General features: G+C 39.2%; 1 protein-coding gene across 2 annotated transcripts; it reads right to left on the bottom strand.

The window, feature by feature from the left end:
- Positions 1-27,994: 27,994 nt before the first annotated feature.
- Positions 27,995-100,534, bottom strand: ADGRL4 (adhesion G protein-coupled receptor L4). Of its 2 annotated transcripts, XM_036388218.1 has the most exons (16): positions 100,121-100,534; positions 98,540-98,689; positions 63,574-63,726; positions 57,436-57,591; positions 56,849-56,919; positions 54,973-55,146; positions 54,700-54,883; positions 52,335-52,451; positions 51,049-51,242; positions 49,615-49,782; positions 47,898-48,101; positions 46,680-46,900; positions 46,519-46,585; positions 31,842-31,933; positions 30,123-30,291; positions 27,995-29,691 (listed from the first exon to the last, which is right to left on the bottom strand). In XM_036388218.1, exons 1-16 carry the CDS (start codon positions 100,140-100,142, stop codon positions 29,629-29,631), a joined length of 2,205 nt encoding a protein of 734 aa, XP_036244111.1. In that variant the 5' UTR covers positions 100,143-100,534; the 3' UTR covers positions 27,995-29,628. The 2 variants fall into 2 exon arrangements, with proteins under 2 accessions (XP_036244111.1, XP_036244112.1); XM_036388219.1 differs by lacking the exon at positions 57,436-57,591.
- Positions 100,535-103,891: the final 3,357 nt, after the last annotated feature.

Here is a 103,891-nt window from a genome sequence, read left to right as displayed (position 1 = left end):
CATTGCCTGTCATTTCCAGATAAAAGAATGAAAGTACAAAGAGGAATGGGGAATCTGACTCTGACATCCTCAATCTGAAAACAGATTGTTTTGATACGACTTAGTTTTACTAAGAAGCTCAAAGGTGTTTATTTGTATTCAAATATGGAAAACACATTCTGAAGCCTGACAGTCCACCACCGTGGCTACCATCATTGGCTCATCAGCCAGCATACAGATTCGGTGCCTTCAGGGTTTCCCCTCCCCTTTCAGGATATACTATTTCCCAAGTCATTCAGCAGGGTTAAATGTTAGACAGCTTGCATCTGAGGTTTGAGTCACATCATGTTTGAGGACTGGTGTTTGCTGTGTAATTCCATTGCACTAGAAGATAACTAATAAGTTTATCTTAACCCTTAGGCTTCATGGTCATGGGGTGATTGGCTCCTGTGGGGTTGGTGCTGACAGGAAAGCAGGTAGCCCTGAAGTTTAGCCATGTCAGGAGTCCAGCTCAGTCACTTTGGGGATGAAATGGTGATGGCACAGACAGGACACAGAGCTCTGTGCCCTGCACTGCCCTGGTCAGCAGGCTGAGGTGCTGCTTGGGACTGCATGCCTGGCTCAAAGTGTCACGGCTGGTACCTCACCTGAAGGGAAGGATACTCATGTCAGGTTTATTGTGGTGAGCTATGACTGGGAAAAGTGTGAGCACTGCTGCAGGGAGATGAGGAGAGCCCACACCACCCTGTGTGCCTCAGGATGAAAGCAGGATGAGGGAGAAACATCCGGTTAAGCCAACTCAGCATCACAACCCTTTTTCAGAGGGCACTGTGAACACACAAAACAGCTGCTGCCACTTCAGAAAACAACCCATGACCCTCTGCTGCACTGCATGAGGATGCCTTTCTATCTCTGGAAGAACAATGCCCAAGTCAGTGGTGGAAGAATTTTAAAAAGAAGGAAATTCTCAAGGCTTTATTTTTCTTACAACAGTCCAAGTGTATTACACTGCAAAACTTCAGATTCGCCTAAGAAAGGAATTTGGCTTATTTTTTAATTTATTTTCAAAGTGTGGGGTGGTAAAAATATATAATGATTTCTCAAAATTGTTACTTATTGTGGTCCCACCCAAAATGTGCAAAATTTTTTAAGAATGAAGGAGAAAGCACTGATTTTTTTCTTAGAAATCAATATTCTAAGGTATAATGATGATTTTTTTTTTGTTGTTTCATGGACCTTCATCTTAGTAACATATTCCTTTATATCACAGTACCACTGCAAGAACAGGATGGGTCTGGATCATCCCTTTCTAGTGCCAGAGTAATAGACAGGTTCATGGTGTCAGGAGGAAGCTCACCATTAATTTGCTCTCAGTACAGAATATGTGAGGTGAGTGATACCTTAGTTTCACAGCACTGGGTCACTGTGACATTGGGTCATGGGTCAGATAAGATAAGCTGTGTATTATTCCTAAGGAAGGAGCAGATAATACCCAGCCAGTTCAAACAACAGGCATTGACTTTACCCTCACAAAATAGGTAAAAAAGGCAACATCACCCACCAGTATTTAATGAATGACTATGACTTCCAAACTATAAAAGGCCTAATCATATACAAATAAGAACACATTTTGTTTTTAAGTTAGTATGAAAGTTTGTTCAGTAATAAATTGAGCACCATGTCTCACCAGTTTAAAGGAAAATTGCTACAAGGTTATTCCCACAACAGTATGTATTAATCATCATAATATTTTCTGAATAAGACAGATAAATGGAGCACTGATATTCATACCTGCTTATCAAGGACTTCAGCACTGGGGTTCAGCATTGCCCATAAAAATCAGAGAGCAAACTAACTCTTGAACACACTTGTGGCTAAGACCATGAAGATTTAATTGAATCCCCGTAGTATAAAGAATTAAGGCTGAACACATTTGTATATCCAGGAGAGGTTGGATCTGGATGCAGATCCAGGCCCACTGTCTTGCACACTTACACAACTGCATTTTCTCCCACCTTGCAGAAAATCTCTTTAGCATTTGACTGGGACCAATTCTAATACTTATGATAAAGACTGTCTTTTCCTGCAAGAAGAGCATATATCACTAAAATTCTGTTCTCCAGTGTGGTATGTGCAGCCTTGATGTGTAACTGCTCAAATTCTATTTTCAAGACTTTTAAATATAAATATAGGAAAAAGTTAAAGGCAGGCCCCTGCTCTCTACTCTCTGTACCCTGCACTGAAGTTAATGGTATCTGTTCATGGAGTCTAACTGGAGCTATATCTAGGTTATGCTGACACTAATTTGCTCTTTGAGAATTCACTGTAACTTCAGTGCAAACACTCAAGGAATAAAACAGTTCTCAGTATGAATAGAGTTTGAAAATCTGCTCTAGCATGACAATCATACTTCTCAGAACAGTAAAAATGCTATATGAGAACTCTATTTCAGAAGCCGGCCATTTTTTAAAATATTCAATTAAAAAAAAAAACCCAAAAACCTAAATTAATTTAATTTTGCTCACCTTTGGAGAAACCACTAGTAAGATTGTTATTTTCTTGGTTTTCAAAGGCAAATAACTGGAAAAGAAATTTCTAAATTTAATTTTTAATGAATGCCTCCACTGATCAACAAATAATGTCAATCTTGAAACTTAAATTGGACATAATCATCCATTTTTTAATTCTTCAGAGAAGGCAATGGAATGAAGACAGCCAGATTCCATGGATATTTTCTGCAGTTTCATCTTGTTGGCTTTCCTTTCCCCTCTGAAAATTTATTTGTAATTCATTCACTGGCTGAATATCTTCTGGAATAAACTGATGTAGCTCCAATTAAATGGAATTGGGTCACTTTACTCCAGCTGTGTATTTAGTATTTTACAGTTTTTAACATAGGAAGGTGTTGGTTGATGCTAACTTAGTTGCCTGTTAGAAAATCTCTAGAAAAACAAGTTCCCTTGAACTGATTATTAGTAAACCCTCTAATTGAGGACTTCTACTACAAACCACAAAGAACCATAAGTACAAACTAGTAAATTATTCAAGCACTCCTATTCATTTTCCCAGACTTTCTGGACACTGTGACACAAGTAAATGAAAATTTGTATTCCTCTTGATTTAAAGATTGATTTAAGATCTTTCCTACAGCAAATAAAACTACTTAAATTCATATATCTGTGAGTTTTCTGAAGTGAATGTTAACTTTACCACTCCATTCTTTACTTGTGCACTTCTAAATATATGCAGCATATACCACAACCAGGTGTAATAAATATGTGAATTTAAGCATATATATATTTTAACTCCTAATTAATTGTACAAACATTTTATACCACTTGTGTTCTTGGTCCAGCTATCACAGGCTGTGATCACTTCAATGCAGGTGCCAGTGGCTGCCACACCCCACAGAGTCACAGCAGAAGAGCCTATTAACACAGCCAAGACTCTTAAAACAAGATTTTCACATTTATAAAGCTCAACTATCTTTCTTAGTGTAATTATTATTTATAGGCATTAAAGATTTTTTTTCAAATCTGCCTATGTTTAGCCTCTCCAGACAGCTTCTGGGCTTTCTGTAGCAGCAGAGTGCTTGAGCAGATCATGGCAGTGCCACTGTTGAACTTGGACTTCAATGATGCTATCATTTTAGGTAGAAGTGGTGATACTAAATAATTCAGTGTCTTTCTGGAAGGTAGCAGCCCTGTAACCTTTCAGCTCTCCTCACCAACCAATCTACAAAGAAATGTTGCTAGGAAAAACTATGGAGGAATGTGGGAACAGCTCATCTTCCAGGCATAAAAGTAACTGCTGGTATCAGCAAAGGAAAATTAAAATATGAGACATACAACTGTAAAAGAAAATATGCTCTACATGAAAGCACATCAGCAGTTCCATCTGTAAGTTTCTACTCACTCAACATGTTGGAAAAAGTATAGAAAAAGATAAAAGTGCATGTACAAAGACTTAGGCAATGTCTGAAGAGAGGGTAACAAATGTTCTCTCTTAATGAAGCATGGAAAAGAAACCAATCTCACAGTAAGTTTGAAAAGCCAGGCCAGTCACCTGGGAAACAAGAAAAAGAGGCAAACCAAGAAAATAGGCTATCAGCCTGAGCCTCACGAAGCATTCACAAAATATAAGTACCATAGACTTGTAAGTTGGTGGTTAATGGGCTCTAAAATTATAGAACTGCCTATAGCACACATGGAACCACAGGTATGTGAGCCAGCCTTGTGACTGAAGATTACTGGGGCAGCAGGTTCAAAGCACATTGAAATGAAGACCATTACAGGAGTTTCTAGATACCTTTCTCTGACTCCAAGGAGCAGTTTAGCAATGAGTTTGAAACAGCCTTTCCATCTTGAAGTTACAACAAGTAAGATTTCATTGCCATTTAATGGGTAGAATTCCTCATGCAGGAACAGTTAGACCTGTGGACAGTTCTTTAAAATGGACCTGGACTGTGATGAACCTCCAGCTATAAACAATAAGGTGCAAGGACCACAACTGAAGGCAAGAGGAGGATTGTGAACCAAGGAGTGTGATTCCTCAGAAACAGTAGGAAGAATATCCCTGAATCAGGCTTGGGGCTGCCTGCCACAAAAGGTGGCAGAAGGTGTGAGGAGAAGATTTGTGACAGCTGTATGGAAGAGTAGGTTCAGAGAAGCAGCCAGGTTTTTCATGAGGGTATTCCCTTACCCTAAGAGTTCAGGGGAGTCTATTTTGCTAAAAAGCAAGAGACACAAGATGCTGACAACAGCTGCAGATTGATCTGGAGAGCGGGAAGGGATGATGGACTTCTCAGGGAAAGAGTTGTTCGATTTCTCATCAGAGCACTTTGCCCTCACTGCCACTCATTTCGCTCTAGAGCCTTGTAAGATCTTTAACCCAAAACAGGTGGTTTTGTCCTACTAATGAGACTTAATTGGAAACCCATTGTTTTTACAGGGAGACTCTTAGGTCTTCTCAATAGGCAGATCGAAATAACATGAGGGAAAAAGGGATTTAAACTGAAAGACACGAGTGACATTTTGTCCATGTTATTACCTCAGTATTAAGTAGTTTATTTTTGTCTCTCTGTCTTGGGGAAAAATGGTTTGGATTTGCCTTGGAATATGAAAGGCGATAGAGAGGTTTTAAACAGTTTAGATAAATAAATGGCAAAAAATTACTCTGGAAACAAATGAGAATAATTTGAAGCTACACAATAAAAAAGATAGAGATATATAGAAAATTCTACTTTTCCATTTTGAAGTCCATTTAATATAGTTCAGATTAGAAGGCTGGAAAAAGGTTTCTACTCCAGTCTCTTATCTGAAGCCAGGAGCAAGTGTACAATGCAGAAAAAAAGGAACCAAGAAAACTTTTTATTTTTCTCTTTGATGCCTTCACAGATCCTTCAGAATTGAAGAGAGCTTCAGATACTTTATTTTTTTAGTCTTGAAGAACTTCTGGAATAACTCTGAATTTTATGTATTCTGTTTTTTTCCTGTTAGCTTTTCTTTTTTATCTAGAAAATTTATTTTAACATCTCCCACCATCTTTAGCTTGTCTCTTGCTTTGTCGCATTGTAGACACAGTGACTGTCTCAATGTCAAATGAGGGCAACAATATTCCTCAGATGGCTATTTACTCTCTGAAAAAGCCCATGCTGCAGTTCTCTAAACCTTTCATTAATATACATTACTTTATAGGGGTTTCAGTCGTCCTTTGGGTGCTGCTGCCTCCTCCTGTGGTACTCTGACTCTTCCACTGTGACAGAGATTTGGACACTGGCCTTGCTCTTCCCCCCTCCCTCATTTGGGACCTCACACAAGATATGGGAGGCTCTGTCTTCCCAGCCTGCTCACAAAACTGGTCTTGTGTTCACCACAGGCATCGCTAACAAATGAATAAGCAAAAAAAACCCAACCAAAGAACTCCAGAAAGACCAAAGCAGAGTTGCCTCCTGTGAGTGTGTGCTGTGTTGATCACCAGGGATGTAAATAGCTGCCACAGAGATGCCAAAAGGCAAAAAACCCCCAACCTCACCTCAGCCTTATAGCACAAGGGATAAATGGAAAGTGAATAATAACAAATATATGAGAAGAGAGTGCAAAGACCTGATTTATATGCTAGTGGTAATTCATGTGCTGTGGTGGGAGGAAGGTGCTCTAAGCAGGGGTGTGAGGAGAGAGAGAGTAGAATGCTGACTTATGAGCTCCACTCCTACAAATAGATTACTGCTGGACTGTAAAGTACCAGACACAGCACTGCTTGAGGTGTATCTGCTTGAAGGAGGTTAACAGGAATGCCATCTCTCCTCACATTTCTGTTTCTCCTTCTATTTCATCAGGTAAGATCTCTCTAGCAACAATTTATCATAATCTCATTAGCAATCTCTGACAACTGGGTTCTCTCCAGCTTTGTATTCTCTCAGTTCTTATGATCAAGAAATACACAGTTTTCTCTTCCCTGATTTCCTTCAGTTTTTTTTTTTTTTTTTAATGAAAGCCTGCAGTATGTAATGAACGATTGCTGCCAGGAGCACATTGCACAGTGTCTATGTGATGATTATGTGAGTTGTTCACAGTCTTTCACGTTCCATAGTATAGAAGTGAGCCTTTGGGGCAACTCAAAAAGTTTTAAAACACTTGATTTCATTCAGGGAAGAATCAAAGAGTTTCACTAGAAGAAATTGTCTTTACACATATAAAAATTGAAGGTTTCTAAAGGGATCTTTTGGTTAGATGACAGAAAACCTGCATTTTGTTATACCGCAGGGGTTCTTTTAATAAGTCACTGAAAAGTTCCATTTGACAAGTCAAACCTTGAATTTTTTTTTCATACTTATTATAGCCAAGGAGGTGCTAACCTAATACAATGGGCAAAGGAGTGTCATCACAATACAATAGACCAGACAGAGTTAGTACAATGCTGGGCAATAAGGGATCTCACTATAATGAGTTGGAGAAGCAGTGTCTGCAGCATAAGAAGCATGCTTCAGAAAAGAGAAAAAAATGTGTTTGGTTTGTTACTGGTGATTTTATAGCTGCAATTGTAACCCAATGCAATGACCTCTAGATGCTTAAGAGTCTTTAAAAAGCAGAATGATCATTTCAAAGGTTCACAGGCCAAAAGAAACCATTATGGTACCTAACTGGGGACCTCAGTAACAGAGGCTTGTAGATTTCTGCACAATGTTGTCTCTATCTGACTTGATAATTCAGAGTTACATCAGTGGTGGTAGGCTGAGGCTCAGTTTGGCCCTCTTTATTGCTCTCATTGATGCACTGTGAGAGCTACAGAAGTATTAGAGGATGAGAGTGTTTTCCTCTTGACTTCCATTTAATTAAAAAAAACTTTGCATAAATTAAGTCAGAACTCTCTTATTTTCCTGTACTTTTCTGGTATCGGTTTCCAAAATCTTTATTATATTTTTGTCCCTTAAATCACTTCATTCCATTTATACTCACTTCCCAGCTCATGTTCAAATTTCAAGGTGCACTAGCTCTGGCATCAGGACAATCCTACAGCAAGTATGAAGGGTCTTTGGCTAGAAAAACATTCCCACTCACCACATCTTTCTAAAGCACAACATGGGCAAAGGATGCTCAGAACAAATCCATACAATATGCTATATGTAAATCTCCACAGGTTTTCAGCAAACTACACTCTGCAAATTTATGTGACCTACTTTTTCAGATTGCTTGGTGCATAATAGCATCCTTGCTGTCAATCACATGGCAACTGCAAGTATAATATATGCCCTTGATGTGGAAAGAAGAGAATGAGGCATAACTTGAATAAAACTCGGGCAAGATGTAGAATAAAATGACGTAAGTATGAGTTCAAATTTACAGCACAACAATACAAATGCTTGGTGGGAGAAAAAGTGCTGCTCATTCTCTGGAGAGCAGAATGAAATATATGGGGTAGAATGGAGTAATTGTACTATACAGAGACACAGTTTGGATCACTTGGATATGCATGTGACAGACATCTGAAAGTCCAAGCAGCACCTTTCCTGATTACCCAGAAGCTCCAATGCAAAGCTTCATAAAAAAGAGTGACATTACAGAATCACAGAATAAGCTGAGTTGGAAGTGTGCCCAGGAGTGTTGTCCAAAAGCTCCTTGTACTCTGTCAGGCTGGTGCTGGGACCACTTCCCTGGGGAGCTTGCTCCAGTGCCCAACCACTCTCCGGGTGAGGAACCTTTCCCTGATATCCAGTCTAAACTTTTCTGATGCAGATTTGAAGAGGGAGAACTCCAACAATATGTTGGAGTTACTTGGTGCAGTACAGTTTAAGGAGGAGTGCATTTCTGGACCTAGTTTTCTAAACATTTTTTAATAGTTTAGTACTAATGAAAAATGGCATTCTTATTTAGCACAGAAAAGCTGAAGTGGTGTATAAGCTTTAATTCAAACATGGCAAAACACAGCTACCTGCAAACATCACTAGAACATTTTTGACTTCAGTAAGACCCAATTTACAGCTACTAAGAAAAAGAAACTATGAAATATTTCTGAGTTCCAATTGCTAAATGGCCTTCAGGAGTCAGAAAACTTGGTTTTGTGGTTCAGGCAGTAGATAAAGCCTGAGGAGAACTGGTTTCAATTTATGGATCCGTGTTGGTCTTGGAGCAAATCACACTTAATACAAAATGTGGATAGTATGTCATGCCTGTTGCACTATAAACGTTTTAAGGCAGGGAAAATCTCTCACTAGGTGAAGACTCTGCATCTACCTCAAAGAAATATCTATCTTGACTAAGAGGATGAGGTATTCCTATATTAGAAATACTGATCAATAACAAAAACAACTATTGCTGTCTTTTCCCAACCTCCCCTGGTTGCTGAAGCTTATCTCAGATGTGAGATTGGGTACACAGATTTTCTTCTGCACTTAGCTTTGTTGGGGGCAGACAGCTCCTGCCTGCTGATAAAGATCAAGAAGTCTGGCAAAGAAGAAAATGAACAAGAATTGTGAGGGAAAACAGAAATAAGGAGGACCTGATGGAGGAAAATATACTGGTGGAGATATTCTGGTCTGCAGATGGTGAAGGACTTATCCCAAGTGCTTTCCACTTCACCATCTGGCACTAGCTAGAACAGAACATTCTCAGAGAATTTGAAAAGGTTGCTTTCACCTAAAAAATAACCCAAATATAGGGCTAATGATTAAGGGGAAAAAAATGGTTATGTAGCCAAGTATCCAGAGTTCAGAAAGTGGGGGGAAAGCATAAGCAAGTACGGATGAGAGCTCTAAACCTAATTTTTTTTTTCCCTAGCCAACATTCAGGGCAAGAACTAACCCTTGCTCTGAATTCTCTTCACCTTGTTCCTGTGTTTGATGTTTCATGCAGTCCTCACCATCCTACTTCTCTCATCCTTTCCTTTCAAAAATCCCTGCATCTGCAATATCACTGTGACTTGCTTCTAGGCCATAACCTGGCATGTGGGATGAGGGTTAATGGTTTCAGTAGATATATATGCTTTTTGTTCTCAAGGGAGATGGCATAGGTTAGAAAATGAACTGCCCCTTTTCTATCAGTGCTATATTCTCGCTTCTCTAAGGGACATTTGGGGTATAATGTGGTGGGAAGACATGTTACAGATGGATAAAATGTGGTGAGAAGTTGGTTTTATCTGCCTCCAATTAGACATGGAGACAGAAATGACAGCAGTTTCTGGACATTAGGAGGAAAGTTTGTTTGGCAGGGTTTTTGAAACTCGGTCACATATTTTTTGTTTAACAGCTTACAAGATAGTGTATTATAAGACTGAGTGAGTGTTTATGACCTGTGTTAGAAAAGGACTATGGGATGTAAGTTGCTGGTGAATGGTTTCAGCTTGTCTGAAAGGCTGGCAAGGATGAAGGAGGCACTGTTTAGGGCCCTGAACCCTGGAGAAATGGAAGCTGACCACCCCACATCTGCTCCAAGGCTCCTCCTGGGCTGGGGAGGAACAGCAGTTGCTACCATTCCATGGGGGGATTTCAGCACACAGTGATTACTTTGGTGTTTTTGGAGGAGGATAGCAAGTTTATACTAAAGTGTAGGTATAAACATCCTTCAGTTTATACCTACACTTGCATTTATTGCTAAGGGAATCTAATTTCCCATTAAGTGCCTCTGAACTCAAATAGCTCCAAATTGGGCCTTTGTTTTTGTGAAAGTATGTAAGGAAAGACCTACACTACCAAAGACAGCTCTGCTTCTTATTCTTTAAAGGCTTTGCCAAATGTTCTTATTTAATAACAGTTATCTTTATGTAGTAGCTGTATCTTTTCATAAGCTAATAGTTGTAAAGCACTGTCTACTTTGCTTAATGATACTACTTTCCCAATATAAAACAGGTCTAATGGGTGTCAAATGTGAAAGCATTATTCCTGCAATTTATCACTTAAGCCTTCTTTCACTCTTTTGGGGTGAATTGTTGTATTTTTAAAAGGAAATTGATTGCCTTGAGTGAATTCTTTTGTTCTTCTACATTAACAATTCATGAATGAAGCCAATAGCTGCAACACAATCTTCGGTTCCTTGTCCCACCAATAACCTCAGCTGTATCCTGGAGGGTAAACTCACACTGCATCAATCAGCTGTCCCATGCTCTGCAGCACAGCCATGTGAACTGTGCCTTACTCTATGTTCTCGTTTGCTCCATTGACTTTTGGCAGTAGGGAACTCCACAAAAATGAATTAACTGCTACAAAGTTTTCTGGTGTGCTGTACTTTACATGATTGGAAAGTTACCTTACTAGGAAGAATACAGACATTTACTCTGAAGTTCAGAACCAACTGCCAATGGTCAAATGATCCTGTGCACCTTTCTTCTCTGCCCTGCTCTTTTCACTATCATTGTTAAGAATTGGGCCAGTCCAGTTAAAAAGATTCTGGGAGATTAGAGAAGTTTCTGTTAGGGAACATTTTGGACTACTTTTTTTTTTTTTTAAATAACCCAATGACAGAAAAATAATCCCAAACCAGCCCTATAAAAATGAGCTGGGAAAGGCAAAGAGGGTAGCAGTTTAAGAATACATCAAGATTGCACCTGCAAATGAGTTCATTCAGTTTTTTCCATGAGCAAACCCTGTGCTTCTATTCCCAAATGAGAAATAAACACCCAGGCTGGTCAGGCAGACATCCAAATGCCCAGACTCAGTGTAGCTGTGTGCCCACAAAACTCATATGGAGAAAATGGAAGCTGTGAATGTGGACTTCTGCCTAACTTGCAAAGCTGGAGCTCTTGTGCAGGAAAACTCATCAAAGTCTGCTGTCCTGGCTGGCCTTCAGTAGCTAATAAAGTTTCTCTCCTGTGTGTCCCTTTTCTTACTGCTGCTGACTCCTCCCTTGAAAGACACCTGCTCTTAAGCACATTTTCCTCCTTTACCTCCTCCTTATTTTGGCTCCGAGTCTCCACATAAGCATGGGTATGCATGTGCCTTTTGCTGTTTTAGCTCCTCTCCAGCCACATTTGCCTTCTCTATGCAGCAACCTGTACCCACCCACAGCTCTGCACACCCCAGGTTGGACAAGAGCAGGTTTCACCCAGGAGTAACACCTTGGGCTCCCTGGACACACTTAGTCCCATCTCAGTTTCATCATGGTACTTGGTACCAAAAAACCACTGCTGGTTTACAAAAACCCAACCAACCAACCAACCAACCAACCAACCAACCAACCAACCAACCAACCAAAACTATATTGACGAAAGCCATATTTTGTGACCAAAACCCAATGAAACCTAGCAAACAGTTACTTTATTTCCTCAGGAAAACAATAAATTAAGATGCAAATAAGTAGATCCCCCTTTGTAATTGAAACTATATTTAAGAGAAGCTCCTCTGGCCTAGTTGCTTCAGCATTTGACATCAGTGAGATAGAGGAGATACAAAAGATTATTTGTTTGCAGATTGCAAGATAACAAGCAAGTACATCTGAAAATGTAAACCTAAGATACCTCTTCTTACAGATGATCCTGGGAGCAGATGAACAGATACAAGAAAGAAAAAAAAAAAAAAGAGGCTGAGAAAGGAATGACAGACCTACTGTAGGTAATATGAATAAAGATTTAAGAAAAGACCAGTGAAAATAATTAATTTTTCTGATTCACCACTTAAATTTCTTGAAGTCCCCAGAAATCTGATGTCAACCTGAACCTAATTTTTTTTTCCTATAATTATCCACATTTGAAACAAATATTGCCTGGGATTAAATAAAAATGTTTATTTTAGCTGATTTTTTTTTAAACTTTGATTTGTTGTCTTCTCAGAGAATTTAGAAAATAAAATAAGTACTTGAAAATAAAGGGATTGACTCATAGAGATCACTGCTAAAATAGAAGAAAGAGAAGAACGAGTAATGATGGCACCTTTCACAAAATGGAGCAGAAACAAAATCTGGGTTGTGGAAAACCCAGGCTTAGATTTCACCTCCACCAAAGCTGCAGTGCAGACAGGAACCCACATTTCCTCTCCTATGCTCATGCCATTCATTCAGACAAACATTCAATAAGAGTTTATTTATGTGTTCATTATTCAACATGATATAAAATTATACCTATAGACCCAAGTTCCAGTCGTGGTCCCATGCACACGAGGAAGAATTAATGAGGTGACCTCACAGAGTGGAGAGAGAACATCAGCATCCTGATCATAAGCTGTGGCAAGACACACAAAGGCTAAAGTTTTCTTGTTGTCCAAAGCAATCTTTGGAAAATGGGATCAGAAATTCCAAGTCCTGGTACAGTGATTTTTCTGAAAAGTGTTCCACAAGACACTAAGACTGTCTCTAATGTCCCTCCACCCCTGTGCTCCCTGAACTGGTTGGGCTGAGACTCCAGGAGAGCTCTGACCAGATAACCTTGGTCAACAAAATATTTTACAAAGACAAGGGCAAGGTAAACTTCCCTGGACTAGTCTGCAGTGTCATAAATGTTTGCAGAATTGACTGTTCCCTCCAGAGGCAGCCCCATGCTTCACTGTCCTTGCTGCATACAAATGAAGTCACTGCACAGCACAACCAAGTGCATATGCTATGGTGTGACCTTCTGTTTGGTGACATCCATCAGTGAATTGCTCTGTGCTAGTGGCTGTCTGAAAATCAGCTGGTACATGAATTTCTCCTCTGGTTTCACTAAAACCCAATCAATAAGGGCACATGGCTTTAGTGTCCTCATATACCTGCTCTGTGAATAAAGTAAATGAAATATTTGCACAGACTTTTGTGATTCTTTTTAAAGGGCCTGACCAGAAATTGGAAGATGTCAGGAGCTCTGAGGAGGGGACTACAGACAAGCAGCGTTGTATGCACAGGAACTGCAAAGTCCTCTCTTCTAGGTGGAGGAAAAAGAAAATCAAACCAAACATCAATGAACACTTATGCTAAATTAATCTTTCAGGATTTTTTATAAGTTTGTATTGCTAACTCTGATGCTGGGCCCTTGTGAGCAAGTAATCCTGATGCAACTAAAGAAGCATTATAGATAACTGCTCAAATGCAAGCACATATCCCAGCTATATCTATATTTGCATAGAAATTTGTAAAATAAAGTTCTCTTGGCATGATAATTGTAAGGACATTATGGGGGAATTTTGTTTTTCTGGTAAAAAAAACCTCCAAACATTAACCAACCCACTTATTTTGTAATTATGGAAAGATTAGGTAGGAAGTAGAAACAATGGCTCACCTTGTATTCTATTAAGAAAACTGGGGCAAAACAAACAAAAGTGCAAACAGCAGTTTCAGAACAAAAGGAGATTCCTCTGTTCTGAGTGTGCCACTAAGCACAACATGCCCCAGCTATTGAAAAATATCCATGACTAATTGGAAATCTTCTGAAACAAATTGCAGCTAAGGCTCATACAGAGCTATCCCACTTGGACCAAAAAAAGACTCAATGCCCCTGGTGGCAACACTGAGAAAATATAAATACTTGTTATTTTCTGAAGTTCATTCTTAGGTATTGTCTTTTGGTTGCAGACAGTACGTGTGGCTCTGTGAGTGAGAACAGCAGAGCCAGCATGAGACAAGGGGGTTATTATTCCTAAATGTTATGTTATTGTTCTTAAAACATTCTTATGCTAAGAAACAGTGCAGCAAGATAAAAACAATGGTATTATACTCAGGAGAAAAAAAACAATGGCTTTGGAAAAAAAACAACTCTGGGAAATGGAGAGGAGGTTTTGCAAAAGAGCTCTTGTTTTGCTTTTCAAGGCTTTAGATGGGACTGAGCACACATAATGGCTAAGAGCAGAGACCAGAGCATTTAAATGAGCTTTTCAGAAGTTTACTTAATAGATACATGTTTTACATCAGGGACAGATGATAGCAACTTTTCTTGCTCTGGGTTTTTGATTCTGATAAAGGCGTGGAAAAGAGATAAACATATCTGCTCATGTTTATTACTGTTCTAGTGAGAGAAAGAAATTTGATTAAAACTGTCATTTACTTTACAGCTACAGAAGTTATATGCTAGTCTTTGGTGTTCAATAAGTGTTTGTTATGTCATCTCAAGCATTTAAACTGGTTGGTGCCCTGTCTTAAAATCCTTCACCTTCTTGCCAGTCCTCTTAGTTTTTGTTCTTATTCCTTAACCCCTTTTCCAGCTGTCTACAATTATAAAAGTAAATGATTTCAATATGATGCAAAAGAGTAAACAAACCCTTACCCTGCAATTGTTCTAGGCACTGTGAAAGAACAAATAATCATTTTCACAGGTAGACAGGAGACAGGTCAAAGTGATCTGCTGAAAGTTTGCCTTCAAGAAAGGGCAGCAATGCAAAGCTTCTTTCCTTTTCTTCTGTCTTTGTTTTCTTTCTTTCTCCTCACTCTCCTAAATTTCAGGGTGACCCAACAGCATTCATAGATAAATATAGTGACTTTGTTCACAGCAAACTACAAGGCAGACACAGCAGAAATACGTGATCTTTTCTGCATTTTTAAAGTAGTAGTATGAGATCCCTTTGCTTTTGCATAATGATATAGAGCCATTGCCATTTTCTCAATCTATTACAATAAAATAGACTCTGAACATTCACTACTTAGAGATATGGTAATGAGAAACTTTCTTTCAAGAGGAAAAGTTTGGACACAGGAATGGGAAAGGTACAGCTCAGAAACTTTTAATTTCTACTTGTCACTGCAGGAAGAAGAATTCCCATCCAGTTAAAACAAGCCGGGTTTGAAATAATAATTTGGAGCCCTGAATTATGGACCTTCAAAAAATCATGCAAATTCTGCAAAATATTTCTAGAGACATCTATATATATATATTGCACATCTATCTTTATGTGAGTAATACATTTTAAAACTCTTTTTAAGGACCTCCTGTGTCTTTTTCTGAAAATCCATTCATGTTCTCAAGCTTTGGCTATCCCCCAGGCTATGGAGCTTAGATTTTTCTCCCCCTAATGGCAGCTAGCACCAATTATCACTTTCCAGCAGCTACCCTGGCAGGATGTGGGCAGCCTTATCCTGATCTGGGGACAAAGGGCAGCTGGGACACCTGCCCTGGCACTGTGGCCTGCTGTGGCTCAGGGGACTGCAGCTGGAGCTGGGGAGGAGGCAGATCCTGGCCACGGTGTGCTGGCAGCAGGGTGGGGGCTGGAGGTGCTGGTGGTCCTGTGAGCAGGGCTGCCCCTGTGGAGGTGACAGGGTGCAGTGGTGGCCCAGGGCTGGTGACAGACCTGGGCTGCTCCTGCCTGTGCAGGGACACGGGCTCCAGGAGGCACCACCAGCCCACACTGGAGGCCTTTGTATCCTGGTAGCTCTCCACTACACATTTGCTTGTGTTATTACTTCTCATGCTGGCAGGCTTAAACCACCAAGGGTAATCCTGGGACAAGCTACAATTACAACTTCTTTCTGTTGTGGAGACATGACCTTTGACTGTTTGATTGCAGCTGGCTTTGGCTCAGGGCCTGCAGCCAAAGCTGTGTCGCTAGCATAACATGCAACACTCTCTGCAGAGCCCCTGAGTGTAAGCCATCACTTCTCTGATCTAAAATACACATAATTGCAATGAGCTGTGAGATCCTCCAGCATTTCACAGCATATATAAGAGATTTATTAACAAAGATTTTCTGGTTCCAGATAGAGAATTATGCAGAAAGCCAAATTTTTAGCTTTCATGAAAAAATGAAGCCCAGAGTGTGAAGATGGGGTGAATTCTGGGGGATGTATGTGTCCCCATGGAAAAAGGGACACACCTTTTCCATGTGCCACTTGGTAGTTCTATGAGAACAGATCTTCAAAGGAGACAGAAAAATGTGACAAAATTGCTGCAGCTTTACAGTGTTTAGGTTAAAATACAACTACTAAAATAATTTGGGTCATGCCATTTACATACAGTGATGGTAAATTCTTATTAGTAATCCATATACACAACAGAATTATACTCATGAAAGAACTGTGGTTAAGACTAGTTCAGCAGTCAGACTGCTGCAAAGGTTATGTGACCATCCCAGCTTTAGGCACAAGACAGGGCTGTCTGGAGCAGGGGGACTCTGCCTGCAGCTCCTCTATGCTGTGCAGGCTGGCACCAGCCTACTCTGACTCTGACAGCAAAGCAGGCCTGTGAGAGAAGCACTGCAGCTACCAGTGCACTGAACTTCACTGAAGCTTCCAGCATCAAAAAACAAGCCTAAAAAACTCCCTCAAAAGCAACTGCCCCGTCAACCTCTACATAATCCAGTTTATCTGTCACACATGCTTTGTAAAAGCATCAGCCTATTAAATTCAACAGAGTCGACTTCAAACTTGCTAAAAAGAGAACAGGACACCATGGATATATTTTGGTCAGGCACAGTACAATATTTATGGCCTTTCTTCCCCACTACAGTTATGCTACAGACACATTTTATGTGAGTAGACCTTGTTAGACAAACCGGCGTTTCCAAAGCATTACAAATGCAACGAACTATAATGAGTACACACATAACAAGAGGATATTCTGCTGTGCTGCTGGCCTTGATTGGGCAGCTTGTTTAAACATCAGGTTAAATCCTTTTTAAAGTGAAGTGCCTTGTAGAGGTTTTGCAGCAGTGCTCTTAATGACTGCAAAAAAAAAAAAAAAAGAAGAAAAAAACAGAAAAAGAAAAAAAAATAGAAAAAACCAGAAAAAATAGAAAAAAAAGGAAGAAATAAAAAGAAAAAAAGAAGAAAAAATAGGAAAAAAAAAAGAAAAAAAGAAAAAAAGAAAAAAGAAAAAGAAGAAAAAAGTAAAAAAAAGAAAAAAAAAGTCAGAATAAGGTCAGGTCGCATTTTCTTTCAGCTAACTACTCCAATAAACCTATCCCTAATTTTTTCCACACACATGAATTCTGCATGGAATTGGAAGGAATATGCATTTTCTTCTTCCTCCCCAGCCAAGCATCGTCCCGATGCTACCCCACCTCCCTTGCTCCGGCCCTAAGCCTCTCGCCCCTCGTTCTCGGGCTGTGTTTTGTGCCGGGCGGTGCCAGCGGTTCCAGCTGTGCGGTTCCAGCTGTGCGGTCCCGGCAGGTGGCACTCGGGCTCCGCGCCTCGGGGCTGCGGCCGCTCTCGGCTGCGCGGCACCGGCCGGAGCGGAGCGGCGCTTTCTGGCCTCAAATCGCGACAGCAGCGTCTGTCGGGAGTGTGGCCCGGCTTGCCGGGGACACGATTTCCCGCGGATGAGGCGGCCGTGTCGCGGGGAGGTCGCTCCGCGCTGCGGGACAGCCCGCGGCGGGCGCGCCCTTGGTGCGGGGAGCGGCGGCTCGCGGCTGAGCATCGCTGCAAACCATCGTGGCAGGAGAATTTAAAGCACAGTTATTATCCCCAAGGGAAATGCCTGCATCGAGAGGGGAATGTATGTATGCATACTGTAACTCCTACTAGTGTTAATGGGAATTATGCGTGTAAATCCCCGAATTCCAGCGCACAAAGATGAGAGTGTCCCTGTAAGGGTATGAATTTATGTATTTGAATTAAATCTGGCTGTTGGGAAACTCATAATGCTGTGGCTCTTATTATAAATTTATATTTAGTAGGACTAAATTTCACCTGAAACAACAGAGCCTGAAGTGTTATTTGTTCCAGCACATTATTTTGTTAGATGTGATAATCAGCTCACAGCAGGACTGTGAGAGGCTACTCAGCTTGTTGACAATTCTGGGTCCCATCCAGCTTCAAGCAGCTTCTGAAGCAGCTCTGAAGGCTCCAGAGGGGGATCCCAAACCTGGCTCTTCAGTGAGACATGGCCTGGGCATTCCTGACTAGCCACAATCCCTTCCCAGGACATCCTTTTCCCTGGTGCAGTTACCTGTTCTGCTTTGTGTGCACTCCCACCCCAAAGCAAAGACTACAGGTGAGACTCAGCAGAGCTGCTGCTGTTTCCAGCCCCCTGTATTTTGCCAGGTGCATGAGATTTTTTTCTTATGAGCTAAGTGCCTAAAAAAGCAGTCTGAGGTGGAGGAAGACCTTCAAATCAGTTCTTCTTGATTTACTGGGCTACTTTGTAGATTATTTCAGGAATTATGTGACCTAAGGGTATGACTTCCATTGGCATTACCTTTGAATTAGGAAGGTGCCTTTCACAGCAGCTTTTGTCCCACATTTATCATCTCAGCCTCAGATCTCTTTTAATCCCAAGGCATCCCTTCTCTCAAGGCTGCACGTTTTCTGTCTGGTCTGAAAGGAAGGAAATCCTGTTCTGACCCTCATGTGTCAGCAGCTGGATTTGATGAGTAGCCATGGTGCTGCAGGAGGGATGCCATGGAGTTGGGGGAGTTCCTAATAGGGAAACATGCCTAAAGAAGCCATGTCCTTCAGCCTGCCCTGTCTTACCTTCATCACCTTATTATATGGCCAGCACCTACAGGGAGGAAAACAGAGAAACACACAGGACAGCTGTGGAGGGCCTGAGACAGCAGTGCATGTGTGGCAGGGAGGGTCCCCTTTCCAGGGCTGTGCAGCTTGTCTGCCTCAGGGATGCAACAGTGCTGGGTGCCAGCATGAGCTCCAGGGCCACTGCATACAGGGATGGCCACAACCATGGTGCAAAACAGCTGCCAAACTGCCCCTCACCCCCTCCCATGTGGTCATATTTTCTCCTCCTGCCTGTCTCTTTTTTGTTCAGTGCTCACACACTTCATTCCTCTCAGCTACCCCATGCGAGAGCAGCCGTGTGTGACCTCTAATCCTGTGCAGTCTCAAGCTTAGGCTGCAGCAGACCAGCACTTAATGCCACCCTAGATTTAAATACCAATCATAGAGGCAAGGAATTGCTTTATTGTGAATGAATCCTTAATCTATCAAGTTATTTGGAACAGCACAGTTAATTATTTTTAAACCTTCCTCTTCTACCTTAAGCCTGGGTGTGTCTCCAACAAATTCACTTTCAAATCTTGTAATGGAATAGAGGCATTGCCAGTCCTCATTAGAAACACCGCAAAAGCCTCAACAGCAGTGCTGTGTTCCTTGTAATTGTTTGTTTTACTGATAGATCAAGCAGCCTGTTGAAAATGGTTGACTGCAACTGACAGCCTCTTCTAATAAGATAAAGAAGATGTACATTTTATTGATTATAAAACAAATTGGGTTTTTGCCTCTTTAAATTTTTTATTGGATAAAATTGGAGAACTTCGGCCTTTGAAAGTGCAGCTTGCCATGGCATTACAATGAATTATAATCCTAACCTATTCATGCTTCCTCAAAGGCCTGACCCGTTTGCCTGCCTTACAAGCATGTTGTAAAACGCCCCACATTTACATACATATTTTCAGGAGCTTTCTATTCAAGAACTGCGGCAGACTGGAGAAAGAGAAAGAAGCTGAATGGGCAAGAGTTCTCAAGATCCTGGAATTTTAAGACTCTTGCAATATTTTGTCACAAGCTGAGAGCTCAAGGCAGACATTTTTGGATAAGGTCCTTAGTTTTTCATTACATAGGAGTGGAAATTTTTAATCCTTTCTGGCTCTGAAGATCTATGTTCCTGAACATCCTGGGGATGGAGCCCCTATGGCTGAAGTAAATCTAACATTTTCTAGAACAATTTTTAGGGTCAGATCTTACCAAAGCTTAAAGGTAAATCACGACTTTTAAAGACCAACTCCCAATATCGGGGCCCCCAAATCTGCTCTCAGCACTTTCTTGCAACCCCAGATGTCTCCCTGCCTGAATCCAGGCTGTGCAGGCACCTTCAGCTCTGCCTGTGCATTTGCTCAGAGAGGAGCAGGTAGGTGGGGATGTGTTACTGAGTGGCACCCAAGTCCCCTGCCTGGCACAGTTTGAGGGGGGAGGCCAGTGAACACCTGTGACCATCAGCACAGAGTGCCTCAAAAACATCATAGTGTCAACTTCACTCTACTAGCAGAAAGACAAAGGGAGAGAGAAGAATTGCTTGTGCCTTCCCTGACACATCTTCGTGGGTAAGAAGGCTGGAGCACCTGGCTGTCAGTAAAGCTGCACAGCTGAGACAGCAGCAAGAAGCAGCCCTGACTCCTGGTCTCCAGTCTCAGGGCTGTTTTTGTTCTGTCGCTCTTCCTGCTCTTTTCCTGCTCACCCGTAGCAGTGATAAATGAGGAGGTGGGGATGGGGTGGGGGAAGTTTTGGAAGAAGCTGTCAGAGCACAGGCTTCCACCTACTGTCTCAGGCACTTCCAAAGGGAGAGACATTTGGGCATCTCTTGGGCCCATGGTTTCTTGCTTCAGCAGCTGAGATTTGTCAGGAAAGCACACCCCTACTGTGCTGAGTAGCAGCTCATGGGCAGGTTTCTGGCAAACACTCCCAAAAAGTCAGAGATTTAGATTTGAATCCTTCCAGGAGCTGGAGAACATGCTACCTGGACCCACTGCTCTGGGTTAGGAGGCACTTCAGGATAAGTGGATCAGTGTCACCACTGCAGTGTGCTATGAATTAAGAGTGCAAAAAACAACCCTTGCTCTGTTATTATGCAACTGGATGTAGGTTACCTCTCTCAGAAATGCTGAATCTAACACACAATGATAGCAATTGCCTTCCTCATCACATCTTTTTCAAAGGACTGACTATTCCTGTGCTCCTCTTTTTCTAAACTAGTTCATATGTATGAGAAAAAATACAACATGTCAGGTACCATGGCACCCTAAAAAACATCACTCTGGACTGAGCATTTTGACCATATGACCCTTTCCATGTTCTCAGCCTCAGCCTCTTTCAGTAAGGAGGAAACAGACAGACAGACAGAGACACACACAGGGTCCACAGCAAGCGACAAGGGAAAAGTAAACTCAGTTTCCATTTGCTTTATGGTGGGCAACTTTGTGGTGCTGCCCACAAAGTGATGAGGCACCTCAAACCCCTGCTAGTGGTCTGCAACCAGCGTGGCACTTTCACCTCTGCTGCAGCTCTGCCTCTGTGTAAGGACCAGCTCCTAGGTCTGCACACCTGCTCTGCCAGCCTGGAAGCTGGATCTGAACCGCAGCTCTTCCAGCTGGCAGTGCATCCACAAATGGTGACCTACTGATTACACCCACACTTGGCGCTTTTTTTTTTTTTTAATTATTATCTGAAGTGACTCCATCATAGATTTCAGTGGGGTGCTTGGGCTTAGGAGACTGGTTTGAAAATTTTGACCCAAGTGTATGGGTTACTTCCAGGTAACATCCATTCACTCACAAGGAGGATCAGTTAAAAGCAGCTTGCAGTGCAGCAGTTTGTGCTACTTCTGTCCTACAGGGATGAAAAGTACTTTGGTTTCCTGTTTGTTGATCGGGTGCTTTCTCCAGTGCTCAAGTCAGTCAAAGGAAGAAAAAAAAAATTAACAGAGCTTTATAAAAATATTACATTCTTTCCCGGAGTGGAGGCAAAACAAACAGAAGTTTAAAGTAAACAATCTCTACCAGCAGATCTTTTCCCCTTTTATTGCATGAATTACAATGCCCTTCAGCCAGCAGAAGGCAGAGAAAGTTCTGCCAGGAAAAAGACTTATTTGAAAAAGTTTACTTTAAACTTTTGTTTTCTTTGCTGCACACACACACACACACGCACACATAAAAAAAAAAAAAAGAAGAAAAGAAAAGAGAACCTTTCTTTTTCCACTTTAGTGCTAGGTAGAAAGAAAATGGATTTCTCTTTATCGACTGGCATGTGATTGGCAGAAGTAAAGGCAAGTTTCCTCATGGTCATGCCTCTGTGCTCAACCATGACCTGGAAGAACACTGTGAGAGATAAAGCAGGACTGTCCTGTTCAACAAGGAGATGCAGAGCAGTGGAAAAAACAAAATATGAGTGTCTCTGATCAATCCACTGATATAAACAAGCACAAAGCTACCAAAGCCAAACAGCACAATTTTATTCTAATGTAACTGCTCAATGAATCTTTTTCTTCTAAATCTCTGTCTCTTTTGTAATGAGGACAAAAACTGCAGTCTGTTTTCATTCCCACTATTGTAAATCTGGAGTAACTGGGAAAAAGATAAAAAAGCTCTTTGTTGGCTAGGACAAAAATTCTGACTAAAAAGTAAAGTGTTCTCAAAACAAAAACCATCACCTTTTGTGAAAAACGTTCCCATTTCTGATCGGTTCTAATATTTTCATTTGAAACAGACTTCTTGACCAGAAGTTAATAAAACTGTGTTGTGAAATACTCAGAGCATTTTATAAAATGTACAAAAAAAAAAATAGGTGGTTTCGTGAAGACTTTATAATAGACAGAATAAGAAAAAGAGACTAAGATAAAAGGAGATTTCTAGCAATATATAAGCAGAGGGGGATAAAGCTGAATAGCAGTTGGATTAGTGCAGCATGAGTTTGTTTTTAAAGTACATCCCTTTTCTGCACTTCCACCCTCTCCTGTTTGCCCCACAACCCTGACCTTGTTCCTCCCCATTTCAAAAGAGCCGTCCCTTCTTATTTCCCTTCTGACCTGCATTCCTCCCTGCTGGCTGTAATGTGGCGATAAAGGCACCAGTAAACCCCGCCAGCTTGCCTAAGATCAGAAGATATGGAGGGTGATGTTAGCAAATTAACTGATTGGTATAAAACAAAGGGGGGAAAAAAAGTCGTCAGGAAGCTGAGAACTTTTGAACCCATTTAAACAAATACGTGGCAGAGGAGCAGGCTTGTCTGTTACAGGAATAGCGTCTGCAAGAGCCAAGCCAGAGCTCAGAAACCACAATCAGATGCAGCTCAGAGAGCAGCCCCTGGTAGGGGAACAAAGGTGTTTAAGAAAGGGGAGTTGCTGAAGGCGGGACACAATGGGATGCTCCTTTCTGTCCTTGCAGACCTGTGCTCCAGCCCCTCCACTCTGCAGCACCTGCAGAGACAGCCAAGCCTCTTTGTGCACTCCCCTTGTGACTGTATGTTCAAGGGCCTGGGCTGGCAAAGAAGGCATGCTGAGCTAAAAAGAATTGCAGTTAAGGCTTTGAGACACACAGAGGCTCATTTATTTAGTACTTTGGGCTGTCCTGCTTCTCCACCAGCACTAAGAGGGTTAATACCTTCCTCCTGGGCTGGCCTCTGGAGATTCTGCTCTCTGTGGCTCCAGTTGGCTTTCAGAGGTTCTTGAGAGGATAGCTCTCAACTATCTCTTTTGTAGCAGAATTTATTCATTTAACTTCCCCCCACCCCCCCTTTAAAAATGTTACATATTAGGGTTAGGAGGCATTCATGCCTCTGTTTTTCTACTCACCAAGTATAACTGTTTCTACCTTTGTTTCCCTGTTGCAGCACTGCTATCCCTTGCTCACTCCAAAGCCAAATGTTGCACTCCAGCCTTCTCCACTTTACTGGGGGCTGGAAGATCTCAACTCAACTCTCAGCTGTACTGGGAACTGCAGGTCAGCTGTGGGAGCTGGGTGCACACAGAGGGAGGGTCTCTGGGTAGGTGTGTGCTCAGCAGTACCTGCCAGGGAAGGGTGGACACCTGGTCCTGCCCCATCCACTGAGAGAGGGAGTAAATGCAGTACTGCTTCTGAGAGCGAGGAATCAAACCCCAGAGTCTTTAGGAGTTGTATTATAGGTATTAAGTGTCAATCATAATGAAGACAAAGCAGAGCTGAGCTTCAGAAGGGAGATTATCCTTCAGTAGGACATGCACTGTAATTTCAGTGAGGATATACTTTACTTTTTTCTGCTTCAATGCGACCCACCTGCCAGAGAGGACTACAAGCTGCCTCTCCCTTAGCTGGCATCTGCACTAAATGGGTTACAGCTGCTACTCACTTCATTTAGGGCCTAACCCCTTGACGACAGAAGCCATGACTTGTGCACAGGATTTTGATGAGTCCTAGCTGGGTATTTGCAATTGGTATTTCTGCAGATCTCTTACACAGCATGGAGCATATTTTCAGCTTAAGAAGTGTGACCTGATCTTTTATCTTGAGCAAAAATGAGCTCATACTAACATGGTTAAGGTGGGCTTCTTGGAAATGGAGGGAAAAACCCCACGTATGTTAAGTGACAGGGACGAAATCAAAAATGGCTGAGGACTGGTAATCAAAACAACTTGAAGTTCACAAAATAAAAAAAAGAAAAGGTTCATAAACATAATGGAATGAAAAACAGCTAAATTAATTCCACTACTGATAATGAGCAGGAAGCCCAGTGCTTGGGATCATGAGTTTATGCAAATCTGTTATTACTGCAAATTGGCATCCTAAGACCCTGATCATACAACACTTGCACATATGCTTAACTTTATGCACATGAGCAGCCTCATTAACGCCAAAGACTTAGTCGTGCATAAAACTGAGCAAATACATGAGTGTTTGTAAGATTGGGATTTAAACACAAGGGAGAGAAAACAAATTTACTGTATCATCAACAATTATTTCTGAAACCCAGCAGAAGCCAAGGTGATGCCAAGAAGTCTGCATAGTGCAGAAACATTCAAAGAGAGAGAGGAATGGGATTTTGAAGATTGTTGCCTTTAACTCAATCCATTAGACCAAATAATGGTGGGCCAGACACAGGAGGAAAACATCCCTGCCGAGATTAAAATATAACTTATTTTAACAAAGTAAACTGGATTGTCTCTTAGAAACATAGATTTCAAACTTAGTTATTATAAAGAAGAACAGTTTATAATCAACTTGGATTTGACTAAGTTAGCACTGTCTCACAAAAGTCTTACAAAATTAATATAAATGGTGTTAGGTTTATGTGGATACAGAGCTGACTGCAGCGTTTATATAAATACAATAAATACAAAGGCTTACATTGCAGGGAGGTGCCTATTGCACTGCAGTGAAGGCTGATGGTCAGTCTTGGAGCTAGTTTTAATTAGAATAATCAGCAATGCTTTGGGAAACAGAGGAGCTTCCCCTATGTTTGATGAAAATACACTTTTTCCTTGGAAATCCAGAGGAGAAAATACAACAAAATATGAGCACTTACCAGCAATGCAAGAAAAAACCCAAGGACCTGCAAAACAACAGCTGTAGAAGTAAAGCTTCTGCCAAATTTAAAGGCATAGTTCTGGAAAAGGAATTCTGGGAAAAATGCAACCCTGCATCAGGAAGATTTAAAAAAAGGCCTCTACAAAACATAATTGTTATTATAAATAGAATCAGTAATAATTTACATTTCAGGATAATTTCAGTGTGCTTTTTAAGCATTTTTTGTTCCACTTGGAAAAACAAAAGTACATTCTCAAAAGTCAGTTTTACTGTTACTTTTTGGTGTGTATGGAATTTTTTTCATACTTTCTGTTCTTCTGAGCCAGTAGGACTGGACTGCTGCTGTCAATATTGCAGTGCAGCAGTAAAGTTGGTGGAATTGCTGTATCTCATATTAGTCACATCTCGCAGCGTGTTTTGAAGCCGCAGTTCCAGGGCCTCCCGGTTCCATGCCTGGCCATGGACCTGACTCCTGGCAAAGTCTGGATGTGTCAAGGGCTCTTGGTTCTCCATAAGGCTGGTTCAGGAGCGTTGTCATGGAGATGCAGAGCCTGAAGGCAGCAGTCCTGTCCTTCTGTGACTGCAGCTCCGTGGACAGGCTGCCCACAGCGCCGGCCGGCCGCGGGGGCTGAGCTGGCAGGGAGCCAGGCAACTCGTGAAAATGCTTTAGCACATTCGCACTTGACAGTTTGGTTGTTTTTAAGTGGACTGTCAGTGCATTGCTGATCAGTTGTTTTCAAGTCTGCATCCATCTTAAAGGCTTAATTTTATATAAAAATTGCATGGAGGATGACTTTAGTGAGGTGGCACAGTCCCTTCCACAGTCTCAGAGCACTCAGCACTGGATGTATGAGAACCAAGGGAAAAGAGTAGCACAGGCTGCAGGAAGCTGTTGGCCAGTGGCCCTCCTCCCACCACCTCTTTTTCCAGAGGAAAGAGAATTTTAACTTCTCATGGGTTTTGACTTTTTTTTCTAATCTATACAGATTTCAAAGAAGGAGGTAGAGCTTCTCCTGGGGTTAATTGGCACATGGCAAGAGCGTGATTATGAACAGGCCTTTAAGGAACTATGATGAAAAAGATATAAAAAGTGAAATTATTGATGAGAAAAGTGACACTGGAAGTGTAGCTGGAGGAGTCAGCCCTGACAATATTTGTTTTGCTTCACATAATCATGTGCAGCATTGCTTTATCTGTGTGGTCAACAAGGGGCCCAAGTCCTGGCTTCAGAGCATCCCCATGTTCTGAGCTGAAGGTCTGTGACAGCTGGGGAGTGGAGAAAAGTCTGAAATAAATTTGCACTGTATTTATCTTGTTTTGAATGACTACCTGCTTCATTGCAATTGGTAAAGAGCACAGAAGTTCTGTTTATTAGCACAGCTCCAGCAGACTGAATCTCCCAATGGCTATGGTGATAATATTGCAGTTTCTTTGAAATACTATTCTAATTCTTTGAGGGAATATTTATTTCAGAATAGATGAGTCTTTACCTTATTTATTGTGTTCTGAAGCACACCTTGAAATGCAACACTGAACAGAGATTTCTGTTTGGTTTAAGGGAAAAAATTTCTTCATCAAGCATTTACTTTCAGAGTGAAACCTTAGCATTTTATTTTTTATATATCTGGTCAATCACTGATTTGTTTTTACTTTTTTATTTTTCCTGTTCGTCCCACTGGACATATCACAGGCCTCTAAAAAGTGTGTAATCTTATAAAGTGTTAAACAGAATTCTTAGTTTTCAAACCAGTCAGCTAGTTGATCTGATAAATAGATTACATGAATTTACTTCTGGAAAAACAGTTTGCTTAGCACTTGAGTGCCAGTTTGCATAACAAAATTGTAACTAATGCCTGATTATTATTTTTTCTGATTTGATACCATAGACTAATAGAACAATCCAGGCTGAAAGGGATCTCAGAGGGTCATCTCACCCACCCTCCTGCTCAGAGCAGGGTCAGGTTGGGATCAGGTTGCTGGAACTTTATGCAGTCTTAAAAACCTCCAAAGATTTTAACACAATTGTATGAACTCTATGGGCAATCCTTTCCAACACTTGACTGTCCTCATGGTGAAAAGAATTTTCCTCATATCTTGTTGAAACCTCTCTTTTTTCAGTTTATGTCCAATATCAGCCCTCCTCTCTCTGCTGGATTGGGGTTCATGTAACTAAGGGCTGTGACAAATAAACCTTTTAATTGTCAGTACATCTGCATGTGCTAGGAAGGACAACTGCAATATCCTTCAGGGTCTGAGGCAGGGAATCTAAAAAAATGTATTTGCTCTTTATGTGCTGTATTAAAAGATGAAAACTCATCCTTGTATGTAAGGAAAACAGAGTTTCAGTGAAGATCTGACCGAGAGACAGGAGAGCAGTTTTCCTATAAAAGATGTTCTTTCATTACAAAGACTATTGTAAGCTAAACATTTATGATATATTTTCTTTCCAAGGAACTTTTTCAATCTCCCTGAGCATGCTGAAGTCATTATATAGTTACTAGAGATGCTTTGTACAGATCAGCTTACTACAGGTTACAGTTCTGCAGGAGATTAAAAATGATGGGCTGGTAGATATCCTTCTAAAAATACTCTTTTAAGTAATATGTATCTGCATTTCCCAACCTTAGAAGAACATAGACAACAGCAAAGGAAGTACAGCAAATAATTGAGGGCAAATGATATGTAACAATGTGAACTTTTACCACTGTATTTATTTAAATGAATGGAAATGTCAAAATGTGAAAGCAAAGCACTCCAGTTTATTCACATATTTTGCATTCAAAGGACCAGGAGATTTCTTTAGGTTTTTTTTTTGAAAAATAGACTACTCTTTTTTCAAAAACTTGACACAGGCATGGAACATACCTAATGAAGCCTATCACTGCAGTGCATAAAATGAAAACCTTGTGCATAAGGAAAAAAGATAAAAACCAAAGTTGACCACTAATAAAAAAGATTTCCTTTAATATAAATAAAATTCAGACTAGTGCTTTATTTTAACAGACAACACAACAGTGGGATTTATTAACAACTACATATTTACAGTGCCTCACTGGCAAAAATACTGGGCTTCATCTGAGATCCTAGGACACTTCCTGAGAAGGCAATGTGGACAGGAAATTGCTCAGCACTTCCCATAATTTGGGTGCTAAAAGGGTGAAATTAAAGCATATTTTTCAAATAAGTCAGATGCCATGGTGGAAGAACAGTTGATGCATTGTGTTTATGCTCTGATCTGCCAAACTTGCGCCTTGGTACTCCCTTTGATTTTAGTGGTTCTATTCATACTCTTAAGGTTAAGTGCAGGATTGATTCAAACCCGGGAGCCTCAGAGGAAGACAACTGCTTGACTCAAAGATGCTGTGAGAAAACTGCTGTAGTTGGAATTTTACATGGTACAGAGCCACATTACCTTGAATTCAAATCCGTCTTCTTCTGCATGGGTGATTTCTACCACTTTAATTTGATCCTACAAAGTCTGGGTTCCAACCATCTATGAAGTGACAAACCTGTGAAAGCATCTTCCCACAGCCTCCAAAATCATAGTGCCAGTTAAGCAGATCTCAGTCTTTTTGGCAATTAAATAAAACGAGAACCAGACCTTTTTCAAAGTATTCACAAAATAATCTTTCAGTTATAAAATGACTGTCCCACCATTCTTGTATCAGATCTGACCTCAGCTCTTTAGATCTAAACAGTTCTTTAGAAGTTATAAAAATAAAGGATTGATTAATATACAAATATATATTTCAGAGTGATAAGAGAATAATATTAAACAAATTCCTTTTTTAATCTACTTTAAATTAAAAGAAATGTTTTCAAAAGTCTAGGCTGAAACAGATCTTTATCTATTGACTCTTTAATGGAACCCATTCCCCACAGATGGTCACATACAACTTAATCTATGAAGTTTTTTACTACAAAAGAATGGTGAATATGTTTCCACTAGCAAAGCACTTCATAAAATCTGCTGTGCCAGTTGGTTTTTGGTATCTTGCTTTCAAGAACTGCAGATATTTTTAATATTAGAAACAATACCTCAGTCATGAGGTCTTGAGATTCTTTAGAAATTTCTTTCCCTTTTCTTTATTAATATTTGTTTTGTAATGATCCAGTTTGTTTTGTATACTGTTAGTATACAGAATAATATAGATGTTCTGCACGAATGCACATGTATGTACAAAACCAGTAATTCAGTTAAGAGATATGCCTGCTCACTGGGTCATTTCAAACTTTCAAAATACCATATTTTGCAGTAATATCCATAACACCATGTAAGTTTCTTCTTTCTTCTGCTGAGATGCTTTTGGATGTTTTCCTTCCCTTTATCTCAAACAGCCGAAACAGCAAGGAACATTTTTGAACAATCTATAATACTCCTCCTGAATCTGAAATAAAAATATTGAATTCAATTATGAAATAGATTTATTAATAGGTCTATATGTCTTTGAACTCATTTTGTACTGCTCTTGCCACTAGATATTTTAAGGTGGGACTGACATTTACTTTTGGACAGACCACTGAAGAAAGTATCATCTCAGGCTAGTGTGGGTGTATCTTGCTGCTAATTGAAAATACTGGAAGTTTTATTGCACACATTATTATTTCATCAGGTTAATGACACTGTAACCAGTTTTACAGTTAAATTCCCCATTTCCCCATGTTTCATACTTCAGTTTTAAAACTGGACAAAATGTGTGAGAACATAAAAACTGGGCAGAGGTTCTGCCTCCACTGAAGGCAGAAGCTCAGCTTCAGGGAGGTGGACAGTGCAGGGACATGGGACTGAGTCACTTCCCACAAGGAGTACAATACTTACCTTCCTAGACAGCACACAAAGAAATATGAAGATGAACATCCCCTGGAATGCATTGAAGATTGTAAAGAGATAGGCAGTAACCACAGACCCTTGGACCACATGGAGGACCCCAAAAATCCAGGTAGCCCCAAGGAGGAACAGGAGAGCAAGGGCACCACGGGCACAGGATCTGGACAGGAAGAAAACATTGTGAACAACACACAGGCACATGCTACTGTCCTTTCCCTCCACTTTGGGTGGGGAGTGCTGCCTTGGAAATTCTTTCACAGCTGCCAAGGCCTGAGAAGTGCAAGTGCAGGGGCTGCTCTTCAGGGTGTGCTGTAGCACTGTAGCATGAACAAAGTCACACAATCACTTCGGAAGAGCAGAGGAGTAAAACTAGAGGGCCTCAAAACACTGGCTTCTTTAATCTTCAGCTATGTTTTCTCTGGTGTACTGCAGCACCATATGATTTGATTTAAATCTACTGTTAGTGTAATTCCCCAAGGAAAAACATATGTCTGTTATGAAGCATTCCCCCACTTTTCCTCCTCCCCCCTATCTTCCTCAAAAAAATAACCCAGAAAAATGTTCAGTATGCTCTTAGGTCAGTGCATGTGCATGACATCAAAGGATTCCCAGGCTGCCTCTCAGGTTCACTGCAGAGGACGGTGCCAGTTATAAAACCAGGCTCTTTTAAAAATTCTGTCTCTTGAAAAAAAAAAAGGAAATTGTTTTTAGAACACAAGTATTCTCAAATAGTTCCTGGGTCAGCATATTGATGCCTTAAAATTGTAGGAACTGATTGGCTACAATTTTTTTCCAAGATGCTGTAGAGCCCTGCTCACAGACTTGCACAAATTACAGCATGTTGTCTTGGAAATGAAACCACTGATTACTTTCTTATTCATTCTCAGCTCAGTCATTGCAGGACTTCCTTTGAACAGCAGAAATTTTTAGCACTGTTCCCCTGAAAATTAATAAGTTTCAACTTCATTAGAAACAGGTCACCACATGAAGCTATGAAAGGTGAGGAATAAGAGAAAGTAATCAATAAAACAATTGCTAAATCTTAACTATAAATCTAGTGCAATGCATTGAAACTGCAGGAGTGTTCCTAAGCAACACAAACAATAAGTTGTTTTCAATGTTCCCTGTAGTACACTTCAGCTTTTCCTGCACAAACGGTTTTCAAGGTCCCTATAAATCAGTTTTAAAGAGAGTGAGTTGACGGAAAAATCATAGCAGCATGCAAAGTAACGAATCTGCTCCATCCCCCCAGTGCCACAGAAGCATAATGTCCTACTGCAGACTTTTCCCAAGTAATGTGAATGGCTCCAATCTCTTATCACTTGCTACTTCAAGGCAAATATTTTGGTCCCATTTCAGACATAGATTTGAATTCTGCTTTGGCTTGCATAGAAGCTGTGGAAAATACTTAAGAAAAAAGGACAATTACATTAACTTTGCCATCAGCCTTTACCCTCTGGTTGATATGGGCCACTTGTTTTCTTTGTGCATCTTTCACACACACCCTATCAAACAAGGTATGACTCAGTGGGAATAATGACTGCAAAACTGATGCCCAAATATATATATAAGGGTAATAACAGAAAAAAAAAATTCTTTTTCTACAAATCTCAGGATATTAAACTGTTACTTTTGAATACTCATTATCATCTCTGTCTGTATTTAAACCTACAGAAACAAGGTAGAATTTGTACTGAATGGCAAACTTACCTTATATTTTCATAACAGCTGACTTCTGGCTTTAACATTGCAGTGTGTCGAAATACTTTATAAATAATCACTCCAAAAGCCAACAAATTAACCTGGGGGGAGCGAAGAACAAAACTTTTAGTTCAAACCAGGATACCTTTAAATGCCAATAACTGTTAAATGTTTAAATGAAACAAGTCAGATAAAATTTCTGTGTATCTGAAATCCACAGAATCCCATGCCAGGAGGGGAAAAAACCCACCCAGTTCTGATTCACTTCTATTAAAAAAATATTAGCCCTGAAATAAATATTGATCAAACAGGGATGTAACCCTACCTTATCTCAACAGTATCACTACCAACAGTCTGCAAATGTTTATTGATTCTATTGGTAAATCTCTTCGATTTCCTGCTGAGATTATTTTTCCTGAGTGGAGATGAAGGAAAAGAAAGGAAAGGAAAGGAAAGGAAAGGAAAGGAAAGGAAAGGAAAGGAAAGGAAAGGAAAGGAAAGGAAAGGAAAGGAAAGGAAAGGAAAGGAAAGGAAAGGAAAGGAATTTAAAAAAAGGAAAGAGAAATTTAGAAACTCCTAAAAAACCCTCTCCCCTATGGGTTTTCTATTGTTCTGTATTGTACTGATCTCAAAATGTGTGTCTTTTGTTGCTAAATAACATTAATAGCATCATACATTTTGAGGTCTTTGGGGTGTGGAAACTTTCAAGTGAGAGAAAAGTCTTAGAGGCTTACACAAATAATTTTAAAAATCTAGCTTTTACTGAAAGGCATCTTGCTGTGTATCTTTTATGGTTTTTTTCATAGATGAATAGTTTTGGTATTTTTTCCTTGATTTTTTACAATGGCATCGCTTGATTTGAGTTTGAAACAAAGAAAAACAACTAAAATAAGCAATTTTGCAAATGATGCTCAGTTGTGATTCTGATGCTTTCTTGCCTCGGCTAGGTTTCACTGATCTTTCAGTTAAATTTATACTGCATTCCTTTAAAAAGGTGGAAGGTTGCCTTCTTAATTTGCAGCATTTAACATCAGAATATATTAAAAATATTAGTAAATAAACCAGATTTTAGCTGTGTTTTATTCAGGTACTATTTGTAAGTCTTTGGTTGCAATCCCTTGGTCAGTTCCTGTGGGCTTCCAGCTGTAGAATGAATAGAATTAATGCCTTCCCTAAGCTGTTTCTCCAGAAAGACTGTATGGTTTTTCCCTGCTTCTTATTCTTTAAAAGAAAAAAACAAACCAAACCAAAAACCCAACCCTCCCCAAAAAAAGTCTCTGGAATAAAAACAAAAAGCTGTTGGAGCACAGCTCCACTTGAAAAGGAATCACTTTCATTTGTTAACACTCATAAGGTATGTCTTTAGAACATTTTTCTTGTGTCAAGGCAGGAGTATCTAATATTAAAGCAGTCTCTGCTTTAATTAGCTGCATGCTCATAGTTTAATGCAGCATAATATATTTACAATTTGATAAGACAGGAGATAGAGCTGATGAGCAGTTTTGGGAATTAATCCTTCATTGAATACCTTGTACTAGTGCTGATCATGAGAGATATTCTGAAGCTCCTTATATTTAAAATTGTAATCTATGATATCTCCTAAACCAGCAATTTTTCAAAGTTAATTATGAGTCAGTCAGCAGTTGTGGATAATTATATGCAGACTTACTTTTTATTTTATATTTGTTGGTGAATAATATATCAAATAACTTCATGCATACACTGTAATCTGCATAACTCACCTAATCTACTTATTAATTTGAAAAAAGTAGCGGGAAATGTGATCAAAGTACCAGAAGTATGGAGAACACACTGCAACTTCTTTAGAAACTGCCAGAAATAGTTTCTGTGAGAAGCTCCATGGGCCAACCCCCCTTTCTCACAAAAGCAGCTGCAGAAGTGGCAAGGTTTTGCTGAGCAAGGATGGGGTGGGCAGCAGGCTCCATTTCTCCTTGTCCCAGTGGGGCTCCTTTGCACAAATACTATTTGCACTGTCCGTTTCACAGGATAATAGGATTTGGCCTCCTGCATTAAAGTAATACCCATTAACTGTGATCTTTTCATTCACCAACCCATTCGAATGGGAATAATCTGTTTGTATCAGGGGAACAGGAGAGGTTAACACCAGCTTCTTGGAGTCAGCTGCCAGAACACAATTATTGTACAATATGTCTCAGGTAGCCTCACAGGAGGTAGTGTTACAGGATAATGAGGGTGAACTTAACTTCTGAAACACTTGGTCATTTCCAAGATTTATTAAAGTCTTAAGTCGGTCTTTGCCCCATTTTTAAGCACTCCATTAATAAAAAATTTCTATAGCAAAGTGAAAGCACATAGACTGGCTGTATACAATGCTTCAACCTAAGTTAGAAACCTCTGGAACTGCATTTTGTCCTTTGAGGGGGGATGCAATGGATAACAGCAAAGTTGTAGCAACTACTCTGTGACACAGAAATGAAGCAAAACAAGAGGGAGAACAATAGCATGAACTCATGGGTAAATCCAGGAGGAAAAAAACTAGCTAATGTAAACAATGTGTCAAGTGTGGCCTTTGGAGAAAACTGGTAATCCAATAGATATCCCAAAAGGTATCCTAAACTTAATGCATCCTGCTTCAATCTGATACTCTGCATGTTCTTTTCTATGAACATACCAATGGCCTCTATTTCTGGGAAATGTAAAGTAAAAAGTTCATATTGGATGGCAGGACTGAGTATGAACACTAATAAGTTGAACTCATTAGGACTAAAGGGGAAATAGAACTGATATCCCCAAAGAGCCTTATGTGCTCCAACAAATGGAATGAGAAGTCAAATACCTTAAAATGCCTAGCCAAAGGTACAAGCACTTAAGACATTTGAATTTGTATCCAAAACTGAGTTTCAAACAAGCAGAAATTGAAGTAATAGGCTGCAGAAGTAATCTAAAATACAGATGTACACAAGAAGTCCTGTGTACACCTCAAATTTTCTGTCTGAGAGAGAGGGGCTTCTGGATGAGAGACACTAAAACATCTAAAAAGTTTCGATTGCTCCTTACAGCCAAATATTGTTTTATACTTACTTTGGTTGTAATCATGTGTTTTCATTTTTGTAATTAAACCGCAGTGTTAAGATCTTGTTGACTAAAGCTTCACTGGCACTATAATTAAGACTGCCTTGAGGTGACAGGCAAGGTGAATGAGAAGGAAGTGGCAACATAAGGCATGCTGTCCCCGGAGAGGGAGAGGCTGGAGCGGAGCAGGATGTGCAGGCAGCTGTGACACCGAGCTCAGGACAGGCTCTGCACAGGGCCAGCCTGGGGACAGGTTCCCTGAATAATGAGCACAGTTAGTCTGCAGCTCGGGGCAGAGCCGGGGCGTGAGGGGCTGTGGCACGGCCGCAGCTTTATCGAGTGAATAACGATGTTACAGCGTGACACGGCTCCGCTGCCTTTGTTTGCAGCGCTATTACATGGCTGAGCAGGCACAGAAACTGCTGTGTCCTGAGAGGGGCTGCTCGGCAAGTCTGATAGACTAGAGGGGAGTTGCATTGATTCCAAGCCCTGAACTGAATAATTTTTTTGTATTTTATTTATTTAACAAACCACCCCAGACTGCTATTGGGCAAACAGTGCACTCAGTCCTTATCATTTTACAAAGAAAACCTCTGACTTTCTCCCTACCAGGGCAATTCTCTGAAGTGCTGAGCATCCTCAGCTCTGCCTCCTCTGCAATTCAGTGAGAATCATGATTCACTCATCATTGCTCAGGTGCACTACAGGACTAATTTTAATAATTAATCTATTCCTTTTTTTTTTTTTTAAGTGGTTAATCAAAGTCAAGGACTGATACAGAAAAAGCCTCCACTCACAGCATCTTCAGGGAATCAAGTCTCCCTAAAGATATTTGTAAAAGTATTTTTAGCATTCTTAAATTCTAGAAATGTTGTGGTATATTTATGAACAAATGAAAAACTTAAAATATATTTGTGAGAAATAGACAATGAACAAGAGCTATTATTAGGATGTCCATGAAATCAGGATTCTGTAGATATAGGCAACTACATTTATGTAGCTGTATAACCCTGGATAATCTCTAAGGAGATACAAACCCAGGAGCTGGGTTGTATTGTACACCTGAGATGGAGTTTAAAGGAAGGATGGTAAGTGTTATATCTCTCTCTGGGACATCACATATGAAAAGAGTCAGAAGGATTTAGGGTTTTGGAGTGAATTCTGGCCCCATTAAGCTAATATGCAGAATGCCAGTTAAATAGTAAAACTCCTATTGCCACCAGCATTGTCAAGGCTTTCTCACTGCACACCACAGAGAATGGCAGCCCCAAGACATTCACAGGCAACAGTGGACACTGCTGCAGGTTTTAGCACTTAGTGTGTCATGGATGCACACTGTGGTAAAGAGCAGGACAGTGATATTTTCCTGCTGCTGTTTTGGGATCTCCATGTTACAGTTCCCATGTTCAGAACTGTGATGTTGCTGGGTTAGGTCCAACAGGCACACAAGGGAGAGTTCAGAGCAATCTGGAGTGGTACAACTCCTAGGATCAGATCTGACCCACAGCACTGATCTGGATAATGTCCTCTTGCAGGAAAGAAAAAGCAATTTAGAATTCAAAGAAATTTACTGGTGCTCTCCTAATCCTCTGGTCAACAACAGGGAGGCCTTGCCAAAGGAATTAGCCCAGGGAGCTCTGTTCAATCAATCATGTGTATTTTAGAATAGGATGGGAAAAGCAGTGTATGGAGCTAACCTACCTCCACCTACATCTAGGATATCCCTGAAAGTCTGCTTGCAGATTAGCATCCCTCCCTCTGTCTCCTTGCTACCTGAGCAGGTGCTTCTGCAAGGAAGGAAAGCTGGGCATGGACAGAGCAAGATGCTGCTGCTCTGGCTGCCACTCCTATCAGGTCTGGGACTGCCCCAGCAGAGAGAACTGAGGAACAATCTCATCTATTGTCTAAGCAAATTACCGACTTCTCTGTGGATAGCTAGTATTTTAGAAACTAAATAATAATAGAAGAACGAGCATGTAGGTCCTAAAATCCTAAATGTTCCAGGCTGCTGGAGTTCTGCTAATAGCACATTGCCTAGCAACAGCTACATTTAAAATAGGTCCTTAATTCCACTCTGAAATGTAGCTATTTTACATATTGGAAGAGTATTGTTGTGTTCTGTCCTCAAGTAAATATGATGTTAGTGCATCACACTGCGTGAGACTCTCCCTGTGTAGATACAGAATGGTATTTATTGTTAGTTGAACACTGAATAGGATGAGCTACACAAAATTTAATAAAACTTGCAAATAAAAATATTTGCACTCATGTTGAAGAGCTGTAATTTCTTTCATAATTAATTACAATTAAATTGTAAGAAACTGAGTGAAGTGATCTATCATCATTTTGCCCCATCAAGGTAGCTGAAAGCTGTCAAATTTGACAACTAAGACATCTTTTTTCCTTCTCCCCCCCCCCTTCCTTTTTTAAAGGAAGACAAAGAGCACTTGAAAGCTCAGAGGGGAATGGTCTGTCTTTCATGGCAGTAGCTCAGTTAGCACCTGGACTTGTGGAGAAATTAAATGGATCAGGACAGGGCATTCAAAAAAATTTCATCCAATACTTTTTTTCTTGAAAAATGTCAGTTCATTAGCACTAAAAGACATTTACTGTTTTAGACTGTGTTTTCACCAGGAAACGCTTCCTGACTAGGACAGCTTTTCTGAATAAAACCAGAAAGGACACTCCTGAACAATGAAAATCCCTGTGGACAGCATATTTATACAGGATGTTGGAGACATGGGGCACAATTTTCTGTTTTACTTAATATTCAGACTTGGCTATGACCCTTGGTTTCTTCAGCTCTGTATAGTTATTCACTGCTACTGCTACTGCTGGATCTATTCCATGCCATATAAATAATTAAATATTCACTGGAGCAGAAAGACCTGGATTTCCCTCATCCCCCAGTTCCTCGTCCAGGATTGTCTAAAGGCAGTTTTGTTTTTTAAACACTGCTGCAATTTTTTTATATGAGGCTGAGGGTTTGAGAGTATTTCCAATGCACATTATTTATAGAATGAAAAAGGAATTAGTAATTTCATGTATGATATCTTTGTGTAAAAAGATACACCCCAGCCTTTCAAAAGTTATTAAAACATTTCAAATACCAGCCTTTAAAGGCTCTCTAGTGTTACAAAGAAGAGAAGGTATAAGAAAGAAGCAGCTAATTCTAAAGACTCAGACATACTAGTTCTGATTCAGTCTGAGCACTTTACATTCAAACTTCAAAAATGAAACCCCCAAATCATTCCCTTTTCCTTTCTTAGTCTCTGTCTCAATAATTGATGAAACCATCTATATGCTGATGTCAGATCTCACAAAAAAAGAATGAGAAAATTTCTCCTGCTGCTCTCTTAGGCATATACTTGAATTTTTTACATATATCATATTGAATTTGGCTCTTTCAAAAAATGTCTGAAGTTCAGAGCAGCTGTATCTGTATCAGTCTGTACAATGACCCTCATTACGAGTGTTTGAATTAATGAGCTTGTGATGGTCTGGGTTCTGCCAGGGAGAGCAATCCATTTCTGCCTCTCTGGCTGGATGGCTGATGGCTGGGCGAAGGCGGCGGCGTTCAGTGGGTCATCGTTACTGCAGCCCGGGAGAACGGAATTAAGTTATTAACAATACAACCGTTTAAGCTTCAAAATGAAAATGTATGCTGTATTAATTGCATAAAATTGGACACAAGCTGGCAGTCAAACAGTCAGGGTTTGTCTCCTGACTGATTTATCTCATTACCATGTCCCCAGTGAATATATCTTCTTGAAAGCTTTAAGTATACAACAGCAGTCTTATCTGGGAGTAGGAAATGGAACAAAAACATTAATGAACCTCCTTTAGGCTGTATTTTTGGGAAATATTTTCAATTATTCAGGGGTAGAATTTTATGCTTCTAAGATTTTAATGATTTCACTTGTTTTAAAAGTTAAAACATAGCCAAATGAGTTTATTACAAATCCTGACTTGGGGAAAAAAAAAGTTCACATAGGATTGCTTTTTATTTATGAATACTTCAAAGTTTTCTTTTACATACTTCAAGCTATAGATTTAGACTCAATTAGCTGTTTCCTTTATATTTTTAGAACACTTAAAAGAAGACATAAATAAATAAATAAATGGCGTTTCCATGCTTTTCATCAGGGTAAACAGCTTTGCAGACTTGTGGATTCCAATGTTATTTCTTATTGGATTGCAAAGCCAAACACATTATTTACTGTCAGCTCTGCAGCCAAGGGCAGGAGGGATGGACCAACAGAGTTGTACCTGACCTCAGCCATAAATGTTACTCCAGTTAGATCCAGTGGTAGGACTGGGGTCTATTTGCTCACAGTGTAAATAATCCCTAGGTTTACTCTTCTTTTCCAAGAAGCTTTTGAGAAGGTGTATTGTCTTCTGAGTTGGGAGTGACATAAGCCAGGCTGTTTAATGAACTGATTCAAGGTGCATCAAAAAACTCAGACTACACATTGCTCCTATCCCTATGGTTTCCTTGCATACACAGAAACCTTTCCTAGGCTGCATCTGGAGCCTCGTGCAGGAACCCTGCAGGAGTTTTACACAGCAAAGAGGAGTGAAATAGTTGTATATAATCTTTTAGTACAACTAACTTCAGTGACTGGATGAGCTACCAGGAAGGAGAAAGCATCAGGAGCATGACTGAGATGTGAAGTCTGAGAACAAGCTGTATTTTCAGTTTTGGAGGTGTGAATATTTGTCAGAAAGCTATCCATACCTTCCACAATTTGCCAAATCCTCTTGAGGATTTGGCCTTTTGCTCTTTCAGAACTATCTGTGATTCTGTTGTGGGTATGGTCCCAAAATCCCATGGTGGGATTTATTCAAAACCACAAAAACTTATTTTAGTGTCAAGTGAGATTTCCAAGCACAGTGCTCCTATGCAATTACTGTTGTGAATTAAATTCAGCTCTCTAAATGCCTGTCAGGGTTGAATCAAAGGGGCAGAAGGATAGTGGAAGAAAATCTGATTCAAGTGAGATGTCATGTGGATGAAGTCATTATGTAATTGCTAAGAAAGTCCAAAAGACATCATCAGTCTATGGTAACCATCTAAAGCAAACCAATGGTGTCCTTTCAGTGAACAATTTAGGGTAAGCATATATGTTTATAGTAATTGTGCTTAGAACAAGGCATATAACAGAACCACTAAGAAGACATGAAAGAACTAAAAAACCCTAAAATACAAAACAACAAAACCAAGCTATTTCAGTCAGTTGTGTGGCTTTCCTGAAAAAAAACAAAAAACCACAAAAGCTGATTATACATGGATCCATTAAAATAGTGGTCACAGTATGTCTTTCTAGAACTGAAGGAGGATGTGTGCGACATTAATCTGCTCTGAGCTGTGGAACATCTCAGGAAATCTGCAGCCAGCTGGCACATGCAGGTGCTCTTCCCCTTTCCCTTGACATCCACCTGTGCTCCCTCCCCTGCTGTGTCTGCTTGGCTCACTCTGGGTGACAGGGGACACGCTTGAGTTTCGAGTCTAGTGTCCTTCCAGGGACTGCAAGGGAGAACTTCATATACTTTTTTCTTATAGAACTACTAAGTTGATTTTTTTAAAAAACAAACACTTTGTTTGGAGCATCCTTCATGGACCCTTCAGCCTTATGTAATGAATTTGTTACTATGCAATAACATAGGATCAAGTAATTTTTCTAATTACATTACTCTAAAATGACTAATGGACATACCCTCTTTTTTCTAAGTATTTCCAGGGACCATAGAATTGGGGCTTTAATGGCAGAGAGAAGGAAGATAAAACCTTGATTCATGAGAAAGCTCTGGTCTTGCTGAGAAATTGCATCCATTGGGTTTGGCAATATGAATGCTGTTGATCCTGTCCACTGAACAGGGCAAGTATTTTCTGACTCAGTTGTTATTTAGCACAGCAGGTATTGTTGCTGAACAGCACTGTGGTTTAAACTAATCTGTTTCAAGCAAAGTTGCAGACTCGGTCTTTAATGCCACTATATAATTAATTCTCTCCACTTTATCCACAATGGCATAAGAAATGCCATGGAGACACCTTTAACTGAAGCCACTGAGAGGCTAATGAAAAGGGGACTATTACTCTTTAAAAAAGAATAATAAAGGCATTGCTAGTCCCAGTAGGAATTTATTTCCACTAAAAAGGCAGGCTGAGAAATAACAGTAGATATAAAAAAATGTTTTAAACAGCTATTTTCTGAAAAAACACACAGTTACCGGTGGAGTATATCTTTCACATCTATCTAAGAAACATAACTAAGCATTTATCACAAAAAAACCCATTGCATTTTTCAGAGCATAAATATTCACTGAAAAATGTGAGATGGTGCTATGCTTTGTTGTGGTGGAAGTCAGAGGTCAAGCAACATTTTTGATAATAATTCCTAGAATATCAAGAAATGTCAGGAATACTTATTGTGCAATGTTTCACTAAAGAACAGGGATAATAAAGTGAGGACACCCAAAGAGAGAGCGGACTTGACATCACTGTGATGTGACTCACCTCAGAGGGGCTGCTTTTTGCTTTTCTTTTCTTTTTTTTTTTAATGGTAACAATGGTCTGTCAGACCATGTTCTTTATTGAAGCTTGGGAAAATGTAATATCTCAGATTCTTTGAATATTTATTTTTTAGAAAAAATATGTTCAGTTTGAATAGTCTAGATTAAGTACATGAAATTTGTGAGTATATGGGAAAACAGCACAGTAATGGATTTGCCAGGAATTCTTCTGCATTGATTGCAGCAGTATTACTAATCCTGAATCAACTTAAGTGTACAGAACTGAATAAGTATTAGAGCTGTCCTTTAAGATTTGATAAATGCACTAATCCATTAATTTTACCTTTTTTTGTTGAATAAATTATTTGAAAAATAATGGTAAAATTCATCAAATAAATTATCTGATTAATGTATTTTTTAAGTAATCGACTAGCTCTAATGAATATGCAGGCAGTTCCTTAATGAAAAGCATTACTCTACTGCTAGCCTGCTTTCATCACTCATATGTCACTTTTTTGCATTTTGCAACTGCAATCTGTATATTTTATTCATTTACCCATTCATTTATATAGGAAAGGTTCAAACCAGTATGGTTAATCAACCACTGAAGTTCTTAGAATACTTTTGCTTTACAGTTGATTATTCACTATATTTATTAAAAAAGAGCTTGGATTTTCTGGGGACACCACTCCCAAGAATTATTCTTGGCTTGTACGTTCTAAGTCAAGTGCACAAGAATGCTCTGAAAATTGCAGGGTTCATGTATAAGCCATTTTTATAGTTGTAAACACTACAATTACCAATTGTTTCAAGAACCTGGAACTTGAAGCCAAGCCAGACCCTTCAAAGTCCCTAAAAACACTCATTAGAGGGGTAAAACAAGGAATAGTGTGCAGGAGCTACCTCCTCACTGCACAGCTCTGGGATGTTTGGATAAAAGCCACAGAGAGGATTATTTGGATGATGTTCAATTTTGGAAATGTTCCAACCTCAAAGAGCAAGTCTGTATTTTTTATTACAGAGGTGATCTCAACAAATGATAGTGATAGATTTATACTGTCAAATGGCAAATTGTACCTATTAATGTTACAACACGTCACACTTCTGAGTCCTGGTTCCTCACAGAGGTGTGCCAATTTATTGTGACAGTGACAGTAGGTACAACAGTCAAGTCTGCATGACTCTGTCGATACTGTAAAGGCACAAATCATGTTTTCATGGGTGACTTTGAACTTGCTGCACAAAGCTCAGATGAACATATTTGATGGGAGAACATTGTGGGAGACAGGTATATTAGAAGGGTTGGCTAGAGCTGCACTTGGAATAGCAGCGATTCCTTTCCAAATTTTCCTTTTAATGTCTCATAGACTTTCATAACTGCAGTGTTAATAGCCCTTGGCCAACCCTTCCAGACATCATTTCTACTCTCAAATGGATAAGTAATATAACTGAACCTCAAAATAGGTACAAGTAGAAGAACTTATGCTGTGTCTATAGAGTTTAAAAGATGGAGATTCCAAAACCACCAGGGGTACAGAATAAAGCCCTTACACAGGTCTACTCCCACTCAAAAAGCAGTGATGCCAGAGGTGGGGAAAGCCACCTTGAAATGCTCCAAAATGGGAAGGAGTTTGTTGCTGACAGAAATTACATGCTAATCAAAACTGCAGCCACGTCACCCTGGCGACAAATACTCATTTCCATTCTACACACTTATTACAGGGAGATTATTACTCTAAGAGTGTATTACAATAGAAAAGAAAGTCTTCTAGGGCTTCTTTTTATTCTCTGGGGTTTTTTTCCTCCCCTATTTTCATATCTTTTATCTCTGGGGTTTATATTTGTCTTTGCCTCAATCAGTCTTTGGCTGCCATGTGTGTGAATGTTTGTCCCTTAAAGCTTGAGATAAACTCACGTTCCTATTAAAAAGTTTAAATACTTGTTATAAATAATTTCTCCATACTTGTATGCTTTGATCTAATCTACTGCATAGTTTTAGTTAAAATGGTTGTGGTTCTAAAGATTACAAATATTAGGAGGAAGGAATAAATTGTAGAAATTATCTTCAGTTTGCAGCTTGTTTTCTAAAGGTTTAAAATGCTCTTTCTTTGCTAAGTCCATCTAAAGAGTTTCTGACCCACTTCTTTTCATGTACAGTCACCAATCTAATAATAATAATAATTTTGAGATGGGATCAATAAGGCCATTACTTTGCACTTAGTACTTCTAATAGACCTTAGTATTAATAAGCAAACACCTTCAGAAGTAGTGTTTCTGCTTAGGCAATCAGAGAAGAACTTAATTTGTACTCCTGATAAACACTTGAGCTCCCTATGCTTCATTTTTACTACAGATTTACAGCCCAAGGACATGTCTGAAACAAGGTGCCCTGAGACAGCTAACCATTGGTACAGGAGGGGTTCTGTTCATCATTTACATGCTGTCTCAGAAGCGTATTACACTATAATCCAAACCACAAATCTCCTGGGTCCCACTCTCAGAAAGGAAAACCACCATTTGGGTACATGGGCATTTGTCCTGACAATGATTTTAATGGTTTTGTGCAATAATTTTGTGGTGAATAGCCCTCCAGAGAATTGGTATCCATGGTCTCCTAACTGTCTTGGAAAATCTGCAAATTCAATGCTATTAGTAGATGAAGTTTAGGATTAAAGGTAAACTTGAAGCTGCTAGATTTTTCAGCTTTGAATATGATGATTGTAGTGCCCTATCTGGTTATTCTAGAAAAAAATGATATTTTCTTGTCAGACTTCTTAATTAATATTTTTTTTATTCTTTCTCTTTAGTTAGCTGTGGGCAGAATGGAAATACTGGGAAAAGATTGGCTCCTGCAATTAAAAGGACTGCCTGAGTGGCACTACTTTGGAAAGAGTAATCTTTGTCATGTTGAAGCCCATGCAGTGTACTCAACAGGAAGGCTGGACAATGGAAACAGAATTGCTACCAAAAATGTGCTTTCCACAGAGAAGACATCTGACACCAACTTCATCTTCCAGTGTCAATGCCTATTTTCATAGGGTTTTCCATATTTTCATTTACTACCTGGATAGAGCATGAGCGAAATACCTAGGTACCTACACCCTTAGAAAATATCCCTCTTGAAGTTCAGGCTTCATTTTGCTGTCAAAACAAGCTGTCAAAACCCTCAAAAAACCCCTGGAGCTGCTGAAGCACCTTGCTGAAAGCAGATTGCCTTTCCCCCCATGATCTAGGAGCACATTGTTATGAAGAGACGCTAAATGAAAGTATGCAAATGCTGTGAAACAAATTAGCACAAAATACTTCTATAACACACAAAAAGTATCTGAACAACCACAGGGCTCTTTGCTGTTCTGCTACAGGTCTTAGGCAAAGGAGTGAGAGAAAAAGCAACTATCTGGCTGCTCTCCTCATCCATAGGAGGCCTGCACTGGCACACAGGCCTGGATCAGCTTCTAACACCTCCCTTTTTCCATTTAATTTGCAGGGACTGCTGGAAGATCTGGAGCGCTCAAAGAATGTCTACAGGCCTCAGAGTCCAGCTTGCAGGATTTGCTTCTGCAGCCAGCCAGATTTACAGCAAAGCCACTGCAGACCTGCTCTGCCTCTGTGCTGTGTACCTGAGATCCCCACTGGGCACAGCTCAGCTGGAGCTGAAAACAAGGTTACAGATGCCTGCTCTTGGGGCATTTTGTATGTTTTGATAATGCGATTTTCGTGTGCTAACCCTACAGAGATACATCACTGTGCATAAATCTTTTCTTGAAGGCAGATGAGGGACAGCAATGAGAGAATAACAGCAAAACCCCTGCCCTGCTGCCTCCATGGAAGAAAAGATAAGGTTCAAAGAGGAAATAGGAAATTGTAAACATAAATCTAAGAATTGTAAGAATTTCCTAGTAAAGGATGATGTCTTGCCATGATTTTATTCATCTTATTAACCTGCTGGATACCAGGGCTATCTGACCCAGAAGCCCTGACCCAAGGGAGGTCAGGGTGCTTTGCCTCTCAAAATCTGATGTACTCACCAGAAGGGTGAGATGGGGAGGCATAGCCTTGCAGCTATATTGGCAGGTTGTTTCCAGCTGTATCCAATATGCAGTGGAAATTTGGTGTGAAATTTGACCAGAATTATACCTGATACTTTATTGAGCTTTGAAATGGATAATGCCTTGAAATAAAACTGTTTCACTGCCAAGTTATACGTGTTAGGATCTCCACTTCTTTTTTTTAACAAATCCTCACATTATACCAAATAGCTTAAAAAGGAACACAGCTGTAACTGACTTGACCGTAGGTGCTGTGAGGCCTCGCTATTGCACCTTCTCCTTCTGTTAGCTCAGCTATCACTGTCAACACAGTCATACAGAATAAAGCCCCATTACAGCCAGAATGGTTCCTTAAACTTTATAGCACTTAGGAATGCTCCTGAGACACCAAAAACATCTCGATTCAGAATTGAACATGTAATACCTGCCAAATTTGCGGGTTTGAAACCACTTCCAATAGGAATTAAAAAGGCCCTCTTCACAGCTGAAATAGGGCTATCAATACTTGACTTGTCTGCCCATGTGAAATAGCAGGTTCTTTTCTCTGACGTCGCAATTTAGTTTAAAATGGCTTTGATGATGACAGGGTACATGCGAATGATAAAACCACAAAGATGACAGTCTAATCTTACAAAGATGACCGATCACTGATAAGAGATTAAGTCACACAACGTTTGAAAAACCAGATTATCTGTCTGCCAGGATGGTGTCTGTGTAACACCTCCTGCTGAGCCATGCTGAGATGCCAGTGACACACAAAGATGCTTCTCTGTAAAAACCAGAAATGCTTCACAGAATTTCACAAACCATTGGGATAAAAGAATGAGAGTAAGAAAAAACTCCTCTGATATTATATTGAACTTTTTTTGTCAAACATTCATTTTTCAGACTAGTAAAGTATTTAGATGTACAGCATATAAATAATTTAGAGGTACTATAAAAAGGTCTAAATTAGTCAATTCTGCCCTATAATTAGCACTCACAGCTATGCTGGCAGTGGGTGGGTGATTATTAAACACCTTTTATTGTTGGCTTTATGTACTACAATAAAAAATTAAAATTATACTTACAAGAATTATTAGACATGCTGGTCCTATAAAACTCCATATAAAGTTATTCTTAGTGCTGAGCCAACATCTGAAAATTAAACAGCAGAAAAAGCCTTGAAATGTGCTTTTGTGATTATTGTGTCTGTCTGTACCATGACTTGGACACAGAAACAGTGACTTACACTTCTGTGGTGCCATAGTACTTGTATCCCAGTGCAGCAGAGATTCCAACGACCACGGCTGGGCTGACATAGCCAAAGACATAGAAATTCTTGTGCAAGAAACCCTTGTTGTAGATGACTCCCACAACTATAAGGTAGAGGTGAATACCTTCAATGCACATCCATGCAAAAGCAGCCAAAAGGAAATAATGGAGTAGTCCAGCAGTAATTGAACAGAAGAGCTAGAAATTCAATCAGAGAAAGCAGGAGTCACAATCCTATTAACAGGCTTTCGACAATATATATTATAATATAAGAGTACATGCACAGCAACTGAGTGACCTTAAAGTGGGGATTCAGCCCAGTTGTAATGCTGGTTAACAAGAACTTGGCCTACACCCATTTGTACATTTGCTCATTAGTGTTTTCTGTAGGAAATGGTAAAATAAACCAATTCCACTTTTAAGATTATTTTCTGTCTTCCCATAGGTGGTTTGACTAGGTTGATCCTATTGTTATAGCTGAGTAGTCTCTTGGCTTGTTCTAAAGAAAGTTAATTTTTATTATTTTGATAACATTGTAATTAGGCATCACAAGGAATTATTTCTGAAATAACTTTTGTTATACAAAGTGTTTGTAAAATGATATTTTTCAATCCATCAATACTGGAGTGCTATCTCAGGAATAGCAGCTCATATTTTTTCAAGTGATTTTAAATCCTATTCAGCTACTTACAGTAGGATATTTTGATAATTTATGCATAATTTTATTTCTTAAAACTAATCAGAGTTGCAAAAATCAACGCCCTAGCTTTCTGAAAAGCAAAAGGGACAGGTCAAGACCTCACATGTGGTCCTCCAGCCTACAGCTCAATATCTCAGAAGTCAGCTTGGGATTGCAGCTCTGGCCTGATTTTAGAGAAAACTGTTAACCTTGGGGCCACCAGTGTGGCTTTATACAGCATCCTAAGGGAAGTGAAAATGCTAAACACATTGAGATCACAGTCTCAGTAAAGGTGACAAATTTTAAGTGAAATCCATGGAGCAAAGTCAATACACACCAGCTACACATCAGATGAAGGCCCTGCCTCTTTAAATGACCATTTTGTATTTCCTGTTACTGTACTGGGAAGGCAGGGTCACTATTGTAGGTAGGAAGTGTGGGGAGTAGAAAGATCATATCTTACACTGTATATTTATTTTGCAATACAAAATCAAGGCACAAGTGAATACTACCCACCTTATTATTGTTCATATTAATTCCAATCAGAAAAATAAGTTCTGCCAGGAAAAGGCTGCAGCAGAGGTTTTTGTGAATTGTCGTTCTAGTGCTTTGAATTTCACTGAAGAACCAGAAGGTGAAAATGCACATGGAGAGGCAAATCAACGAAATAATTATTCCTAGCTGAGTGATTCTTGTAAGAATGCTATAATTTGTAACACCCTGGGGGAAAATTATAATATAGTATTTAAAAGAACAGCTTTGTAACATCTCAAGAAAGACCTCATTCTATAACACAGCTCTTTTCTACTTTTCTACAAAATATTAATCAAAACTGTTTGTAGAGTTTCACTGGAAATGTACACTTTGGATAATCTAAAAAGTATTGGGTTTTTGTGAGACAGATATAATTCTAGGGGAAATTAGTAATAAACTGTATATATTCCTGCTCTTGCATTTTCTGATATTTCTTAAGGAAACTTTTTATTAACATCAGTATCTCCTAATAAGATTTTCAAAATCAGATCATTTCAGTGAATGACAAATACACTGGCAGTAGGGCATCTATTAATATGACACAAATATTTTCTAATATAAAAGGACTTATCACAGCAGTGACTTAGATAAGCAAAACTGAATTACTGTCTTACTGAATTTGCAACATGATCAAAACAAGACTCTGAAATAACAATCACTTCAAGCAAATGCTATTCCAGATATTTAACATGAACTTTCTCCTGAGAAACACAAGATACTTCAACACTGGACGTGAATATTTTCTGTATAAGAATACAATTTCTTTTGCTGTTTGCTATTTGAACAAAGAAACTGAAATACATGACTGTACATCAGCAAAAGGCTGGTATTCAGCTGACCATAAAATGTATCCCAGTATTTTTTACTAAATAAAGGATGAGAGATTCTTCACCTCCCAGCCTTTCTTTTCAAAATAACTATATAGGTACCTGCAAAGGTTTTAAATTTCAACTGAAGACTTAGGATGCTATTTAGCAACCAGGAAACAGCCTCTATCAGCATGAAATTCACAGTGTGAGAGAACTGTCTCAATACAGTATATTCATGCTAATATTCTGCTTGCTGTCAGTTCTGATACCTTATAAAGCTGCCTCCTGAGGCAGGACCTGAGCTCCTGCAGATCCCCACTGAGACCCTGGAAATCTATGGAGCTTCTTAATAAAAGAAAGACATAAATTGAATGGCCATCCTCCCAATTTTGTGCTGGTCGGGAGTGCCCATGTTTAATAGCCATAAACTTCAGAATGATTATGCTGCTGCAAACTCTCCAGAGAGAATTTAAAGCAGATTTTTAGATGCCAAGGTTAGACAAATGGGTGGCAAAGTTTTGAGAGATAGAAATTCAGGGCCATATGGTTACTGACCACCAATGAATGGCAGATAAATCCCACAGCAGTATTAAAGTGAGATGTAAAATGAAATGCAATGCTCCAAAAATAAGCACAACAGACTGTGTTTTTGGAACAAGATACTTTGCTGCATCACTGCTCTGTAATACTGCAGAAAGGACATAAGGAAATTCAAACACATATGGGAGGAATTTTGTTTGCTTTGTGCACAATAAATTGTGTGTTTGCTGAACAAAACCGAGAGACAACCTAAAGGGGGGGTGAGTATTCAGGTTGCACTAAAATAAAAACATAAGGAATGAAAACAGAAGAAAGTATCAGGTAAAACACTAAATTAAAATAGCACTTACAACGGAGCCACCTGAGGACATCAAAACAGCAAAATGAGTCAGATGATTACATTTGCATGAGATATGAGTGGAGTTGGAATGTGTCAGCTCACAGCCTTCTGTAGCCCAGTTGCCATTCATTGTGTCTGAGTAGTTCCAAAATGCACATTTAATGTCTTTATCTGCAGTCTGGAACAGAAACAAGATGTTCTGCTGATGGCAAAAGGCAGGATATTTCCCATCAAGAGACCTTTCTTACGCTAGACCGCACAATTCATTAAAAAATGCTTGTTATCATTGGAAGGTTGGGAAACAAAAAACACATTCTGCAAGGCCTATTCCAAGCAATTAAAATGTGGCTGGGGATGGAAGCAATTTATTCACACAGCTAAAACCCCACCAACATGTAGTCTAATCAGATTACTGAACCCTGCTGGCATCTGCAAAGATGTTGGAATTTTTACCTATTGAAAACATTGTTATATATACACTTGCACCTGCTGAACATGGAGTAGACTCCAAGGTTACAGCCACATTGCTTACCCATTCCAAATGAGCAGTTCAAAAACTGAGACTTATTCCATGCATTTTACAAAGCAATCTGGGATAAAGCCAGGGTCATATCACACCTGGTATATCACCTGCTACACAACAGTGATGAGTAAGACCATTAGTATTATTTAGTACAGTGAGTGCTTACTAAATCTAGTCAAAGACTAAGTCTCCACTGTAATATAGGCTTTCTAAATATATGCAAATTTATATAAAGGTGATTTCTAACTCAGAAGGGAAGTAACAAATTTAAAAGCTGTGTAACCAAGGTTAGCACCTTGTTCCATTGCTCACCTCTCTACAGAATTGCTTTCTTGTTATGTTTCTGATGATTCTTTGTGTTGTGTAAGGTGATTTTTCACATATGATTCAAGCCAGCAAAAATCTGTATTTGCTGGAAGTAAACCTCTCAGTTTTAAATAAAGGTGTTCAGATTTCAGAAATAACAAAGCTCCAAAACTATAGGTTCTGCTATTACCCCCTAATTCCAGGTTACCTTTTTTGCATTAACCTTGAAGCATTACTTTCCTTTTTTTAGTATACATGTTTAACTGTCTGATAAACTTTCAGAAAGAAAACCCACCTAAATACAGAACAATCAAGATCCTGTAATATTCTCTGGTTCAGACATCTACATTTTATTCATACTACAACCCAGCAAAGATGGCATCATTGCCCTTGCTTAAGTCCCATAGCAATTTCCCTCTGTACCATATTTAGTATATTGCACTTAGGATGTCACATTTGAGATTGATCTTATTAGAGTAATAAACTGTAACTTCACAACAGCAAACAACAGAATTATGTCTTAGTTCATCATATGCTGCAGGTATGCTTACATCACATAAAATGATTAGCTAATGCTTTGTTTTACTTGAAGCTGATAATAAAAAAACCCCTTACCTTGGCATACTTTAAGGTAAATGTTATTTTCTCGAGCTCATAGAGTGTGGGTGGATTTGAGCTAATTGCAACAGCTATAACTGCAGAGCTTACTGTCTGTCTCTGCTCGGAAGGGTCCTTGGAGGAGAGGTTTTTGGGTGAGGAAAGCAGAGAGCCGATGTTGCTGTACCGTAGAAAGACAACTGCTACAGTGCCTATCAATCAAACACACCATGGTTAGGAGTTTGTGGGGTTTTATGGAAGAACAAAATTGAAGGCATTAAGGAAACAATAAACAATAGACATTATTGCTGCTATTGCATAAAATATGCAAAGCAGATGGAGTCTTTGTGGAATACTTATAAAAATGTTTTAGAGACAATGAAATATAGCTTTATTTAAAACAATGTAACTGGCATTGGAAATAAAAATGTGTGTTCGCACTGGTAATACTAATTAGATATATGCATATGTATTTTTCCTAGAGTAATGTATGCTTGCTGCTGTTCTGCAACTGGTTACGCATGTGGTGTCAACTCTTATAAACTGAAATGTCTCTGACCTAAAGTAATTACTGGACTTTACTGAAATACCTGGCTTGCTTTGACTTCCATTGGACCCAGGATGGGAAAAAGAAAAAGGTATTTTAGGATTCAGGGATGATCTTAAAAAATGTAGAGATTTTCTCCGTCTCCATATTTTTAGATACTGATATGAGTCAAGATACAGATTAGATGGAAGATGAAGGTTTAAAAAATCTTTTCCATGTTTATTAAATTATGTGGTATAAGTCCAGAGCTGTTTAAACACATGTATTTATATTTAGTGGCATTTATTTATATTTAGTGACTACAGTAGTTGTAAGCCCTTTCTGTAGCACTCTGACGTACAAGCCAGATCTGAGTCCTGCTGGTTTTGGTACTAAAGATTACACATTCTTGCCCCAGTGAGCTACACTCTGAATAGAAAAATGCACCAAATTTTGAAGGAGAAGTAGCACAGAGAGTTGAAGGAGCCAGTCCAAAGTCACACAGCAGATCTATGCAGAGAAAAGGATAAACTCAGGTCTGTAGTACAAATGCCCAGGGTGAAAACTCATTGGACACTCACTGGGCCACTGGATATATTAGAAATATCAGTCTTGAGACAATCAAGGAGAAAGAGTGATAAAAATCCCTTATCTTCTTTGTAATTAGCAGTGAGGAAGTTCAGCCTTGGAAAATGGCACATTTGGCTGTTTTCTGGTGGGTAAAAGTCTATCTAAGGTGTTTTATTAACCCACCTACTCTCCAAACTTTGTTTCTTACCATTTGGATGAGGTTCCTTTCTCTTCTTTGGAGAGATCTTTATGTAATCTCCTCCTGTGTATACATGAGGGTGGATGTGTTTCATGTGGTGTGAATCAAAAGCAAAAACCTTGAGTGCTGTAAAACAAGAAAAATACTGTACAAATCATGACTCCATTATGGCCTGCCAAAATTTAGAGTTGGGTTAGTAAGTGTGCTACTGGATTGCATAATTACTATGAATTTTAAGACTCTATCCTTGTGCAAAATATTTCAAGAAAAATGTCATTAATATAACACGTTTGTTTAAACATCTATTTTTTTTTATTTTCATGCATATATTTTGCTTGCATACTTTTTACTTTTTCTATGAAAAATATAGTCTCTTATTTACCTTGCCTTAAATTAGGTACTGGAAAAAACAATGTAGGTTACTTTAGGAAGAGCTATTGCTTTATTAAAAATGTATTTCTGAAAGGGGCTACAAATCACAATTATAAAAAGGAAAGCACAAAATTCTCCGCTGAATAATAACGTTTGATAAAAGCCAACTTTTGAAAAGTATATATTTTATGGTTATCTATCCATGCTACCAAATACACATTGCACCATGAACTAATGATGTGTCTTGTCAAAAAGCAAACAAACAAGCATCACCCCTTAGGACAAAAACTACATTAGAGACTATTGAGCTCTTTACTTGCTTCATTACGGTGCTGAGTTTCAATCACCCAGGATGGGAAAAAAAAGAAGTCAATAGGGCTTCTTTTAAAAACAAAACAAAACAAAACAAAGCAAAACAAAATGAAACAAAACAAATCTAAAACTTGACTGACGGAGGAATACCACTCAGCTAGACCATCTGCATTGCTTATAGCACAGCACACAAAAATAATATGAGCTATTCAATAGACCAGATGTCAGAAAATGTTTGTAAGGGCATAAGAAATTGTTTTCTTTGGCTGGAGTTTTGTAAAGCTCATAGTTCAAGAGCTTGCACCAAAAGAGCAGTGGAAAGAGAGGGGTCATGTTGTAGCTCTTAACCTAAAATAGTTGTGTCTGGCACATATGAGACCTCTGAAAATTTTATTCATGCTGAAAAACAATAACAAAAAATTTTTGTGTTTAGGTCCAGTTTGGAAATGGGCTCATTCAGTTTACCATTTTAGAACAAAACCAAGGAATACAATCATTAACCTTTCAACACAGGAATTCCTCTCCATTCTCTTTATCAGCTTTTTCTGTCACCTTGTTGACTGATATCTACAGTTCCACAGGAGACTGCACCTGAATCCTCTCTTGCTAACTTTCATGGCCTCAGTCCTGTGCTCATGAGAGCCTCTGCTTTCAAGCAAAGGAGGTGTGGGGAGGGGGGCACAGGGGCTTTAGAGCCAGCACCTGGCACTGCCCTGCACCTGCTGCAGGCCCAGAGGTGCTCTGCAATGACATGAGTCTCATTCTACAGAGTCTATGTCAAGGAACAAATCCCTCCCTTCTTTTTCATCACTCTAATTTATTTTTGGAAAGGTGAGGGAAGAAGAGATGGTTTGACCTGCCTTGAGACCACAGTAGGAATCTTACTCATCAAGTCATCATATAAAACAGCAAGCTGGTGAGAGACAGTGAAGGACTGTACAAAATCTAAAATAAGAAATCAGATCACATACAGTTTGGGGACATTCAGAAAAATAAAGATGAAGGAGTGTCCATTGGCAAAGGAATCAGCCATGCTTTATAAGGATTTGCAAAGTGGCTGGTCAGCCTTACTCTGCTCTCAGTGGAAGGAATGGTAAAACTATTATTACCACAGCAAAATCAGCAGGTATTGGTGGGAAGACAGCAGCACACAGGGAGAAGGGAGGTGAACATAATGGTGCAGGTTGAGACTAACCAATTCTCCTCCTGGGGAATTTCTCTTAAAATGAGAAATTCCTGTTGAGATTAGGTCACTCAAGATTAAACTCACTAGGTAAAATCTTTATTCCAAGTTCATTTATGAGAACTGCACTGAACAAGAAAGAGTAAAAAAAAATCTGTAGAAAGTAAGTCCAAATTTTGTTCCACTGGCATTTTATATACACATAAGATGCATAGGATAATTTTGTGCTTATAAAATGAATCTAGACTGTGTGAATGTGGCCATAATGAGAGATGTAAGGAGAATATCAAAACAAGTTCCTACAGACTCAATTTATTTTTTTGCTCTGGACTCAAAGGTTTGGTCTTTGAAAATTATGATACCTACACTGAAAGTCAGGTGTTAGTTACAAAATTAACACCTGTTTCTTTCACATAACACCATTTCTAATCTTTATAATTGTGCTGAAAAACTCCTCAGTTTAATCCACATCTAAAGTATACCTTACAATAATTTTCTTTATCTTACCTATGTCACTTGCATTAGCATCCAGCTGGGCTGTCCTTTTGAAGCTCTGTGACATGAGAAGTGTGGCCTGCTCTGCAGTGTGCAGCAGCTTAGTCAGGCTCCTCCTTTGCTTATCTACAGGCAGAGCTTCCCAGGCTGTAATTTTGTCTTTTTGTAAAAAATTGTTCACTGTGTTGACCAAAACCTGTAAGTAAAAGCACGTGTTTGAGAAGAGTCATAGGCTACCTTTGGAATAAGGACAAACCCCACAGCTCCAAGGCTTGATCCACTCACGGTAATGCTGGTGTTCTGGAGGGCTTCATTGTCAGAGACAGGGTCACTCATGGTGTTCCACGGTGAATAGGACAGTGCTTCAACATATGAAATCACTTCTACAGGTAAAAGGGGTCCTAAAGTATTTTTATTAATTTCTTGCAGCTTCTCCAGAGGTGTTTTTAAATGACTAATCTGAAAAATGCCAGAATTCATATCTTAATGAAACAATTAAAGCCATATTTCTGCACGTGAAAAGGAACCCAATAGACTGATTTCTCTTAATTAACATACTGGTTTATAAGACACTTGTGAATAAACACTCCTACCCAATCAACAGGTTGACCTATAAATTATTGATATTACACATCTAGTATAACCCTCACAAACAGGCACAATTAAAAAAATGGTGTGCTATCATTACATATTTTTTTCCCGACAGCAGCTAAGTTTTATTTATCCTGACGATCCAAAGTGAACTAGTAAATGTTCTGCAAAAAAATAAATTAAATATCAATTATATGATTATTCTGCTTCTGTATTAATCTATTGACTTTTCTTTTAAATTTAGCTGAAGAAAAGGTGGGAACAGATGGGAAGTATTTGTATTTTTTAGTTGTTTTTTATCAAATGCAAATTATAAAGCATGTAGTTGAGTGAACTGTACTGCTTATTTCTCCTTCAGTGCTTCAGCTTATAAACTGCTAAATGCACTTACATAAAACAGCTAGTTTAAAATATAGGCAGGAGAGTGTGAGATGAAGATTAACCTTCCACATTTCAGTCTCATGGCTGAATAAGAGAAGAATTCTTACTTCACAATACTGGAATCTAATTAATAAAACACCCAACATCTGATTTTGTATGATCTCCACTCTCTGTTGTTGAACATCTTTTACGGGGCTTGCTTTGTCTTTGACTGTAACTCACCAGAACTAGAAAAACAGGCTAAAATCTGACAGTTATTTACAAGAAAGGATTTTTAATTATTAATTTAAGTTTAGTTTGAGTATATCTTTAAAAAAAATCTCACTCTAAGATTCTGCTGTAACATTTACCATGCCTTTGCATCTAAGGTATTATATTTGATATGATGCATTACATTGCAGGTAAAGATAAAAACTATATTAATACTACATATTTATATGTAATACTAGGTTAATAAAATACTTTAAAATAATATCTTTTTGAATCCAGTAACTGAATCAAATTGCTTAATATCAAATGCAAACATATACAATTGCTTTAAATTTATTTATGCTTATGCGTCATTTATCCTTTAAAATTAGACAATACTGTAGCTGTAGAATAATGGATAGTGCATTCATTAATATATTTTTATTGGCTTCAGGAATCTCTTTTTCTGGTGAAAAAAAATATTTTCTGGTGAAAAATACTCTGGCCACAGAGTATTTGTTTTTATAAATCCTGTATCACTTTACACACTTGTCTTAGAGGAGTAAATAAAGCAGCATACCAAGATGCTATGGCTCCCTTTTCTATTTAGTCACTTGTTGACATCACTTTTGTAAGCTATCTTGCCTTCCTTCTGAGCAAGCAAATAATTGCACATCAGTAAATGCAGCAGTGTGTAACTCCAGAAATTACAGAAACAGCTGAGTGATTACCACACTTCTGAATTTTTCATGCATCATGACTCACTTTGCTGGAAAGAGAACACGCAGATTCCCAGCAAGTTATTATCATGACTAGAACATACAACCCAGTTCAAATAATTTGAAATTATTAAAAAGCCTTCTGTCAACATGCTTAAGTTCAATTGTATGCTTCAAGCCTTTGTTAAAAACTGTTTAAGAACTATTATATTTGAAATAGCAGTTTCAAACAGAAACAATTAAAGGATTTGAAAATTAATCTACAAACCAGTGCTACTTACTCTGGCTAAAGTTCTATTAATATGTTCAGCTATACAGTCTTTGAATAACTCACACTTGGCCTTTGGATTTTCTGTGAAAACAAAAGGGGAAACTAATTATACATTGCAGTTCAGTCAATATTCAATACATACTAATTGCAAAAGCTCTTGTCTAGGTCATTCCCCAAACCACCAGCATTCTGAATTTATGCACATAAAACAGAGCATTCCATTCTCAAACTACAATTACAGACTTTATCTCGGCTAAAATTATAGCACTGGATTGGAATAAGCTGTTTTATTCAGGTAGAGAATTTGGTCCCTTTTATGGGACTTCCACAGGTGGGGCAGAGAGAGCTCAAATTTACAGAGAGCAGTCCAGATCTGACAACTGTGAGGAGGTAACCATTATTTCAGATGGATCTCATCACACTGTTTAGCAAAAATACATTTACAAAATTATTCTATTCTCAGGAATTGTAGATGCCACAGCCTTGCCTCTTTTTCAGGTCTTGCTGATTAATCTAACTGAAGATAAATAGGCACTGGTGGGTTTCTCAGAAGATGTATCTCTATAATAACACATAAACCTTTATAATATCATGTACCTTGGCAGGAAGTGCCATCATTTGGCTTAAACTGCAATTTTCCTGTGGATGGTTGATAACCTTCCTTACAGGAGCAGCTAAACCCTCCATCCATGTTTTCACATTTTGCATGATCTCCACAGGCAACACTTCCTTCATTGCTGCACTCATCTACATCTGCAAATATTGTGAGAAATTGAATTTTTATTAAGTATGTACAGAATAACACCTTGCTGCTTTGTTGATAATAGCCCTGCACACTACAAGCAGTTTCATAATAAAATTTCATGTAATAAAAAAAGCAACAACTAAACCCACAATCTCAATGGCAAAACCCCTGCCAATTATGATAGTTAAGGATTAGAAGGATAAATCATAATTGATCATATTTTTATACCACCACTTTTATTGCTCTATAATACTACACTGCTCGTGTTTTAAAACCATATTAATTCTATCATAACAAAATGGTTGGCATGATGCAAATCATCTGAAATCCATTTTTCAGAGATTAGACTAAATAGATTTTCTCTGCTCAGTTAGAAGAAGAAAAAAAGCCCTACAGACTTGTCTTTTAAGTTGCAGCTTTAAAAAGACACTGCAAAAGCTCACTCTGTCCATCTTGTTAATCTAAGAATTAAACTCTGTGCCCTTCAAAGTGCTTGGGATATCCTTTTCTTTCTTTTTTTTTTTTTTTAATCCACATTTAAATTACATTTGCCTAAAATGTCTTTTTTGCTTCTAAATAAATTGCCATTAGGTAGACAAGTTCAGTAACTGGGTGGGGCATAGTCCAAGAGTAAAACCAATGAATTCCAGTAAGGGAATCCATGAATTGATCAGTTTAGGAGAGCTGGGTACTAAATCCCTGGCTGGAGTACTGATTATTTTGCATTATTTGGCTGGCTAAGGATAAAGATCAAATAACTCAATGGAGAAAGCAAACTGGGAACTTTACCAAATAATTCTGGAGAATGAAGTAATGGACTGTGAAGTGCTGTGCTGGAAAGGAGAAAAACATGAAGAGCTTTGGGACAGGTATATCTGAAAGATGAAGTGGTACATGAGTGGGTTTAAAGTAACAGCCTGAGAACTGAACTGAAGGAAAGGGAGGGCAGTGCAGGGAATGGAGGAGAGAGGATGGGAGCTCCAGTCAAGAACTGGTATGATGCTTAGTTTTGGGAAGAAATTGCTGAAAAAGGAGAAGTGGTTAATTGATCAGTGGAGGAGAAGAGCTGTCTGAATTGATAGGCAGCCTCTGCTGAGCCAGAGGGTGTGTTAAAAACAGACAAGCAGAAAGCAGATTATGAGGTGGCTGGACATACACTATCAGCATATAGAAACTAGTTTCACACTCTGCTTTTGATACAAGAATCTTGGTGGTTGTCAAAAAGGAGCACAAAATAGAGCAACAATGCATGTAAAATAAGGTTATTATTGAAAAATGGAAAGATATACTGCATGCATATGGATATATAGAGGGAATGCAAAAAAATACATGAAGAATACTTGAGGGCCATCTGTCTATTTGGACAGAGGTCTCCCTGTGATTTAAGGTTGAAGTCCCACTTCACTTTCATATATCTCTTTTTCTCAATGAGCCAATGCTCTGTTTTGAACCTGAAATGCTGTCTTTTTAAGCCTGAAGCTCAGAAGCTGCCATGGAAAAGCCATTCAGACTCCTGCACAAACAGGAAGGAGATGTGGGACTGGAGGTGCATTTGCTCTCCCCAGCACAGCCACCACTGCTCTGCAGGGAGAGCCACCAGAAAACTATGTGCTTAAATGGCTTGGTGCCAGCATGGAAGTTTAAAGCAGGAAGTTAAATTATGATTTTCTGCATTAGGGCAATAGTTTATTTCCATATTTAATGTCCCAAACTGCTAATGTTTCTCTTTAAGGAGATGAGTTTTGCATTATTCGTATGTGTATGGTTTCTGTGACCTCAGTATTCATAGTTATGGAGCTAACCACATTATACATGAACCAATCTGGCAAAAGGGAAGGAAAATAACATGATGTAGTGCTACACACAGGATACCTCATAATTAAATACTGTCATTTAAAGACACAAGGCTAAAGTTCTTACTCTTGGCATTTAAATAACCTCTCACATCAGTAAATTATAAAGCTCTGCTTGAAACAAGTGAGTGTCTGTCAGTGCCTTGTTGTGTGACTCTGTAAGACAGAGAGACTTTGAATGAAGTGGCGGGGTGAAAATCATGACAAAGCCAGTTAGTCTAACTAGAAAACACCATCACCCTCACACCAAAGATTTCTTTGGCCTTGTCAGCTACATGGAGGGCATGTACATCTGAACAAGCCATTCATCATGTAATGCAGTGCTAAAACACCAGCAATTGACAACAATCTTTGCCAAAAGTTACAATAAAAAAAGTAATATTTTAATGCTTTTGAGAATACTAAGGATCAGGTTGCCATATGATTTACTGATACAAATGTTTTAAAATTGTCATGACACTTCTTTTTATAAACTTTTAGATCAGTAAATAATTGATTTCTTATTATTGGGCAGTCATGCAAATTCTTTTTGTAATTATATAGGATATAAAGTGTAATGGAGATTTTAATGAGAAGAGAGGATTATCAAAAAAAAGCAGAAATTCAAGTATTTTGGCACATCTCTGGCAACAGGGCTGCTATTTAAAATCTGATAGAGACACCCTGTTGAGTATATGCAAATAGACTTTCTGCAGTTGAGTTGTCCATATGGAATGGGTCCATATCATGCCTATTTAATTTACTGTTTTCAGAAGAAAAAAACAACTCCTGGATGACAAAATTAAAAGGCAATATGTCTGAACTTGCAAGGTACTAATCAGCTTCGTATCCCTTTTAAATCAATGAGATTGTCAGGAGCAGCCAACAGTTTGTGGCAGTTGCAAGAATGCAGCTTTTAAGTTACTGCTTTGAAATGCTGTGTGCAGTAGCTGTAGGCTTTTGTTTCTTTATAGTTTGTAGTTATGCCTTTTTAAACCAAATATGCAATAGTTGGACCACACATGGACAACAGCTTGTCAGTGCTTTCAGCAATCCAGTTTTAGTGGGGCTTTGGGGTGAGGATCCCAAACTCTCCTCCTGATGTGCTGTGGGAGCAGTAGTGGGCTGCCAAGGCTGCATGAGCATTCCTCACAGACAGCATTCCTGAGCAAAGGTTGAAGAACAACAGCTTTTTAAACAGAAGAGCATTTGCCATAGATCTGTAAAAAGCCCTGGCCTTTCAGTAAATATTCAAAACAAATCTGCAGCTGAACTTTGAAGCTTTTATAGCTGCGATCAGAAAAATAATATCACCCACACCACTTAGGCTAGTGTGAAAATAGATTTATAACCTTTTATTTTATTTCTTTGCTTTGTCACTCCTCATCTATTGCAGCAGGCAAGGAAATTCCAATTAAATTAAAAGTACGGAGAACAGTTATTATGTTCAGTCTTGCCAATTACAGGATTGTACCTACAACGCTTTGATTCCTCACCAGCCAGTCAAGACAGCTTGATGTCTACATTATACCTTCTGCTTATTAGTAGCTTGCAAGTGATTGAAAACTCCAATTGCAAAGGACTAGATGTTCCCTCCCCGTGTCTCCACACTGTGGAAGGCAGCAGCACACACAAAGTAGAAATGTAAAAGGCTATGAATGGCAAAGCTAAAAGAAAAGTTAGCAACGCGGCCCAACGCCAGACTCCATCCACTGTACAGCTCCCTTGTCACAGCAAAGGATGGGATGGAGAATGGGTGCCTTCCCAGTGCTCTCAGAAATACCTGAAGGGAGCTAATAGCATGTTCCCAGAAAAAGCAGAGTGGCGTGGATGTCACTTTCATCTCACAGATGGCCATTTTCATGTTTTTACTCTGTTGACTGGGGTGAAAAAAGTAGGTTTCTATTTCACTTTTTTATCTGCACCTGAACATTCAATAAATTGTGAAGTCTAAGAAAAGTATGGCTTTTGCACAAATCAAAAAATAGATTTTAATAGCTCACTTTCAGGACAGCAGAAAAATGTCTTCAGAAATGTCACATCCCTGCATTCTTATTTTTTTCTTCTCCATTTCCTTTATCCTTTTCTTCTTCTCTCTTTCCCTTCCTACTGTCCAGTTTTTCCTCTATCTGTATCTTTCTTTGTCATCTCTTCAGCAATTCTACCTGATAAAATGGGTGAAATACTTTTGACCCTCAACTCAAAACCCAGCATTCTGACTGGATTAAGGGTGAACCAACATTTCTCAAAGCCATTTTCCCAAGATTTCTTTTGATCTACTACCCTGGGAAACATTATCACGTTTTACTAGGAAGCTTACTGTGGTTTCCAAAGAGGGAACACACAGGTATGTGCATGGACTTTGAAAGAGACTTGCACACACAAGGTTATGTGCCACACTTGCACTACTGGAAACTCAGGTAGGTTTGAGGGCATAAACAAATAGGGTTCATAATGGCATACTCTCCAAAATTCAAACACAGTTTTAAAGTTACTGCCATGTACATATATCCATATATTAAAAAGAAGATTTAAGACTTTGTAGAATCTAAAAATATATTGTGGGGCCCCATAAACTTGTGTAGGATGGATACCTGGTAGTTCTGTTCTATGATTTGTACTAAATAACTTGCACTCTATTTAGAATGAAATGTTGATATTTGCTTCAGCTGTCACCCTGAATACACAAATGTCAGCTGCCTGTGTGCAAATCATATCTGCTACCTGTAGCAGCAGAACCATTGGGTACAAAGTATCCTATTATGGTTTTCTTGATGGATAAGGAAAAAAATTAATTGTGGATCAAAAGGTTGTGTTTAGGACTCACATCTTGGTAAAGTAATTGGTACACTTGTTTAATGAAAAAAGGTGCCCACAGGTAATTCTTTTCATTTCAGTGAGCATTTTAAAAGCTCTTGGCTCCTCCATGTGGATATTTAAAAAGAAGAAGTACTCTAGTAGAGGATAAAAAAACCATCAATCTGCCCAGTAAAGAGGGAAAAAAAGGAAGAAATTATCAAGCTAAGGGTAAGAAGTTAAAGTGACACAAAGTCAGAGAAATAAGTTTGAAGACAAACTCCCGAAGCTGAGGAAATATCATAATGTAAAAATCAAAACCTGGAGCAGAAATGGTGAGAATATTTACAGCTCAATGTGCTAACTGTCTCCATCCCAGCTAATTTAAGAATGATTCATAGCAGCTGGATAAAGCAGAGCACTTTTAGATGGATGTGAGCAATGGGCAAGAAATGTCGATTAGATCACTTTCTGGCTTAATATGCAACCACTCTGCTGATATTAAGAGCAGTGAGAAGAGAGGTTGTCAGCACTCACAAGCTCACAGGAGACATACCTAGAATGAGACACAGTCAGCATAAAGGTGTAAAGGGCAATAGATTTATTTCTCATTTTCCCATTCCCTGAGGACTTTTGCAACATACAGAGAAAATTACCAGGAGTTTGAAAAAGAGAAATAGTTGCAGTTCTTTCATTCAGAGGAAATCCTAAAGGATTGCATGGTTGTTCAGAAATAACATTTTTCCAGAGAACTTTTCCTCCCCTGTAATCTTGAACATGTTCCATTCAACTGCTACAGAACCAGAGGCTAATGAATGGCACAGGAGGTAGGATAACCACTGATCTTGCTTGTTGCTTTTGATTAGACTTGAAAAATAACAAAAGTATCGTAACCAAGTTTCCAAAAAAAAGATATTTGAAGTATACTAGTTCAAACTTATAGAGAATTTTGTTGATCCAGATCTGAATGCAGAATATTTTGTCACTTTTTCTCCTGAGAATGTGACCACCCTGCTCACAGATCAGTGAAACAGTGGCATAAATGGGTGAATTAGTGATTTCTGGGTAGCCTTAACTATATATTTATTGTATAAATCTGTGACATGTGGATTTAAATATATTGCAAGCAGAGTCAAGGTGCAAGTGTCACTGAAAGCAATGGCAGATGCTCTGCTGTCAGGGAGAAGTGTGGGCCTGAGCTGGAATATTAAGCAAACCTGTTCCAGTCCAAAATATAGGAATTTTATATGCAAACTCCAAACTTCACAAACATGAGAGCATTTTGCTAGATTTCTATAATTAAGAGAAGCAATAAGAGAAGAGTGACAGTGTAAAGCTCTCTGGTAGACGGTAATAACTTACCCACACAGGAGGTTCCATCATTAGGAACAAAAATTTGTTGACCATTGCTGGGTTTGAAACCAGACATACATGTGCAGTAATAACTTCCCTCTGTGTTTGTGCAATTGGCATGCTCTCCACACGGCTGAGTAGCATTTTCACACTCATTATCATCTGCAAGACAAATGATGGAAAAATATATTTACATTTGATGATTGAAGAAAGCAGTATTCTATAAGCTTAATTTGGCTCTGGTAATTCACTTGCATAAGCCTTGAATGCTGAGCTGGCAATCTTGGTATCTGTCTATAGAGTTTTCCCATTGCCAAGGAAGCAATCATGTGTTCAGCAGCACTCATCTGCCCTCATCATGTGTGAATCAACAAGTGAGAGATCAGTGAGATGCTGAAATGAATGGTTTAATTGGATATACACTTGGAATAAAGGATTGAGACAAGTGCGTGTTCTGCCATGGTTGTAATTGATAACATTTTTTTCCTATCCAAAACTCTACAGGTAGAAGCTCACTCTGAGGATGTGTCTGGGAATTCTGAATCATAAAAAACAGAGGTCAAAAGGCTATAAAGAAATCACCCCCTTGATTCTCTGACATCAAAGCAAAACCACTATAGTTAAATGCACATTTTTTATGGCCTGTTTGAAAAGACTTTCTACGGTATTTCTCAGCATTACTGTAAAAACAGACTTACAAATTCATCCTGCTGACTGGCCTGAGTATTCAAGTATATTGTTTTTTCTTAGCTCTCCCAAATGTCTCAACAAAGGGATCAGCAAGATTCATGTCTTGAGCCTTACCTCTTAGCAATTGCTCTGCAAGTCATAATTTTTGTACCTGAAAATTCACATGAACAATTTTACAGGGCTAACCCCAGGCCTCCAATGACACAGTGAAAAGGAGTGATATACACAAGTTTGAGACTGTCATTATGAGCATGGGGATCCAGCAACCTTAATCAAAGGTCAAACAAAATCATAAACTCATGCTTTGAACTGCATAGTTGATCTCCTGCAATGGCTCAATAAAACCATTTCCTATCCAAAATCTTCCAAGGTTTCTGTTGTCTATTGAATAATTTTCAGACCAAACTTGAAAAAAATTTCAAAAGCTTTCTTATTCAGGCCCACTATTTATCAAACTGAGAAAAACACTCTCAATACTGATAAATCCATCTTTCCAACAACCCAATTTTTTTAAGTACCCCAAAGCTTTGAAACAAAAAATCAATTAAAGTCTCCCAAAGAAGGTGGCACTCTTGAGTGGAATTCTTTATTTTCTACACCATGAGAAAGGAAAAGAGTTAAAGACTTCCTGAAGTGTACTGGGATTTTGTTCCTGTTCTCAAGCAAAAGGTACTCATAACATGATGAATGACAGGAAAGAATTCTAACAGGGAGAGAAATAACAATTTATTGCAGAAGAGAAATGATTTAGGAGCATGACAGGGAGAAGAAATATGATTTCAGAAAAGACACCCAAGGATGAGCTTTAGAAAGGTGCTCCTGCTTCCTGATGGTCAGTGCTCTCATAAGCTGTTTACAGAGATAGGATGCAGATAAGGAAAGTGGCATGCAAGCTGGGGCAGTGACAAGATTAAAGTACAGCAAGAGCCACAAAGCCTTGCAGGAATATATTTCTGGAATAAAACTTCGTCATGACCCCCAGCATAACTCAAAGAGGACACATTTCGATATTTCAAGTCTGACATGATTTTCAGTGTGACTCAGTTGACTCAGACATGCAAATATCAATTCAGAGCTGCAGTTTTCCTCAGGGGAATTTGGGTCAACAGTATCAAATGGATTATGCTCATTAAAACCAAAATGTAATGTAATTTAATGAGGAATCCAAGTATAAAAGCACTGTGCCAACACACGTCAACAATATTTATTCCACAGCCTTGGTATTCATGAGAATACAGCAGAGGATGTGTATCATTTGGATCTTAAAGAATGCCAAAATAAAACCTAATTAGTATAAGTGGAATTATGATAGGGAGGAAAAAGTGTGATGTTGATCCCAGTTAAAAAAAAAAAAAGCATGAGAATATGAAAAAATCTGGTTTGTCATGTAGCATTGCAGAGACTAGGTCCCAGAAAACTTTGCAAACCTTAATTACAGGGTCCAATTCTAATGTATTTTGTGTGTGTCTGACTCCTTTGCAACTCAAATTTGCCTAGCATTTAGTGACAACAAAAAAAGAGTGGACTACCCTATTCCAGTTAGTTGTAAAATTAATTTGGTCTTGGGAAAATATTACAGATTCTAGAAAAGAGTATGTGTTGACTTAGCAAAGCTCATGGGATTGTAGTCTTGGAAAATGAGAAGTAGAAGGTCACTGATAGTGGCAGGACTAGATTTAAAGTAGAGAAACAACAGAGCTAAGGAGTCTAAAGGCTACATGCAAGAACATTTATTTTTGATTTTTTTACTAGGAGTTCAACTGCAGTCCTTGATATCCAGCAATATTGCCTTTTTTCGGTGGTCCAAAGGATTTATAAGCAATATTAAAATGACTCATACAGTGGTTATCAACAAATTCTCTAGAATTATACCTAAATAACTTCACTGGATTATTGGTGTTTTTCCTCAATATTTATGATGTCTGCAAGGGATTTAATGGTGACTCTATGGCCTTGGTAAGCTTTCTTATTGAGAGATCTTTCAGATCATTACAGGAACATTTTGAACATTGAAGAACAGCAGTAACTTACATTGCAAACACAAGAATGAATATTTTAAAGAGTTAAATTCACATGGAGCTTTCATTTCACTGTTCCCATGCTCTAAAGTAATACTGAGCAGACTGTGCAGGGGGATAATTTACTGGACCACATCCTGCTTGCATTGAAATTAATGACATAAAAGTTACTGATGGAAGTAGGCTATGGAAAACTACTAGGTTAATGAGGAAGGCAAGAGAAGAAGTTTGAAAAAAAAAAGAAAGGATTTTCATATACAGTCTATCTAAGCATTTCTTTTTACACAAAATATTCTACAAGATAAAAAATGATGGCAAAAATAATATCGAGTTCTCTGTGTAAACAACCTGAATTTTTTATTCAGACAGCACTCCAATGAGGAGCCCAGGGGCTTAAAGTAATATTGCAAATTTTACATGATTTATAATGTCATTGGATTTGTGATTTAAAGGATGTCAGGAAAAAACAATGGGATTTATAGATGAAAAAAATGTTTTCCTAACAAAATTTCCTGCCTACGCAGAAAGGATACTATAAGTGACAGCACTCATAGAGTCCACCTGCTTTGTTGTTACCTAATTTAATTACAGCACATGCATTTAATGCTGCACAGCTACTCACTGAACACTGCAAGCAGTATTTCTGGAAATATACATTGCTTTAAAGATTTTTTGTCTCCAGTAAATTATGAAAAATTTGGAGACTTTAGAGGCACGACCAGCCAAATGACAAGGTTAATTATCATGGCTAAATGGTAATGCTACATTCAAGTCTGTTAGATACAGAAGGCATTTCCTGAATAGCTGCACTTGAAAAATGACAGTGGGGGCATGGACCTGGTTGTTGGGATTGGTTGGTTTTTTTAGGTTGCTTTCCATTTTTGGCTAGTTATTTTTTTACATGGCAGTTCTATGATTTGGATTGCTCTAAAATCTCATCATTACCAATGAAAATGTAAGGAAGATTATCAATAACTTCCAAGGGAATTTGTGTTGAGTAACTCAAAGATATGTGGGAGATATAGCAATGTGTACCTGAATACTGGTAGGATGTTTACATGGTAGAGTTGTATAATAAAATCCATTTTCCATTTTTACCTTAAAATTATAGCGAGCATGTATTTTACTGTACATAAATGTCATAGTTAGATAGAATCAACTACTGTTATAGTAATCAATGTAATGTAATCATACCTCTGCTAGTCTCTTGAGAAAGTATTATAGATTTTTAACAGCAAAAAACAAAGCAAAAAAAAAAAGAAAAACTGATACACCCCTCTAGAGCTCCATTTTGATTTGAGCTAGTAATTCTGTTGTCAAACACTTGTGCTCATTAATATGAGTACATTTTTGCATAGAGAGAGCATTAAATTATTTTAGAAACTTTAAAGCATACCAATACAAAAAAGAAGAATGATTGTGGATTTTAGGGGCATGATGCACTTGGAAACTAGAGGAATCTGCTAAGATTTTAGGAGGAGAAAAACGAACCTGGAACATTTCCTTGTTGTATTCCATGTCCCTTTTAAAGTGCAAGATTTACCATGTCATATATGATAAATATATGGTATTTTAATAATGCGTGGTTATGAAATTATAACCTACAATTGGAAAGCAGCGACAAAAGTATATAATCTGCTTTTTTTTTGTGACAAGCATTGGAAAATTCTTTGAGTTATCAATTTTGGATAGACGATTTTTTTAATACTGCTTGTGTATTTACAAGAAAAATGTCATGAGGAAAAATCTTTTAGTAATGGATTTATCAAACAGCTATGAAGGATTTTCATTGCACTGGGCACATCTCTGTGATAGACTTTTTGATGATATGATGTCATATAATATGAAGAGTTAGTTGTGGGGTGAAACTTGTCATATTGATTCACAATCACACAGTTTTTCTTGTTTTACTTTTATAGATTTCTAAATAAATTGTTCCTCCCTTCAAGTAACAAAAAAGGTGGAAATCCAAAGTTATACAGAACGATTTGTGCATTTTCAGTCCTCCCCAATCCATGCAAAATGAGATTTTTGTAGAAATTAAGAGAATATTAAAGACACCTGACCAGAGCTTGAGTTTGTTAACCTGAGCCTCAGTGGAACGAGCATAGGCCCAGTGCTGTGATTTTCAGGAGTTTAGCCTGATGTTACTGTGGACTACAAGCAGCTCTTACACCACAATATGTGCACCTTCTATTTAGTGTGTTCCCCACGTGACAAAGTTAATGCAATTAAAACATCAACAATTAATTTTCCCCTCATCCACGCAAACCTATCTGTGGAAAGCAGGGCTGTAGGCCTCTGGGGCACACCCATCTATCAAGATGGACCCAGTATCTCTGGGACACAGCAGTCTGAGCGCTGGGCAGCAGTGGGAAGGAAGGAAATGCAGCCAGGCTGGCTGGGGAATACATTGATTCATTGCATCCGCTGCTTTCTGACAGTAGCCTCTGCTGCCAGAGCTGCTATGGAGCCCCTGGGGGAAACGAAAACTACCCTTCCCTAGTGTAACCCTCATGGGAGAACAGGGCTTGAAGTGCCTCACTTAACCCCTCAAAAGCAAGGAAATGAAAGCTTCCTGTAAAACAAATTCCAGTGCTACTCCCCCCGCTGTGCTCAGCCTGTCTGGAGGTCTCAGAACAGTGGGTGATTTTACATACATTACTTCTGTGCTGCAGGACTGCATCTACTGCCATCAAAGCCCGAGTTAAGAACAGCAATACCATTAACAACCTTGCCTTTCCTTTTTGTGATTTGTTTCCATTAATGGCAATTTAACACAATTTGTTTATGATTCTCCAAAGATTCAGCATTCGAGCTTGGTCTAAATCAGCATGAAAGAGCAGATGCTTAGAATAACCACTAGAGACTGTAGAAACTGGGCTGGAAATCTCATTTAAATATGAATTGCTTTCATAATGGGCCTGATTCATCTTTGTCCTACACCTGGGCAGGGAAGCATGCAGTTGCTGCATAGGAAATCTTACTGCTGCAAGCTCTGCCTTGTTCAGATTTCACATTTCTCTGCAGCCTTCAAGAGCTTTTCACAATGCCTTCTTGGGATGTTTTTGTAGCTTGTTGGGAGTTTTTCACCAGTTTTGACTTGGTGGCTCTAAAACTAGCTCCTATAAGGTCTTAGTGCAGCAAACAAAAATTTTCTCTCACACAGGCTACATCTGTATGAAGGGATGATTTCAGATCAGCAGTTCTTTCATGTCTGGATGAACTAAAGGCCCTCACAACAGAAAATTTGCTTAGTCCTAGCTTAAGGAACAGAACAGAACAGTCTAAAAGAAGGAGGAAAGGAAAGTTTCCTACATATTAAAGTCACACTCAGGTTGAGTTTCAGAGAATGGACAAGGTTTGGAGGGGTTAATATATTATCCAAACTGTTTCTCTCATCTCTTGCTGATATTTCCAGACATTATAAATTAAACATGAACAGCATTTATTATCAGGTAAATGCCAGAGATGAAATTGTCATTTTGTTTAGCCACACAGAACATCCTGCCTTTTCAACACTTGTGAAATACCAGAAAAAGGCAATGTATAATTTGTGATCACTCCTATGTGAAGCATGGGGTTGTGCTGGGGTATATATCATTAAAGGTACTAGTCCTTGACTGGAAACAAACCATTTGCTCAGAGAGGCATCTGCAAGAATTTGAGAAGGAACAACATGCTTAAATTAGTGAAACTGAAGTAAAAAATTAAATAATTGGAGGAGGGAATAAATATCGCATGGTCCTGTCACAGTTTTTCCCCAACACTTCCTCCCCTGCACCTCTGGAGAGCAGAGGCCCACATGGAGTGTATCAACACCCTCTCATCACTCTCCCAGGAGAGACCTCATTGCTGTACTGACCAACAGAGATTCAGCAAGAAAATTCAGAGCTGCAACTGCAGAGCATCAGTTTGGGTGTCCAAACCACAAATTAGTTATTTATTGTCTGACTGACACCCCTTCCCTGACTGGGTCGTGAGGGTAAGACTCGCAGTGCTATGAAGATTTTCTCCTGCAGGCAAAACTTGGAGCTGGTCAAGCATCCCCTGCTTGTGGAGAACAGGGTCTCAGGAGCCTGTCAGGGGTGTGGGTGTTGAGCACAGCCCAAGAGGCAGCTCAGGCACAAGGGACAAGGAGCTGCCACTCACTCTTCAGGGTAGCAGAGCACAACCTCCTTGTATCTGGACTACTCCAGGATCCCCTTCTGTCTTTCTCCCAAGACAAGAGCACAGCATTAATTTACCAGCTAAGAAGCTGGTCTGATGGTTAAAATGCAATGCTAAAGAAGGAGAGAGATTTTAGCAGAGTAATGTCAGAGACAGTACAGTGGGAAAAAGCCCCTGAACAGGCTGAAGATGGTCTGCTGGGGTTCCAAGGCTGGTTTTTGAGGTGAGAAGTTGTGACTAGGTGAATTATTTGGAAAACTGGTTAATAGATACTGAATAGGAGTGGATAAAAAATTATCCCAATTCCAGTTCCAGTCACATGCTGCTCCTGGTTGGTTATATTGTGAACTCAGACAACACAAGGCTCCCATCTGACAGGATGTGAATAAGTGAGATGTCACTCAAATCCAAACATTTTGGTCCCACGCAAGAGATTAGACAGAAGGAAAACAGCTTAGGAAACAGTCTGATTAAGGGGGAATAAAAACATCCAGGCAACACTGTCCTAAATTTCAAAACAAAAAAGTATATTTAGTCAGAAAACACAGCCAGGAAATGCATCAGCACTTTAGGCTTGTAGATGAAATCCAGAGTGGGGCCATCATGGTGTGGGTGAGCAAGATGTGAAGAAGGTGTAACTGAGAGAAAACACAGCTTGACTGAGGCAGTGGAACATTGAGCATTATCTGATGAGCTTTATCAGACTTGCTACAAACATGCAGCAAAGGCTATGAGAAGAAATGGTGCTGTTCTATGTCAGGATATGGGCTTATCCTTCAGTCACTCAGGACTGCATCCTGGGGTCTGGAATGTCACATGGCAACAGCAGCACTGTGTTCCCACTGTGCCAGGCATCTGGGGCTGGAAGCACACAAAAGCACCTGTGCTGTTCCGGGAGCCTCTGCAAAGCACAAAGGGCAGTATCAAATATTTAACATCAGTGACACTGTGAGGTGTGTGAGCTCGTGGCACAGGTGGCACACAGTGATGGGCACAAATGAGCAAATACATGGGGCTCTGCAATGATTCATAAAATAACTGCTCAGGCACAGAGCTAGCTGGTAAGGGCAGTTTTAATTGGAGTTGATGGGATCCATTTGTTTAGGGTGGTTCATATTACACATTTGGGAGCCAGAAATTACTACCAGGCTGCTGAGTTCCTCCCTGGAGTGGGCAGACAGGTGTGTTTGAGCTAAAGGACGAGCTCAGGTTCATATCTAATTCTGAAGCATGCTTTCCCCTAGCTGACTTGCTCCATTGCTCCTTGTGGCAGGCTCAGAAATACCAGGACTGTTTTTGCATTTCTTTCCAAGTGAATATGCTCATGTTTGGTTTAAGTGTGTGAAAAGTCTGTTTCCACAAAAGAGCCTGACCTCAAAGTCACAAATGCCCAAGGAGTGGCTCCCATTAACCTACACCATTGCTACTACAGGAGCAAAGGGGCAAAACCTGCCAAGAGCAGAAGTCAAGAATCAAGATCACGTTGCTCTTCATCACCCACACTGATTTAATTACAAAACCCAACCTCAATATCCTGGCAGACACCCACAAATGTCAAGCTTGCTACTCCAGGATTAGACAGAATGCAATTGAGACATATCATTAGTTTCTTGGTTCACCTCCTACAAAAACAAGGAATTAACACAAAGTGGAGTGCAGCTGAATGGGGATATGCTGGATTTGAACTGCTGGCAGTGTGCAGGTATCAGGGTTTTTCTGAATGCTACCAGCAGAAATGTTTTAGAAACTTTGCTTATTAAATTACCAAATTTCCCATTTAGCTTTCATTTTTGTTGCTAACTTGCTTGTTTTCACTGAAAAACATCCTTTAACTGAAAAGTAAAACAGGACATGCACAATCAGAATATTTTTGTTTAAAGGAAAGTAAGCAGCACAGCAGTCCCCTACTGAAAGGGATTGCCAGTAGATAACCATGCCCCCTCCTGGAGAACTGAATGGGAACCCAAGTAGAAGTTCTGTTTCAGCACTGCAAATACAACTGCATTAAAAAAAAAAAAAAAAACCAACAAAGAAAACCAGAAATACAACCAAACCCAAACCAAACTACAGAAATACAATATTGGCATTCTAATTTCTTGCAGATTTCCCAATGCATTTTCCATCATTCTGGTATAGAATCAGCACCATCCATGAAAGTAGATTTATCACAATGTGAGAGTGAAGTCTTGATTACATTAACTCTTTTTTCAGAGTATTTACTTATTCTGTGTACACATATCTGTCCAATACTCCAATAGCCACTGTATAATAATATTAAGGAAAATAAGACTCAAAGTATTTCAATTATCAATGCACCTGGTTCTTGTTATTTCCAGCACTAATTTCTCAAAACTCTGCTTGCAGAACACATAAACTCAGTATGACAGAATTTTTTGCATGTTACATCAGAACCAGAAACACTCTTGTCGAGGACAAATTCTTCAGTAGCTGCAAAGAGGTTGTACATTACCATGCACCAAATCTTGTGATCTATCTGATCTGCATGCAACAGATGCTAAATGCATCTAAAGAAAGACAGTAGAACCACAAGAGGATTACTCTGTTAACAACTAAATCCCAGAAGCTACCAGGTGGATGTCTCCTACAGGCAGTTCCAGAGGGTATCACTCAGAGGCAGTGATCTCTCTGGCTCCCCCAACAATGACCCATCAAACAGCAAGTTGAAACACTAAGCTAGAGGTAATGGTGAACATGAGTTCCTACATCTCACATTTCCAGACTACCTTCCTGGTCCATGAGAGGTAAACTCTGTCTGTTTACATTTCCCATTTTACCAGCATTTTTGCAAGAGAAAAGGGAAACTGAATTTTACTTAGAAAGTTTTTGCTAAATCCTAAATTTAGAATCATAGCATTAAGACTTTCTTTGGGCAGCAAGGACAGTTAGACATGTAGAAATGACAACTGTGCTTCTCAGTGTTCAGCATTTGAATCTGCTGCTTAATAACAGGTTACACCTTATGAAGCCCAGGTATCACTGTGTTACATTTTTTTTCCAAAGGACAAATTTATTGCAAATAATTTCTTGTAACATATCTGAAACAGTATTAAGAACATTTCCTTGCTTTTGAGATGTGTATTATGTTCCATTTTGGATTTAAAAAGCAGAATACAATAAAACGTGGTAAAATTTCATTGAGAGAAGTAGTAACTCAAATAACATGGAAGTCACATATAAAACAGTGACTACAAAAGCTATTTTTTTCCCGTTGTGGAAGAGTGCTCATTGATTTCTGAAAGCACAGGCTAATTATGCTCTGAGTGGATGGAGTACCTTAAGGAGTCTGGTCTGGCCATCACTAGAGATCACTATTTGCTTTTGTCAAACCCAACTTGCAGTACTAAAGGCAGGAGTATCTTGACAAAATTTGATTGCCATCTAACATTTGGGAGGTTAGATGAGGTGACCTAATCCTGCTCTATGAAACACTTGGACCTATATTGCTCTAAGCTAATATTAGGGTTCGGCCATTATAAGACGATTTTAAAATAGTGAATAATGGTTTTATTTATTTTATTTTTAAAGTAAAAAATTACATGTGAAATAGTAATTTCTACAGTGGCCCACAAAGCTTTCATGTGGCTTGATGACTGTCCTTTTTATATTAGTCCTATTTGTGAGTTATCCCATTTAAATGTTCTGGAATTCAATAGCTTCACTTCTGGATAATAGACTAAATCACAAAAGGAAATAATTTCAATCTATAACTGAGAAAGGCCATTAATTGCTGGAATCCATCCAGTCTCCAAACCTGAAGATATCAAATATGGTCTGGCAAGGAGGAGACAATTAGGCTGAGGAATTCTACCCAGAGGGAAAACATGCCAGCATTATTTCAGCTGGACTAATGACTACAACAATAACCACTGAAGTATTTCCAGCTACTGTCAATGCTGCAAGTATTTAACTCCATGGTCAAAACATCTTAACTACTGACAGTGATATTCTCAGAGACTGACCCTAGTGGATGATTTTGGGAAAAAAAAATCACTATAAAATCATGCAGGTTTTGGTGATGTGTACTCCCCACAGCCTCCTCCCTTTTTTTTTCTTGTGATGTGAATTAAAGATAAATATAATGATAGAAGTGGAACAGGAGATTATAAAACTTAGGAGGAGTTAGGTCTGTGGTACTGCTTGGCTCAGTTGAAAGGTTGCAGGTATTTGGATGATTATAATCGTTTTCCCATATAACAGCCAAATATCATCTTAGTGGAATTTGCTCCTTTGAAAAGCATCTAGCTCTCCTCCTTTCTGTAGCAACCTCTTCCAAAAACCAGACTTGGTCTTAAGGCCAAATTTCCTCTTTCATCTCTCCCTCCTGAAACATACAGCTTTGAAGTGATGGAACTCATGGTCTCCTCATGCTAAATGGTCTGGGTAGCACTTTCTGGACCTTTTTTCTAAGGCATAAAATCTGGAAAATTTTAGCTTCATGTCAAACAGCAGAATGAGTTAACCTACTCAGATCTCTTAATGAATTTTGAGTGTGAGGGGAGTACATGGCATCCTAAATCAATCTAGAGAGACTTTTCCCTTGCTGACTACACTAACAACTTTACTCTTCATCAGTTAATACATCCTATGTTGAAATAGTCTGTTTATTCATAATCACTGTTGTCTACATGAATTTGTAATTTTCTCGTGAAGGTTTTTATTCTTAGAAACAGGGGCTAAGGACTCTATTATCCCAATGATACAAAACAGTAGGCAAAAAACAAAAGTCCATTAAAAGCATATCTCAGTTTGGACAGAAGTAATACTTATACCATCGGTATTAAAGTTGAAATGCCATAAGGAATAAAGTTGAAATGTGGCACAAGTCAGAGATAAAAACACTTTTAAGTTTGTTCACCATAATACAACCTTCCACACAAAGTGTTATTATGTCTATTTTATCCTGGGAGTACTGACAGGCAGGAGGGTGTGGATGTGTTGTAAAAATGCTGTGTATCTTTTGGCAGTCGGAGACAGGCTGTGTGCCACCCTGTGGGGCTGCATGAGCTCAGAGGTGTGTCCCATCACAGGCAGTGGTGCTGCAGCAGTGCAGCTCTCAGGCCAGGTTAATTTGCCCTTTAAATCCAATCTCTATTAGCCTGGCCCTGGCAGCACAGCACAGCTCTGCTCGCTGTGCCTGCCCTGGCTCATCCAGCACTGCCCTCCCTCAGCTCAGCAGACACCTGGAGGAAAAGTCCCAGTTACACAGCACAGAGAAAACACTGCTGCCACTGGTTAAAGTGAGGGGTATAATTTACATACTGAGATGAGAGAAAAGGAGGATTGTCATAAGGTACCGAATAAATGCACATAAAACACAACAGATTTCCACAGACTGCCATGCTGAGGTTCCATCTCTGAGGGGGAGGCACTGCAGAAACTTTCACCAGTATTGTTCCCTGAGTATTACTCAGCTTCAAAGTTCTCAGTTGGAAAGGCTGAAAACTTGCTTCCCAAGAAAATCACTCAAAAATATAAAAAGAACCTTCCCTACATATATTGAAATAAACCCCTCAAAGTAAGTGCCTAGACCTAAGTTCAAGCAAAAATAATCAAGATAAATATTACGATTACTGAATCAACTGAACACGTAGAAGAATTGGGTAGATTTCTGCAGCATGTTAAGTATCCCTGAAAATTGAGCTGTTTAATTGGAAATGTGGTGAAGTGCTGCAAGTTGCAGTAGAGATGGTTACTTTGTTTTCAATCTAGGAAAACCATTATATCATGTATCAAATGTTTTATTCATCAAAAGAAGTCATTGCCTTTTGTCCTCTGCACCTGCCTGTGAATGCATCACTACAGGCAGTTCTATAGAACAGTCTCAATTTTGCTCCAAAAGTCCTAACACAATCAACATACTGAAAATCCCAGTTTCAGTTTGTTGGGAAATGTTCTCTGTGCTTGAAATTGTTGCAAATTTTACATTATTCTAAGCATAAAACATTTCACTTAGAGTAGGTTTACACCTCAAATCTAAATTCCGACTATGGACACAAAAATAGTGTTTAAAAAGACATTTATTTTCAAATGTTCAAGCTGTTATATACGAAAATAATATATAAGAGCTCAAATTCTTACACCAGCTGCCTTGGCTCCAGATCAGGCACTGTAAAGTTAACCTCCAGGACCTCCTCCAGAGACTCACTGAAAGATCTGGGATGCAGCACAGCTGGAGCCAGGGAAAAGGGCATGCTGGGGATGGGACAGCATGCCATGCTTTGGGAAGGCTGATATTTTACAGAGGGCTGACTGTGGTTCAGAGGAGTGTTTTACCAGTCCTAAAATCTACACAGGGATTTGAGTAAAGAAAGGGCATGCCTTTCCTCTTAGCTGGTGACATCCATGTTACAGCTGCTAGAGACAACTGGCAGAGTCACCCTGTGACTTAAGGCTCAGGCAAGAAGGAAAAATTGTTTTCTAAGCAGGCTTCACTTTTAGGCCATTAAACTGCAGGATAATGATCGGTTTTTTGAGGAGCAAGAAATTCTTTAGAACTTCATTTGGTGCCTGTTCTAGCCAAAGGCTGCTGTGTTGTGATATTTTATGTTTAAACGTACCCTACTCTGACAAGCCACCAAAGTCTTTAAAGTCTTCTCATCTTTATTGCAGACAGTGCTTTGATCTCAATGCCAGAAAAGGTCAACACAAGAACTTCAGAATTAGACTTGTTTACATCCAACGTAAAACACAAATAAATGAATGTGGCAAGGACATCTCAGGCAGATTAAATAAGGCCACATTTTCCTAGTTCCACTCAAAATGTTTTTGTTTTTGCCAACCATTGTGCAAGCAATATCTTCATCAAATCCAATGAAATTCACTTATTGAGGCACTTTCCCCCTCAAAATGTTTCATCAATCATAGCCCAGAAGGGCTCTGTCATAGGATAATTGCAACTTGGCATACCAACAAAGAGCATCCCAACATCCTCAGCTTCCTTATCTATACAATAGGCAGGGATGACAGCCATTTTATTAGCTGAGATATTGTTACCCCCATCAGATAAAATAGCATGTTTTGTTGCTTTGATGTTTTCTGTCAGCAGAGCAGAGCTGTTGTTTCCAACTGCATGTTTAGAGAACGGCTGTGGTAGCAGCTTATGTTCCCCCACAACACCCCTGCCCAAAACACCTCACAGAGTGAGTCAAGGGATGTACTAATTGCACTTTATCAGAAAGGAATGGGAAGACCAAACAGAGCTTCTGCCACAGTAATTTCTAGCCAAGACATAATTGTGGAGTCATTTCTTGTCTGAATACTTTTCTTTGAGGGAGAAAAAAATCACCAGAGAGTGAATTCCCTCTGAAAGCAGCCAGCTGAGAAGCCACACAGAAATGATTTCAGCCATTCCTATTCCACTGTCTCCATATACAGTATTATTAATCCACAGAATATTTAGTGAATTAAAATAACATTTGGGGTAACTACTTACCTTTAACAATTTTCCACAATAACAAAAATTATAGCATTCGAAATTATAGCACTAAAAATTTGTATCTTGCTTCCACATGCTTGGTTAGATCATGCAGACTTTGAAGGCTAACAAAAAATCTGTCATGCAGAGCAATATGCAAACCCATTTAATTTTCTATTTAAATTCTTCCTGAGAGAGTGGACTTTTCTTGAATTTCAAAATAGCAAGCCTGTTAACCAAACTCCAAAGGTGGAAAATTCTGCTTGTCGACACCAGGCTTATCTCGCTGCACCATCACTTGGGCAATAATTATATGAAGTGCTGTAGACATAATTTAATAATTCAACATTTGCCTACTGCTACTGAAGACTTCCCATCTATACTAAGCACAGGGAAGTGCTCTGGACTGTCCAGTGGACTGCATGACAAATACTGTCCACATCTTTTATGACAGCAGGGCTATAGCACACCACTTTGTGATGAGGGTGTTGTTGGAATGATTACAGGAACAGCACAATTAAAAGTCATTAACCCAGCAGGAAATTTCGTCTTTGGTGGATTCTCAGCAAGGGGTTGCCCCTGATAACAAAGAGCAAAGTAAGCAAGTGTAAACTGTTCTGACAAATACCAGCATCTCTGTTGACCTTCACAGTTGCACACATGCCATGTGCCTCTAGAGAGTCAGGCATTTCCAGTGATGCTCTATCCAACAGCCCTGACATAATGACACCTCTCTCTGCCACATCTCCACCCACCCAGCCCCCAGCTCCTAAGCAATTCCCAAATGCAAAAGGTGTGTTGCTTCCTTTACACAGCAGTCTCCTTTCCCGATTTTCCATCTCCACACATGCTCCTGAAGCCACCTCCACAACCAAAGGTTGTGAGCTGGATGCACCCTTGATTATATGACCTTGAGAGACTCACAGATTTCATTTTCTTTTATTGACTGTCCTATAGACTCTGGGTGGAAGCCTGTGGAATCACTTAGCCTGCCTTTGTCTCAGTTCCCCATCTACCAAATCCTTTCATTTACCTTGTCTGTTTTGATTTAAACAAAATGAGCTCAAACCCTTAAAGGTCACATTTGCTTTGATAGCAATATGAACTCATTTGGTACCTTGATCTTGTTTGGGTAAGCTTAAACCACATAATGAATCTTAAGAAATGAAACAAACTGAAACTTCCTTTCAAACACTGCTCTCCAGAATGTTTTTACTTCGAGCGAAGGACGGTGCAAGATTAAGTTGCACAGTTAGAAAGGTACCTTATTACCCCATTAAAAAGCAGAGCTAAAAAGGAAATTCTGCCATGGAGTTGAGTGGTTGGGAGGTTTAACCCTGAATACCCTTTTGGTATTACAGAGAAGTTACAAGTTCCTCATGCTTGTCTTTAAGCCCTGTGAGCCCATTCCACAGATGCCCTCCTTGCAGCAACCTTCTCAAGCAGACTAAACCATGCTCTAAAGAAAAGTTCCTTCTATTGGAAAAAAGTGTTCTAATGTAGAATCTAAGGTCAAAATTGCAGACAAAAAGAGGGTTGTGATAGTCTATTTTGAGCAGAATTACTTGTTATTACTCGTTATTTTTATGCATCAATGGGCACCTAAATGTTCAAGTGCTCAGTCTTTAGAAATGCCCCCAGTATATGAAATGAATACTTCTACAACATTCAGTATTTTTTCTGCTTAAAGCTTTAGCTCCTGAAATCACATTAACAACTCCAAAACTGAAAACTTAAACAAAAACCCCCAAAACCCAAGTACCAGCAGCTCCTAGCAACAGAAATTTTAATCTATTTTAAATGAAAGAAAGTCAAATATTTTCACGGTTCCACTTTCCTGGTTTGTAGGACAATGCATACATGAGGTCTGATCCACAGACACATAACTTGGCAAAAAGGTTCTACAAATCCAGTGATCCTACTATTCATTATATGAAATTCTTTGTTTTTTCAACTTTTCAGACACAACCTGGGCACAATGCCTATTAAATCTCTTGAAAATTTATAAAATATCGAGTTACATAATTGTGCCTCCTTGTTTTGTTGATGCATTTCTGAAAACCTCTTCACAAGAATGTGACAGATGATAAACTAACAATAAGAAGAAAGAGACCAGCAAATAATCAAGGCAAAGTCAACGACAGGGAATCACTCATTTCATTACCAGTACATATTTCTTCAAACAGAAGCTTCTGACACACTTCAGTCTTGCAGCTCTGACTAACACCTGCTGACAGACTTAGCTCATATCTGTCTACCTGCTTCACAGAGAAAATAACTGTATAAGGATCCCACTTTGCTTTCAATATGTTTCATTTGTTCTCCTGCCAATTGCTGATCTCTTGTCAATTTACTTTCAGACTTGGAAGAAAATTAAATGGTTTGATGACATATTGGTATTTTATCTTTGAAATGCAAAATATGTATTTCAATGATCTTAGAAATGTTTCACTTCTTTGAAATGTTTGCAATTGTATGATGTTGGACTTGATCTCCATCTGGAACAAAAGAGTATAACTCCATCTAACTAATTGAATCTAGGCAGTTTATCACAGCTGGTGATCTTGTCTGTGGTTTTTTCATTGATTAACAAAGAATATATCATATACTTATTTAGAAATATGCAGTGTGAAAGGTGATGACACCCTATATGCTTTAGGCATGCTTGAAAATACCTGTTCTAGGTGATTATCCAAAAATGCTTCCTAATAGCCTTAAATAGTCAAAATGAAATGACAGAACTGTCATCACAGCAAATCACATAGGGAAAGAAAAATGATGCCAGCATTAACTGCATCAGCCACCTGCTCTATATAGGTTATTAAAATGATGGAAACAGTATGTTGGCTGTTCCATATATGCAGGCTAAAACCCCCCGTAGGTCCAATGTTTCATAATACTAGCTGTAATTTACATGCCTGTAATTTATACAGCATTTCTCAAAATGCTGGCTGGAAAAGACTGGCTACTGACTGGGGTACTCTATTTCCTTTCTCTGTGATTACTTCCTTCTTTAATCACAACTCAAAAAAAGAATTTTGGCACCAAAAGCACTTTGACAAATGCCGCGTTGTGATTCCTGATATCAGGACTGTCTTGACCCTGTCAACAATAAGTGGGGCAGTCTTTATTTTGTAATGATGCCTCAATTCCACTGAAAACTCATTTCCAAAGGGTTGGGGTCCTATAAACACCTATGGGAGCTTGTGCTATGATCAGCACAGTAGGAGTCACTTTTATTCAAACACAGGAAGAAGAAAAGGAGAAAGACATGAAGGTAATGGCAATGTCCTCTTCATTAGCAGTGTTTTAGCAGGAAGGAGTTGGGAGGCAGTCTTAAACAAACCTGCCCTCCCCTCGTCCTGAAAAACACACCAATCACCCAGCTGGAGGCAGTGCCTGAGCAGAGCTTCACCCCTGTCCCTCCTACCGAGGCTGCTTCAGGTGGCAAGAGCAGCTCAATCTCCCCGAGCCCAGGAGTGCATCTCTGCAGCTGGGCAGGTAATGCCTCATGTGCCAGTCTTGATTTCAGGTTCCTGCCCTAGGGACACCTAATATATTTTATCGAAGAATTGTTTAAAGTAAAATAATCTGTCATATAAATGAGTGGAAAGAAGCTCATTTTAGGAGCCACTGCCACTGTGACTGACCAATATAGATGAAAGTGCTCACATTTAGGCTTTCTTAACCCAAAGCAGTGGCTTTCCTCTCTTTATGCTAAGTTTACCCATCTGTAAAGCAGACACATTACAGTTTACCTAACTCAGAGAAATGAGATAATACAACTTTGGCAAAAGAAAGACTCCATCACATTGCTTTACTAGACATAAAATGGTAATATGAATATATGATTTTAAATCAACATTAAGATAGTGTAGACTGTGGGACATTTCTGATATTGCTTTGGCTGGATAATGTAATTTATTTTCAAACAGGTTTCTAGAAGTGCTTGATATTCCACAAAGTCAGCCTGTGTTACAAGATGTACATAGCTAATCTGCTGAGAAAAGAAATCATAAACAACACTTTATTCCATATTATTTTATTCATGAGAGCATTTTCCAATTGGTGCAATCTTGAAGTATAGATTGGATCTTGGGATCACATAGCCATGCCAACACACCCCTAAGTTAGTCTGCTTTAAACATTCTTAATTTCCAGAGGAGGAAGGTGGTGCAAAATATTTAAGGCTGGCATATCTGGTTTAAAACACCCATATATTTTCTTTTCTTTCTTCTTTTGTTTTTGCATATTTTCATAGGGGAAAAAAAATCTCATTACACTATTACCCATACTTTCCTATGTGAGTATTCTGTGCAGGGTATTAACTGTATTAGCAGTTAGTTTCCAGGGTGGAAATGACAGCATTTGCCTCTGATTGTCCCAGCACAGGAAGTATGACTCTTGGGAGCTCTCAGAGCAGGCACCCACCACTGCCAGAAACAGAGCAAGATTATATTGCTTCTTGCAAGAGGAAGAGCTTCTTGCTCTTGAGTGAGATTATATTGCTTCTTTTTCTTCTTTTTGTTTCCCCAGGAGCTGGACAGAAATTTTTGTAATATTCATTAAGTGCCCGCACATAACTTACAAATTAGCCATCACATATCTTCAGTAGTATTGTTTTCACAGAATAATCCTTGGTGATGTTCAAAACTAAGTCTGTTATCTCCTTGATGAATGCATTTTAAAGTCCAAGGAAGAACATGGGTAAGTGACACAAAGAAGAGAGTGAAGATTTGCAAGCAGTGACAAGAGTAGACAGGAAGGCAAACTAGTATGCTTATAAGTGACTTCTCAGAAGTCATCTCCCTCAAAAATGTAACTCTTCTTATCCACACTTGTGCAATACATACAAATTAATACAAAATTTATCCCTATAAATTATTTAAGAGAGGTAGATTCCAAGGTCTTGAAGACATTGGCCAGAAGATCCTGCTAGATTGGATGCTGAGAGCTGTCTCCCATGACAGTCCTGGATACTAAGCCACTGTTAAACGTCTGTCTTGACGGAGATTTATTTTGTATGTGCTTGAAACTGAACCATGTCACATATTTGGCAGGAAATGTAATCCCTTCAGAAAGAGGATTTGATCCTCAGTGTGATCTTGCCATTCTCAGGCAGGAATAGCTCTTGGTGAAGCCAGTGCAAGATCTGTCCATGTATTTCTGTTTTGAGTAAGAGACAAGTCCCAAACATGAGAGCAAAAGCTCCTGTCCCCACCAATCCACATGCCCTGATGGCATGAGAGATGTCCTATGGATACAAACTGCACAGTGCACACACAAGATGCCTCCATCTGAATTCATCCAGAGAATTGCTGAATATTTTTGAAATTGTTTCCTAAACCTCCAAGTAGCATGTGATGCAAACAGCAAGGGCTGAAAGTACAACGTATCTGGGATGTAGCATAGCATCTGATACAGTGGCTCACAAAATCTTATTAAAAAATATCTTATGATGTCTTGGGTAAGAGTGCTGTCATGGGGATTGTAAACTGGCTGCAGGAATGTAAACAAAGGACAATGGGTGATGACAAACGGCTCTGCACTGAGCTGTAAAGGGCTACCCAGTGGGCTTCCCCAGGAGCTGGTGTTAAGCCCAGTCTCATTTTACGTATTTCTTAATGCTCTGGAAAAAGAGATGAACATTCTGAGAAATAAATTCATGGATGATACTAAATTACTAGATGCTTTTAATATCAATCAGGACAGAATTATTCTTTAGAGGGAAAGCAGAGAGGATGGGAATGGGAAGAGTCTGTGACCACACTCAGCTATACAAATATGTGAGGAAAGGTTTTATGTCCCAGCTGATAATAATGGGAGGCCACTGTAAGTCCAGCCAAAAGCAGCGTACATCTGGTCTGTCAAAGGCAGGAGCAGAGAAATAACAACAAAATCAGCTAGGAGGCAATTATTAGTTATAACAATTCTCCCAAAGATGCCAGATATTAATTCTCATTTTCTAGTCTCAATAAATTTCAATGTTTGCAGTTTTCTAAGATTTTGTGTGGATTAGCATGTAGCAATGTAATACAGAGCCATGTGTCTTCATATAACATCTAACATATATATATATAACATCTCTTTTCTGAGGAGAAACCAGTGGTAAAAATCTTACCATTTTCTTTGTATGACTTCTTTGCATATACTATCAACATGATGAACAGAAGTAGTGAAAATTGACACAGAGGCCTTTTTAGGAATTTCACTCTCCACAAGCAAAACAATGCACCCAAATGGAATCTGCCAAGAGGTGTAAAAAAATTAATTCTGCATGTTCCAATAGGTCCTATGTTACAGAATCATAGAATCACCAGAGAATGGTTTGTGTTGGAAGGGACCATAAAGACCTAGTTCTAACCCCTCAGCTATGAGCAGGCTTTCACTAGACCAGAGTCCTCATGAAAAATAAGATTTTTTCCAAGCACTGTTCTCTGTGTGCTATGGAAACACCCATGAAAATATGCCACTGTCCTTATCTATCTTAGTGACAATATGTGCAGAGTGCTTAACTATATGACACCATTCCTTAACAGATTGTGTCATGCTCAGCATGCATAGCTGGAGGAAGAAGGTGGAAGGGGGGCACATTCAGAGGGATGGCTTTTGTTTTTCTAAGTTACAGATGAAGGAGCCCTGCTGTCCTGGAATGACTGAACACCTGCCTGCTCATGGGAGTGGTGAATGAAAGCCCTCTTTTGCTTTTCTTGCGTGCACAACCCTTGCTGTACTTGTAAAACTGTCTTTTTTTCAACCCACAAGTTTTCTTACTTTTATTTTGCTGATTCTCGCCCCTGCCTCACTGGGGAAAGCAAAGCAGCTGCTGTGTGGGGCTGAGTCGCTGGCTGGAGTTAGACCATGACACACCAAAAACCTGAACATGTCAGCTAAAACAAAGGTATCCATCAAAGATTATACTATTCCCTACTTTCCTTCCTGACTGGTAAACACTGATATGGAAAACTAGAGCAAAATCAACCTAAGAAAGTGTATGTAACACACACAAAAGTCTCTTCAGGCTGCTTTAAGTCATGGCAGAGGATGACTTCAGCAGAGGAACGAAAACCATGCCTGGCTCCAAGCACAAATCCCAAATGTTTGAGGAGCTGATAAGCGATGATTTTAATCCACCTTTTGAAATACCTATCACTGCTAGTAGCTTCTATTTTTTTCATGTAAGTATTGCCAAAGAGACTACTTAGGGAGCAAAGTTAAAAATTTCCAGAAGGAGTTTAGTTGTAGTACTTTCCAAGTAAATATAAATTATGCTTTTATACAATGCAATTATTTGCATGACATAAAACACTAATGTGTGGATGCTTTATTTTTAAGCAAATGTTACACCTAAAAATTCTTAGGACTGGTAAGGACCTGGGTCTGAATCTCATTTGATGAAAACTTGTATAGTGACTAAATTTAGAGAATGCCTTTCAAATATGATAAAAAGTGTTTTTAATGGGTTATCTTATAATTTTATCTCTTTTCTCAAGAATTTAACACATCTTTTTAGTCGAATATTTGTAGAGACTCTTCCTTTCTCCAAAGTTTCTGCAGAAGTTAAACACAAATTTGCCTAGAAAAGTTATGTTGAGCTAGTTTCTGGCAGCAATCTGGCAGAATCTTTATGTCTGCACAGAATTGTGATTATCTAACAAATTCACAATACTTTAATTCTGAACCCTACTATTTTCCATAGAGGCAATATCTTCAGTGCTAGTCTGAATGCTCTGAATGTTAAGTGTCTGGCTCTGGCTGGATTCCCTACATTTTTTGTCTGTGAACACGTAGCACATGGCTCTTGATTACTACTTTTAAATTGATCTGTGTCTGCCATGAAAATATATTGCTTCATAAAAGTCTTTCAGGGTATCAGCTTCCAAATTAATGATTTTTCTCTCAAGCTCTGACTTTGAGAGCTTACAGTACAGAATCATGCAGTCCAGCTACTTGAATCAAATTGAAATCCGTCCATCTGCAATTCAGATCCAAATTCTTTCAGTGCTCTTGGCTCATCTCTAGGTAAAGAGCAGCTGTTGTCCTGTTAAAGTGACTGTAAATAATTCTAACTTCAAGCTTCAACAGTGAAATGCCCTGGGGACCACTTCATTCCCAGGATGTTCCTGGGTTTGGTCTCCAGCTGGTGGAAGCTGCACCCTGGTACTGCAGAGGTGCTGCTCTGCAGGGTCTGGCCGGGGCAGAGCCAGTGCCCAGCAGTGCCAGGAGGTGTGGCAGCCCTGCAGGGCCGTGTCCCCTCCCTGGGACACAACGCTGAGCCAGAAACCCTGACCTGGGCTAATGTCACAGGGTGCTTGCACCCATACAGCACAGGTGAGGAGGGGAAAAAAGCCAGGGTTTCTTTCTCTTGCTGCTTTCTCCTTTTCATGCCAAAAAGCCTGTCACCATGCTTTTTAGGGGCTACATGTGTTTTGCAGCTACAAACAGTACAGCACCAGGGAAAGAAAGGCTTGTTTACAGCAGAGGTTCAGTAAAGTGTTTAAAGGAAAAATTTTCCAGTAAAAAGAGATGGGCCCTAACCAAGAAGGAAGGTACTTGTTAAAGCAACTCTATCAGAATGGCAGATGAATCACAATGTGATATAGCACTATTTGAAAGGATGTTTTGAATGGAGCTGTCAGTAAGTATTTTAATAGCAAGTCTTCAATTTCTGCTTTATGGGGTTTTTAACCACCAAGAAGAAAACATAAGTAACAAGGAGGGATTTAGGAATTGTTTAGTGTTTGGCTGTTCAAAGAAAGAAAAGAGCCCTCCACATGCATTGGAACTAATGAAAATTGCCATTATGGGGCTTTTTACTCCATTTGTGAATGCTAAACACCGTAATAATGCAAAGTCCTTATGATTTTCTAAATCTCCTCAATAAGGAGGATATTATCTACTTATTTAATGACCCAATCTCTAATGGCAAGGAGCTGCTACCACCAGCAGCTCCAGCTCATTCACATAGTTCCTCTCCCTAATTAAAAGGTCTTTACAGTTAAAAATAAAGAAATAAATCAATCAAAAACCCAAACTGCCATCAGATGGTAGGAAAATAAAAGGCACTTCACGGACAGATTTTCAATTGCTTGGCATCCACAACTGGGAGTATTCTTTTGAAACAACTCAGTCCTCCTTTAGGCACCTCAGGTAGAGCCAGACAGTTCAAAAATCCTGAACATATCTTTCTTTGGAAAATCCATCCCTAACTGTGGCTTTGTGTCCAAGAGCCATTGTGGCTAGCGAGACTCAATCATAAGCCACCTACCTCCCTGCTGGAGGAATGTCACCAGCATCACCCCTTCTGCAGGAAACCCTGATAAAACACCTGACTGTACTCATCCGTGCTCCTGCCACTGCTTGCTGCTGCAGGAACAGAGGCAGCAGGTCTATTTTTACCACACTGCAGTGAAGGCAGCAACAGCCCTGCTCTAGGATTTCCCTCACAGCTCTCAAAGCCAGCTGTCCACATTGCAGCACAGACTCCTTACTGGCATGAATATCAAGCTCAAAATGGGATGTGGCTGTCTGCATGGCATTCCTTGAGGGTAATGTGCCCTTGCCAGGTTAAAAGTTTCCTGTAGGGTGATCAGTCTAATGCCAAAACTTGAGTAATAATTCAAGAGCTGTTTACAGGTAATGAAAGCTGCAGTAGCTTTCTCTAAGAACAGAGAATAAAGCTCAGAGGTTTTATAGCACATCCCTCTGCTCAAACAAAAAACATTTGGTGGTATTAACATACTACCTGTTTATTCAATAGGAAATACAAAAAAGTTAGTTAACAGTTCTTTTTTTCTTCAGCCTACAGCTGTCTAAATATTATCCCAGCCTCTCCTTTGACTTCCACCTGAACCCCAGACCTTGTGTGTGCAAAGTGATATAAATGGAGCTCCACACTTGTGTAACCCACTGCTGTGTCCCAACACACCTGGGATTGAGTATTTGACTACTGGGAGACCAGTGGTGCTGTATGATGCATCCTGAAGTGGCCTCATTTTCTAAAGGCAGCTTTACTATGAGTTTCCAAGGTTTTAACCATAAAGCTGAGTATGATGAAAGAGTTGTGGAATCACCATAGCAAGATTTGCATGACAACACTGAAAAAGAAGCCAAATTGTAGTTCTGCATAGTTTAAAACTGCTGCCCTGCACAGTTTCTATTTTGATCTGCTCAGATGAAAATCTGTGTAAAGTTTTAGAAACTTCTCCTCATCTATGCTTTTGAGTCACTTTTGAAGGCTGTTTGCCTTTCCCATTTTCTCTGTGGTAGCTAAGGAGATGAAAGTCTTTCTGTATGCACCAGATATCCCTGACACAATGGGAGAGAAATATTGATATTTTTTATATTGCACAGTGGGTCATATTTATGAATTGATGCATGCTTCATCGTAGCTCTAAATAATGGAACATTTTGGATAGGAACAAAGGGCCTGAAACTGTCTGTCTGAGTACCTCCAGTTTCCTCTCCCTTCTGAACTCCTTACAGGCTGATTTTGGAAAGGTAGAGCTTCCTCAGGATCAATGTTCCCCATGAAAATGATTTATTCAAGAGAAAAAGTAAGGCAAAGTCTTCATTGTTATACAATTTTTCACCTATTCCTTTCTCATCATCACAAGCTAAAAATGCAGGACTCAGAGCTCCTATTCAGGCCTGCAGAGCTTAACTGAATTTCTCTTTCAGACCATGACAACACCCTGAAGCTTCTCTAGAGTTTCTTTAGGGCCTCTGGTGTTACAGGGATCAGTGATGAAGACTGTCATGGGATACAGAGATTACTGCTGCAATATCTCCCTGCCTGCCATCACTCTCTGATGCAAACTGTGAGCCAAGGCTGGGTTACCCTCAGACCCTTTGAGCTTTGGGGACACCCAAAACTCACTAGAACGTCAGGAGGGCAGTGAAGACGGCTGTACTCTGTCCCAGCTGGGACTGAGCATGACAAGACAGGACAATGGCTGTGGGAACAGACCCACAGCTCATGTGCACAGATGGGGCAGAGAGAAGCACTGGTCTCCCAGCACAGAATGAATTCACCTTTTCTCTTCATCTCCCACTGGTAAAATTCTGGAGATAAAATCTGCAATACCTCAGGCTAATTTCACATTTTTTAAAAATTGAGATACAGGCACTTTGCAACAAATAGAAAGTAAATATATAAACATGCAAGTCACCATCCAAGCTCATGTTCTCCCTCAATGTAACTTATGTAGATTGCTGCCTATGTGCCTAGCTTTCATTACAAATAAAACATAAAAGCCAGTGCATATCCTGCAGAACTGTTTTTCTTTATTGCAAGACCATTACATGAAGCCTAGTAACATAAACAAAGATTAGACTTGGCTGTTTTGAACAAATAACCATTTATTGTCAAGGCTTTTCAGGATCTTTCATTTTCCTTTTTGAAAAACAAGATCCTGTGCCAACCTAGCAAATGTGTAACATTAAATAATAAGCGAAATAATGGGACACCCTACCACACCATTATTTAGACAATCTCAGAGTGTCCCAGTTGTACGTGTCCAAGCTAAGGCAGAAACCCAGTTAAATTAAGCATATTCAACCAAAACCCCACCAGCAGTCCCTTGTGACATGGCTGCTGTTCCTCAGTGCTGCAACCAGCCTTTAGAGCAGGAGGAAACATCCAGGGGCAGAGTGCCCCATGCCACTGGAACAGCGCACACAGAACACAGCCAGAGAACCTTTTCCCTGCTTCCTGTCCCAGCACAGTCCCAGAGAGCACAGGACAGAGGTGTCTCACCCCAAAGGAGCAGCCAGGTTTGTGGTGGGCAGGTGGAAGGAGACCCCCCTGCACCTCACTGTGTCTGCTCCAGCTGTGGCACCACCGCTGCTGAGGCTCTGGCCTCTGGCGCTCCCTGAACGTCAATTGCACCAGAATTCTCCATTTTAAAGTAATTGTGAACCTCCTAAGCCCAGCCAGAGGTAATCACACAAGCAGCTATCCCTTAGACAATGAGCAGAGATTATTCAGCTTCCTTGTACCCCAGTGAAACAGCAGCTTCCTTCCTGCCCCTGATTGGGGCTGTGATTAACCACGCAGTTCAAGGTGAAAGGAGAATGCGGCTCCAGGCATATATGGCTTCCTTTAACCTCAGCAAAACACCGTGCCAGATATTTCAATTAGTGTGCACCAAGGTCACAAAATCAATTTCTTATCGCCGAAAAACACACATACTGTAAATTTCATTTTCAAGCCATAATCTCTAAATTAAATCTGTGTACCTAAAAAATATACAGTGCAAAATTGCAGTCCTTCAGCCCCCTCCCTCTCCTGCAGCCCAGCAGCATTTTCACAAACATCACCTGGCTTTGTGCTCTATATTTAGAGCACAATGTTTGGTTAGATTCTAATCTTCTTGGAGAACGTCATTATCTCTTTCTTTGGCAAATAGAGGTCCAAAGTGTCAATTACCTTCTTAAACTCTTTCATACACACAGGGCTGAGCTGGGTTTGATATTCGCTCTGCCAACAGCTCAGTCGGCAATTTTTCACAGTCATACACAGAAAAATTGTGCACCAGCATATCATCCTAGATAAATTACACATTTCAAATGTGGTTACATACAACTTCACCACTCCTGGCCAGCATGTTTTGGCAGAAAAAAATAAAAAACAACAATTAAAAAAAGGCAAAAAGAAAAAAATCCCGAAGAAAACACTTTTCTGTAATTGAACTCTATGAGTTCAATATAGAGCTACAGAGAGAAAAGTAAAATGAGTATAGGAGATTAGTGGGCTATTATTATATGTAAATCAGTGGAGCTGTGCAGAACTGACATCATCTCATGTGTGTAATTCCCGATGATGCATCCCTTGTTCTGTGGGTGACACTGACTTCACAGCCCAAAGGCAGCAGCACAGTCTGATGGCTGCAGCAGCCTCTACCATGGGCAAGTCTAAGCTGAGAAGTCTCAAGGAAGTGGAATTTATGGAAGAAATTTCTTTATAATAAATCCTGTTCTTTCCTAAACAAAAACTAATTTTGACTATACAGTCACAGAATGAGTAAAACAGAATTTTGAGATACCTTGCCTTTTTTTTTCATAGAAAATTCTACTTTTATTCACATGCCTACTTATATACCGGTTCCTGTGTACATGGTTGTGTGCATTTAATATACATGTATGAGTATACATGTTAAGGAAATACTTTTCATCCTTTTACTTGAAAACAGCAAGTGAGAAGAACATATTGTTACTGTTGGACCTCCTGGGACTACTTCAGATGTTAGAGACACAGGAAGGGAATCATATCTCTGGTAAACACAAAGTAAGCAAACTCTGAAATAACAAGTTTATAGCTGCTTAAATGAATTTTCCCACATCCTCTGAACATGTAACATATTGATTCTTAGTACCATAAAGCAGGATGAAAGGAGTATTTTCTCAAGAAAGGAAATTAGCATTATTTGGCAAGGGTTAAAACACATTTTGAATTAAACAAGTAAGAAACCATCCAAGTGCAGATAATCAGCCTAAAAGTTTGGGTAAATTTTTGAGAGAGACAAATAACTCTTTTCTACCTCATCATCTACACACATTTTAAAAACTTCTTTTAGATGCAAACAGGACTAATTTAAAAGAGAGTCTGGTTATGATTAAAGATATAACAAGAGGAAGTTTGTTTCTTTCTGGTTCTTTCAAAAATGCATTACTGTATTTTAGTCATGCTCAAAGTACCATTTCAAGTAAATGTAAACATAACACATAAAAAAAATAGAGAGGTTTTTTTTTTTCCTTTTTTGGCTCAAATCTGAGAATGTAATGAATCTATCTAAAAAGTCCCTAAAATGGACTTTGTCCAAGGCTTCTAAAAGTTAGCATCAATCTTAAAAATAGTTATTGTGGGCTGTGTCTTTGGCCCAGGTGAACTGTGTTTTCTGGCAGTAGGAAGAAGAGCTAACTCTCTGAAGATCTTCTGTCTCTCATTTGAGTGGGAAACTGGGAGTGATTTCTTCATTTTTGGATTTGACATTTTGGATGTATAAAATGCTTTCTGTCAAAATTTTATGGGCTCAGCTATCACCAAAGGGGTATCGGGGAGAGCCAAAGGTGATACAGGGACTCCATCATGAGAAGGCATGAAAAGACACTTTATTATTAGAAATCTACAGTTCTTATAGAAACAATGGTGGACCTAAGGCCTGATTGGCCTTTAGGAATATTCTCTTACACTATTGGTGAACTATGAATAGCACACTCTGCAGAACCATAGCTATAAACAATGGTCACAGAAAGACAGATAATAATTGTTTGAATTCTTTCCTCTAAGTTTCGCACAGCTTCTACACAGCTTCACAGGATTTTCCTAGGAGAGCCATGTCTCTCTCTGTGATTCCACACTCAGCCATTTACAGAGGTAAGACAATTGGAGTAAGACAGCCTCCACCATGCCTTATTCAGCAGGGTTGTTTGTTACTCCAGACATCCTGCACTGCTTTCTTCCTGACTCACATTCTCATGCATCACCAGGCACTGATGTACCATGCTCCCCTTTCAAATTCCTGACCTACTCTTAAAAAATTCAACTAAAACATAATTTGAATATAGCTATAAAAAATAAATTCAAGGCTTCAGAAGCTGTTTTGACTAATACTGTTAGCCAAGGGTATGGCTATTTTCAGGAACATAAACATAACTCCATCCTTTGTGGCTGGAAGGCAACCATACAACAGCTGGTTAGTCCCCGGCAGCCGATGGACATCACAGCCATGAAAGCCTTCCCAAATTCACAGAAAGTGTGACATCTTGCACATGAAAAGGCAAAAGACACACATAAAGCCATAGGTCCCCAAATGGCCAGGAGCCTGCTATGTTAACATTAACACCAGCACTTTCCTAGGCAATTGGACTGTTATGCACCAGAAAATCAAATCCTCCCAGTTAATTTATCCAGACTTTTCAATTCCATGATCTGCCTACAGGTTTAATCTGGAATGTGAAACCAAGATACCTCAGCTGATATCTCACAGCTCAGCAGTCAATCTCTGCACTTCATGAAAAGTAAAAAACCATTCAGCTGTATCATTACCAAAGAGGACACAAGGGAAGAAAACTTTCTGTCCCCTGAAGAGGTACCCTGAAGCCATGGGCTAAGTTAAATATTATCCCTAAATATGTAACAAACAGAATGGTGCCTCCCAACAAATCTTGGCATCACCAAAATGCCCAACACCTAAATCTGCAGTAGGAATTCTGAATTAGAAGGTGACTCCTGCTTCTTCCCTGAAACCACATAAAAGCTCCAGCAGAATATAGAGGCAAAGAAGAAGAGATTGGGAGGTGCAGGAAGAGAAGGGGAAAGGAAAAAGAGTAAGGAGCATGTCAAAAGGGCTGGGAATTCGTGATCCTCTTTGGCCCCCTGTACAGCACATCCCAAGTTTTCCAAGCTGTCACACACTGAGTTGAGCCCTGTTAGTGTTTGGCTAAGGCATATCTTTGTCCTGCTGTGCTATGTTAGAGCAGCTGCAATTTGCCTTTTTATAGCTTGTGGTAACTGATAGCAGTGAAATGAATTTAGGAAATGTGTGGATTGGATCTTCCATATCAGTGATTTCAGACTATTTGGTAAACACAGAAGTGACATCCAGTGATGTATGCCTGCTGTTAAAAAAAAAAATCTCCTTTGGTGAATCAACATTTGAATTAAATAATTTTCTATTGAAGAACAATTTTGGATAGAATAAAATGATTATACACAGTGGTTTTACAGGGTCATTTTAATTTGAAAGCAAAAATTCCATCCATAAAAAAACATACACAAATTGGGTGCTGCAGAATGGCAACAATGACACCAGTGAATCCAAATAAATTCAGCTATTCCAATAAAAGTCAATGGTGGGACTCAGCAGCATCATGGTAGAACAAGGAACTGAGGTCTCACAGGAAAACTTCTTTTTATAGACAGCAAAAGCCACAGAGTTGGTATTTTGACTCTCCATAAAGCAAGAAAATATATTTCTGCTCAGATATTGAACATGCTTTCAATTTGATTCAGCTGGATTTACACAAATTGCCCCGTGTTCTAACAGGGATTCTGTATTTTGATACAAAATATCACTTTGCACAGATGAACTTTTTACCTCTGTAAAATGATAAATCCTCCTACAGTACACTTCAGAAACAGAGTTACTGCCTTACCCCAATTGAAAGTTCCTCCGACAGCCTAAGTCCTTGCTCAATATTTCTGGAAGAGCTGTAACTATTTTACAAGTAACACTGATTAATCTTGCAGTATAATTTGCAAGTGACATTTACAAGGGAATATTGTGTAGGGATATCTGGGAGGGATATTGTGTTCAGGCTTTTCCTGCTTGCCTGCCTACCCTCCTGGAACAAACAGCACTGCTTCATTTTCCTTCCGTATTTTACAAAGTTAAAGTAAACACTGTGATCACACTGTTTACTTTAATTTCCTGCAGTGTGCCAGCAAAGCAGCAAATTGGCAGTCAGCAATCAAGAAGCAGCCAGCATTTGAAACAGCAGAGCTGCTTAGGAAAGCATCACTGATGCCAATTCATTTTCCCCTTTGTTTTAAAAATAAAATATTGGCTTCTATGAAGTTTTACTTCTACCCTTATCTTTTCAAAAGGATCAAAAATTTTGTTAGTTTCCTTTAATTTTCTTTCAGAAGAAAGCTGGAATTATGAACAACACCTAATTTATATGTCCAACTCTTCTTACATAAATGGCAAATATGTACTATTTATCTGTAAAAAATCCGTGGCATTTTTGCATGAGAGGAAGTTAACTTGTCTATAAATCAGTTGTTTCTGGGTATATCTTTATTTTTTTTTGCCAAGAGCTTTAGCCCATGTTATTTCAATTATGTGTATGATATTGTGAAGCTAAAGCCTTGTGCATTACAAGCAGAATACACATCTGCCCAAGAACAGTCCTAAAAAGCAAATAGATGTACTATCAGAGGTCATTCTCTCTTATTTAATACTACATAAAGCAAGGAATATAAATACAAAAGAAAAGGTAAGGAGACTGGGATAGTATTTTGTACCTCAGAGGTGTAAAACTTGACAAGGTGACTCATTTATGGCTTTCTGGAAGATACTGTACAGAGGGAATTTATTGCTCTGTAAGTTATAATTCCGATACATAAAAGAGGCCAGATACCACAATCAGTTATTCTCCTGACTATGTACATTCCTGCATATATTCTTGCTGAAGACAATGAGATTATGAAGAGGATTAGCTTTTTGTTAGAGTGGCCAAAGTATGCCTTCAGAAAGTCCAAAACATGACCTAATTTAAAGTGGTTGAAACCTTATGGGAAAGATTGTAAAAGGATAATTATTTTAAAAGCCATGACTTTGACACCAGGAAATTAAATTCATATCTATGTGTCTTTATCTATACACAGCAAATCCAATAATCTTGAGCTCTCTGCAGTCACTTAGCCAGCTGGCAAAGGGAGCAAAGTCAAAACTAACAAACCCCATTCCTAAGGTATGTTGACATCAGTGATTCATGATTCATCAATAATGGTGCTAGGAAATAAATGTAAGAGGACATTATTGCCTTTTGCAGCACAGAAAACTCAAGGGAAAATGTCTAAGTGTGTCACAGTGAAAAGACAGGGCCAGCAAAGAAATAACTTTTACAAGTATTTAAGAGGTGTTACAAGCAAGTGGAAGTAGAGAAACAAATGTAAACCTTTCACTGTAAGAATGTACCTATAAATAAAAATGAAGAGTTTCTCAGCCATGAAAGCTTAAGAGGACTAACCTGGAAACTAAGATTTTCTGTTCAACTTGTTTATAAGGAGGAAGAATTTGAATTGCTTGTTTCAGAATAACGTCTCAAAACAATGACTGTTCTGGTTTAATTGACTACCAAGATAACCACAATGAAGAAGTTGGTTCTACATTATGCAAAATTACTAATGTTGTTGACAGTAATTATGACTCTCACAGCCTATCTAAATAACAAAAAGGGCAAATATGTAAACATAATGTACTACATAGGCTCTTTCGAAAATGCCTGTATTAGCACATAATTGATGATCTCCTTTGAAGGTGACTGCACTATCATTGTGAAAGCCTAAGATTATTAACTGAATAAAAATGGGTAGCTTTCTCTAGAACAGCATACACACCTGCTGCTTTTGCCACACAGAACAGCAAGATCTCATACATCATTTAACAACTGAGGCTTTGCTTTACGTCTTCACAGCTTTAAACTATTCATGATAGGGTGTAGCCTACATTTCTAGTCCTTTATAGAACCTACCCAATTAAAATTCTGGTTAATTTTTTATGCTATTAGAGGACTACTGCACAATATTAGTAATGCACTGTGTTTCATACTGCCCTAGAGAAACATTGTCTCTCTTTCAGGGCCAGCAGCCACACCGTTCTGATATAAGCTTTGCTGGAGGGTAAGTGACTTTGGTGGCTGTTGAGGTATTTTACCAGAGAAAATGTTGGTCTCCAGATATGAGACTTGCTTCAAACCATTGCCACTTGACTGCAATGCACCAGAAGTACATCTATTATCTTGTTTGCCTGGAACGACTTTGGAAATTTTATTTAAAAGACCGAGTTTTCAAACACTGAGTATAATTCTTAATAAACAATTAATGGATTTACAAGATTTGTGAATGCATATTTCACTACAATGAATTTTCTTTAAGTACTCAATTAATGTTTTTTATGAAATTTGAATGTAGATTTCTCTAAGAAAATGCAGGTAAAAGGGAAAGTAATAAAAAGGTATTTTATGAGAAAAAAAAAAAAGAGCATGGAAAGCAAGATAACCCTGTCCTCACAAATTTAGATTTAATAACATTATAATAGGTGCCTATATAATGGATGGGTTTAAGAACATCAATCATGGCAGTGAGAACAACAGGTATCCTTACTGCAAATTTAATTGATTATTCATAATTGCAGACTTTCTAGACCAGTACAGACAATGTGGTGGGTACCAGATGATGCCAGGTAAGTAAATGTTAGCTTGATTTATAACAGGCAGTATTGTTAAAATGGACTTGTTTTTCTTCCTTCTCTGCATTATTCACAAGTTTAGGCCCTTGACTCTGCAAACATGATGTGCACTTATTATTCAAACCAGCTGACTTTCATGGTGCTACAAGTGAACTAGTGCAAGAACAAAACCAGTTTTGTGAAGGCCATTTCTTACTTTCCTTTGTCCGGCTTGATAGACAAATAATGATTTACCTATCACAGCGAGGTTAGCATTAAATTCAAGCAATTTATTTAGAAACTACATGAAACTTGATGCAAAAGAGACTGACAGAACAATGTTTGTTCAGACTTTAGAAGGGAAGGCAAAGGGCAAATAATAATGCTGCCTACTCTACTCTACCATGGGAGGTCGTGAGGGCTTATGGAGGAGATGAAGCTAAACTATTATTAGACATGTACAGTGGTAAGTGCACATGGGAAGGAAAACTTACAAGCTGCAACCCGAGAAACCTCAACCAGCTATCAGAAAAAAACATTTCCACAATTGGTCAGACACTGAAACAAGGGCCCAGAGAGGTGCAGGTTTCATCCTTGGAGATACTCAAAACTCAGCTGGCTGAAGCCCTAAACTACCTGGTCTAAGTTGAACCTGCTCTGAGTGGGGAGCTGGACCAGATGACCTACAGAAGTCTCTTCCAAACTAAATTATTCTATGATTTTGTGATTCCTCATTTTTTGTTATTTTATACATCTATATTTCTCTTTAAACGTTCCCACCTTATAAACAAAAAGTGGAGGCCTTAGAAAAAAGGCTTTTGCATTCTAAATCTTCTTAAACAAACATACTTCCAAGCACAGCACGGCAAATAAGCAACAAAACTCCAAAATACCCGTGGGCTGCTTTCCTACACATACCAAACCAAAGAGTTACTGCTAAGTAGTAACTGCTAAATTTCCCAAGATGCTTGAAACACAAAAAGTGACCTGGTAAATGGCAACTTCTCCTAACTACTTCTCAGGATACTGAAAACTGACAAGATTCATTTCAGCCTGTCTGCAGCTGGACATAGCCATACCTAACAGTGAAAATAAATATTAGAGCTATTCATAGTGGAAGAAAACTCAAATATGAAGGTGGAAGGGAAAATATCCTTTTCTTTAGATGAAAGACAGAGTCATCCTAAAGTAGATTGCTCAATAGGATTTCTGGCATTTTTCTCCGTAGTAGAGAAACCAGCACCGGCGTGCCTCTGTGGCATTCACACCTCCCTGTTTTCCCAGAGCAGCCCAGGAGCTGTTACCTGATGGTGATCAGCTGCTGGGAGGAGTGGGCAAGTGCTGTGTGTGTGAGGCAGGGAGCTGAGGGCAGTGCAGTAGCCACCACACCAGCCCTAACTTCAGAAATCCTGAGCCACAAGGGAAATTACTGAAGGTAAATCAGCAAAGATTAGTTAGCAGCTCTCATGGAAAAGAAAAGCTGGAAAACAGGTTCATACTCAACTGAGACACAGGGCAAGCCATATCAAAACACCAAGCTGAGCATAATTTGTACAATGTCTCAGAAAATAATAAAATTTTTGGCTTTGAAGACATCTTAGTGTAGGATACTGCTGTGACATAAAGTTTAATCCGTGAGCTAGTGGGCTCTTGAGTAAGTTTTTCAAGTGAGCACATAAAGAAATGTATAGGTAAAATCTGTTTACCTTTACAGACTGTTATGCCATTTCCTGTGTATCCTTGGGAGCAGTAGCAGCCTGTTGTCCCACCCTGAACTTCACACCTGGCATCTTTGTGGCATGTCATGTTGCAGCTTGGAGAGGTGCAGCCATAGTCCAGCAGACTGGAAATCAAAACTGGAGCAAAGGAAAATCAGATTTGTTTCATTATCTAAAACCTTTATTCTGAGCACTAAAATGAGATCTGGGCCAAAGGTTTCCACAAAATGGGTGTATTCTAGTAAACATCATCACAGACTCTGTTGTACTGCAGGATAGGGCAAGGGCCACCAGCTACAGGGGCATTTTTGGTAGAACAGCAGACACCACAGATAAACAACTCAAATGTGTTCTCAACCAGCATAAAATTGGTAAACAGCATAGAAGTCACTCAGTGATAGGGGGAAAACATTTCAATGGCTTTCAAAGCTCTCTAGTAGTTTCCAGTAAAGCCCAGGCATTTATTTGCACTCTGAATTATGTATGGAGTGAAATCCAAACTGCCCTACATGTCTGAGGGAAAAATACCAAAGAGGGTTCCCCTGATTACACCTTTTATTCTTATAAGCACTCCCATACTTCTGAAGCTAACACATAGGCATGGTTTGGTAGATTAAGATGAAATATCACATATTTACGTCATTATGCTAGCAGGGTTTAAAAGTTATTTACGGTGTGGCAAATTATTTAAATTTAATCTCTCAGAACGCCATAACTACTTTCCCATTGTATGAATGCATATGGTTTTCAACACAAAGAAAAAAAGGAATCTCTTATTTTGAGAAAACTTACAGATCACTATCACACACACCCTATAATAGGTAGGTATAAGGCATTTAGCTCAGAAAGGAAAGGAAGTTTTTTTACTTTATAGTTTACAAATTATTAGCGGGACATAGTGAAAGTTGCAGAACACAAAGATCCTTCTGGGTGCTGTCTTTCCCTGTAGTTCTGCTTTTCCCTACCTAAATGTCATTCTGGATATTTGCTAGCCTAGTGTCACAGTTTCATTGCTGCATGAAATCTCACGGAGATGCTGTTTTCTTCGAAAAATTAAGACTTCACGAAAAATTCAAAAGACTTAAAATTACACACAATTTAAAATATTTACATATATAATCCAAGTCAATTTAGATATCAACAAATTTCACATTTTCTCTGTGTTTCTGAGAGGAGAGACTGTCTTCCACAGGGATTAAAACAGAAACCTGTTGATTCTGTTGTCATTTTACTGTTTTCAGCATGTGAGATCTAAAAATTTCCCAAGCAGATGGAGAGAGAGAGAAGGAAAAAAATGTACAAAAAATGCACAGAAACTCACAATATTTATGGTTTTTTTTCAGTACCAAAACCACAGTGAGATAAGGACTGGTGTTTTGGGTTTGGTTGTGGGATGATCCTAACCATGCAATTACCAAATCCAATAGCAGCACTGCCCAAAGCTACAGGGATTTCCAGTCCTGTGTACCCAGCAGGTTTCAACCATCCCCAATATAATAATTTCTCCTTGTCAGGTCCCACTCCCTTCTCGCCTGGCACACACTCCCCAGAGACAGAGGTTTCACCTACCTAGGAATGGAAGCAGTTTCATTGGTGATGCTGTTGCTGTGCAGTGCCTGTTGCAGAGCCCCTGTGTCAGAGAAGAAAACTCCCTGCTTTAAAGTATATGACCATGTGCAAAATACGCACATATGACTGAGGGGAGAGCGATGTCCCAGTACAGGCACAGCCCTGACTCTGCCCTTTGTCCCAAGCCTCACGCTTCCAAAAGCTCCTGAGGCTCTCAGGCAGGACAGGAAGGGTCAGGAGGGGCTGAGGAGCTGGTCTTCTGGCAAGTAGGAAAGCAGTGAGAAAGCAAAAGGGAAACAAGAGGCTGCGTCTGGCAGAGGATATCAGAGAGGATTCCGGGGTGAGGAGGTTAGAGGAGCATGGAGCTGTTTGGGAGAGTGGCAGGGGCAGGGTGAAGCTGGGAGGGGTGACTGCAGCCTGCTGGCAGTACAGGAGCAGCAGGTGGAGCAGTTGAGGGAGGGTGAGGAAGAGGTGGGGGAGAATAGTGACTAGCTTGGTGTTTACGAGCTCAGAGGTAACGGTCTACATGCTTCCTTCCACCTCTTCCTGCTGACATGAGTACATGTGAGCCCTGAGATTCTTTCTGTTTGGAATCAATCTTAGCTGACTGCTGTGGTTCTTACTGCTTTCTTCAGTTTTGAGATGGATCTTTACTGCAGTCAAGCAATGTTGCTTTAAGGGTAATGGGATGTAAGGGAGGTACAGGAAATCGCTGAACTCCTCTTTGTGAGGAAAACAAAGACATAGGCAGGGAGGAAAGAGGCAGGAAACTCAGGAACTGAAGGAGACCAAATTTCTAAGAGTTCATGGGTTGTGTAATAAGATATGTTCAATACAGCATTTGGCATGTCTTTGTGTTTAACTCCAGAGCAGCTCTATTCTCATTATAGCATCCTGAAGAGACTTCAGCATGTACTTGTATCATGCATTGATATGCCAGTATTTTCTCTAATCTTGCCAGGGACAATGTCCCTACAGTCATTTCCCAGCTTTCTGGAGATGATGACTCTCATGTTGAAGCACTGTAAAACTGAAGCAATGATGTGTGCCTGTCCTTATAGATGCAACCAGAGGGATGTGCACAAACAGCCATGCTGCTGGGAAAATGGAGAATCTCTCTGAGGTGAATAAAACACAAGAGGCTGGGGAAGGTCACTGTGACAAAATATATCATGTCTGACTAGAGGCTGGCACTTTGGTAGGTACCTGATGGGAGAGCATCAGTCTGCTCTTGGGAATTATCTCTAGATCTGGCAATATTTTTTTCAAAAATTTTGGGAACTATTTGCTCACCCCCATTTTCCAGCCTCATGATCACTGCTGGCTGGAGTTCAGGGGGTAAAGCTCTACTCAGGCCAGGGAGGTGTGAGGCATGTAGGAATAGCACGTAGGTGTCTGCTTGGCACAAAATACTTCTGGAGCACCTTGGTAAATAGAGAGGAAGCTCCAGGAACCGGATGTTAATTTCTGATGAACTGCAGAATAATGAACAAAGGGTCCAGGTGTAGGAAGACTTTTTCCCTCCTGTTTGACTTTGTGATGGGGGAAGGACTTAAAGGGCATGAGAGGAAGGGACTAGGAATTTGTTTGTTTTCTTAAGTTTTCCCATAATCTAATGCATAGAGCCACAGAGGAACACAAAATCAGATGACCTGAGGAGAGCTTTGATCTGTACGTCCTGTCCTGTTCCTTGTGCTGGCATGTACTGTAAGCTCAGCTGGTCTGTACTAACTTACAATTATAAACCTATAATGCAGAAAATAGATGTTATTGTTCTGTGTCTTATTACTCCCCAAAATCAAGCTAAAAGATTTTGACAGGAAGCGAGAGAACAAGAAGTTACAACCTAAGATTCAGGCCTTAAGAGCTGGAAACACATTTTTACCACTCAGGGATGTACATTTCAATTCTGTCTAGACACCAGCATTCTGCAAGGAGTGTCCAGATGGACTGATTGGAGAGCAATATCATAACCCCAGTGATAGTAAATTTATAGTAAAAAACTTTAACTCCTTTTCTAATTAAAGGTCTAAGGATACAGGAGAAATTGTGGATGACTCAGAAAGATACCCCATAATCTTACTACTGGGAGATGAATGCCTCCGTTTCTTCTTGCTAAAAAGGCACGTGGTAGCACCTTTTCACTGGTCAGTGATTTCAAGGGGGACTGTGCCAAGCAGGTGAGGATGTTTCCATCTGGAATGGGGCTGCTGAGCAGCTCAGTGCACTCACAGGTACCTGGGTGACGTGGAAGACAGGGCACAGGTCCAGCTGGCCAGGGCTGACACTGTGGCTGGCACTGGGTGAGCAGGCAGCTCATAAAGAAGAAAGATGAGGAAGAACAGAGCAAGGACAGGAGAAGGTAGGCTAGGTCAAGAGCAACTCGGTGATAAAAGGAGCTTCGATCAGATTTAGAAGGCAATAGGGAGACAGTGAAGAAGAGGGATTTAGGAATATCTTAATGAGATCTCAATACTGGGAGCAGTGGATTACTTTTGCATTACACTGCTTTAAAAACTGGCTAATGTGAGTGTCATTTAGAGGCTGAAGACAGCAAGGTCGCAATAGGAATGGATGTGGAGAAGGATGGACTTGACAAAGATTTTATGGGGAGAATGAGGAGGAAAGAAGAGATTTCTGAGACATTTTGGAGATTAAACCAGAAGGATTTACTGATAATATCTATTGGCATACAGGGACAGGAGTTAAACAAGTGGAGATGAGCAAGTGAACACATGAAAAGGAGACACTTTCAAATTTGTGCTGTCAAAAATTTCAAAAAATGCAGAGAAAAAAATATTGAGGTGTCACAAATCTGAAGTATTGATGGGTACCTGTCTTTATAGGCAGGGAAGAGGGACATGCACAAATGTGCACATTCCTGAAAGAGTGGAGAACAGGTCTAAGCTAAATAAAACGGGTACAAGAATGTGGAATGCCAGTAGTGCAGAATCCATCATTAAGAAACATTAGAAATAAATGGTTTGTGGAAATATTTCACAAGTAAGTCTTTCCATTCTTATCCGTGGAGAGCAAAGCCTCAGTTCTATACTTAACTGTGTTGCTCATTTTATAAATGGGCTCATTTATCTTTGCAAGACTGAGTTAGGAAGGCATAAGTAAATGAATATACACAGGTTAACATGCTTGACTTTAAACCACACATTTCTGATTACTGATCACTGTGTTTATAACATCCTACATGTGACTGTAGAATTCTCAAGCTGTTGTTTTTTTGCTGGTGAACTGATGGGAAGATATCAGCCTGCTTTTACAAATTATTGGGTACTTTCCAAGCTTTGTATCATGAAAAAACCTATTTATTCTTACCCTTGTTTTAAAGGTAATTGGAATGCTGATTTTGCAGACAATGCTGTGAAAATAACATGCACAGCTGATGGCTTTCTGGAGCTCAATCGTATGTAGCTTTCAAAAGATAAATGTAGATAAATACAGACCACTGCCTTCATTCCAGAAACTGCCTGTAGTGCCAACAAAGGAGCAAAAACTGAACAGAGCTAGCATTAGGTGTGGCTTTTAAAACGAGCAGAAGCATGATCTGCTGGATTAAAGATTTTGTTTGGTGTGATCAAATTTGGACTACTAGCTGAATATACAAGAAAGAATCTCACCAAACTTGCAGTTTGCCATAGGTTGCAGACCCCAATTTTCAGACCACAACAGGTCATGCTCAAAGGAGATGGTGAGAGGGTGTATCAGATTGAGAGATCCTGAATGCCCCAGGTATTGTTTATAAATCCTCACCCTCCT

This window comes from Molothrus ater, chromosome 9 (assembly GCF_012460135.2).
Source record: "Molothrus ater isolate BHLD 08-10-18 breed brown headed cowbird chromosome 9, BPBGC_Mater_1.1, whole genome shotgun sequence".
Lineage (NCBI taxonomy): Eukaryota > Metazoa > Chordata > Aves > Passeriformes > Icteridae > Molothrus > Molothrus ater.
Note: the sequence above shows the minus strand (reverse complement) of the source record. Positions and strands in the feature narration are given on the sequence as shown.

Excerpts from the sequence above, each read along its gene's own strand:
- ADGRL4 (XM_036388218.1), bottom strand. The coding sequence starts at position 100,142 with ATGAAACTGCTTCCATTCCTAG. Across the intron at positions 57,592-63,573 it reads TGATGGAACCTCCTGTGTGG|ATGTAGATGAGTGCAGCAAT; the intron begins GTAAGTTATTAC and ends CAATATTTGCAG. Across the intron at positions 51,243-52,334 it reads AAAGGAACCTCATCCAAATG|GCACTGTAGCAGTTGTCTTT; the intron begins GTAAGAAACAAA and ends TTTGATTGATAG.